This window comes from Mercurialis annua, linkage group LG5, assembly GCF_937616625.2.
Source record: "Mercurialis annua linkage group LG5, ddMerAnnu1.2, whole genome shotgun sequence".
NCBI classification, from domain to species: Eukaryota; Viridiplantae; Streptophyta; class Magnoliopsida; order Malpighiales; family Euphorbiaceae; genus Mercurialis; species Mercurialis annua.
The window spans coordinates 43444687-43555271 of record NC_065574.1 but is presented as its reverse complement, the minus strand read 5'-3'; the positions used below and the strand labels follow the sequence as shown (position 1 = coordinate 43555271).

Sequence of the window (110585 nt, the reverse complement as noted above, 5' to 3'; positions counted from 1 at the left end):
GAAACTCTACTCAGGTTGACAGCGTCCTATGGAGTTCATCATCTGGAGTTTACACTTCGAAGTCTTTTTGTGAAGCTTATTGTAAATTCCAAAGTGTCGCACATGCGGTTGGGAGAGTTACAATTTTGCATGGCTTAGAAGGGGTTGACAGCAGTTCTATTTCTCATATGATGAATTCTTTCGTTAAAGGAATTATTGTTGAAAAAGATCTTGCGACTGCTGTTGAAAATGGACAAGCTGTTAACTGAACTGGTATTGAAAGAATGGTTGTTTAAGATGTCCACGCTGTTGACAGAACTGGTATTGTAAGAATGGGTCTTGAAGATGTCCACGATGCTGCTGTTGATGTTGAACACGCTGCTGCTTATGTTGAGTACACTGCTGCTAAGGAACGATTATGCCATTGCTGCTGATGAGAACGATAATTTTATTGCTGCTATCGCGTGCGGGAACGGTGTTGCTGCTGCTGATATAAATAACCAACCTGTTGCTGCTCTTAATACCATGACTGCTTACCCAGCTGCTACGGAGATGAATGACAGAATGGTGACAGGTATGGGGTCTTTACCGTTCAAACAAATCTGGAAACCGATAGCTCCACCTCGAGTGAAATTCTTTACATGGCTTGCACTTCATAATAGTATTCCATCTCTTGATTTCTTGCAAAGACGATCAATTATATAGGTGGATAATTCACTTTGCTCTATTTGTGGGATTTTGGAGACTCGGGATCATATTCTTATCCATTGTGTTTTTGCTAGAAGTGTTTGATGTGTTATCCTTGAAAAGGTTGAAATACTTTGGACATTTCCAAGGTGCTTTGCTGACTTCTTAATTCAGTGGCATGGTATTATTGATCGAGGTATTTATAATACTTTATGGCAAACTTTATGGTTCTTGGTGGTGTGGAAAATTTGGAAGAATAGGAACGGGCGTATTTTCTCAAATACTTCAGCAAGTCATGAGGCAATTATTTTTAACTGTTTCTCGAGGGCGGTTTTTCACTACAAAATTTGTAATAGGAGGTTTTACTATTCAGGTTTGAATTTTTTAGAAATCTTCAATGTATTTTATTCTCAGACTTTTGATTTTACCATTATCTATTTCGCAGCCTCTAGTGTGCACCCGTGTGTGTGCCACTTCTTGTGCGAAAGGGTAGTATTTTGGTTTTGCCATTTTTATGCATTTTTAATATGCTTATATTCATAAAAAAAAATAGTGTTCTTTGATCTATGGTTTCTTTTCTTTAATTAGTTTCAGTTTTTAACTAATAAATGTTATTAGTTATTCTAAATGAAAATAAAATAATTAAAAAGTCCCGAGCAAATAATTTTGGTATTAATATTCGCGAAATATTTTGACGAATTTTTTTTATGAAATTTGGACGTGGTGATTTTAGTCAGGTGGGACTGATTTGGACCTAATAAATCTTCTAGGATTTATTAAAAATAAAATATAAGTCTAATGCGAATAAAAATTATATTTTATTCGTTTTAAATTCTATTGGATATTTGGGTAAAGTTTCACGAAAATTCGGAAGTAGTTTTCGTTTGAACTACAAACGACTAATTAAAAGGGTGCATTAAATTGCATGATTGAACTAGTATTAAAGAGTACTTTATCCAAAACTATATATATATATATATATATATATATATATATATATATATATATATATATATATATATATATATATATATATATATAAGTTTTGGGAAGCAAATTGAAGTCAGAGACTTCATTTCTTCATTTGGCAAGATTTTGGTCACCTGCTTCTATCTTCAGAGGCTTGAGAAATAGAAAAAATTAAGTTAAGGAAAAATTAATCTAATTTTTTGATTTCGATTTCGATTTCTTCGATAATCCGCAAGTATTCAAGGTGATAATCGTTAATTTCCCACATCGACCGTATCAAATCGATCGAATTTGTATCGGTTTAACGTTTCGATTGCGGAATTGAATTTTTTGGATTGTGTATTAATGTTCGGAGCGGAAAATATTTAAGCACGTCAGAAAACAGCCCGAGAAGGGGCTGCAAGTCGGCAGCTCGCTGTTGTGCGAAGCACAACAGTGCTGTATGAACATGCAACACACTGCACGAGCGTGTAGTGGCTGCACAAACATGTAGCATTGAGCAGCTGCACGAACTTGCAGCCCGACGTTGAAAGGGGGCTTTTCAGGGGGGCGATTTCGAGGGGTCTTTGCCTAGTAGGACGGTGTGTTTGCCGTATGTCCGTAAACATATTAAATAAAAGTTTATAAACTAAAAGTAAACGTTTAAAGGTAAATGTTTTAAGAGATTATAAGTCTATACGTTAAAACGATGCGAGCTTTAACTAGACTTCACATTAATCAAGTGGATTAATGTTAAAGGACTATAAGTCCATACTAAGAGTGGTATTATATATAGAACGAGAAGTTCAATAGTGAGATTAGTTTATACATTCTGTTTACAGAATTGTTTATAAACAGGAATGGTGTTAATGTCTATCGTTTATACGATAGGATTAAAGTTAGGAATTCGAAGTCGATATTGTTTGACATTTGAATTCCAACTAAATGCGACGAGTGTCGATCTGCCAAGTCAGAACACCAGGGTGTTTGACTAGTGAGCTATCATGAGCATACGCTTTTGGGGGACATTGGTTTTGTGAGTTTACTTTGTGGTTTTTACTTTTTAATATTAATATTGAAACTGTTTTTAAATAACAAATCGGGCTAATAATCACCCATGCCCCCAATCTTTGCTCCTACCTTCACTAAATCCCCGATACTTTTAAAACAGTCACTAAACCCCCGACCTTTAAGGCGGCTCCACCCATAGTCCTTCTGCCAACAGAAAAACAAAAATCGCGGCGCCACCACTGATTTAATCATTTTAAACCCCTTTCTCTCGTCACGTGACCCTGTCATATTTCTTTTTGCCCTGTCCCCCCCCCCCCCAGAGTGTGTCAGACCAAAACAATAGAATTCTCCATTTCAGTCATAAAAATAATCCATTTATCCAAACAATATAAATTTTTGAGAAAAAAAATCAAGATTCTCAATAATTCTTGTTGGTGGGTATTTTGTGGTTCTTGAATGTGTTGTTGGGGGGGTCATTTTCTTGTTCTTGCATGCCTTTGGGTTGCTATGTAAGGTCATTTTCTTGATTATTTATGTGTTGTTGTTGGTCGTTTTTTGGGATGTTCATAACGGACGTCTGTTCGGGTTCACTTCAGTTCAGTAGTTCATAAAGGAGGGAAATTTTTTGGATGAAGAGATGAAATGTTGAAGAATGAGAGGGGTTTTTTCTTGGAAATTTGTATATTGTTTGGATAAAGGAATTTATTTTTATTTTTATGATTTTTTTTGTCTTATATTATTTTTATGATTGAAAATGGAGAATTCTATTCTTTTGGTCTGACACACTCTGAGAGAGGGACAGGGCAAAGAGAAAGAGGACAGGGCCTCGTGACGAGGAAAAGGGGTTTCAAAACGATTAAATCGGTCGCGCCGCCGCGATTTTTGTTTTTTTATTCGCAGAAGGACCATAGGTGGAGCCGCGGTTTAGTGGTCGTTTTGAAAGTATAGGGGGTTTAGTGAAGGTAGGGGCAAAGGTCAGGGGCGTGGGTGATTCTTTGCCAATAAATCGCACTAGTATAACATAACCAAGAAAGATCCATTGGAACAAACTTTCTATTGGTTGTCAATAGGACTGTGTGATCACTAGTAGTACGCTAGATACGAGACTGTGTCTGACATTGGGCATTGAAAATGCCAGCGACCCTGACTTAATAGTCTGAGACGGCTGAACGGTTACACTCATAGGTAACACTATGACGAGAGTTTCACGGTTACGGTCTAGACACCCGGCTTAGACGGCAGTGATTCATTTCACGGTTTAATGTCCATGTTGTGTAGGTTGAAATCCATACAATAGTCTGCCTTATAGGGTTTCATCTGGATCCAGTAATTGGTAATATTTTATATATACAAATGTTTTATATATATGCGATTTGAATATTAAACTGTAAATGTGTAGACTCACTCAGAATTATTTATATTTCTGACCCCCCAATATTCACCTTTTAGGTCATTAAGTAAGAGGTCGGACTTTCATAATAATTCTGAAAGTTAATGTCAACCATACCTCTAGAGCTGCAAGTAATTGGATACCCGGAAGTATGTCTTTCTATTTACAGTAGTTCAACCTATTTTTATAAACTTTGATTTGAACTACTGTATAAGATATATGTTGTAAAAGCTGCGTGTTTTCTAAAATGCTTGTACCATATGTTTAAAGAGGTACACTGTTTTTGTGTTAAAAGCATTTTTGGATTGTATTGGAAACAGAACAGGTACGTCATAAGAGATGATGTTTGCGCTCTGGTTTCTTGAAATACAATCAGGATTTTACGACCCACTTTTCGTACTGTTGACATTGTGTCCGGACAAGGGTAATGTGTTATGTGAAATGACAATTACGCCCTGATGTCCAGTGATACAATCACAGTTTACGAATGCGTTTTCAGAAAAGGTTTTAAAGTGTTTCTGCTACGAGGTTGCGAACCTTTTTATATTTATAAAACACAAAAAAAATTGTAAAGGTTTTTGAGCTTGCTACGGGTTTTGGAGAAACCACTCCCATTTTCTAGCGCCAGTCTCGACTCGAATTTCGGGTGGAAATCGGGTCGTGACACCCTAACCATACACATACATACACCAGTCAATTCCAGTATATCACACAAGCTTCTACCTTTAATCACTCAAGAATGAGCTACTACGTACTAATCAGAAGCTGGATTCCACATCTAGATCACCAGAAAACGAACCAAGGACTAAGAATAGTACTCCTATGGATCCTCAATTAATATTTTATCACTTTTATTTTGCGTGCATGTTAGATCTCTAAGATTTGCTATTTTAATTGTCTATTTGTTTCAATTGCTGTTTTTGCCAAAAAAATTGTCAAAACTACCATATTCGTGTTTTTTCCATGTTTAGATTAAATTTATTATAAAAGCATGTTATTAGGTTTTTTATATTCTATTTGATATGTCTTCATGTCAGATCTGATCAGATATGATCATATGTGTAGGAAAATCAGTAATTTAGCCACAAACTGCTCTTTTTTCCATAACTATTGTTCTTGACATATTTAACTCTAAATCTTCTTAGAAGCATGATTTTAATGTGTTTTTAAGTGTCCAGCATGTTTGGAATTCAATTCTAGTGTCTATTTGGTACTTTTCATCGTTGTTTGAGTGTTTTGCATGAAATCCGAACCAAAACAACGAACAGACGTGAAGAACGACGCCACCAAAAGAAGTGGTGTCGGCGCCAGAACAAAATGGCGCCATCTCCACTCAAAGTGGCGCAGTGGCGCCACCAATCCCGCATCCCATAACCGTTTCCAGATCATTAGAGACCTAATCCAGACTTGTTTTCGTGTTTCCGGGTTCGTTTGAACTCTGAATCGGGCTCCATCAAAGCCCACGTGTACATATTTAGTTGTAGAACATGGTTGTAATGTTTAATGTGCCTGTCCCTTTTAATTTTGGGCCTCAAAGTCCAGATTTGTAATCTGTCTAGCCAACCGGGCTCTGAAGCCTACGATCGACGAAACAGCAGATTCTAGAAGGGATTCTAGGTTCATCCAAACTCGTAATCGACCGCGGTTCGAACCAGTGGCTCCATATTGATGAGAAAAAGAATTTTCATGTTCTGGCCGAGTCCAGATTTCGACCATCGACTGCTAGACGATAGCCAGTGCCAGACATTCTGGGTTGACAAGGTTAAAAGTATTCCTAACCTTATATGTATATCAACTGCATGTGGATACGTTTGCATTGTTTACTGCTTTCCAAAAGCATGACTAGATCTAATATTAAAAGGCGACTAACCATGTTAACTTAGCAATTAAAACAATCTAATCCAGCAAATCACTTAGAAATCATAGGACTACCATGAAAATGTAATTAGTGGCTGTATAGGTTAATCAAGATGACTAAAATAAAATCAATCTCACTTAGACATCTAGTTTTAAGCTTTGTGCATGTAAATTTATCCAGACTAGCCATTATTTGATTACTTGCTTGGAACCGCCAAGTTTAGATGTATGTTTAGGGATAATTGCTACTTGCCTCGCATATGCCAGTCCAGATTGAGTCAGACGTATGTTTGTAATGTAAAAATTGAGATTTAAACGTCAGACGTATATAAAAATTTATGAATTCGGTCGACGGACACGTGAAAAGTATTTTTAAAAACAGAGTTCTAATCAATAATCGATTAACTAATTATAAAAGAGAATAGAAGTTACAGATATGTATTATTTGATAATAGTCTCAGTCAAACTCTAGAGTTAAATTTCATTTATTTTATACTCCCTCCGTCCTAATAGAGTTGTCCACTTTGAGAAATTTTTTTTTGTCCCGAAACTCTTGTCCACTTTCAAAAATTAACAATTGTAGAACTCAATTTTCCTATTCTACCCCTATTTAAATTTCATTAATAAAATAAATTGAAAGTGAACCCTATATTAAAAAAGAGTATAACAAGAAAAGTGGAGAAAAAAATTATAAAATCTATAAGACTAATTATGATCTTTTAAATTGTGTGATAAAGGTAAAGTGGACAATTCTATTGGAACGGAGGGAGTAGTTATTAATGAATAATTTATATTTAAATGAGTTCGGGAAACACAAATTTTATAGGTGTTAAATATCCAGAAAGAATTCAAGTGTTGAGAATTTTCAAACACCAATTACATCTTTAGAATTTCTATTCATTTCTTGTTCTGCTGCAAATATACTTCAAACGATTTAAATCACTTGAATTTTCAAGAATTTGAATATGAAGTTTGAATAAGCGCTAAAGAATTTTGAGCGTAAGAAAATAGATAAATAAACATATTTCTGTTAGGTGCCATACATTCTCCACGGAGAGCGCGTAATCCGATAAGATTCGCTGCATGACTTTAGCTGCTCTAATTTCGGGTCGGGATACAGGTAATGACCCGAGACGGAAATTCCATAAAAATACTCGATGAAAATACCAAAAAGCCCCTTGACTTCTATCAAAATTACAGTTTCCACATTTTTATTATGAGGGGCCAAGTTGACTTGTTTAATTTGTTTCAATAATTTAAATTTTATTTGTAAAAAGGTGGAGGAAAACAAAGTGAAATAGTATTTTTATCTCACTAATAATTTTCATGAAAAAATTGTATTTTTGGCCAAAAGAAACAGATTTGAATCTTTAAAAAAAAAATATATATTCAATCCTATAGTATGCAAATGGTAGGACTTTAATTTTTATAAAATAAAATAATATTAATTTTGTGATTAAAATTGTAATTTTTTTTAATTTCCAAAGTTTTTCTTTAAAATAAGAATTATTTTTATGAAATAAAAAATATCTTATTTAAAATAAAATAAAAAAACTCTTTAATTTGCAGCTTTTTGTGTTGATTTTTGTAAAAATATTTGATTATGTTAATTTTTTATTTTTTTTATATTTAAATTAGAAATAAGTTCATTTAATACTATGTGATTTTAATTTTTGACCTAGAAGATTATGAGCTTTAATTTTACATAACTATTCAGAAAAAACAATTATAGAAATACTAACAAGAAAAAATAAGTTTTTTTGTCAAAAGTTAAAAAAATAAATTTTTAAAATACTGAAAAAGTATATTTGTAAAAATACTGAAAAAAAATCATCAAAATACTGAAACTGAAAGTACACCGAAAAATAATAAAGAAGACTAAAATTTACACCAAAAACTACTTTGGAAAGGATAATTCAATTAGCTTAAATAACACGATTAACATGAAAGTTGGTCATCAATGGTTTTGTGATTAAAATTATAATTTTTTTAATTTCCAAAGTTTTTCTTTAAAATAAGAATTATTTTTATGAAAAAATATCTTATTTAAAATAAAATAAAAAGACTCTTTAATTTGCAGCTTTTTGTGTTGATTTTTGTAAAAATATTTGATTATATATGTTAATTTTTTATTTTTTTTATATTTAAATTAGAAATAAGTTCATTTAATACTATGTGATTTTAATTTTTGACCGAGAAGATTATGAGCTTTAATTTTACATAACTATTCAGAAAAACAATTATAGAAATACTAACAAGAAAAAATAAGTTTTTTTTGTCAAAGGTTAAAAAAAAATTAAAAATATTGAAAAAGTATATTTATAAAAATACTGGAAAAAAAATCATCAAAATACTGAAACTGAAAGTACGCCGAAAAAACAATAAAGAAGACTAAAAATTACAGCAAAAACTACTGTGGAAAGGATAATTCAATTAGCTTAAATAACACGATTAACATGAAAGTTGGTCATCAATGGTTTTAGCCCTAGCTGTTGCAGTGATTGACAAAAAAATTTTGTGTGAACTAAAATCTGACATTTAAAATTATAAATTATTTATTTATCATATGACACATTACAATAATAAATATTATAATTAATAAGCAGATATCACAATAATTATTTATATCCAAAAAACAACACATAGCTTATATAATTAAAGCTAAAAATTAATATGGAGGTTAAGAAATCCAAGTAAAATTAATATTAAACTACTCCTAAATTGACAGACAATTTAAAGACCGTAAATACAGTTTTATTTTTATTTGATTGATGTGAATCATGTGGCGATAAAAAAATACAATTCTTACTCTCAACTATTTATAATGATAATGAGGTTAAACCTCTTATTCAACAAAAGTACCGGAGAGTAAAAATATTCTAAATACTACAGCAACAACAATTGTAATTTGGGTTAGAATACCCAGATCAATCCACACGTTGTCCTTGGACCTTTTATTATTTTTGAGCCGAATAAATAATATTTTAACTATAATTAGTGTGATATTTATTGACTGGTTATAATATTAATTATTATCATGTTCCATATAATAAATAAATAATTTATAATTTTACGTAAAAAAAATTAGGTTCACACCAATATCTGTGGTGACTGACATGTTATTGGAAAGAAAATAGAAAAGATAATTAAGAGAAAGAGATAATTAGCCTACACACGGGCTTAGGCCTTTTTAATGAGAAAATTACGGTTCCAAATATCAGTTTGGACTTTTACGATTACCATTTATATTTTTTGAATTTTATGATTTTGATTAGCAATAACAGACTTTTCAAATTAGAAAAAAAAAGCCATTAGTACTAAAATGGTAACCTACATCTCCCTTGTTCATTTTGCATGTTGCCATTTCAAATATATTGTTCAGAGAATCTCGCCGGAAATAACTCCACAATATCTTTTCACTTTCAATTACATACACCAATTCCATTCACTTTTCTTTTTTTACTCGTTATCTAACTCCAGCAATATTTTCATGGACTCTTCTTTTCTATTTCTTCTTGCTTTTTTCTGCTTAAAAACTACTCCCTCCGTCCCAATAGAGTTGTCCACTTTACCTTTATCACACAGTTTAAGAAAACATAATTATTATTATGAAATTTATAAAATTTTTTCTACTTTTCTTGTTATACCCTTATTTAATGCAGGGTCCACTTTCAATTTACTTTATTAGTGAAATTTACATAAGGTTAGAATAGGAAGATTGGTTTTTAAAATTGTTACTTTTTGAAAGTGGATAAGAGTTTTGGGACAAATTCTTTTGTCAAAGTGGATAATTCTATTGGACGGAGAGAATATAATAAAACAAACTAAATTATGGGTTTGGGTTTTAGATTCAATCTAAAGCTGGGTTTTTCTTTTCTCTCTCAATCTTTCTCTAATTCACCTTCCAGACTCTCTTTATCATCATCATCATCTTCTGGTCAGTTCTATTTTCAATTTATTCAGACTGATATGTGCTCAATTTAATTAAGTAATGATTAATGGGTTTTGATTATAAAAATGATACAGTTAAAGGCATGGAGGCTTTTAAAACTTATGTTTATTCATTTGCAGTTCAAATCATTGAGAATGATTATTCTCAAACTGGAGGGTTTAAGGTTTGTGATTGTAATTAATTATTGAATTTTACTCTGTATACCTGCTGTAATAAAATATTGTGCGTCGTAATCTTTATCAGGTGAATGTTGGCAAAAGATCTAATTATATGCAGTTAACCAATGATTAACTATGTGTAAACTGACAGTTAGCCAGTATTTTTATTTTACAGAAAAATGAAGCATACTAGCATACTAGCAACATTAACAGCGCTGAGGAGGTGGAACTGAAACCAAAACTGAAGGGGAGCAGAAGGATTAGATGTATTGACAGATTGGAAGATTTAGGTTTAATTTTATTTTATTAAATGAAAAGAGTTGTAATTGTGTCACTGATTTTAAGCTAGTCTTTTTTTTCTTTTATATTGTTATGAAAACATTTACTATTGTCAAACATATATTATATTTTTGTTACCAGTTAGTCAACTTTTTAGGTTTAATGTGTTGTGTGTAAATTGTATGCACTATATGTGTACTATTAATAAATTTTAAATTAACTAATAATATCCTACTAGTTAACTGCATGTTAACTTCATGTTAATTTTATTTTTCAACCAAATGTTAAGTTATTAAAAACAAATTGATGTTTTTTTAATGAGTAGTAGTATACTACTAGTTAACTGAAAGTAAATCCAATGTCCTTATAAAGTAACCTTTGACGTAGTAAATTAATAGATAATATGAGAATGGATTACATAATAATAAAATACTAGTTAGCTGCATGTTAACTTCATGTTAACTTTATTTTTCAACCAAATATTAAATTATTAAAAACAAATTGATATTTTTTAATTGATAGTAGTATACTATTAGTTAACTGAAAGTAAATCCAATATCCACATAAAGATCTTCCTGTATTTATAAAAAAACAATTATTAATTTTCATATTAGTTAACTATTGGTAAAAGTTTATTATTTAAAAAAAATTCAAATCGTTTTTTTAAGAAATAATTACAGGTGCTTTAAATAAATTGTTATTATTTTTGAAGAATCATGTATTTAAATAATTATGTATTTGCCGTTATATATGAGAATTACATTTAAATAAATTGTTATTGTAATTAATGATTTTTCAAGATTCTTGAAAATCTTTTCTATATATGTAAGTTTGAGAATTTTTGATTCTTGGAAATCCGCATCGTCTTTAATTAAAATTCCTTTGCTCTTAAAAATTGAGTAGTTAAGATCTTCATCCCAAAATCCGTCATAGTAAATAACAACCTTCAATGTGGTCATTCCTGCATTAATAATATATAAAATTTGTTAATCTTAATGTAGGTTAACCTTTAGTTAACTATTAGTTAACTGTTGCTATTATACATATAAATTTCATATTTTCTGTTTATGAGTATTACAAACTTACAACGGCAGTTTACTAATATGATATAGATTTCATTATTTTTTAAATAAATTATGCACGAAATTGCTTTAACAATGTCTTTTTTATGTTCATCATACAAGCTTTCAAATCCAAATTTCTTCACACAATTTCAGATGTTCATAGTTTTTTATTTAATTCTGAAATACATAAAATTATTGTGGCTTTCAAATAATTGATTCACATGCAATTCACCAATTAAAACACATCATTTTCATAAAAAGCTTCATGTTTAGTTAATTACATAATAAAATATGATTTTAAGAATACTAACCTTTTTGATTTGATAATTTCTTAATTGTCTTCTTTGCTGAATTCTTTTGGTTTTTTAATGAGTTTCTGATTTGCTATTTGTAGAATGGTGGTACGCTTTTAAAGAATCATTGAAATTCCATAATATATAGAAAGTTTGTTAAATGCAGTGTTATTACTCTTTATGGATCTTGAAGATTCTTGAAAATATATTCTCAATATGTTAGTTTGCCCATTTGTAGGAGATATTAATGTTGGTTTTTATTGGTTCATAACGCAGCGGAATTTCAAAAATTTATCTAAAAACCCAAACCAAGATCCATGTAATTCGAATTAAACAGAACAATTACTTACTTGTATGTCGAATTCAACAGCAATGTAGGAAGGAAGGAGGTGGTTCACTTTGGTGATACCTGGCCTCGGATCAGAAACGCCTCCAAAAGAACGCGTCCTCTACGAGTATCCACACGAACAGACCTTAGCCAAAACTAGTGCTTGTGTGCTAGCACTATTGCTTCACAAGCAATTTCGAATTTTAGTGATTTAGTGAATAATGAATTTCGTAATTCTCAAACCAACTGCTTAATGAGTATTTATAGTGATAAATAACACTAGGGTTTGAGACAAATTCGAATTTCAATCTCATTGCAATTCTACAAGTTTATGTTTATCAAAAACTCCTTTTTGATAATTATCCATATATATTAATTACTATATTTATTATCTTCCAAAAAATAATAAATTAAGGAAAACACTTATCCTTAAATTTCGAATTAATATATATATTTATTAATATATATATATTACGAATTATATATATATATATATATATATATATATATATATATATATATATATAATTAATCACTTAATCACATTGGGCTTGTACAACCCATAACTGTTTTGGGCCTGTTCTTAGTGTGCGACCCTGCAGGTTCATATAACGTTGGCAGTAGGCTCGAAATCCCTATTTCAGCCCACAAGTCATAAGTGGCCTCTAGCAAGACATTATGACTACCCAAATTATATGAATATCGATAATCCGATTTAACCATTTACAATAATATTTTAATCCCTTTGTCTCTCGATATCCAGATTGAATATAAGGCATAGTTATGTCATCCTTATAACATTCAATCATTAGTTTCTTGACTCTAAGTAGACTGAAAATGATAACTTCTTATCAATTAGCATGGCCATGCATTTACTTCAGTCTATCTTCTTCAAGGGGCCCATAGATATCTTACTCAAATAAATGAGGGACAAATTCCTTCTCAGTCACTCACATTTCTCACATAGTTACTTTCATATCCAATGACAATCTATTCCATTATCCTGTTAAAGATAATGTAAGACTGTATCAAAATATGAAATAGCTATGTAGAAATCCATGATGATTTCAAGGTCAAAGGATTATACTAATAGAACTGTAATGAGAATTACTTATGACAGTGATCTATGTAGTATTCTCACAGTGGGTCATCCAGTGCCTTATTTCTCAAATAGCACCTATGATTTGACTTAATATCTCATATACATGATTAGTAAAACATAATCATCAGTCAACATCATACTAGTCTCAATGTTCTATTAAGACTAGGGATAGATGGTATATAATTCTTTTATTAAACCTAAGGGTTCTACTATCAAGTCACATACTCGATGACCTTAGAAAGAATTAACCATTCAAGTATTTTTTTTTTTGGTAAGCCCATCCGGTTTCCAAGGCTTCGCCCTGACTAATCCGGATCCGACCCGCGTCGCGCACCTGGCATGGTGGGTGAGTCTGCCAGTGAGAATTTTCTGCATTCACAAGGACTCGAACCCGAGACCTTGCTTAAGCGATATCAAGCCGCTTACCACTTGAACCAACCCCCATTGGTACCATTCAAGTATTTTAATCATTAATATAAAATGATAAAAACTGCCAATCAATAAATAATAAAATGATAAAGTCAAAACATGGTCAAACATGATTGACCTAGTGCATATCACTAACAATTAAAAATCATAACAACTGATTTCCTAATTCATGCAAACCGTATTTCCTATATTAAAATTGATATTTGTGCAATTTGAAATTTGGTAACTGCATTATTCAACTTTGATTTTTACTCTAGTAAAATTTACAATATTTTCACATATATATGGTATTTGTCAAATTTTCTCCAAAATTTATGCATACTTTATATAAAAAGATAAATATAATACGAGAACTCAAGTGTAAATATCAAGATGAGTAAGGAGAAAACAGTAATTAAACTTTCTAATTTTTTTATACAAAGAATTTTAGACGAATGAGTGTCGGCTCTTGGGTTCTCTGCTCTCTCAAACAAAAAAACAAAACCGCAACATTATAAAACGCAGTCTTGGCCAAACTATTTCCTTAACAAAAATTATATTTTTGTTCTTCTCCTCTCCCTCTAAAACAAGCCTCTGCTATAATAACATTGTTCATCAAAAATATTTCATCTCTGTACCATTGATACAATAATCTAAAGCACAAATTTCCAACATTTTTGGACTATGCATTGAACTGGGTTTGCTTCATTATCTCCAGATTTGTCTCTCACAGGTACATTACATGTAATAAATGAAGCACCTTTTTTATTCATATCATGCCATTTCATTCGTAATTTCAAACCAAGATGTTCTATACTCAAAATGGTTATTCAGCATTGCTGCAATGATTCATATGTTTTTAGTTTTTTCTTTTTATATATATAATTGAGGAAGGAGCGCTTGTTGGAAGGAATTTAACCCGCGATTTTAGCAGTTTGCTGTCCAACGTTTATAACGTTTGAGCTATAGCTCGTCGGTTGTTATGGCGGTTTTTGTATATATTTCTTAGAGATTCTTGAGATTTTCTATATTTTTTTTCCTATTAGTTTTGTTTTTTCATGGAAGAAACGGTAGGTAATGTCTATTTTTATGCAAGAGAGCAATAAAGATAGAATATTTTGTTGCTCTAATTCTAGATTCTGTTGTCCTTTCTTTTCTTATTTTGGTTCATTGCTTCTGGTTTTTTCTTTTCTTATTTCTAAACTTGGTATGTAACAAAATAATGGTATTGGACTTATTTGTAATTTGTTGCTTCTATAGATCCATATGATTGAGGAATAATTTCTGTTCATTCATGTGCTATTGTTTATGCTCCTGAAGGTTATGCTCTGGTTTATTTATTGTAATTTGATCTTTTTTTTGTTCTTCTTTATTTCGGGTTTAACGGTTTTTGATTATCGATTTTTCTTTGTTGTGTGCAGGATGGTAGATTTGAGATTAGGCCAATGGTTGAAAAATCTAGCCTGTGTGTTGTTATTGCTGCCAACTACGGAAGGACTTTATGCGGGAATTACTTATGTTAGGAATGCAGTTGCGAAAGGAGCTGGTTAGTATGAACTCATCAATTGAATTATGTGAAATTACTTTTGGTTTGATTTCGTAAAAAGTGTAAATTTTGTGATTTGGTATGCTGTGCAGTTTGTTTGGATGGAAGCCCTCCTGCCTACCATTTAGATAAGGGGTTTGGTACAGGCATTAATAGTTGGTTGGTTCATTTTGAGGTTTGTATTCTTGTTTGTATCTCTTTCATTGAATGGTTCCTTCAAGTAAACGAAACACACACCAAAGAAACAAACTTATTGTTGCAACTGACAAATGGAAAGAAGTTTCTTGGCTTCAACTTCTTGGATACACGCAAAGATTCGTTAGATGTAAGATTTAAGAACTTTGATAGTGTAAACCTATGTTGCACGGAAACGGAGATGTCAATAAGGGAAAAGATAAACACTAAAACGGAAAACCGAAAATGGCGAAATGATATATTTTATATAAATAGCCTGTAAATATAAAGTTTTGGAATTTTAGAAGTATTCTCGGAAAGGGAAACAAAACGCTGAAACATACATCTCGATAAGTTTTTGTGCAACATAGAGTAAATCGGGAAACTTGATGCAGACCAATTATTTTTCTTCAGAAGTGATTTATTATATCATTGCATGAAGTCATGAGATGTGGATTCCGTTTTTTCATTACAATATGAATTTTTTCTTATGGCTTTAAAGGGAGGAGGATGGTGCAACAATGTTACAACATGTCTTTCCCGTAAGCATACTCATTTAGGCTCTTCTAAGCAAATGGGACCAGATATTGCTTTCTCGGGGATTATGAACAACCGGCAACGATATAATCCGGGTATCATTCAAATATTTCATTATTTAACATTCATTTCAAACTTTTTGACTTGCAAACTTTTCTTTTAGCTTTCATTTTCTTGTTATATGTACTTTAATTTGTCTGAATGTTGTAGATTTCTACAACTGGAATAGAGTGAAGATCAGATACTGTGATGGGTCATCGTTTACTGGTGATGTGCAAGCAGTTAATCCTGTAAGTTACATAGAATTTAGTAGGAAGCAGCTTAACGTTTTTAGAATTTTTCCTTTAATGAGATAGTAATTTGATCAGGCTACTAATCTTCACTTCAGAGGAGCAAGGATCTGGCTTGCTGTCATTGAGGAATTAATAGCTAAAGGAATGAAAAATGCTGAAAATGTAAGTTTTCATTCCATGAATTGTCTGTTTCTTTTTCTTTTCTCGCTTTTATAGTTTCTTCATCTTTTGACTAATTTCTTTATATCATCGCCACAGGCTCTTCTCTCTGGCTGTTCAGCTGGTGGATTGGCTTCCATTTTTCATTGTGATGGCTTTCGAGCGCTCCTACCTATGGGTACTAATGTAAAATGCCTTTCAGATGCTGGTTATTTTATCAATGTGTAAGCTCATTGATGGCACCTTGTTAACTGATGCTGTATCCAAACAGTGCAATGCCATTTTATGTCTTTTAGCAATCTAATAAAGTAGTATTTTATAACAGGAGGGATGTTTCTGGAGCGCCACACATACAAACCTACTTTAGCGAAATCGTTTCATTGCATGTACGTCCAATCTTTCTTTCATTCCCTGGTTGCACATCTATGTTGTACGGAAACTTCTCTAGTCCTTTGTTTTCGCATTTCATTTCCTTCTTTAAACACTTTTGAAACTCCAAAACTGAATATCTATAACCTATTTTTGTAGTATTTCCTATTTCAGTGTTTCCCATTTCAGCGTTTCCATTTTCGTGCTTAATAGCTGTGCGTTGTAGCACTTCTTAGCTAGATATGAATATTGTGCAACTCACAATTGGTCCAGAACAATATGAGTCTTTGAAAGAGACTTCTTTACAGCAGGCAAATTCTATTCAGACTTTTCTTCCTAATTTATTTTCTTCGTTTTTGTAGGGATCGGCAAAAAATTTGCCCCTGTCCTGTACTTCGAAAATGAAACCTGCATTGGTAAGTGTCTTTCTTGATGTCGCTTTGTACATTTTATCTTCATAATCTGGCTTACTGATATTGCTCAACGATCACAGTGTTTCTTCCCCCAGTATCTGGTGCAGCAAATACGAACTCCTCTTTTTATTCTGAATGCTGCATATGATTCATGGCAGGTTAGAGCATTTCTTACTCTCATATACATGGATTCGTAATTTTGCTCTTTTGAGATTACATAAGTTAGTGTTCATTTATGAATCACAACGAGTATCCTCTGCCCTTTGGCTAACCATTAAAATCAAGGGGGAAAAGGAAATTTGATTTATCGGAAGCAGTTTTAAGTATGGCTCTCTGTTGCTCAGAAACATCTTCTGTCTTACATTTTGATGTTTTGTTTTATTTTTAGAAATGCTTATGGAATTTCAAAATTTTATATTTATAATTTGATTTTGTAAAAAGAATAAATGGTTTCACATTTGGCTGACCATTTAAACCGTTTCAGATCTTTTATAATCTCAAATATATTTAAAATTACTAGTTTATCGTTTCAGAGAAGCTACTAGTTATTCGATGAAAGCTACTAGTTGGTCATTTTCTTCTGATTGAAGTCGTACGTGAAATTCTTTAGCTCTAATTTGATAATCCCTTAAATTATTCAACTAATGCAGATAAAGAACATATTGGCTCCGGGTGTTGCTGATCCTCTAGGCGCGTGGAACGCTTGCAAGTTCGATATAAGTAACTGTTCCTCTATTCAATTGAAAACTATGCAAGGTGACTAAAAAAGCATTCTACTTCCAAATTTTCAAATTCTATGGGGCTTATTTTCAGATTTTAGAATACGGTTCCGAGAATTAACGTGGGGCTTATTTTCAGATTTTAGAATGCGGTTCTTGAGTGCATTGTATAGAACAGCCAACTCTTCTTCTAAAGGATTGTATGTAGATTCTTGCTATGCCCACTGCCAAACAGAAACACAAGAGACATGGTTCATGCCCAACTCTCCACTTCTCAGTAAAACTGTAAGAACTGCAAACTATCGTGGTCTTTTTTATTTTGTTATGTTCTCAGTTCGGTTATTTAGTTTGGTTCAATTTTTATAGTACCAAATCCAAACAAACCGAATATATCGATTTGATTAGGTTATTTAGTTTGGTTCGGTTTTTGCACACCCTTGCTCATTTGTGCTATTAGTACTATTATTATTGTGAATCTAATGCACATGCACATTCTTTTGTTTTGGGATATTTACTATGGTGCAGAAAATTGCAAAGGCAATCGGAGATTGGTTTTACGACAGAATTCCGTTCCAAAAGATAGACTGTCCTTACCCGTGCAATCCAACCTGCCCCAACCATGGTTTAAATCCTCAACATCACCTAGAAGTATAGATTTACTGCCTCAAAATTCTTGTCATTATATTTTTTTTATAGCAAAAGCTCTAGTATCTGAAAAGAAAAAAGAAATTTACAATTGATTAAGGCTTCTAAATAAGCAAAATGCCACCACTGCACCAAACTTGTGTGCTGGGTGTGTTTCCACCATTATTTATGTAATCAATCATTATTCATAAATGAAATCGATTCTTTTCGTATCTCAGTGTTACATTACTTTCGTGTAAATACCGAATAAATTTCTTTATTCCGTGTATATGAATCCGTAAAGAAAAATGCAGAATTGATCTCTCACATAGCTTGTGGCTTTGACAGAGTGGGAGTGCAGCAGTAGAAGAAACGATTTTGATGAGGTGGTTTCTCTACTGGTTAGTTGTAATACACATTGTATTATTTTTAAGAGAATGACTTTAAACATAGCACATGAATATACTATACTATACTATACTATACGTATACATATACTATACTATACTATACAGTTACATAACATTACTCACATGAATTCAGCTGCTGTCACAGAATATAGATGAATGTATTGAATATGAAACCAAATGTTAAAATTTATTTTGATTTTGATGATGTTTTTTATTCACACTGGCAATTAAGTCTTTGACAAAACTATCACCATATCATTTAATCTTCTAATTCCATAAATCAATTACTTTTATTTTCACAGAACCAGTGGCGGACCTGCTCGCAGGTGGGGCCGTGCGCTCACCCTGGCCGGAGTTGGTTACGCTAGTTTGTTTAGAGTAATAGTCTTGATCCTAAGCTCAGTCCTCGTTGGTATGAAAAAATTGGGCCTAACCATTTTTAAAATTCAAATTTTTGCGTTTTTTTATCAGTTTCGATCAAACTTTTTAATTTTTATAATTATGGCCAATTTAAAAGATTTTTTTTGCACTTATGACCAAAATTTTAAATTTTATTTTTAAATTCAAACCTTTCAATTTTTTATCAATTGCGAGCAAATGTTTATATTAACTTTTTTTAGAAGTTACACAATTTTTTAAAATTTGGTCGTAATTGATAAAAGATGTAAAAGTTTGGATTTAAAAAATGAAACTCAAAGTTTTGGTTAAAATTGTAAAAAAAAATAAAATTCAAAAATTAATTAGGCCAGAATATTCTCGATTAAAGTTTTTTTTTTTACAGTTCGTCCCCGCAATTAAATTATCTTGCTACGCTATTGATGTTCTTTGCGAGCTTTTCTACTTGTATTTAGAGCCTCTCTAATATAAAATATACATCATACATATAAAGAATGAATATTTTCATTTAAATTCGATAAATTATTTCGTTTTGTCAGAAGCAGAATACAACATTCCATTTTCCTTTAATTTAACTTTTCTTATTGTGTTAGTTTTTAAAAAAAATGTCAAAAAATAAAGAAAGTTCATTTTAGATTTTAAATCTCATAAATAAGTTAAATTTTGGCCAAATGTTATAAAAAGGCCAAAACTTTCACAAAAGTTTCATAAAAGTCATGACCTTTCAATTTTGTCGATTTTGGCGAAAAACTGATTATTTGGTTTTACAAAAGACCCGACCTTTCAATTTTGTCAATTTTGGCCAAAAATAGATTATTTGGTTTCACAAAAGTCCCGACCTTTTAATATTTAGCATGCCACATAGGCGTCAAATAGGCGCCACATAGGTAAATTGAAATCAAACTGAGAGTTGGCCACAACTGAAACCAAATAATTGGTTTTTGGCCAAAATCGACAAAATTGAAAGGTCAGGATTTTTGTGAAACTTTTATAAAAAATTTGGTCTTTTTACGATATTTAGCCTTAAATTTTCTATACGTGGAGATAGTTGAAAGGAACAGTCAGATAACAATACTACCATTTCAAATTCTGCCAACTGACATGAAAACATAGGCATGATTAAGTCATCAAATCTGCCCTAAAATTAGATGATTAATAATGGGCATCACATGCACACTCTTTTTATTCGTTTTGAAGTGGAACACATGCCAGTTCGTTGCGTCATGCATTACAAATATCATAAGATGTTCCATTGACTTTTTGGCTCATTATTTTATGTAAACATGCTTTCAAATTGGAATATGACAAGCGATTTACCACGATTTATTAAATTAAACAAAAAAATAGATAAAAATAGATAAAAAACAGTAACTGTTATAAATTTATTAATAATATAGATAATACTTATAGACTAAACTAATTAATAATTAGTGATCACTCAATAATGTAACAAGAGAGCAAATATTTAGAAGGAATTTTACTTCTTTAATGAGTATTTTCAATTGTAAAATTTACATGAATGGAAACCTATTTATAGACAATTTCACCCATCATGTAATTAATGTATTTACATGCATGTCAAAAATGGAGGGTTGAAATTTTTTCACCTAATTGGATAGGTAATTTTGTCATATACCATATTCACATGGCCAAATGTCGTAAAAAGGCCAAACCTTTCATAAAAGTTTCACAAAAGTCCTGACCTTTTAATTTTGTCGATTTTGGCCAAAAACAAATTATTTGGTTTCAATTGTGGCCAACTCTCAATTTGATTTCAATTTGCCTATGTGACGCCTATGTGGCATGTCAAATATTGAAAGGTCAGGAATTTTGTGAAATCAAATAATTCATTTTTGGCCAAAATCGACAAAATTGAAAGGTCAGGAATTTTGTGAAATCAAATAATTCATTTTTGGCCAAAATCGACAAAATTGAAAGGTCAGGACTTTTGTGAAACCAAATAATCAGTTTTTGGCCAAAATCGACAAAAAAGGTCAGAACTTTTGTGAAACTTTTGTGAAAGGTTTGGCCTTTTTACAATATTTGGCCTATTCACATGATATTCATAATACTTCCCCTTGGATGACAAAATGTTTATTCTAAATTACGCTATGTCGTACTGCCTCATTAAAAACCTCACTAAAGAAAAACCCAATGGGAAAAAAGTGCAATGCGTAATTTCTCCCCCTCATTGCAACATAGATAATCCTTCATGTATTTCGCAGATGGCGCATTCCAATATTATGAACATATTTTCTAAATTATGTTGTAGGAAGTGCCTTCGTGAAAAGATCAAATGAATTATTATTTGATTGAACATACTGGATGTAAATTTCTTGATTCTTTATGAGTTCTTAAGTGTATGAAAAGAATCTTGGAGGTATATGTTTGGTTCTGTCACTCTTGACGTATCCTTCCTTGATTTGTGCTATACATGCAACATTATCTTCATATAGAACAGTTGGACTCTTATGGACTGGAAGACCACAAGATTCTTGAATGTGTTGTGTTATTGATCTGAGCCACACACATTCCTTACTTGCTTCATGTAATGCAATAAGTTCAGCATGATTTGAGGAAGTGGCTACAATTGCTTGTTTCTGTGACCGCCAAGAAATTGCAGTATACCTCCACTTGTAAATACATATCCAGTTTGAGACTTAACCTTATGAGGATCAGACAAATAACCTGTATCTGCATAACCAATCAATTCTAGATTTGAATCGTTAGAATAAAATAAACCAAGATCAGTGCTTCCACGAAGATAACGTAATATATGTTTGATTCCATTCCAATGTCTCTTCGTGGGAGCTGAACTGAATCTTGCTAATAAATTGACAGAAAAGGATATGTCAGGACGAGTGCAATTAGCAAGATACATAAGTGCTCCAATTGCACTGAGATATGGTACTTCAGGACCAAGAATATCCTCATTTTCTCCACAAGGACGAAATGGATCAGTTTCAACATTCATTGATCGATCAACCATAAGAGTACTTAATGGATTTGCTTTATCTATACCAAAACGTTTTAAGATTTTTTCTATATAATTTGACTGATGCACTAATACACCATTGTGCATATGTTCAATTTGTAAACCAAGACAATATTTGGTTTTTCCAAGATCTTTCATTTCAAATTCTTCCTTTAAGTACACACTTGCTTCATTGATCTCACTGTCTGTTCCAATAATATTTAAATCGTCAACATAGACAGCTATAATCACAAATTCGGATGTTGATTTCTTGATAAAAACACATGGGCAAATAAGGTTATTCACATAGCCTTTATTTATCAAATAATCGCTTAAACGATTATACCACATGCGCCCTGATTGTTTTAACCCATAAAAAGATCTTTGCAATTTGATTCAATACATTTCTTTGGGTTTTCTATTTAATGCTTCAGGCATTTTAAATCCTTCAGTGACCTTAATATAAATATCGCTATCTAGCGATCCATACAAGTATGTTGTTACAACATCCATGAGACGCATTTCTAATTTCTTAGAAACTGCAAGACTGATCAAATATCGAAATGTAATTGCATCAATGACAGGAGAATATGTTTCATCATAATCAATTCCAGGTCTTTGAGAAAAGCCTTGAGCAACAAGTCTAGCTTTATATCTTGTGATTTCATTTTTCTCATTTCGTTTTCGTATAAAGACCCATTTGTAACCTACCGGGTTCACATCTTTAGGTGTGAGGACAACAGGTCCAAACACACTTCTCCTATTAAGAGAATCTAATTCAGCTTGCATAGCGTCTTTCCATTTATCCCAATCATGTCTATTTTGACATTCAATAACCGATCTCGGTTCGGGATCCTCATTTCCATTTATGATATCACATGCAACAGCATAAGAGAAAATTTTGTCAATATTTTCCATTGTGTCTCGATTCCACACAATCTTTGTACTATTGTAATTAATTGAGATTTCTTCGTTATTCTCATTTGTGTCCTCTTCTGGGTTACTGCCTTGATTAATTACATTCATATCCTCTTCTGGGGCATTGCCTTGGTTAACCTCATTTATTTCCTCTTCTGGAGTATTTTCTTTATCTTGTGTTTCTTCAGGAACACCTTTCTCTTTGCTAGTATGATCGAGATTTTCTGCTCCTTTTCTTTTCCGAGGATTTTTATTTTTTGAACCGATCGGTCTTCCACGCTTCTGGCGTGTCTTTGATTCATGGGCGACTTTATTTTCAGTATTCTCTTTTGGAATCTCAACTCTAGCAGGGGCATTAACTGCTGGTATATATGATTTAGTCACTCTTTTTGTATCTGTAAATGCATCAGGTAATTGATTTGCAACAGCTTGCAAATGCACAATCTTTTGAACTTCTGTTTCACATTGTTTTGTGCAAGTATCAAGATGCAATAATGAAGGTTCACACCATGCACTATTTTTATCCGATTGTTTATTTTCTCCCCCTAATTGTGGGAACTCTTCTTCATTAAAATGACAATCGGCGAAACGTGCTGTAAAAACATCACCCGTTAAAGGTTCAAGATACCTAACTATGGATGCGGACACATAACCAACGTATATTCCCAATCTTCTTTGAGGACCCATTTTTGTGCGTTGTGGTGGTGCAATTGGCACGTATACAGCACAACCAAAAACCCTAAGATGGGCAATATTTGGTTCTTGACCAAATGCTAATTGTAATGGGGAGTATTTATGATATGCACTAGGTCTAACACGAATTAATGATGCAGCATGTAATATAGCATGTCCCCATATAGAGATAGGTAGCTTAGTTCTCATCATTAATGGTCTAGCAATAAGCTGAAGGTGCTTAATTAGAGATTCAGCTAAACTATTTTGTGTATATACGTGTGCAACAAGATGCTCAACTGTGATTCCAACAGACATGCAATAATCATTGAATGTTTGAGATGTGAATTCACCAACATTATCAAGTCTTACCCTTTTAATTGTGTAATCAGGGAATTGAACACGCAATTTAATAATTTGAGCAAGAAATCTTGCAAATGCAACATTGCGTGTTGATAATAAACAAACATGTGACCATCTGCTGGATGCGTCAATCAATACCATAAAGTATCTGAATGGTCCACATGGTGGATGAATTGGCCCACATATATCACCTTGAATTCTTTCAAGAAATAAAGGTGATTCATTTTCAATTTTAGCAGGTGAAGGTCTCACAATTAATTTTCCAATAGAAGAAGCTGTACATGACATATTGCTTACTTGGGGAATTTTCTCACCTTTCAGTGGATGTCCTCGTGCACTGTCAATTATTCTCCGCATTATTATTGATCCTGGATGACTCAATCTTTCATGCCATAATTTTAGTATTGAAGCATCACAATACTTTTTCTTTTCAGCCATATGTGACTCGACCATATTTATATATGTATAATATAAACCAGAAGAAAATGTGGGTAATTTTTCAATTACATATTTCTTACCTGAAACATTTGTTGTAATATGAAGATATTCCATATTATCATCATTTTCTGTCTCAATATGAAATTTATTCAGACGAATATCTTTAAAACTTAACAAGTTTCTTTGAGACTTGGGAGAAAATAATGCTTCATTAATGGTAAGTATAGTTCCCCCTTGTAATAGAATAGTAGCTCTGCCGGAGCCTTCAATTAATTTTACCTTATCAGATATTGTACTGACATTTGTCTGACATCTTTTAAGATTTGAAAATAGTTTTGGTGTTTGAGTATAGTGTGGGTTGTCGTACTATTCACAAGACATATGTCTTCATTACTGAACTTGGACGAAACAACATGCTGAGAATTATCCATATGCTTCTTAATTCAAACAAAGAAAAATTCATCATAAGAAATTATAGAATAACACAACAATACATAAGTAAATAATAAAAACATTACAATACATGCTGGATTGGTTTTCATTATTATTGTTCTCAAGAAAATCAGAAACATCTAAATGTGTCATGTCTATAGAGTCATTATGCATCAGATTGTGGTCAAAATCATCATCAGAAACAAAATTTGTTTCTATATTCTTTCCATTTTTCTTGAGGGAAGCTTGGTAAAGCTCAACAAGATGTTTAGGCGTACGACAGGTACGCGACCAATGCCAGTCATGCCACATCGATAACATTTACTATCGACATTTTTCAATTGATGTTTGTATTGTCCACTGTTCCTGTTTTCTTGTTTCTCCTCCTTCTTATCCCACTTCTGGTGGTGATTTTTATGCTTAAAGGAGTTATTATAACCGACATGGTTGTAATTATTTCCACCTCGACCATAACCATGACCACGACCACGAGGAGATCTATATGCGCTCGCATTTACTTCAGGAAATGGAGCAGAACCAGTGGGTCGTGCCGCATGATTTTTCATTAATAGCTCGTTATTCTGCTCAGCCACTAGAAGGCAAGAAATCAGCTCTGAATATTTCTTAAAGCCTTTCTCACGATACTGCTGCTGGAGTACCACATTAGATGCATGAAAAGTAGAGAATGTTTTTTTCTAATAAATCTTCATCAGTAATTATTTCTCCACACAATTTTAGCTTTGAGCTTATTCGGAATATTGCAGAATTATATTCACTAACACTTTTAAAATCCTGCAATCTTAAATGCATCCAGTCATAACGAGCTTTTGGAAGAATTACAGTCTTCTGATGGTCGAAGCGTTCTTTTAAACTATTCCAGAGAACAAGTGGATTATCTTCACTGAGATATTCATTTTTTAATCATTCATCAAGATGATGGCGAAGGAAGATCATTGCTTTTGCACGATCTTGAGTAAAGGCATTATTTCCCTCTTTAATAGTGTCCTCATGACCAGAGGCTTGCAGATGTATTTTTGCATCTAGTATTCATGACAGATAATTTTTTCCAGATACATCAAGTGCCGTAAATTCAAACTTTGTAAGGTTTGACATGATTAAACTATCACATGAAAAATAAATATAATTAGAACTAATATTTATTTACGCGATAAAAGCATAGAAATAATAATCATTTATTTTCAAGATTAAACAAACAAATACAACCATCATATTTTGGCTTATAAATATGCATAATCAACAATTATTGCAGCAACTAATAAAGGTAGGACAATAAATACAAAAATACCTAAATAAAAATAAAATTCTTTCCACGGAAGATTAAATATACCAATTAATAATAAACTAAGTAACATAATAATAAAAATCCAAAATAGCTTCATTTTTAAATTTTTGAAGATTAAGAGATGAAAAATTGTGTAGTGAAAATAAATAATAAAGTGAGTATATATAGAGAGAAATATAGCTGTTTTATTACTGTTATATAGCCGTTTGTTACCGTTATGTAACCGTTAGATTATTCTATATTTTATTAAACTTATTTAGATGAAAACAACAATGAAATAAATTAATTATGATATAAAAATATTTATATTTGTATTAATAGTGTCAACTAAATAAAATCGTTTATAGCAGGGGGATTACCACTCAAGCATCAACGATTAAAATTAAATTACCAAAGAGTTATTTATAGGAGGCTTAGCCTTCCATATAAAAATTAATAACATAAATATAAACATATTAAATTTAATATTAAGTAAATGAAATTTATATGAGGTAAAACCTTCCATTACTTAAATAATTAGATAAGTATTAAGGTTAGAGATTTACTTTTGGGATACTTTACCGAATCTTTTTGAATTAGGAAATTGTAAAATAATAGAACGATCGTGCTGATAACGTGTTATAAATTTAATAATAATATAGATAATGCTTATAGACTAAACTAATTAATAATTAGTGATCACTCAATAATGCAACAAGAGAGCAAATATTTGGGAGGAATTTTACTTCTTTGATGAGTATTTTCAATTGTAAAATTTACATGGATGGAAACCTATTTATAGGCAATTTCACTCATCATGTAATTAATGCATTTACATGCCTGTCAAAAATGAAGGGTTGAAATTTTTCCACCTAATTGGATAGGTAATTTTGTCATACCATATTCACATTATATTCATAACTGTAATTATATAAATATTGTCTTTATATATACAATAAACAGAAAGAGAAAATAAAAACAAATTAGATTTAATTATTTAAAAATCACACACGTTTTTTTTTTGTATTTATACCCTAACTTAAAAGAAGGTTTTGTACCCTATTTTAAATTTCTCTGTTTCACCTTTATCCTGAACAAGAATACAATTGACGATGTAGTTAATTTAAAAATGAAATCATTAAAAAACTAAATAAAAAAAATTACATTATATATTTTTTGTTTTAAAAAAGTACAAAAGAGGTCTTTTAACTTTAGAAATTTTCAAATAAATTTTAATATTAATTAATTTTAGAACTTTAGAACTTTTTTTCAAATGAAAAGAAGTCAATTGAACTCTTTCGGATAGAGGCAAAATAGGGTACAAATAAACTTATCTTTAGGTCAGGATATGGATGCAAAACAAGTCTTGACGTGGGTGGTTTTTAAATAATTAGGCCAAAATTTTAATAAATATAAAAAATATAAAAAATTATTATTATTTATCTTTTTAAGTTAAAATAACCCGTTTAAATAAAAACATTAGAGAAACAATAGCTAATTTGTTAAGCACTTTTAAAATTCATGCACTACATAATTCCCATCTATATATGCCAAAACTACTTTGCAACCAAGAGATTCACACTTCCTCTCAAAAAGAAACATTAAGAGATTCAAAATAATTGTTAAAATGTGTTTTTTTTTCTTCGAAAAAATTACAATTTAGGTGTTAAATATTTATCGCCATCAGTGGAACTCCACGTGCGTCCCTTAATTTCATAAGGTATGGATGCGAAAATTTGGACCTATAGAAGAAACCACACCACTAGACCACACTATCTAATTAACTAAGAGATTCAATAACTTTTTCTCGATAACTTATGAGTGCAAGCCAACAATCTGGTTGCTGCACAAATGTGGCTTGCGATCACGAGTTTCTTTAAAGGCACCCCAAGACAGTCGAAAACGCTCTAATGCACCCTGTTTGATCCTCACTCAATCCATGATGCTTTGCTAACCTCTAGAATGCTCAAATTAAATTTAAAGCTCTTTGATATATGCATTTAATTATAAAATCACTCAAATGTACCAATGAGACACAAAACACTTCAAAATACACAATAATCAAATAGATATTAATGGGAAATTAGGTAGAGAAGACCTTATCCGAAAAGTTTGATATTTTTAAGGTATTATGTCAAAATAAAATGAGACGATTTTTTTAAAAATTTATCTATAATATTAATAAAAGTTGCATCTTATCTATTAAAATGACAAATTGAAAATAATAAATTAAATAATTTTGAACGTTATAGCAGTAATCTATAACAAATAAGTGTTCAAAAAATCCATATTAAAAAGTTGTTGCCAAAAGATCAATTACAACCACATTAGCCGACTCAAATTATAAATATGAAAGAATAATAAAGCGGGTTAGGTCAAAATAAAGATTCATGATATCTCCTTCTCTCTCTAAACTTTACTCTCCATTCTCTCTAAAAACCTTTCCTTAGATCTTGATCTTTTAAGGAGTGGAAGAGAGTGATTTCCAATCTTAATCGGAAAACCCTATTCGATGACTGTATTAACAACTCTCATTATTATTTTAGAATAGTTGTTGATCATTTACCGCAAGAGTACGGTATCACAACTCGTAATAAAGTGGACTAAAAGTCTGAGTTGTCGAACCCACAGAGACAATGTTATTTGACGAAAATAATTTCAATTAAGTCTTCATTCGGCTAGCACACAACAATAGGGAATTGTGTAAACACTTAAACAACTGAAAACACACCAATAATAACCAACTAAGCAACTAACGCGGAAATAACGATAAACAATAAAACGGGAAATCAAATAGATAAAAGGCGTCTAAGGGTTGGTACTAGCTAATTAACATTGCAATAAACGGGAAATGAACATCATGGCATTCAACAAGAACCGAGTTGTTTTTAAAGCATCGTTCCCGCTCTCTCGAGGCACAAAGAACAACTAAACCACCTGTCGAGCAACCAATTAAAGCTTAACTCACTTTCATGATACTAAACATAATCAATTAAACAACAAGCAATGATTAATCCAACTCAACAGCTACCTAATCCTCAACCCGCTCTCACGGTGTTATGACTTAGGCTCTTAATCACATATGTCTATCTATTTAACCATCTCTCAATGCATTAAACAAACACTAATCATGATTTAGGAGATCAATCTAAAACAAACATTACGAATAATGATTAAAACATGTTATTCGAGTCATACATACAAATCCATCCAAAGCAACATTTAAGAGTTCATATCAACCCCCAAACATGGGGGTTTAGCCAATCATGCTAAACATCACATTGACTACTAAACAAAGAGAAATAAAAAATAAGAAACACTTACTTAGAAGAATAAGATTCAAAGTAAGAACTTGCATTTAAAGATATATCTTGTTCTACAATAAGCAAAACTTCATAAACACCAACAATGGTGGAATGGTGGAGGCACAAAACTCTAGAACTACTCTACTTCTAACTAAGAGTATCAAAAAGCAGGTGAAATATTCTCTATAAAGTCTCTACCTAATTTGAAGATAAGATGCCTTATATAAGGCTTATAAAATGGGAAACAATTCAAGTCTTGTCTCTAATGTTTGAAGCCTGAAAAGCCTTTTTTCTGCCTTGTCTCGAATCGAGACATCCGCTTAAAGGGAGGGTCTCGAGACCCTTAGGATCAGAACATTATGTCCTCATCTGAAGATGGTCTCGGATCGAGACCTGCTTCAAAAGTGAGGGTCTCTATTCGAGATCCATTTTCCGCTGCACAACCACTAAGTTCAAAACATCATAACTTGATGCAGAAATCTCCAAATGTGTTGGTTCTCAAACCCCTGCAAAGTTTAGGATGTCTACTTTATTTCGTATAAAGAACACAAACTCGTTAGAAATCTCTATCTATTCCACAATCTTCAAGTAATGCAGTAGGGTCAAATTCTCATGTTTGCAAATGTGCTTTTGGCGTCTCTTTACTTCGGAATGCTCATGTTAAATCCAAAACTCATCGATTTCCATGCCTGAAACACTAAACACAACAATACGACTCAAAATAGCTCAATTATAAAAGCGCATTAGAAAAGCCAAAACCAACAAAAAAATAGGAGTATTTCTACTATTATCAATAGTTCTTTTAATTTGTCAAGAAACAGTTCATATTTGGAATTTATTATTAATGAAAGTTTTAGCCTTTGAAAAAAATTGATTTTTTTTATAAAATAGTATGTATTTGGTTTGTTAACAAAATTCATTAAACATTCTATGTCCTAATGTCATAAAATTAGTTATCCTTACTTAAAATTCTAGCGTAATCAATAAAACTGTTAAATGAAATTTAAGTAGTGAAATATTTTTTATTATAATAATGATCTTTTTACTTTATCATTTTAACTGAACCGCCTAACTAATCAATTTTTTTATTTCTTTGTTTTTATCGATTTTAATCCAACCGATCAAAATTAAAAAAAAAACAATTCTTGGTTCAATTGATTTTTAATTTTCAATCTTTTATAATTGCTTTTTGAATTTTGAAAACTAAAATGAACCAAACCAATTGATTTTTATTTTTTTAAATCTTTTTAGTTTCTTTTTATTGTATTATTTTTAACCGAACAGACATAAATTTTAAAATAAAGTCAATTTTTAGTTTGATTTTTGTTTTCAATTTTTTGATTTCCGGTTTTGAATTTTGCAAATCTAAATCAACTGAACTAGTAGATTTTATTTTGTTTTTTTTTTAATTTTGAAAATAAAAATTAATAAAACCAACTGAAATTTCTAGAAAATGTTGTTTAGTTCTATTAATTTTGTTATTTTTAACTGAATCGACCGAAATTTTAAAAAAATCAATTTCAAAAAACTTTTGAATTTTAAAAACTGAAATTAACTGAATTGGTCGATTTTGGTTTATTGGCAATTTTTTTAAAAAAATATCAATTTTTTGTTTGGTTTGATTTTGAATTTTTTTACGATTAGTTCAACTTTGATTCAGTTTTGATTTTAATTTTTTTAGATTGGTGTAACTTTGATTCAGTTTTGAATTTTTTATGATATGTTTGATTTTAGTTCGGTTTATTTTTGAATTTTGGAAAATGAAGTAGCCTAATAGACTGATTTTATTTTAAGTATTTTTAATTGTTTTACTTAAGTAAAATTTGAATAAAAATATAAAAAATATAATGTATAATTAAAATATTCCATTCATAGAAAAAATACTCTTGATAAAAAAATCTTAAACTTTTAAAATTTAAATTTATACAAAATACAATATTCAATTCATTTCATTTGAAATAAATTTTATATTTAAGATTCGTGATATCAAATAAAACAAATTATTTTTCAATGAATTTTAATATAGTTCATTTAGAAATGAAATAAATTTCACACTAAAGTTGAACCAAACATTACCTAAACAAAGAAATATCATTACACATATGCCAGATAAATTACTTTTCATTAACAAAAGGGTAATTGTAACTAATATATAAATAGTCTTGTTTCTCTACTTTTGCGCTTTGGATTTTTACTCCAAAATTGATTCTGGCGTGTTTTTGACAAAAACGGTTAAAAATCTTTTCAAACGGTTTTTAATACAGTTTTACAACAGTTTATAAAACATAATTTGTAACTTTTTTCTAAAAATAATTTCAAATAATTTTAAAAATAATTAAAATTATCTTTTAATAGTTTCCAAAATATATTTTAATATTTATAAAATAACGGATTCAAAAAATTGTTTTCAAAAGTTTTTAAACAATGTTTTTCAATAGTTTATAAAACAAGTTACATAACAACTGTTCAAAATGTTTCAAAATGGTTTCAAAAGAGTTTTTAAATAATTTCTAACAATTTCTAAACAATAGTTTCAATAGTTTATAAAAACAGTTTATAAAAAACATAATTTGCAACTTATTCCAAAAAAAAACGGTTTCAAACAACTTTAAAAAGTTTCTAAAAATTATATTTTGATAGTTTACAAAGATTTATCTAAACATTGTTAAATAATATATTCAAAAAATAATTTTCAATAATTTCTAAATAATTTTAGTTGTTTCCAAAAACAGTTACTAAAACAGTTGCAAAGAAAATAGTATTAACAACTTCAAGTAGTTTCTAAAAATAATTTCAAATGGTTTCAAACAATTTCATATGATTCCTGAATATATTTTCAAAAACGTTTCTAAACCAGCTCAAAACGTTATTTGTGAAGAAAATGACTAATCCATTATAATTTTCTTGATATTGTTTTCCAGAAAAAGTATTTATATATTCAAAAATGTTACTAGAACAATTAAAACAAATGGATTAAACAATTATCGTGATAAAATCGATGAATTCGCTGAATTTTGAAAAACAATTATGAAAAAATCTGTCAAATACTTCAAATTGATTTACAAGTAAAAAAATATGGAAGAATAAGAAGAAAAATGTAGCAGAAGAAGTGTTAGTGATATGCACTAGGTCAATCATGTTTGACAATATATTGACTTTATCTTTTGTTATTAATTAGTTTGCAAATTTATATCATTTTATATTATGATTAATTGTTTGAGTGATTAATTCTTCTTAATATCATCAAGTATGTGACTTAATAGTAAATCACTTAAGTCAATCATGTTTGACAAGTAAAATAGACTTTCAAGAAATAACGATCAATACAAATTCCCTCTAAATTTGTCTCTGTTTTTGTGTTCTTATGCAAATCCTGGCGGCGGTGATTAGTATTATTTCAAGGACGAAATTCGATAACTGCCTCTCATTTAAGGCACTGGACTCATGGCTCCATGAATGTCAAAAACCAATCTATAACAGCAAATCTATCATATTGCTACACTTTCAAGTTCAAACCATCAACAACCGGTTCCGTATCACTACTGGCATTGAGGACTCCGGTTTCCGCTGCCATCTCCATTCCGTCGCCGCTGTTTATTTTTCCGGTAGCATTTGTGATCGCCGGTTGACTTTCAATTAAGTTAACTTCCTGAAAAAATATGGAAATTGATTTTAATTATGGTGGTAACTTCTCCAAAACGGCTCCCATGATAACTGCTCCCTGATGATGGTAACTGCTTTTCTTCAATTATTTATTGCTTCATTTGCATTTGTGTTTAAACAATCAGTATATGATTAGGCATAAATTAATAAAGTAAATATTAATAAAACTTAAATATGAATTTCACTCATTACCTTTTTAAATCCATTTGTTGCAATCCTATATCAAGGGAAACCCAATTTCAATTTTATTCAGTTCCTATCATTTTTAAACTTTCAAAATATATAATATTTTTATACTAATCTATTATAATCTCATAAAATTTAATGATGTTTCTTTAAATAAAAAGAAATTTTTTCACAATTTGTACAATTAATTATTTACTAAAATAATATTTTTTGTGTTGTCGTATTAACTTTTTATCTTTAAATTGGTGTGATTATATATCACATTATTGTCGCTTTCCTTTTAGAGCATCTTAAATGATATTTTTAATTTTTAAGATCGTTTTTAATAGAGAGTTTTCAATAATAAAAAGTAAAAGTTAATTTTTTATTTTATTTTTTAAAATAGAAGCATTACTTTATATTATATCTTCATGATAAAATCTTTTAGATTTTTAAAGACTCCATAGTAGATGCTCTTAAAGGGTAAAGTTATATATTTGGCAATATCTTTAATTTTGGATGAAATATGGAGCTATTCAATACCGAAGGCAGGTACCTCAAAACATATGCTCAGTTAATTTGATTAACATGTTATGATTATAACTAACTTCCAAAAAATAATTAATATTTTTATATTTTATAGATATTGATATAGATATCAGTTTATATGGTTGCATAATATAATGCTTTAATAAGTGAATTGGTTTCTATGGCGATAACACATATTTGATGGCATTTTCTATGGTTAGTTTGTTGTAATTTACTTTATTTATTTCTCTATTGGAAGAAATTGGTATAATTAATCCAATAGTGATAAATAAATAAATTAAAATATTTTATACAAACAAAGTAACCATAGACTTATATTTCATGGCTAATTTTATTTTATTTTGGTTAATATTTAGCTTAATTATGGCGAAGTTACCAAAATTCTAAACACATATGAAAAAGTTGTTACTACAGTATCTTCTCATCTTTAAAGGACAATCAGATTATATACATTTTTTAATTGGTGCTGAGATCTGAAGTGACAATTAGTTTCAGGTTAATTTTTCGATCACTATTATATATATATATATATATATATATATTTGGGTGGCTCATTTGGTAGTCAAAAATCCTATTGGATGACTGTTTTTCAGTATCATCATTGATTTTGATAATACTCACTTATTGTGATGAGAAGTTGTTATTTCTGTATATAAATATTTTCACTTCATTTATTGAAGTTTAGCCTATGATAAAAAAAAATCACTTATAATTGATAAAGAATTATATTAAAACTATCCCTAGTCTTAATAGTACATTAAGACTAATATGATTTTAACTGATAATTATGTATTACTAATCATGTATATAAGTATTAAGTCAAATCATAGGTGCCATTTAAGAAATGAAGCATAGGACGACCCATCATGAGAATACTACATAGATTATTGTCATAAGTATCTCTCACTATAATAATATTAAACCAATTTTTTTGACCTTGAAATTACCATAGATTTCTACATAGTTATTTCACATTTTGATACGTTTTTACGTTATCTTTAATATGATAATGGAATAAATTGTCGTTGGATATGAAAGTAACTATGTGAGAAATATGAGTGATTGAGAAGGAATTTGTCCCTGAACTATTTGAGTAAGATATCTATGTGACCCTTGAAAAGATAGACAGAAGTAAATGCATGACCATGATAAATGAATTGATAAAGAGTTATCATTTTCATTCAACCTGAAATCAGAAAACTAATGATTGAATATTATGAGGATGACAGTACTATACCTTATATTCAATATGGATATCGTGAGACAAAGGGCAAAATATTATATATAAAGTTAAATCGGATAATCGATATTCATATAGTTTAGGTAGTTATAATATCTTGCTAGAAGCCACTTGTGACTTATGGGATGAAATATAAATTTTGAGCCCATTGTCAACGATATATGAACCTACATGGTCGCACACTAAGAACAAACCAAAAACAGTTAATGATTGTACAAGCCCAATAGAATAAAGTGATTAATAGATAATTATATATAAAATTGGTTGTATATAAAATTTTATATATATATATATATATATATTAATTGAATTTTAAATTCAAAGGATAAGAGTTATCCTTAACATATTATATTTTGAAGATAGAATTAATAATTAATAAATCAGAAAACACAAAAGTAAGAACGATAACGAAATTGGAACCGTTGATGAATTTGATGGAATTGTTTGATCACCGCATCGGTCTGAATTCACTGGTTTGAATCGGGGTTGATTCGGAGTCCGATTGACCTTGAAAAATGGTCCAAAATTTGCTTGTCGGGTCGGGCCCGGTTAATTAGGTCCGGTTTTATTAAACATATTACAAAAGTGGCTTCGAGACCTTAAAAACAGCAGGTTAAGCCCAATTAAACTTTACAATTGGATTCTACAACTAAAACAATATTTTTGGAATCAAATTAGCCTAATACCGAGCCCAAACGAGCCCGGAAACCTAAAATATGTTTTGGATCAAAATATGAAAATCTGAAAAAATTGGGTTCTGGGGGGAAGAACAGGCTGTGCCACCGCTCACAGTGTCGGCGGCGGCACCTTACACTACCGGCGCCGGCAGTTTGACTGGCGGCGTGGGCGGCGTCGGTTGGTCGTCTGGGCAGCAGCTTCATTTCATCGTTTTTGCTCCATTTTCTCATGCAAACACTCAAAAAAACATAGATTAAACGCACCAAAATCAATGAGATTTAACTAATAAACATGCTATGTATTTGAAATCATTTGAAAAATATGTTTTTGAAGCTATTTAAAGCTAAAAACGTGATAATTATTTTTATTAAAAATAATTGAATATGCAATCAAATTCAACAAGTATGAATATGATGCCATAAAAAGTGCTGGGAGAGTCCTCAATAGTACTGTTTTTAATCCTTGACTCGTTTTCTGGCAATTTGGATGCGGAATCAAAATTTGAATTAGTGCATAGTAGCGTATTATTAGTGAACTAAAGCGTAATAGCTTATTTCCGGACTAGATTTTGTCGTGTGGTGTGTGTGTGTGTGAAGATTTTCTAGGTGGTTCGGTTGTGGTGGTGTTTTTCTTAGAGTTTCCATGTTTTTTTGTTATTAAAATTTTCCACCCCTTAGGGTTTAGTTAGTAGTAGTATTTATAGAGTTTGATTAGTGCTTAAGTTTAGGTAGGGTTAGCGTCTATTTATCATTTTACCTAGGGTTTATATAAGTTAAGTATGTATTAATTTAAATATTAAAATAGGTAGTGTATTATATTATTATGTAAGATATCTACATTATTAGGTTAAAAAGGGTTAAAAAGGCAAGGTATTATGTTGTTATGTTGATTAAATTTAAAAAGGTAAGGTATCTGCAGACTAGATTATTATGTTAGTTATCTTATATGCATATTTATATTAGGTGATTAGGTTAGACTTATATTTACATTAGGTAATTAGGTTATATATACATATTAGGTAATTAGGTTAGATAATGTTTATTTACAAAATTCGTAATAAATAATAGAGAGATTTTTAGGTAGACTCAGTCTACCACGTCATCTGTGGACTAACCTATCACATTATGATATGTCATTAAAATAATGGCACTATCGTAATTTTGTTTAGTACTTATTTACAATTTTGAATAGGAATATTAAGATAGTGCCATTATTTTAATGACGTGTCATAATATGATAGATTTAGTCCACGGATGACGTGATAGACTGAGTCTACCTAAAAATTTCTCTAAATAATAATGACTAAGCAAAGGGGTGTTAAAAATTAGTTTTGGTACCCAAAATTATTTAAAATGGCTTCTATGACCCTATAGGTTAGGTTAAGGTCAATTTTAGTCCGTAAAACTCGCAAATTGGCCCATAAACTTCTAAGACATTGCAATTAGTCCAATTTTTGGATTTCAATTACAATCTATTTGGATTTTTATGAGCTATTCATGTGCTAATTACGTTTTTAATCCTCCAAGTCCACTGTTGTGCACTAATAATATCTGTTTGGATTCCAGCAAGCAAATCGATAACTCGTCACCCGGACGATTTTCTCTGAAAATTATCGTTTGACGCTTCAGCCCCTTATCACTTTTACCTGTACGAAAAATAGGTGTCTAAATCATCTTTTTCGTTAAAGAAGATGAACAATAACTTTAAATCAAAGACTCAATTTATACGTTTTCTCTTTAATTATTTTTTTTTTTGAAAAAAATCAGCCACCATCTCTACCTGGAACCACCGCCGAAGACACCGACCTTCATCTGAGACAAAGCTCATAGTCTGAGCTTCGTCTCAAACAAAGCAGCTCGTCTGAACTTCGTCTCAAGCAAAGCTCAGCGCCCGAGCATCGTTTGAGACGAAACACTTTGTCCGAGCTCTGTTTGAGACCGAGCTCAAACGATAGCCTTCGTCTCAGTCAAAGGTGGGCATCTCCGGCGCGATTCCTGGAAAGGGTGGTGGCGATTCCGGATGGGGGTAGTGGTTATGGAGGTGGGTGAAGGTGGTGGCAACGGAGGTGGGTAGAAGGAGGAGAGAAGCAGAGAAGTTAAAAAAAAATTCATGTTCGCCAAAAAAAAAAGCAGAAAGTATGGACAAACACTAACATATAAGTGATAACATATAAGTGAAGCGGCACAGAATCAGTGATAAAAAAAATTCCGCTTGCCAGAAATTAGTTATGTTTAAATTGATTTTAATAAAAAATTTAGTTAATTAGTGTTAATTAGAAGAAGAGGGTGAAAAAATATTAAAAAGTTTATAAATTTAAAATTGGTAAATATTCTAAACATTAAGATTACCTTTGAACCTTTTTCATTAATGCCATGTCAGTAAATTAAAGGCAGTTTGTCGAAATATAGATGGGTGGGCTTTTTTGTTCGATAAAAATATGAGGAATTTGCACAAAACACTCCTTTTTTTAACTTATTTGTTCTAAATACCTCAATTTCAAAAGTTTACTTTTTTACTCTATTTTTCTATTGTTTTTAGTTGTACCTCAATTAACAAAATAACTTATTTGTATTTTTACTCTCCTTCTTTTAAACACATGCATATCTCATTTTCTTTTTTTGTCTCTCTTCTTTTTCTCTTTCCTCTTTCTCTTTTCTTTTTTTTCGTTTTTTTCTTTTCTCTCTCCTTGTCTCTCTCCTTTTTCTCTTTCTTCCTTCTTATTTTTTTTCTCTCTCTTCTTCTTCTTCTTCTTCTTCTTCTTTTCTCTGCAACTTCTTTTTTCTTTGTTTTTCTTAAATCTGCTTTTTCTATTCTCCACATTATACAAATGAACTCCAAGGCAAAGAAATTTGAATAAAAAAAGAGTTTAAGAGATAATATGATGGTGATAGATGAGAAAATTTTTCTTCTTCTTCTTCTTCTTCTTCTTCTTCTTCTTATTATTATTATTTCTTTTTATGTTGTTTTAAATTATTTTAGCATCGTATTTTTGGAATTTTTTACAACTTTTTTTGAAAAAATCGTAATGTTCTTCATTAATGATATTTTGACCTGATTTTCAAATGTTTTAAATTAATTTTAGAAATCGTTTAAAAATGTTTTCTCGAAACTGTTTTATACTGTTCGTAACCTTTGTAAACGGTTTGAAACTGTTTTATACTGTTTGAAACCGTTATTTTTAAACTGTTTGAAAGTGTTTTTTAGAAACTGTTCTAGACTGCTTGAGATCTTTGGAAACGGTTTGCAACTGTTTTATACTGTTTGAAACTTTTGTAAACGGTTTGAAACTGTTTTTTTGAAACTGTTATTTTTTATGTAAACGGTTTGAAACTGTTTGATACTATTTGAAACTGTTATTTTATAAACTATTGAAAAGTATTTTTTTAGAATCTGTTTTAGACAGTTTGAGACCTTTGTAAACGGTTTGAAACTGTTTTATACTGTTCGAAACTGTTTAAAACTGTTATTTTTTAGACTGTTTAAAAGCATTTTTTAGAAACTGTTTTAGACTGTTTGAAAACTTTGTAAACGGTTTGAAACCTTTGTAAACGGTTTGAAACCGTAATTGAAACTGTACTTGAAACCATTTGAAACCGTTTTTAATAGATTTTTATAAGAACAAATAAATTAATAATTTACAGTTTTCTTTGTTTTTGGAGAAAGTTATGATCGTTGGATTTGAATTTCAAGTGAAATTTGAAGTAATTTGATTACGAATTAAAAATTCGAGCGGATCAGAAACTATATTTGAAATTAGCAATAAAATTGTAAGAAATAATAATAAAATCGTAGGATTTAATTTCTTGAAATGTTATAAGCTGGAGATTACAATTAATTTGTTGATTTGTTGATTGTTTTTGAAAATAAATCGAAAAAGATAAAAAAAGAAGAAGATGAAGAAGATGAAGAAAAAGGAGAAGGAACTGTGATGTAGAGTAAATATGGGGTATAAAAACAAAACAAAAGAGTAAAAAAATAAACATACAACACGCTGAGGTAGACAAATAAATATGGACAATTAGTGTTAACAAATGCTAATATTTCTATTTTTTAGGTATTTTGCTAATTCTCTCTAAAAATATTAAAAGGGTTTAATTGTGTCTGAAAAAGAATAAAAGACTTGATCTATATTTTTGGAGAAACCTCGAGTTTTTTTTAACCTTATATGACAACTAAATTTTGTATGGAAACAACAAATAAAATGATTAGTCATATGAATAGTGCGCTTGGTATCTTACTCAAGATCTTGGCTTCCAATCCTAGGATGTGAATTTATACTTTTAATATTTATATTGAGAAACAAAAACAAAATCACTTGTATGCTAGCTTTACCTTTGGGAGATATAAAGAGTCTTCTACCCCCTCAACCACTTCAAAACTTTATTATATAATTACAATATTTAATATACATATATTATCATTGCAAAAAGCAGAAACAAACAGAATAACTAACTAAAAATTTGAACTACGCCTATATTTTTGTTCGGTCTGGTCCAGTTTATCGATTCGGTTTGGTTATTTCACACACTTAGGTACAAGTAAAATAGCTAAACCATCTGAAATACTGCATATTTTAGTGCTTTAAAAGTGATTATTCTCAAGTGTCACTACACCAAAATAATGTTTTACCGGCAATTTCTTAAAGATGGTTTCAAATAGTGCCACTAAATTATAAATGTAAAAGTTAACGACGCTATCTAGAGACGAGTTTTAATTTCGTAGGTATGTAAAAGCGGTATAAACCGTCTCTACGTAAAAATAAGGGTGAAAAAGTAAATTTTTAAATCTTTTTCACGATGCTTTCAGTTTATCATTTTCAGTTTTCACAACTTTCTCTTCCATGCTTTCTCTTTATGGATGATGAACATTTAAATAGATTAATCGATTAATTGATTCAACGATGCTTTCTCTTCTTCTTTATTGTTTTATTTTTCATGGAATCAGAAACTTATAGAGTTATTCTTCGTGGTGCTCAAAGTTAAGATTACTGTCTCGGTAATCGATTGTGAGGTCAGTAGCGAGATTAAAATTGATTTTGATTTCGTTTTAGGTTTTAATCCATTAATTTTGATTTTGTTTTAGGTTTTAATCCATTTATTTTTATTTTTATTTTGTTTTAGGTTATAATGTATTGATTTTGATTTTGTTTTAGGTTTTAATCCATTGATTTTGATTTTGTTTTAGGTTTTATTAGGGACTGTTAGCTCACTTGCTAGTGCTTACTTGAAGATCTCATTTTCTTTCTTAGTTTTCAACCATTATTTCGTTAAGATATTATACTCTGTTTAGTTTATTTATTAAGATCTGTTGTTAGTCTTCTGTGGTACTATGAGCTTGTTTTCTGAGGGAATGAACAAATTTAGAGAAGGGACTGTTATGTGGATGTTTTAGCTAGAATTTGTGCATTTTTCTAGTAACAGTGTTTCCTACTGAATCTTGCCATTTTATATAAGTGATCAGTGGACAATATTTGAATTCATCAACTGTTCATAGGACCATCTTTTTTGTGTTCCCAAATAGTTATTGTTACTTGAATAAGCTATTCTATTTTTTTTTTTGAGAATTATAAGCTATTCTATTTAAAGCTAAACAATTTTGTTTCCATCTACTTTATCATTTATCTATTTTTTTCTCTTATTTGCTGCAGGATCTCTCAGTCACGAAGCTAGGGGTTTTGGTTAGTTATCTTTAGTGCTCCAAATAAATATGATGTACTTGACAAATTGCTGTATTTTTTAATAGAAGCTAGTGGGAATTTACTAGTTACTTTGATATATTCTCACAAGTTGAACCGGTGGTCGCATGAAACCAAAAATATGCACAGGGTTTAGAAATGTATTATGAATGGATTATATCTAGCCCTTATTTGGTGCTTCACATGGAGCTTCTCTTCTAACATCTATTGTATCTTACTTTTTAAGGACTGAAACTTGCAGCTGAGAGTGGAACTCCAAATATTAATTTCTACTTCAACTTACACATTACAGTTAAGGGTATGAATTAAGTAGAAGTTTCATTGAGGGTGTGAAATAGACATTAAAATTGCAAGTTTATGTAATTCTATTTATTATTGATATTTTACCTTTTAAGCATTGTATATTGATTATGATTTTGAAATAAAATAATTATATTCAGTAATTTTCATATTCTAAATAATGTTTTTCTATAAAAATATATCTTTGCTCATAGGGGCGGTTATAACCGCCCCTAGAAACCGCCGCAACGTGAAAACTTTCCCGGCGGTAGCTCAAACCGTCTCTAATTTATAGCTACGGCTACAAAGGCGATGCACATGTGACGGTTGGAAAAAGTGTCTACTTTTTATAGAGACGGTTAAAACCGCCCCTAGAGGCAATTGAAACCGTCTCTATAGGCAAGATTTGGTGTAGCATGTGAGCATGTTGACCCTACCAAGATCTATGAATAAGTTTGCTGAAGCAACGCGTCTCGAACTTTACCTTATATCTGTAAAAATCGAGTTGTTCAAATCCCCTTCAGTAAAATCGAGATGATCAAAGGAGGAGAGCGGCATAAGGATCAAGTACTGGCAGAGTTTACATTTCCAAGTATCCAAATTTATACCAGCCTGTGAACAGAATTTCAAACAATGATGAGATTTCCAAACAATAAGACTGACATTTTTCTGTAAATAGAATATGGGGGAACTATGAGCCATAACAACATCAAAATCCAAGAAACAAAGACTTTATATACAAAGAAGTAACACTTGAATTCCCACCGACTTCCACATCTAATAATATTAAATTAGTTCATAACCAGATACAGGTTTTTGATATTGAAAACGCAAGTTGCATGCCTTATAGCTGAAGATGCTTGCGGATTTCACAACTATCCAAATCTGATCAATATACTGAAGAGTTTAATGGCTATGCTAACAGCGCTAAACATTTTTGCTATTTTTTAGTAATTTGATTGGTTTACACCTACGCAGCTGCATATCATGATTCATAAATTTATAACAATGAAAAAAAGGACTTTTTAGTATCTTGATTAAGGGTGCAGATTAAATGTGCTCTTAACATTCTTTGCCTCAGCTTGCTAGAGGACTCGATCAGTTAGTTTCATTGAATAAATAAATAAATAATACTGACATTTTAAACTCGTTGAGTCGCGCTGGAAATTGATTGCAAGCTACATCATACATATGTATGGACATATGTGAGCAAGGGCAAGAACATTTAAAAAACATGTGGAAACTTGAATGTATTCTTCATTATCTATTAATTTATAAAAAATATAAATAGGTAATTGCTACATAGATGGATAATATGTAATAAAAAAGCTCTAAGATATGGTATCTAAGTGCTTATAAAAACAGATATAGAGACAGTCAAAGGGATATACGTTAAAAATATAGATGCAACTCACAAGTACTTGTTACTTCAAGGATAGCCGGGGATCGTCTTGTGCGGATAGCACTTGCAGCAACATTCGGATATCAAAAGTAACGCCACAACAGCTTCCATTGGAAATAAAATTAAAAACCATCATTAACCAATTCATGCATCATTCCACTGCTTCCACTGTCATAGAATCTCTCAACTGTTCCTCAGATGTAGCATTACGAAATTGTCATTTCCAGTATTAAGACTTTCAAGTATTGGGAGAACCCAATGACTACCTGCCTTGGCTCCAATGTTTGTCAATGGAACCAAACTGCTATCACCCGGAGTAACTTCCTCTTGGGATGGCAATTCTCTTGTATTACGACATCCCATTAAGACAAGGTTCAACATTCTTCCCCGTACAGCGGAAATTGGGTTTGGATTAATCATACTTCCTTTGGCATATAATTCTCTTAGAAACACAATATGAGTGCTTCCCCTGGTTGAAATATAGAAAATTCCAGGATGTTTCAAAAGCAATTCACGCACATTTACTTCCATGCCTAGATCCTTTCTAAAATGAGCCAGTCTTTCAACTTCAATCATCCCCTCAACTGTCAAGCTCAACATCTCATGTATAATTGCAACAACCCTCTTCTCATATCGCTCCACACCTCCAGAAGTACGCATCTTAACAAATTCCTTTGTTCCATAAGGCTTTAGATAAGGAAGTCTTTGCCAATTCTTCATTTTTACTCTTTCACCTCTTTCAATCTTAAAGCCAGTCGGGAAACTAATGGGAAAAGCAAATTTTATCTCAAACTCACTCAACCACTTCTCTCTATACTCCCTTTCCCTCCAATTTTCGATTTTAGCCACTCCCAAATCGTCATCTGGACTGACTAACTCCACATTTTCTAAATCAACCAACCTAAAATGATCTTTATACTTAGCTAAAATTGAGTCCCTAAAATCTGCTGGCAACCCCAATTCTCGTCTGATCAACCTCAACGCATGAACGTGAAGAATCCCACTTTTGGATATCATTAACAACTTCTTTACTCTCCTCACAGATTCTAATTCACACTCTTTAGTAACATTGTCTTCTTCATTAATTAAATCCCGCATTTTCCTCGTTACTCTACAACACAAATTCCGCCTAACGGGGTGAGTAAATACCTCAAACACGTGCGGGTACTTGTTGAGAAATTCACCCATATTTATATTCAATCCAACAATGTTCTTCCACCAAGATATAATTTGTACAGATACAAAAGGACCTCGTTTTCTACGCATCATGAGCTCGTAGATTCGATGAATAATTTTGAGCTTCTTGAGGTCAGTTGCAAGTTTGTCAAGTTTTAAATCTCTGGTTCGATTCTCCAAGCGGGTTTGGGCAGTATCAGCTGGTTTTTTCCATCTCTTTTGGATAAATGAGTTAAAAGGACCAAATTGGGTTTTGAAAGACTTAGAATTGTTGATTTGAAGCATCATCATATTGCCTTCTACTGAGCTTTTTAACCAAAGTTCAGTCTTAATGGGATCTCAAAGTTACTAATCATGATAAGTCTATTCAGCAACCTAACAATAAAATGTGCAAACCCATCAACAGCAGCACAACCAAGTAGCATTTGAGGAGAATAACAGAACTTATAACAAATTAAATTTTCATAGAGGAATTTTATCAAACAGTTGGAGTGCATGCTGGAAGAAAATTAAAAATGAATGTTAGAGAAACAGAGTGATACTGACGAGCGTGAAAGAGCATTGATGATGCTAACTTGGTTGCTTTGTGGACCGGTGCTGCTGATATCCATAGGCACTGCTCTTGCACATTTGACTTGAGACTTGGAGTGTTTAAATTAAGGAATTTTACCTTAATGTATAGCCGGTATCTTTAACTTAGAAAACGTTTGTTTAAAGGATTAACCCATTTCACGGTCTTTACCATATTATCTGGTATTTAAATAAAAATTTGTTCTATTTTGGGTTCATCAATTTAGCAAAAACACATGTTTAAGTTTCTGAATAACAAAAATGATGGTGTTCGTGATAAAAATTTATGTTTTCAAATATATGGAAACAACGTCATTTTCGTTATCTAGGAACTTACACATGCTTTTTTTTTTAGCTGAAGGATCGGAAAAGAATAAATTTTTATTTAAATGTTAGATAAGATGATAAAAAATAGTATAACTTAGAGACCTTAAAATAGATTTAGCCATGTTTGATGCTCCGTGTTTTCAAATTTGTTTGGACGGTTTAATAATCCTATATTGGTTTGTTGGCATGTGTTAGTTGTTCATTTGCGTTTTGGCATGTTCGTTTGTTTAGGTGATTGTTTGGCTTACGTTGAGTGTATACATGTCGGGTTTGAATCGCGGATTTCAGGGTGTTTTCGTTTTGAGTCAGTTTATCAGGCTTTGGCCGAACCTAGGAGTAGACCACTGAGTAGAACCGGTCCGTAGGTCCAGTTTGCATCGTTTTTGGTAGGCAGATTGCAAACTGGTTCTGCTGAGCAGAACCGGCCATGGAACCGACCTGCTTCTGGTTCAGCCGGTTCTATAACCGGTTCTGCTGGGCAGAACTGGCCGTGGGACTGGCCAACTCATTTGTTTCGTCTATAAATAGACAAAACGAGTTTTTAGCCAAGCCATTCACCCCAAAACTCCAAATGTCTTCCCTTTTCTTTCCCAAATCCTAAAATCTATCCAAACCCTTGCCAATTGAAGTTCCTAAACTTTAAACCCTTGTGATTTAAGTGTAATTCTTCATCTTTAAAGCTCCATCTTCTTGATTTGAAGGTTCCATAACCCCCATTGTTGACTTGAGCTTGCATTGGGAAGTTTGTCTTTGATTTCATCCACTTGGTGCTTGATTGTCTTCTAGGGTAAGTGATATGAGTTTGAATTAGTGAATTGATAGATTAATTGGTTGATTTTTTGAGTTTACGCTTAGCTAGGGTTTATGCCATGAGTTGAGAATTGGGGATTTTGCTTGAAGTATATAGATTATGGTTTGTATGCCTTGATTGAACTAAATTGCCATGCTAAACATTTAAATCATGCTTGAATGATGATTGGAGCTTTAGGGACTGCATGATTAGACTATGTCTTGGTTAATTGCTATACTAAATGAAATAATTGAGTTGTTATCCATTGATTGTATGACTCTCACATTAATTGTTGAGGTTGAACCCTTTAGCTTTGTTGGTTGGTATTTGGCATGATTGTGGGCTTGACTTGAAGCCTTTAGCTTTGTTTGTTGGTATTTGGCATGATTGTGGGCTTGAGTTGAGTAGGGGTTTAGCCCCCTTGGTTTTCCTAATATAAGATATGTGTTTGATATGAGTAGTAACTCTTGATTACCATGCTAATGCCATGATTAATGTTTAATCCATGTTTAGTATGTTTAATTAAACCTTTAGTTAGATTAATTGATTATTGCTTTGATGGATTAGTAACTTGAATTCTTGATTTGAGTTGTTATGGATGATTACTATGATACTCACATGATATATATGGTAGTGTTGAGTGGTGTTGGCATGGTTCTTGTTTCTCACATGTTTATTGATAACAAAAATCGAACAAGGAAAACACAGCTCAGACATAAATATCTGAAACAACTGGGGGGGACTTGTGATAACAACACAGATGAACAATCTCAAAATAATACAAACCGAGTAGAGCACACCCCAATACCATCTCGGATTAACCGAGTAAGGCGCACCGCAACACCATCTCGGAGTGACCGAGTAAGGCACACCGCAACACCATCTCGGGTTAACCGAGTAAAACACACATCACAACACCATCTCGGTCAAACCGAACTAACCTCTCACTGATTACAAAGACAAATCTGTCAGAAGGTACCCTGACATTCCAGACAATATCTGCACAGACAAAGAGAACAAAATCAGACCTGTCGGCCCAGACAAAGAGAAAATAAGGACATAGTATAAAAGACTAAGGAAAAGTAGGTAAAAAAGGTTAATTCTCTTTTTCTCTCAACTCTGAACTCCCTTTCACTTCTTATTCTTTCTCTCACAAAAATATCGACTGACTATACCGTCGGAGTGGTTTGCCGGAATCCCCTTCTGGCATCCTTTCAACGGTCGTATTGTGCCTTTCAGGTACGATCGTGAAGTTATTACCGGATCAGAGAGCAGTCGCCGTTTCGCAAGTTATCATTTAGTTGTTTATTGTGAGAAGTTTATTGGTATGTTTGTTGGTTTATCATTTGAGTTGTTTGAGTTAGTACCGAGTAAGGATTGAGCTCCTTTGAATACAAAATGTTGCGATTATATTTTAAATATGTTTTTTCAGGTTTATGTAATGAGGAATTATATTTTAATTTATGGTTGTCACGATATGGACTTGGATCTCTCGGTTTGTGAGTTAGGCTTGGTATTTGTTATAACTCGGCCAACTCAAGGATATAGTGTTTCGAAATGTTTTGGATTAATAACCATTTCATTAAAAAAAGAGGAGATTTTCTGGAAATTGGTTTTAAAACCTAGGAGCTCAGCTAACACTCAAATAATAATTGATTGGTTGGTTATGCCTCGACTTGGTTATTAATTCAATATATGTTTGTAGACACTTATTTTCCGGACAGGTAGAAAGTGATAAGAGATTCAAGCGTCCAATGATGATTTTTAGAGAAAGTTTTCCGGGTGATGAGCTTGTGGTCACTTATTTGGATTCAAGCTGTTCAGATCCGTGCACAGTTGCAAACTTGAAGGATTGTGATCTAAGTCTAAGAAATTGGACTAATTACAATATCTTAGAAGTTTGTGGACCAAAATGAATTTTTAAACCTCTTTTGCTTAGCATGTAAGAATTAATACGAATTTGAATTGTAAAATCCTAAAGATAAATGTAAAAGTTAATTCTAATCCTCAAAGGCTATCACTTCACACACTTTCACAATCCTTGTTCATTTCTAACTATGACTAACAGACTCCTAACTTAATTTAGACTCTATCAAGCCTTAAGCTACATCTAATCACTATAAATAGAGTCCTAGTACAACCTATCTAAAGGTCGGACGAGAGCAAAAGTTTAGTACATATTAAAGGACAAAATAAACCCTAGATCTACACTAGTTGGCCGAACCATACATTGCACACACACACCACGCCAGTCACTTTTTATCAATAAAACAAGCTTTTACGCTTTAATCAGTTAAGAACGCACTGTTACACATCGATTTGAAGCTGAATTCGACATCTGGATCGCCATAAAATTAGCCTAGGACTCAGAACGATACTTCTGAGGACCCAATTCTTCTTCCCATCACTTTTTCCATGCTTTATTCTAGAACTGTTAGATTTCGTGTCTTAGATTCCATATTCAGGTTGTTTTGCTGTAAACTGCTATAACCTGCCATTAACTGCCATAATTGTTGTATTGGATGTTTATGTCATGATTTGTATAGATATGCATTAGAAATATGTCTTTAGGTTGTTCAATTTAAGTTTGAGTAATGCACACATGTCAGCTCTGATCAGATATGGTCAAATCTATAGGTAGAATTGTATGTTTAGCCATAAACTGCTATTTTGTTATTTTAACTGCTCTTGACATGATTTCCATGAGATCTGACTTAAAAACATGCTCATAGGCTATCTTACTTGTTTTAATCACTCCAACATACTAGATATGATCGAATCTGATCAGTTTTGTAGGTAGAATCACATGTTTAGCCAAAAACTGTTCTTTTTCCATATATGTTGTTCTTGCCATGATTGCAATGATTTGTACCTTGTAAACATATTTTTGAGCTGTTTAAACATGTTTTATCAATCATATTTTGATTCCAGTACATTTCATTATGTTTTTTTTGTGCATTTTGATACGTTTTTAACGTTTTTTAGCGTTTTTGCATGAAATCGAACCAAAACGACGAGCTCTTTCGAACCAGCCAGAAGTGGCGTCGCCACCACCCCGTTGTGGCGCCATCACCTTGTTGTGGCGCCACAGTCCTTCCTTGCCAGCCCCTTCTAGATCTTCAATACGTAGTTTTTACACTATTTTTGTGTTTCCGGGTTTGTTTGGACTCAGAATTGGGTAATGTTTGAGCCAATCGACATGTAATTAATTGTTGGCTTTATTTCTATATTGTAATGGGTCAAGCGCAATTTGTATCGGACCCCGAAGCCCAAAATTATAATCTTCCATGTCATATGAGCCTCGAAGCCCAAGTTCGACGAGACCAGCAACTTCCAGACGTGCTTCCGGGTTCATTTGAACTCGAAATTGACCCTTGTCCAAGCCAGTGGATTTGTATCGATGAGGTAAAGAACTTTCATGTTCTGACCAAGGCTAGTAACTAACCACATCGACTGCCAGACGATAAACGAGTTCCAGACACTCCGGGTCTACAAGGTTTAAAAGTATATGTATATCAATTGCGCATGTGTATGCTTGTAATGTTTACTGCTTTTTAAAGCATGTCCAAATACAATATTAACAGGCTAATAAATCTAATCGCATTAACTTAGTCAAATCCAACAAATCTAGCAAAAAACTTAGACATCGTAGGATTGCCATGATTATGTAATTAGTGGTTGTATAGGCATTCAAGATGACTTAGTAAAATCAACCTCACTTATGCATCCGGATTAGACTTTATGCATGCAAAATAGTAAAGACCCACCACTATCTGATACGTGCTAGAAACTATTAGAATTAGATGAATGCTTATGAGTACATGCTACATGTCTCACATGCCAGACCAGATAGAGGTCTACCCAGTCGGTAGAAAAGGCATTTCCTAGCTTAGCTAGGTGGCGACTCCATTTTTCAAAATCTTTCCAAATCCAAAGTCAGCCATAAGCCTAAGCAAGAGGCTCCCAAATCCTGCTCCGCTCATAGTGTTATATGGTCGTCTGGTGATTATGTGTGGCTTGGTTGATTCAAGCCTAGAAATCTCTAGAGTTAAAGGATGTTGTCCATACGGTTATTGATTTATGTTTTGTTTCCTAGACCCGTTACTGCTCGAGCTACATAGTCCAATCTTGGCTATTGGAGCATGGAGGAGTTCAGGATTAGTGATCCCGTTTTGTGAATTTATATTATTATTTACTTTTATTATGTAACTTGCATATTTTGTTATATATATTATATAAATGTTTTAGAACCATTTAAAATACTATTATGGATTTGGTTGGAACGTGCTACCTAATGGGCATCATCAAGATTGAGTGCCCGCCGGTAAGATTATTAATATTGTATATGGAAATGGATTTTATGGTTAGAGATACGTCTCACCATTAATGAGGGCGCCAGTGGTAGACACGTCTCTTAGGACTCACGCCTTGTGGATTGGTGACAGTCGGGGATTGATTTGGAGATACGTCTCATCAATATGACATTTGGATTGATTGATATGTATTTTTATGTATATATGTTATATAATATTGTGGTTTAAGTTTCCGACTAGTATCTGTAACTGTAAACCGTGTATCAAATGATTTCAAATGATTTTAACTGTTTATAATGATATGAAATCACTCGGTTTTAATAACCCTATTGTTTTTCCACTTTCAGGTTTAGCGTTTGTGGGTTGGTGTTACTTCCGAACTCTTTTCTTCAAAAATTGTGTTATTTATATGTACCTCAAATAAACGTTTTAAATTCTAAACTATGGTAGTCATAGAACTTTTGTATGTCAATTTATATATAATTGTATATTATTTTGGGTGGATCAAATGATATTATTATTATAATTATTATTATTATTACTATTATTATTAGGGTTAATTACATATAAAATCATCACCTTTACACGAAATCTAAAAAATAACACGATTTTTAAAACGTGTCAATTCAGGGCACCACCTTTCGTTTCTTTTCAAAAACAACATCAGCAACTTTTAATGGCATTTTTGCTGATGTGGCATGACACGTGGCACTCCTTTCAGGTGTCCAAATCAACCAAATTTTATCTAAAAATGTTCCTATGTTGTTTTTGAAAATAAATGAAAGGTGATGCCCTGAATTGACACATTTTAAAGATCCTGTTATTTTTGAGATTTCGTGTAAAGGTAGTGATTTTATATGTAATTGACCCTTATTATTATTGTATGACATTGTACATGTTGTTGAAGTCTCAGTTTGCCCCGATCATTGATTTTATTATATGCTTTTTGTAGGCAGTATGGTTAGTTAGGCTTGTACGGGTTTCGAAGCTCACATTCCTATTCCCTAGTGTCGATCAAGGTCCCCAAATTTGGGTCATGACATCATGTTTAAATTGAAAATTTTAGACCCGTAAAATATATAAGTTTTATGCAATTTAGGGATTTATGGAGTATTGGGTATCATAAAAAGTTAGTGAGTTATTTAAAAAAAAAAGTCAATGAGGCTTTTCAACTTTTAAAATTTATCATCTTTTAAAATAGGGTTAATGCCATAAAAATTCATTAACTTTACACATTTTCTCATTTTAATCACACAGTTTAAATTTTCTCATTTTCATACACGAACTACCATATTTTCTCAAATTCATGCACGGTGCTGAGGTGTCACGACTCCATTGGTGTAATTAGCTGAGGTGGAGGTCATTTTACACCAATGAATGAGTGCCACCTCAACACCGTGCATGAATTTGAAAAAAAGTGGTAGTTCGTGCATGAAAATGAGAAAATTTAAACTACGTGATTAAAATGAGAAAACATGTAAAGTTCATGATTTGTTTTGACATTAACCTTTTAAAATATCTCATTTGATTTACCAAAAGTCTACTGGTAAATTAAATTTAAATATTTACGGATTTTTGTAATTTTATTTGAAGTTTTTAATTTTATACTAATAGTTTGGTCAAATATTTCATTGCATTTTTAGCCATTTTTCAATCAATTTAATTTTCTCAATTTTTCACCTTAATACAATACCTTTTAATTTTGTGTGACCTTTCCAGTTATTTTTAACCGCAATTTTTTTTCTTTCAATCATTGAAAAAGTTATAGAATTTATAATTAGATTTTAGTATGATTTTTGATTTTTTTTTTAAATTAGAAGTTAAATTTCAAAATTTTAAAAAACGAGTTTTGCTAATTAAGGAGTTAATTTTTAATCGGAAAAAATTGACTAAAATTGCAACAAAAATGTTTAAATTAGGCAGTTATTTACAAAATTTAGATATAATTGCCACAACCCGTAAAAATAGTACAAACTTAAGTTGGTGGTAATGATGAACAATTTCCAACGACGCCTAATCGCCTGATAGCCAATCATGTTTAACTTTTTATCTCAATTTTGTATGAAAAAACACCCAAAAAAAACACAAAAATAAGTGTAGACACCCACTCATCCAAGTACTCGAACTGACTCAATTATTAAACCACAGTCATAACGTGTCAATAACATACACCATCTTTGCACCAAGTTTCAAAAATAAGATGACCTTTAAAACGTGTCAATAACATACACCATCTTTCATTTCGTTTCAAAAATAACATTGGCAATTTTTAGTGGCATTTTTGTTAACATGGCATGACATGTAGCAGACCTATTAGGTGTCTAAGTCAGCGAAATATTACCGAAAAATATACCCGTGATGAAACTGAAAAAAAATGAAAGATGGTGTCTGTGATTTACACATTTTAAAGGTTGTGTTATTTTTATGACTTGGTACAAAGATTATGATTTTATAGTAATTAACCCTTAAGATTATTAACCTGAATATTAATGTTTGCATTGACTTTTGATGCGTTAGTGTCCCATATGTGCTCCTCGCTTTGTATGACTTTTTAGATCACTACTAGACTTTCGTGTTAGAAAGCTAACATCCTTAATTTACACGTATCGATATACATGTACCTTAAAAGTCGTATTAAATAATTAAATTGAATATAAGATCAAGAAATGAAACCTGATTTGAAAACGTCCAACAATTTTTGATATGTGAAAACGATCTGCATTAGATTGTAAAATCTTCTTTCTTAAGATCTCAATCAGGAGATTTCCCTCTTCTCTATATCTTACATTTTCTCTAAACTTTATGAGAAATCAGAGAAGACTTCTTATAAGATTAAAGAATGAATCTAACTATTTATACTTCTTAAAGAGTTAGACGGTCTTCTATCAAATAACTCTAGTATGATAAAACACTAACCCATTAACAAAGCCCTTAAATTAGTAAAAAAATTCCACATTTCGCTCTTAGAAGTGGTGCACTTTAGTACAGTTACGTTCTCCATCAAAGTTCAGCTTTTTGCAAATCTCGTTATCCATCATTTTTTCTTCGGTGATGGATGATGTCTTCTCCTGATCTTGCTCTTTCATCTGTATTTGGTGATAGCCTTGGGTAGCATCTGCTAAGCTGTACATCGCGTGCCCGACAGTAGAATTCACGAGCTGGTCGATATCATGTAACGGGTAGCTATCCTTTGGGTTTGCTTTGTTTAAGTCAATGTAGTCTACGCACATCCTGTTTTTTACATTGGCTTTCTTTACGATTACCACGTTAGCCACCCATTCGGAGTAATGCACCTCTCTGATGAATCCCGCTTTCTCAGGTTTTTCCACCTCTTCCGCTATTATCTTCTGTTTTTCTTCAGAGAATTTTCTTTTCTTCTATCTGACTGGGTTCGCCGTTTCTGCTATGTTTAGGTCATGGGTGACGACGTGAGGGTCTATTCCGACTATCTCCGAGGCTTTGGCGGCGAACGTTCCGATGTTCTTTTTTAGCATTGCTGTAATTTCTCTTTCGATCCTGGGATTCATGCTTGCTCAAAGGTTTACTTTTTTCCCTTCATTAAGCTCCAGTTTCTTTGTTTCGCCCTCCGGGGCTGTTTCTTTTTCGTCAATGTCATGATTGAGGATTTCTTCAATCGGCAAAGCTTCCAAAGATTCCATTATCGCCTGGTTGTATCATTCTTTCGTTGTGGCCCGGTTTCCTTGTACTGTAATGATCCCTTGCTTCGTCGGTATTTTTTATTATCAGTGCTCTTATGCTTGTTATAGTCGTCGAGTCGTGGAGGAATGGTCTTCCTAATATCGTGTTGTATGGTAAGTCGATTTCTACGATGTTAAACTGCGTAGGTAATTCTTCGCTTTTCCTTGCTCTTCCTAGTTTGATGTCAAGTATGATTGTTCCCAGGGGTTGGATGGGGGATCCACCAAATCCGGTTACGGGAGTAGCATTCCTTTTCAACTCTGCGAGATCCCTTCCCAGGCTTCGTAAGCTTTCCTTGTTATTAGATTAATAGCACTCCCTTCGTCGACCAAGATCCTTTCCACATTCCAATGCTCGATGATCATGGCTACCACTAGAGCTTCATTGTGCTCTTCTGCCATTCTTCCAAAATCCTCTCCGTCGAAGGTCACCGAGGGCGGGATCGAGGCTTCTGGTGTTTTCCTTTTTCAAAATTGTTGCATGTTCCTTGATTTGTCTCTCAGGTTCATTCCTTCAGAAGTCATCTTCTTCAATGAAATTTGTTTGAGTTCAGAAAATCTCCTTCGATTTTGAAGTTTATTTAAACTTTTTCCACAGACGGCGTCAATTGGTGGAGTCTGCCTTCTGGACTGGTGAATGAGACCTACAAAACAGGATAGAAGCTAACCGGACGGTGGTTGTCCGATTAACTCTCCGATGCCAAAGTCAGTTTAGAGTTTTGAGCAGTGTTTTGAGTATATGAATGTAGTTGTGTTTTTAGGCATACCTCACGCTCCTTTTATAGTAGATGATTGCATACCTAGCAGTGTTGTAATAGAAAAGTGAATCCTAATTTGTAGGATTGACCCTGATTTGGTGTGATCTTCCTTATTCAGACATGAGTTATATTTAGGAACGTCTTCCTAAATAGTCTCGTCTTCCTAAGTTAGAGTTTGTCTTCCTAAGCTGGAGTTTGTATCTAATTAGGAAAGATACTTCGAGATTGTGTAGTGAATCTGTTGACCTATCTGAATCCTGAGATCGGCACACTTTGTCCAAGTCCCCTCGCTTAGTCGAATGATATTATGATGGATTCTATGAATTCGGCCATCTTTTTTATATGTTTTATTTTTTTGGAGGGAGTCCGACATCGTCTGAGATTGGATCTCCTGCGATTCAGCTCTATTATAGTTTAAGATAGGATTCGGTATCTATTAATAATTGAATTTTTTTTACGATGGGTCTTTTGATTGTAACTAATTTCTGAGAGTTGCTTTGTCTGTTTTCAAATTTCTTTTCCACACCATGTTCGTTTTTGAAAAATTGTTTACTTTGGACATAATCTGCACATCATTGAATGGGCATTATGATTAACATAATTATAACTGTTTTATTCTTTCTTGAACCACTAGAGCTTTTTACTCCATTTCAAAAAATATTTTCCATTAATTCAAATACATATCTGTACTAGATTATTAACAAAAAGACAATTTAATTTTGCTAACACTTATGTTTAAATTTGTTCCATTAATTATTTACTAAAATAACATGTTTTGTGTTGTTGTGTTAATTTTTTATCTCTAATTTGGCGTGATTATATCACATTATTGGCGCTTTCTCTTTAGAGAATCTTAAATAGTATTCTTTATTTTTAAAAACATCTTTAAATTAATAAATAGTTTTCTATAATAAAAAGCGAAAGTTATTTGTATTTAATATTCTCTAAATATAATGATTTTAGTGTTTATGATTTTAAAATAAATATTTAAAAAATGATAAGAAATAAGATTTATATTATATTTAAATAAAGAATTACTTTAAATGTTTAAATTTATAGAGTCAAATTGAATTTTATTTTATTTTTAAAATACAAAATTCATTAAAACATTATTTTATGTTATATCTTTGTAATAATTTTTTTTAAATATACAAAGACTCCATAGTAGATGCTCTTAAAGGGTAAAATTTATGTATTTGGCAATATCTTTAATTTAAAATAAAATATAGAACTATTCAACATCGAAGACAGGTAACTCAAAACTGAACATATTTGATTAACCCGGTGTGTTATTAACCAACTTTTAAAAAAATTAATATTTGTATATTTTATTGATATAGATATAGATATCAGTATATATGATTGTATAATAAAATATTTTAATAAGTGAGTTGGTTTTTATGGCAATAACACATATTTGATGGGCTTTTCTATGGTTATTTTGTTGCAATTTACTTTATTTATTTTTCTATTGAAAGAAAATTGATATAATTCATCCAATAGTGATAAATAAATAAATTAAAATGCCTAATAAAAATAAAGTAACCATAGGTCTATATTTAATAGCTAATTTTATTTTATTTTGGTTAATATTTGGCTTATTTAATTATGGCGAAGTTACCAAAATTTTAGACATATGAAAAAGTTGTTACTACTGTATCTTCTCACCTTTAAAAGCAACGATCACATAATATAAATTCAAATTTTGCTATATTATTAGTGCTGAGATCTGAAGTAATAATAGTTTCAGTTTAATTTTTCAGTTACAATTATATATATATATATATATATATATATATATATATATATATATATATATATATATATATATATTTGGGGTGGCTCATTTGGTAGTGGAAAAACCCTATTGGATGACTATTTTACAGTATCATCATTTGATTTTGATATCACTCACTCATTGCGATGAGGAGTTGTATCTTGTTTTATAGTACTACTTTCACTTCATTTATTAAAGTTTAGCCTATAATAAAAAAAGGCAAAATATCGTAAAAAGGCCAAACCTTTTATAAAAGTTTCACAAAAGTCTCGATCTTTCAATTTTGTCGATTTTGGCCAAAAACAGATTATTTGGTTTCAATTGTGGCCAACTCTCAATTTGATCTCAATAATCAATTTTTGGCCAAAATCGATAAAATTGAAAGGTCGGGACTTTTGTGAAACCAAATAATCAGTTTTTGGCCAAAATCGACAAAATTAAAAGGTCAGGACTTTTGTAAAACCAAATAATCAGTTTTTGGCCAAAATCGACAAAATTAAAAGGTCAGGACTTTTGTGAAACTTTTGTAAAAGGTTTGGCCTTTTTACGACATTTGACCTACAAAAACACACACCAATGAATCAAAAGATAATTAAACCATAGTTATAGAACTTTTAAATTTGCATACGGAAGTAAAAGAATCATCTTACAATCACTGGTCTAAATAAAATCACTAATTTATTTTTTTCCCAAAGAAAAATCACGAATTTACAATCATTTAAATTTACAATATAAATATTTTATTTTTTTAGAGAAATAAGAAGGATAAATATTTTTTAATAGGAAGAACTACAACAATTTTCTTATATCGTTTAATTTGTTGACTAAAAAACAAAATTTTGAATATTTTTGACTAATATTGTATAATTTTTTTGATATTTCAAACCAAGTTGTTGTGTGAATCGGTCTTTTGGCCTTTTAAGAAAACAATGGCCAGGGTTTAACTCAATTTTATGAAAATGATAGATCCTCTACAGAAATAAATGAGAAAGTACAGGGACAATTCCGGCAACAAAATGCAACAGTCCAATGGCAGTCGACATTCAAACAGGTGCAATCCAGTAATTTCACAACCGACCGTTTCCAATAAACTTTACACGTGCTACACATCCACACAGCAAACAAAACCCCTCCCATAAAACGGCTCCTCACACACAGAGTCCACATCGCAAAGCCTCAGCCGTTAGATTAGAATCTCAAAACAACCATAACCCAACCCTCAAGTCAAATCTCAACCACAATTAACTTAACCAACACTAAACAATTACCAGAAAACCCCTGTCAGACATATATTTACAACTATACCCCGGTCGCTCAAATCTATAAAGCCAGCGTTGGAGAAACGCTAGGTTTGCCAAACCGACGAGCCAAAGGGGGGCTATAAAGAAATAAAATCCCCAAAAAGCCCCTATCTCCTTCCCTTATTTTCCAAACAATGCCATCAAATTCTTCCCAGTCTCGCAGATCAAGCGCCAGCGGTCCTGTCCTTCGTTCCATGTCACCGTGCGGAAGATATCCAAACACAACGCCAACGGCGTCGTATTATATCAACGACGTCGCTTCGATAAATTCATCGTCTTCCCTCTCGTCGTTTGCTTCGTCAACAAGCTTAAGTTTCTATTCTTCTTCACCGCAAACAGCCTTCTTCACCGGCGGTAATATTAATAATGATAATAATATTAATAATCAATATCAATATGCCAGATCATCGTCGCCGACACGTGTCAATCTCTATACGACGTCGTCTTCGCCTTCGCCGTCCTTTCGGTTCTCATTAGGTCACAGATCTAGCTCCCCCAGCCGTTCTATTCCGTCCGTCACCGTTACTAAACAGACTCATAAAAAAGCCTGTATGTGCTCTCCAACTACACACCGTGGCTCATTCCGTTGCAGTTTGCATAAGAATAACGGTAACGGCGTTAACGGTCAACACAGCGGAAACGGGTCGGGTTCTTATACGCCGAACAGGCTAAACATGAGGAGATCGGCGATGAAGAATTCGATTGTGAGAATCGGCGGTGTCGAAGGTGACTGGGTCAAAAGAGCGTTAACGGCGTTGATTCGCCCGTCTTCTCATCAGCAACGGCGTCGTGGGGATTTCCAATCGCGGCCGAGTCGTCTGTCTATCATGTCGAAAGCTGGCGATGATGTGATTAGTTGATTGGTTTGATTTGATTACAGGTTTGCTGTTTTATATGAATAGACGAGTCATGCGCCGAGTCAACTCGGGCGAGTTGAATACGGTCTGACCGAACCGGATGGCGATGGAGTCGTCGAGTACGAGTTGTTGTAAATCAGAGGCTCTGATTGGTGTTTTTATGTGTGTACATAAATATGATTTACTATGGAAAAAAGAAGATTTTGGGACATTAAATTAAATTAACCAATTAAGATCCAATTTTAAAAAGAATTCAAAATTAACAAATCTGGAAATTCAGTTTACACTTCAATCAAAAAGAAGAACATTTTCCGTTAACGTCCGATTGAATTCGGTTTGGTTACTCCGTTGTGTTTTCCGTTCGTTGTAACTGTCAACCGTCATCCATTTGGTAATGCCGTTATCGGTTGCTTCGTGTTGCGTGCCATGTATATTCTTTTTGTTTTTATTTGTTAATATTATTATTTATTAATTAAATTTGTTTTTTTGTTTGGTACAGGAGGGTATGGAGAAGACTGGGAGCTATGGTGGAATTTATTATGTGACCTGAATTTTTATGAACTGAAAACATATTATTGTTACAAGGACGTGGAGATTTGAAAAGATTTGGATTATTGCACTAAGTTTAATATAATCTATAAAATGATTTATTATTTGAATGACTTCAAAGGTGAAAATAAACAAATATATTATTAACTTAAACGGATACTTGAATTAGGAAAATGAGATAGAAAGGAAGGGGGTAGCTGGCACATAACGTGTGAAAGAAATAAAATAATACTAAAGGATATTGACAATTATAAGATTACAAAATAAACTCGTTAAACATCTGCGTAGGTCATAGTAAGATCACATTATATAGAGAGCGTATGATATGGAATGATTCAGACGACCTGGTGTAGAGAGAATTAAACAAGGGACTTTGACATCAATATTTAGATAGAAATAAAGGATCAATTCGCCCCCTTAACTTGCCACGGAATATTAAAAGAGTCACTTTGAAGGGTTTTAAATGCCCCGCTGTTATCGCGCATTTGCGCGGAATCAAATTACAATTTAATTTGAATAATAATTCGATTAAAAAAGTTATGTGAAAAAAATATTAGTACAGTGTCTACATTTTCTTCATATAGTTTTAATATCAGCATCTGGTTTTCTCTCTCATTTTTATAGTCTCAAAAATTTACATAAAGTTACGTATTCTAATGAAGTATATACCAAATAATATGATTTTTAGTACTTTATGATATTTATTAAATTTTCTTGTACGATTTGACAATTTTATAGTTTTTAATAAATTTTATGTTTTCGTTTATTATAAAATATGCACTCGATAATTGCATAAATAAAATTTGCTACATGTTTAGTCTTTATAACACTACTTTAGATTTTAAAAAAATTATAAGATTTTTTCTGGAAAAAACATATTAATAAGTTACAATGATTAGAGTATATTTACTCTTAGATTTTTTATATTTTAGTAGTATATCATATTAGTTATTTTTAAATATGTATATCAAAATTAATTGAGATTCAAACTCTTTTTCAATTTGAATTTTGTGTTGCAACGTAAAATTTAAATTACCTACAAAAATAAAGTGGATTAGATTATATTTTAGTTGCAGCTATTAATAATTTATTAATAATATATTTATATTAATTTAAAATTTTATAAATCACTTTTATAGCTGTTTATTTGTAGAACTTTCAAAGATAATGTTGGATATTTTATAATTTTAAATTAATAAGTTGTGTTTTATCTATCAAAATAATAATAAATAAAATAACAAAACAGTACAATTGAAATAAAATTTGTCATAATGTCTATCTAAAAAAACATTTGTTTATTAAAAATCAAATGTATAATTTGATATTTAAACTATTTTTCCAACCCAATATATAACCATCAATATATAACTAATAGATACTTTCATCAGAAAAATATTTGTATGAAAAAAATATTTAATTAATAGTTTTTAATTTTACAAAATAAATTTTTAACAGTTTGGTTAAAATTTAAGTAATTGAGATAACTGAATAATTATATATCAATAAATAAATTGAATAATTCTATATTTTTGAATAATTTTCTTCTATCAATTGAAAAATATAACCATATGACAGTCAGTAATAACCTTAGAATTAAACCCATTGAGTCATGTAAACCTGCAAATATTTGTTAAAACCTAAAAATGTTTTTTTCCAATCAATGTGGACACCCTTGCATTTTTAGACCAACCCTCATATAAACCTCAATTATTTTTTCCTTAATGGACTCGTGTAACTGTAAACCTCAAATTTTTTTATAACCTCAAACTTTTATGGATACATTTTCTCTTTTAGAAGGTAACCTAAAAAAATGGAGATAATATAGTTAGTATTTAGAGTCTATATCTTGTCGATAATGATGAATAGTTAAATTTTTTATTTTATTTTAAAAGTTTAAAAATTGAATGGTCTATATAGATTAAAAAAACTCATTAAAATAAAAATAAATAAATAAATAGTTTAAAAATAGGAACTCGTTAGAATGTATTATTTGATGATAATTAATAAGAAAATTTCATTGGTGTTTTTTCTATTGCATTAGAAAATGATATTTTTACCAATATGAATTATATTCAATAAAGAATATGTAGATCAATCTTGTAAACACATATTAATCATGAATTTATCAAATTGTCACCCAAGCGATGTATGTTAACTCACCAAATAACCAGTCTTTGGCTCAACATTTTAAAAGATTCTAATTCCTTATAAATTTTAAATCACTATCAATTCTAAAATTCTAGCACTCCTGTAACTACAAACCAAAAACAAATTATTAGTTAAATTATAATGATATTATGAGATATTCTATTAATTATTAGTTGAAACAATTATATATATACATAATCTAGACAAATAGTAGAATTTTTTTGTCTTTGATAAGCAATGCTCCTAATACTAAATGCTATTATTAATAAGCAATATATATCAATCGTATTTTCTAAAATGAAAAAAAAGTTTAATAAAAAAAGAGTTTTTGATGAATAATATTAGCCCAGTATAAAATCAATAATCTACAATAGATTTGAGAAAAACTCTTTCTAATGCCAACAACAAACGTTCATTCACTTAGGTTTTAAAAATTAAATCAATATATATATATATATATGTAAATATAAATAATAAGCTATTAGTAAAAAGAACACAAATTATGATGCAAGAAAAGACAAACATGTATATAAGAAACAACAATGCTTATATTAAAAAGGTTATGACATATTTAATAAACAACAATACATGAAATCACCTTTTACAATCATCTTCTCTCTCGGTCCTTTCTCGATAATGTTTGATTTCTTTTGAATCACCGTTTATTATTCAGCTTTTGTATTTTTTTTGGGTTAATGAGTTGGACTTAAATTAAAAAGTTTAAGTGATTATTAAATGTATATTTAAATTAATTAAAGTAAAATTGGTAGTTTAAAAAAGTTGGAGACTACCAGAATGCTCTATGGTAGTTTAAAAAAATTGGAGACTACCAGAATGCTCTATTTTGTGAGAATCAATGAGAGAGCTCCGTTGGTTCTCTCAATTATATAATATATAGATGCATCAAGAAATCCTTTTTTACTTTCACCTCTGCAATTGAATTACAACACTCTTCATATAAAATTGAAAAAAGTTTTATCTCTTAAATTGATAAAACTTAAGAAAAACCCTTAATAATTTATTTATCTCTTAAATGTTTAAATTTCAGTTATACTATTATAACTTTAAAAAATTTAAAAATATTAATTTTTTTAATAAAAATATTAAAATCTATTTTTCTTTTTTTAACCTTTTTATTTCATTTTCTTTCATTTTTCTTCTTTCTCCAGCCACCATTCGTCCCCCACCCATCATCCGCTTGCACCCACCGCCGTACACCTTCACTCCCACCTCACCCTACCATCGTTCGTCCCTTTCAAGGAAGAATAACGGCGGTTGGTAGAGGGGCGGTCATTACGGCAGTGGCGATGGTTATGGCAGCCTCCGATGGGTTAGATTTATGTTTAATTAGTTTTAATTAAATTAAATAAGATTTTAACTGTATTTTGTTAGCATTGAATTAGGATTAATTTTTTTTTTAGTTAATCCATTCGCTTTTGTTTTAAGAGGGTCCTTTTGATATGAAAATTTAAATTGTGGATTAATTTGCCAAGATTCTCCAAAATGACTCTTTTAATATTTTCATGCCAAAATATGAACTGATTCTTTATTCATCTAAATAGGGATGGCGATGGAGAGGGATTCTCTATTCTCCATGGGAACCCGCTCCTAATGAAGCAGGGAATCCTCGTCAATCAATCCCATAGAGACAGAGATGGGGAAAGTTCATTCCCCATCCACGGAGATGGGGAGGAGACAGACACTGTAGTCCCCATGTCATGAGGATCCCCATCCCTGTCTCCGAGAACCCGATGTTTATACATATAAAATTATTAATTTTTTATATTTTATTCCAATATAATATTCATTAGTATACATTTATTAAATAAAAACATATTATCATATATATTTATATAGTCATCATAATATTTACAAAATATAAATATGCAACTTAGTCTATTGTTTAATTGTTGTTTTTTAAAATTTAGAAAAAAAATACATTTTCATATATTAAAATCAAAAAAATATTTTTTATAATTAAAAATACGCTATTTTTTTTTCAAATAGCTAAGGATAATATTAAATAATATTGATTATTATTAAAATAAAGTCTTAAATTTAAAAATTAAAAAAAGTCATCATATTTAGAAGTTAAACAAGGATGGGAATTTCCATGGGTACGAAAAGCCCCGTAAGGGTGGGGATGGTGATGCATTCATCCTTAATAATTAGATGAGGATAGAGATGAAGATTTTCTATTTAAGTGAGATAGAGATGGGGAAAGTTCATTCTCCATCCACGGAGATGGGGAGGGGACATGCAGTGTAGTCCCCATCTCATGAGGATCCTTATCACCGTATCCACGAGAACCTGATTTTTATACATATAAAACTATTAACTTTTTATATTTTGTTTCAATATAATATTCATTAGTATGTATTTATTAAATAAAAATATATTATCATATATATTTATATAATCATTAGAATATTTAAAAAAGGCTTAATTGCACCAAAAATCACCAACTTTCGCGTGTTTTTGGTATTTAACATAATCTTTTTTTCTTGACATAAAAAATCATCAACTTTCATTTTTTTGCATATTCGTCCTCATACCATTTCTTTTGAAAAATTAAGCGCAAAACGACGCCGTTTTAGCGCAAAACGGCGCCATTTTACATTCAAAACGGCGATGTTTCACATCCCATGGACAAATATGCCAAAAAATGAAAGTCGGTGATTTTTTATGCCAAGAAAAAAAGATTATGTTAAATACCAAAAATACGCGAAAGTTGGTGGTTTTTTATGCAATTAAGCCTTTAAAAAAAATATAAATATGCAACTTAGTCTATTGTTTAATTGTTGCTTTTTAAAATTTAGAATACAAAAAGATACATTTTCATGTATTAAAATCAAAAGGGTTAATTACATATAAAATCACCACCTTTACACGAAATTGCAAAAATAACATGACCTTTAAAACGTGGCAATTCAGGGCACCACCTTTCATTTCTTTTCAAAAATAACACGGGCACATTTTTAGTGGCATTTTTACTGACGTGGCGTGACATGTGGCACTCTCATTGGGTGTCCAAGTCAGCAAAATTTTATCAAAAAATTTGCCCATGTTGTTTTTGAAAAGAAATGAAAGGTGATGCCCTGAATTGACACGTTTTAAAGGTCGTGTTATTTTTGAAAAATTTGTGTAAAGGTGGTGATTTTATATGTAATTAACCCAAATCAAAAAGATATTTTTATAATTAAAAATACGCTATTGTTTTCAAATAGCTAAGGATAATATCAAATAACATTGATTATTATTAAAAGGGTTAATTCCTAAAAAAATCACGAACTTTACACGAAGTTTCATTTTAATCATGACCTTTAAAAATTACCATTTAAAGTTACGAACTTTCATTTTGTTTCAAATCTATCATTTCAGTGTATTTTTATTGACTAAATTCTTCAATAAACCATTAATGAACGATCCAAATTATAAATCGACATTAAATCTTATTATCTTTTAGTTAGAGTATATAGGATTAGGAATTTTGGTTCGATAAAATACACCGGATTTTACTTTGGCGATAGATTTGAAACAAAATGAAAGTTCGTGCCTTTAAATGACAACTTTTAAAGTTCATGATTAAAATGAAATTTTGTATAAAGTTCGTGATTTTTTTAGGAATTAACCCTTATTAAAATACTCTAAGTCTCTAATTTAAAAACAAAAAAACAAAGTCTACTTATTTAAAAGTTAAACAAGGATAGAAATTTCCATGGGTACGAAAAAAACGCATAAGGACGAGGATGGAGATGCATTCATCCTTATTGATGGAGTCTGTCTTCTGATCAATAATTTAACCTGCAAAATAAGGTAGAAGCTATAATCATACGGTGGTTGTCCGATTAACTCTCTGATGCTAAAGTCAGTAGAGGCTTAAGCAGAGTTTTGTGTATATTAATGTAGTTGTGTGTTTAGGCATACCTCAAACTCCTTATATATATTAGTTGAATGCATACCTAGTAGACGTTGAGTAGGAAAGTGATTTCTATTTAGTAGGGTTTGACTTTGAGTAGAAAAGAGACTTCCTATTTAGGTAAAAGTCTTATTCAGGAATGTCTCCTGAATAGGCTTATCTTCCTAAATTGGAGTTTGTATCCAAATAGGAAAGATACTTCACAGATCTGATTCCTGGGCGAATCTTTCTGACGACGCGCTTTATCTGAGTCTTCAGGGGATTCCGCCTTATCTTCGTGATTAGGTCTATTCCTTCGATCAAGGCGACTCTTTCAGATTCAGTCCTTTTATATTATTTAGCTTTCAACTCTTAGGGTTAGAGCGTGATATTGTCTTGGGAAACAAATCTTGTGTGACTCGATTTTAGCTAAAGTCTTGGTATGTATGCCTTGCTAAATTTTAGCTTTGTTTTTGGGTGAGTTGATTCGTGTTCTGGTGCGTCGTTTTGCTTATTTGTCAAGATTTTCATATTTTCTCTTTTCGCCATGTGTCAGTCATCTATTAGTCATTTCTGGTTTTTAGACAAATGTCTTTTCGTGACTATTAATATGCTATCAGTTATATATTTAAATGGTTGTCTCCTTCCTTGTGATCTTTTATTTACTCTCTCTTCTTTTTCTGAACATTTTCAGTTTTTATCATTTAAATTTCAATCTTCAATCTTCGTTTTTCCAGGTAACTTTCTTGAAACATCTTTTAAGGTTTTCCGTTTTAGTCATGTTTTGTCTTGGGTAGCATTCATCCTTTCCTGTAATGTTCTTAGTGTTTTTCTTGTTCTTGGTGTTCTTCATTTTTTGGGTAATTTGACTTGTTTTGATCTTTTTTTTTTCAGTTTGAATTTCTTTTTCCTTGTTTGTTAAGATTTCCGCCCTTTAGATGGCTGCCATGGGAAGTCGAGAACCGAATGGGCCTCAATGGCTCTTTCTAAGTCTAAGCTTTCTAGCGAAGACATTCAGGATCTTTCTTTTATATATAATTTTCCTCCTGGATATGGTCCTAAGAAACCTGATTCCCGGATTGTAATACCCCAAAATGTTTAATTGTTTAATTGGACCATGTGTCCAGTTTTGAGACGTTAGAGTGGCGATATCGGAAGATTTTCCGATAAGATTTAGATAAATAAGTTTTAAGTAGGTCGGTTTTGGGAGGATAATAATGATGTATTTAATATTATCTCCTAGCTAGAAAGTTGGAATTGGAATGAAAAGGGAAAATGTCAAGAAAAGTCCCAAAATGAAGTTCAGGGACTAAAGTGGTAATTTAGCCACTACGTCTCAAAATGAAAATTTATATGTTTTGACAGGAAAATATTAATATTGGAATTCGTATTGTGTCACGACCCAAAATATTGAGCCGCAACCGGCGCTAGAGAACGGGAGTGGTAGCTCCGGAACCCGTAGCAAGCCTAAAATCACAAATAATTTTTCGCAAATAATATAAACAAACAGCGTAACACAACAGAAGCAAATATATAACATATATAAACATTTACACTAACTGTTCCGTTAACCTCGCGGGCTCTAGTTACCGTACCCTGTACGAACTGGCCTCGCGGTACTATATACATCAGTTAGTGTCTCAAAACATCACACCGGCATCTGGGGCCGTGGATCATATACAAAACACGTAGCCTATCAAAAAGCATATAAAACAATAACAGCAGTTAATATATACAATAAAAATAAACTGCTGTCTAGGCTACTGTTCTACCGACACAGGACCACTACTGCAGCACTCACAGAAGTCAGAAACTAACATATACAACTGACTTCTGGACTTCAAAATTGGCCCCTAACTAAGTCCACAAGCTAAGCACCTGAAAGACATCAAAGGTGAGGGGTCAGTATTTGGGAAAATACTGAGTGAGTTGACATTTACTAACAATATTAATATAGAAACATAGCATCGCATCTCAAGAAAATATTAATATAAAACATATAAACATGTATTTGATCCGTGTGAAACTAATATCCTAGCATGCGACACATCTCTCGAATAATCATATATCATTCAACCCAATCGTAAATATCAATTGCGAGTCCAACTCGCTGGTGGCCCAGCCACTAGATACGGGGACTTCCAGGCTACACCGTAGCCGAGTTCACTCTCGTATCGAAATCATATACCCAATCGTAAATTTCATATTCATCAACAGCTCCCAGCTGTGTCAAGTCATTTCTCAATGCAAACATACTAGACTGACTCGATACTGGTGATCACACAGCCTATTGACACCCAATAGGTAGCTAGTTTCTTCGGATCGCATACTAGTTCTCGCATATAGAAATTAAATAAACATATAACATCCAATCAATTGTATATAATGCGATGCATGAAAACAATATATATATATATTTTCATAAAATAATTTTAATATATATAATACATGAAAGTAAAAGTACAACTCACAGTGACCGCTATCCAATCAATGAGGTGATCTATGTAATGATATGCTTGCACTAGACCTCGTCTGGTGCTCTCACCGCTCGCTGACGCTTCTGACACATTAATAAGTCAAATACGCGTTTAGTACCTAAAAGTGAACTTTATAAACTTAAACCCAAAGTTACCATTCTTTTATTTTGTAAAACGATTCGTATATCGTTAAGCGTTAATCAATATCCCATACACGTTTAATACCCTTCGAGGTATATTACTAATTGTTAAGTTTGTTGCTCGTTTCATATGTTTTCGGAGTCCATATAACGTTTCTGGGTCGAGCTAGGTCGTGTCGGACCTCGACACGACCAACGGGGGTTGGCGACGGCTAGGCACATCGTGCCTAGCTGCTCTCACGTCGTGAGAGGGGGGTCTCACGACGTGAGAGTCAGTCTCGCGTCGCGAGACATCATCTCGCGTCGCGAGATGTGTCTCACGTCGTGAGACAATTTCTCACGACGTGAGGCACCCGTTTTCAGACCTCAAACGTCAATTTTTACACCGTAATCCGTCCAAAACCATTCCGACATGCTTATATACGCATAAACCATAAAACCCAACTCCGAAACGTTCAAAAACAACGGTTTTAACATGTTTTACGCACGTTCGATTCAAACCGTATCGAAACAATCCAAAACAGCCCATATTTACTCCATTTAACATCAATTCTCAAAATATTTACCTTAATTTGATGCTCGGAGACGATAGGGCTTTCGATTCTGAAGAGATCGCCGCTTGAATCGCTCGAATCGGACGTCGAACGGAGAAACGGCGGCGAAACGATCGTGATCGGTGGTTTTTTCTTCGTTTCTGGATTCTTCTTTCTCTGCTCTTCTTCTTTCAAATTTTGTTTCAATATATGGAATGGCTAAAGGTTCACTTTGATCCTTGTTCTTTTTGTTTCTTATCATATTTCTTTAAACTTTTCAATCGTACGATTTAGTCCATAACTAAACCGTTAACTTCTTTTATTATAACTTATACGTATTATTTATATCCGATAAATAATACAAAACTCGATATTAACACTTTCCCGTCAAAATCCAATATTTCTATTTTCGACACAAAGTGGCTAATTTACCACTTTGGTCCCTGTACTTTATTTTGGACTTTTCTTAATATTTTTCCTTCTAATTTCAATTCTAACTTTAGAATTGAAACATAACCTTAATTTCCGCTTAATTATTTTCCTTAACACCGACTTACTAAAATTCATTTATCTCGATTTTTATCAAAGACTTTCCGATTTCGCCACTCCAGCGAATCTAGACAGGACACGTGGTCCAATTGGATAATTATACATTTTGGGGTATTACATATTGTTTATTGGATATAAATAATACGTATGAAAATTGGTTAAAGGATTAATCAATTTAGTTATGGACTAAATTGAAAAAAAGAAAAGTTCAAAATATAATTTGTAACAAAGAAAGAAAACAAGAATCAAATAATCCTTTTAACCTTGATATATAAAGGTTTGGATATGAAAGAAATAAGATCAGAGAAAGGAGAAGAGAATCCAGAAGCTTCGCACTTTCATCGATCGATACCGTCGTTCGCTCGCCGTTTCGCCGTTCGGCGTCCGTTTCGGACGATTTTTGCGTCGATCTCTTCGGAGTTCAAGCCTCTATCCCTTACAAGCATCAAAACAAGGTGAGTTACACGTTTCTACCACGAAAAATGAAGAATAGGGGGCTGTTTTGCGGGTTAGATCGTATTTATATTGAATTCGACGTTTTGGAGCGTTTTGTGTTGATTTCGAAGTGATAAAAGTGTTATAGGAGCCTCAAAATCGTCGTCCTCAAAGGGTGCACGACGTGCTGAAATTCAGCACGCCGTGCTAGTGCGCGACGTGCACCAGTGAAGGGCACGTCGTGCCCTTCATGAAAAATGAAGGGCACGATGTACCAAGCTGGCACGACGTGCCCTACTTCGACCAGAACCTCCGTGGGACTTCCGGGAGCGAAAATGAGCTTCCGATAGCTTGATTTGAGTGTGAAACTCAGTCAAATGTCCTGAAATGGATGTAAAACATTATAGAAGTGAATGCTAATATGATAAGTAAGAAGTCGGTTAAGAAAGTTATATAATTCCCAAGTACGAGGAGTAGTACTCGATAAGTCTTAAGTACGACTAAGGATCATCGAGTTTTCAAGCAAACTAGAAGTGGAATCTAATCAACTTAAACTTAGAACTTAAAAGTATTATACGTATAAACATGAAATCTACGTCTAACTATTAGACGTTTTATCAGACATGTCAGCGAGTAGTGGGGTCAGCAGAAGTGGATTAGTACGAGCATATCATCATATCGACTTCATTATAGAGTGGATAGCGATCACTGTGAGTTGTATTTTACTTTCACGTATTATATATTAAAGTTATTTTATATAGATATATATACTGTTTACACGCATCACACTGTATATAATTGATTAAATTGTTATATGTTTTATTAATTTCTATATACGAGAACTAGTATGCGATCCGAAGAAACTAGCTACCTATTGGGTGTCAATAGGCTGTGTGATCACCAGTACTGAGTCAGTCTAGTGTGTTTGCATCTGAGAAATGATTGGATACATATGATATGATATGAATTCGATACGAGAGTGAACTCAGCTACGGTGTAGTCTGGAAGTTCCCGTATCTAGTGGGCTGGGCCCACCAGTGAGTTGGACACATAGCTTGAGATTTACGATTGGGTTGAATGATATATGATTATTCAAGAAATGTGTCGCATGCTAGGATATTAGTTTCGTACGGATCAAATACATGTTTATATGTTTTATATTATTGTTTTCTTGAGATGCGATGCTATGTTTCTACATTAATACTGTTAGTAAATGTCAACTCACTCAGTATTTTCCCAAATACTGACCCCTCACCTTTGATGTCTTTCAGGTGCTTAGTTTGTGGACCTAGCTAGAGGCCAATTTTGTGTTAGTGATATGCACTAGGTCAATCATGTTTGACCATGTTTTGACTTTATCATTTTGTTATTTATTGATTGGCAGTTTTTATCATTTTATATTAATGATTAAAATACTTGAATGGTTAATTCATTCTAAGGTCATCAAGTATGTGACTTGATAGTAGAACCCTTAGGTTTAATAAAAGAATTATATACCATCTATCCCTAGTCTTAATAGAACATTGAGACTAGTATGATGTTGACTGATGATTATGTTTTACTAATCATGTATATGAGATATTAAGTCAAATCATAGGTGCTATTTGAGAAATAAGGCACTGGATGACCCACTGTGAGAATACTACATAGATCACTGTCATAAGTAATTCTCATTACAGTTCTATTAGTATAATCCTTTGACCTTGAAATCATCATGGATTTCTACATAGCTATTTCATGTTTTGATACAGTCTTACATTATCTTTAACAGGATAATGGAATAGATAGTCATTGAATATGAAAGTAACTATGTGAGAAATGTGAGTGACTGAGAAGGAATTTGTCCCTCATTTATTTGAGTAAGATATCTATGGGCCCCTTGAAAAAGATAGACTGAAGGAAATGCATGGCCATGCTAATTGATAAGGAGTTATCATTTTCAGTCTACTTAGAGTCAAGAAACTAATGATTGAATATTATAAGGATGACATGACTATGCCTTATATTCAATCTGGATATCGAGTGACAAAGGGATTAAAATATTATTGTAAATGGTTAAATCGGATTATCGATATTCGTATAACTTGGGTAGTCATAATGTCTTGCTAGAGGCCACTTATGACTTGTGGGCTGAAATAAGGATTTCGAGCCTACTGCCAACGTTATATGAACCTACAGGGTCGCACACTAAGAACAGGCTCAAAATAGTTATGGGTTGTACAAGCCCAATGTGATTAAGTGATTAATTATAAATATATATATATATATATATATATATATATATATATATATATATATATATAATTCGTAATATATATATTAATAAATATATATATTAATTTGAAATTGGTTTAAGAATCACGAAATTCATTATTCACTAAATCACTAAAATTCGAAATTGCTTGTGAAGCAATAGTGCTAGCACACAAGCACTAGTTTTGGCTAAGGTCTGTTCGTGTGGATACTCGTAGAGGACGCGTTCTTTTGGAGGCGTTTCTGATCCGAGGCCAGGTATCACCAAAGTGAACCACCTCCTTCCATCCTACATTGCTGTTGAATTCGACATACAAGTAAGTACTTATTCTGTTAATTCGAATTACATGGATCTTGATTTGGGTTTTTAGATAAATTTTTGAAATTCCGCTGCGTTATGAACCTATAAAACCCAACATTTTGAAGTCCAGAAGTCAGCTGTGTATGTATAGTTTCTGAATTCTGTGAATGCTGCAGTAGTAATCCTGTATCGACAGAATAGTAGCCTAGACAGCAGTTCATTTTGGTTGTATATATTACGTGCTGTCTTGTTTATATTTTTGATAGGCTACGTGTTTTATATGTGATCCACGGCCCCAGATGCCGGTGAGATGTTGTGAGACACTAACTGATGTATATAGTACCGCGAGGCCAGTTCGTACAGGGTACGGTAACAAGAGCCCGCGAGGTTTTGAACAGTTAGTGTACATATATGATTATATGTTATATATAAATGTATTGCTTCCGTTGTTTAATATTAATTGTTTATTATTTGCGAAAAATTATTAGTGATTTGAGGCTTGCTACGGGTTCCGGAGCTACCACTCCCGTTCCCTAGCGCCGGTTGCGGCTCAATAATTTAGGTCGTGACACGGATGCAGGCCTTCGGGTATCCCAGTTCGTCTAGGGAGGTCGTTATTTTTTAGAACAATTAGCTGTAGGACTTCGATGTCCTTTAGATCCTTTCATTGTAGAATTGTGTAATAAAGTGAAAATAGCCGTAGGAGAACTTTACCCTGGGACGATTCATATTATACTAGCTTATATAGAAGCATATAGACTTCGGGGGCAGCGTCCTCCTTTAAATGTGTTTCGTCATTTTGTAGAATTAAGAAAATCTGATGAGTGCTTTGTCTTTGCTCTCAGTAGGAGAGGTAGATCCGTCATTCATTTGCCTTGTTTGGATAATGATTGGCGATCTAGATATTTCGTTGTCTATCATGACTTTGCTTTTTCCCATTTTCCTTTTTTGCTTTTCTTCTAAGTTCGTTGATGTTTATCCTTCTCCTCTAACCCTATCTGAGTCTATTTTGACATTTGACCTCTCTTTGCACGTCATTGTTCAAAAGCCTCTTTTTTTCGTTTTGATAAATAGTCATGTCAGGCGTCGTTAGATGCATTTGGAAGATCCTTCAAAGAGTCAGCGTTCCTGCAGAAAAGCTCTCTTCTAGTAATTCTAAAACAGATAGACATCATTTGTCGATGTAAGGATTCTAAATCCCTTTCTGGAAGGAGTTTGAAAACACGCAGGGTGGACGTGGAAGTCCGTTTTGAAATTTTGGAATTTGATTTAGCCTAGCGGCTGTATCTAGCGAAAGGAGTTTTCACTAGACTTGTTATTGGAGGTTTGATTAAGCGAAGGTGTATCATTTAATCAGATTCGTTTCTTTTTAGGTCCGGCCTAACTGGAAGTTTTGAAAATCTGGTTTTGAAACTGGAAAATTTGTTAGGCGGACCTAAGATTGAGATCGAAATAGTAGTTTTTGAAATATTGGATTTAGAATCACTACATTGACAGTCATGCCTCAAGTATAATCATTATATTAGGTTGATTCCTTAGGGTAGTGTCTAAGCTGGAATGCATGTGGGCTGAGTCATTGGGTTTTGGTAGTAACCGGTTTAAGGCTCCTATAGACAGATACACCTTTGATAGGTCTCCTCAATCACGAGTACAAACGACCGAGGTACTGGGCTGTGAGTGATGCTACTCCGCATAAGACGTTCTGGGCAATGGAGTGCAGAGCCAGAGCGTGAGAGCGGCTATGAGTATCGGGGCTGGATAGGGACTCCTAGAGAGTAGGTGAGAAGAGAAATTTCTAATGCAATGCAACAGGTGCGAATATGTCTGAAAAATAGAGCCGGTGATCGATAAGGTGCAAACCGTGCGGTTTAGGTCCATGGAAACCGTTTTTGAAAACAATTATGAAAATGTTTTTGTGTTTATGTTTTAAAGATAGTTGTTTTAGTCCCCAGTGGAGTCGCCACTGTGAGCGAAGCCGGGTTCGGGGGCCGCTCGCCCAAGGCTTATGGCTGACTTCTCGATCTGGAAATGGTTTGCAAAATGGAGTCGCCACCTAGTTCAACTAGGAAATGCCTTTTAACCGACTGGATCGCCTTACTCGCCTCCGGCAAGTCTATCGTGCATCAGACCAAAGACAAGGGTTCATGGACCTCCCCGAGTCTCATGTGCTTGGCTTATCTGTTATCGGCTTTATTTTCTGGACATATTCGTTTTATATCTCATCTCAACAGTATATGCAGTCCACATGATATGAAAGCTGTAAATAAACAGTGATGAAAGAAGTAAACACGTTTGACGCACATATGACTCGATCTGGACTGGCATTTCAGGCAAGTAGCAGGTACTCCTAAGCATACATCTAACCTTAGAGGTTTCTAGCAAGTAGCACAAGTCTGGCTGGTCTGGATATTTTACATGCACAAAGCCTAAAACCGGATGCATAAGCGTGATTTGATTGATTTTATTAGGTGATCTTGAAAAACCTATACAACCGTTATTACTTTTTCATGTTAGTCCTACGATGTCTAAGTGATGGGCTAGATTTGCATTAATGGGCCAATTTTGAGTGATTAGTCCTTTAACCTGTTAATTATTGGATTTGGATGCTTTTGAGAAGCAGTAAACAGTATCAGCATGCTCAGGGGCAGTTGGATATACATACAAGGTTAGAAATACTTTTAAACCTCGTTGACTTTGAGTGCCTAGCACTCGCGCGGGTTTTGACCATCGGTCTGGTCAGAATTGGCCTTCGGTCAGATCACGAGAGTTGTGCATCTCGTCGATCCGGTTCTACTGGTTTGATCTGGAGTCAATTCCGAGTTCGGGTTAGCCCAGAATCGGCTCTGGAAGGTGCTGGTTCACTGGGCCTCGGGCTCGTGGGCCCGGTTGGCTGGACAGGTTACAATAGCGGGCTTCGAGGCCCTAAAAAAATCGGGTTAAGCACATTTACGATTACAAACAGGTCCTACAACTAAAACAATATCTCAGGAATCGAACTGAGCCTAATTCGAAGTCCGGATGGGCCCGAAAACACGTTTTGAAGTTCGGATCGCGTCTGGAAGGATCTGTGAGCAAATATGCGGAACTGAGGAGCCATGAACACGGCGCAAGTTTAACCTGGCGGCGCCGGTAGTTCATTGTGGCGGCGCAGCCACTTTATCCCGGCGGCGCCGTCGGCTTCAGTGGCGGCGGCGGCGGTTCGTCAGCAGTTTTAGGGGTCGTTTTGTTTTGCTTCGTTCTCACTCGTTTTAGCTTCGTTTTTCATGCAAAATTAGTCAAAACAGCATAAAATCGAACAAGGAATCCAAAAAACACATAATCGAAGTGTTTTAAGCTTATCTACACGAATTTATTTTTCTGGGCAGCAACTATTTATAGGGTTTTCTTAAGGTAAAATTAGCTAAAATCTACCTACAACATGCATTCTAAGGTGTTCAATCGATTGTTTTCTGGTTCTGAGCATTAAAAACAGCTAATTACAGTGATTAACATGCTTTTTCATCGAATTTTATGGTGATTAAGAAAACATCGAATTAATTGATTAAAGCTACTTTAATGGCAAAATTAGCAAATAACCTAAACATGCAACCTAAACATATTTGCAGCAATTATGGCAATCATATATGCAATATTTATGGCAAAATCAAAAGAATTTAATGAGGGTCCTCAGAAGTACCGTTTTAGGTCCTTGGCTCGTTTTCTGGTGAAGTGGATGCGGGATCCAGTTTTGGATCTGTGCAGTGCTCGCGTTCTTGGAGAATCAACACGTGTTCAGTGTTTTCAGGACTGGATTTTTGTGTGTGTGTGTGTGAGGTGGCCGAATTCTACTGGTAAATTTTAGGGTTTGTGTGCCTCCTTGTGTCTGATTTCTAGGGTTTGTCTGCCACGTCCAGCTAGGCTGGATTAAGGTTGTATTCATAGGGATTAATTAGGTCTAGGGTTAGCTTATGTGTATTTACAGGTTCGTCCTAGCTAGAGTTTGGTTAAGGGTTGAAGAAGTGTTAAGTGATAAGTCTAGATGTATTTAGGATTAGGTTTTAATTATTTAATTAGGATTTTATTTGTATAATTCGTATTTACCCTTGGTGGCTAAGTAAAAAGGTTCTAAAAGTCTATTTCGGTGCCTAAAACTATAAAAAAAAGGCTACTAAGGTCCTATGGGTTTGGTCAGGGTCAATTCCAGTCCGTGAAACTTGCAAATTGGCCCATAAACTTCTAAGATATGGCAATTAGTCCAATTTCTAGACTTAGATTACAATCTCTTTAGATTTTTATGGGCTATTCACGCCAAATTACGTTTCAATCCTCCAAGTTTACAGCTGTGCACAGATTACGCATGCTTAGATTCCAGCAAGCAAATCAAAAGCTCGTCACCCGGACAGATTTCTCTGGAAATCATCATCGGACGCTTCAGTTCCTTATCACTTTTTACATGTCCGAAAAATAGGTGTCTACATTAAGATGTAAAGATAAATTAATGGCGAAGAACACTAGAGTTTCGGGATTTCACTTAATCATAAGATACATTGTCATCTATGGAATTGATGTGATTCAATGACGGTATTCAAAATTGCTCTAATATTCTCTCGAATCAAGAAAGCCTATTCAATTAAAGTGAGTTCAATTTCTCAATCCAAACCCTAATTTAATCGAATGATGAAGGATTACAACCTATATGTCATACACAAATCCGTAGGTATATCTCTATTCTACGATAGTTATGCGAATTAATTCTAGATCAGAATTGATGTTTCATCTCTCAATACTTCACATAAATTTTAGATAAAGTTCAATTGATGGCCAAACAATCAAATAACGATGAACACGAGAATTAATTACTGAAACACGATATTAAACAATCTCTTGCTAATATAAAACTTCAATCCATAAAATAACAATGAATCCTACAATTAAACTACATCCCTAGCTCTAATATAAAAGTTTAGCTACACATAATCTGAGATTGAAAAGCAAAAACAGAATTGAAAGAGTTCATTAAAAAGAGAATAAGGAAAAACTCTTTAGATTACAGGTTAGATCAATTGTCAGTTGATTCCTTCCTTTAATCATCAAGAATCCTTGCTTCGATCTTCAATTAGTCTTTTTCCTCCTTGTGGTTGCTTTAAAAGTCTTTGAGTTGTGTAAAAATCGAACCCTCAGTCAGCTCTTCTTATTACCTTTTACAGTCCCCAAGTTTAAAGGAAAAAACCTAAAAAATGGACTGATTTTTGCTCTTAATAACCAGACCTACTGACCGGTTCTACCGGGTAGGTAAAGCCGCAGGTCCGGTTGGCTAAAAAATACTGACAAGAAGGTGGACCTTACCTCCAGCCTTTTCTACTGGGCAGGTCCGGCCAGAGGTAAGGTCGTTTACCTTACCTCCAGCCTTTTCTACTGGGCAGGTCCGGCTGAAGATAAGGTCGACTCCAAAATAGCGAATTTTGTTGCAATCTTCGGTCCATTCGGCTCTTTATTACACATTTGTTTAATCCTAAAGAAAGTTAACAAATTCCACGAATCAGGGCAATAATCTGTCAACTATAGCTGTCATATATATTCTTAGCTGTGCAAATATATGCTTTCCTAGAATAGATTGCTGTGTCTTAGGATTTGATTAAGGAGTTGATTTGTTGTAATTAAGGAATGTAATATTCTGTACTGTTGCTATATAATGGAGAGGAAAACTCAATGAAAGATATCAAATTAAACACAAACTTCTCTTGTCTTGTTATTGTATCAGAGCTTTAGGCTTCTTGTTTCTCTTCTTATTTGTGAATTTTTTTGCTTATCGTCTGTGAGTTTTTTTAGTTCTCTTGATCTTGTATTCATGGAGAAATCGGAGATAGCCTGTGTCAAGTTTTCGGGAAAGAATTATTTTGCTTGGGAATTTTAATTCCAGATTTATGTTCAAGGAAAAGAATTATGGGGGATCATTGACGGCACAGACAATAAGCCTGCTGATCCGATCAAAGCCGTTGAGTGGATAGCAAAGGATGCTCGTGTCATGAGCTGGTTGTTACAAACCATGGATCCTTCTCTCGTCGTCAATCTAAGGCCTTACAAGACCGCCAAAGCCATGTGGGATTATCTCAAAAAGGTATACGAGCAAAACAGCTCAGCTAGGCGATTTCAATTGGAATATGAAATGTCCAATTATGCCCAAGGAAATTTGTCTATTCAGAACTATTATTCTGGTTTTATCACATTGTGGACTGAATACACAAATATTGTTTATGCCTCCATACCGGAGACATCATTAGAAGATGTTAGCATTCTTCATCAGACAAGTCAAAGAGATCAATTTCTCATGAAACTCCGACTAGAATTTGAAGTTGTAAGATCAAATTTATTGCTCAGAAAACCTTCTCCATCCGTGGATGATTGTCTGAATGAACTTCTTCGAGAAGAGCAACATCTCATGACACAAACTACCTTAGAGCAACAAGGGAACTCTGCCAATGTTCTCAGTGTTGCATATGCTGCGCAAGGTAAACTTCAACCTCGTAACATGACCAACGTTCAGTGTTACAGCTGCAAGGGATTTGGACACATTGCGAATCAATGTCCCCAAAAATTTTGCAATTATTGAAAAGTGAAGGGCCATATTATTTCTGAATGTAGGCGGCGTCCTCGGAATCGTAATCCAAGTGCTTTTCATGCCACAACTACAAACATGATGGCTGACACAATTCCAGAATTTGCTTCTTCTCAACAATCTTCTCTTATTCAAGAGAATATTCAGCAGATGGTTGTTTCGGCCCTTTCCGCTCTTGGAATTACTGGTAACAATGATTCATTATCAAAACTTTGGTTTTTTGACTCTACTGCTTCGAACCATATGACTCCATCATCTGCTAATTTGCTTAATATCAAAAAATATGATGGTAACTTGCAAATTGAGATTGCTAGTGGTAATCGTATTCCTATTGTTGCTACTGGTGATATTTCTTCTACCCCATCTTTGAAAAATGTTTTTGTTGCTCCTAATTTATCTACTAACCTGCTGTCAATTGGACAACTAGTAGAGAACAATTGCCAAATTACCTTTTCATCTTCTGGTTGTGTTGTGCAGGAGCTGGCGTCGGGGAAGACGGTAGCGGAGGGACCTAAATGGGGCCGACTCTTTCCTCTTCATTTTAATAAACAACAAAGCTTATGAATGTTTTTTATTTTCTTTCTTGTTATGTTCAACCTGAGCATAAATCTTGGCATTTGAAGTTAGACCATCCAAATGATAAGACACTTTCGTTCATGTTAAAATCTGGTGTATTAGGCAATAAAATTCCATCTAAAGATGTCACTTTTGATTGCTCGACCTGTAAATTGGCTAATAGTAAGACTCTTCCATTTCTTTCTCGAGATACACATGCCTCCAATTGTTTTGATTTAATTCATAGTGATGTTTAAGGAATTTCACCTGTCATTTCTCATGCTCAGTATAAATATTTTGTGACATTTATTGATGATTATAGCCGTTTTACTTGGATATATTTTTTACGTCGCAAATTTGAAGTTTTTGTGTCTTTCCAAAAGTTCCTAGCCATGATTAAAAATCAATTTTCCAAAACTATTAAAATTCTTCGTACAGACTCAGGTGGGGAATATATGTCTCAAAATTTTCAAAATTTTCTTGAACAAAATGGCATTATTTCTCAAAGAAGTTGTCCTTATACACCTCAACAAAATGGTGTTGCCGAACGTAAAAACAGACATCTCCTTGACGTGGTTCATTCATCACTCATTGAGTCTTGTGTTCCATCAAATTTTTGGGTTGAAGCCTTGTCCACTGCTGTCCATTTAATAAATCGTATTCCTACACCTACAGTTCACAATAAAATGCCATATTTTCTTCTTTACCATAAGCAGCCTACATATCAACATCTTCACCCATTTGGGTGTGTTTGCTTTGTTCTTCTTCCCTCTCATGAACGTACAAAACTCTCTGAACAATCTGTTAAATGTGCTTTTCTTGGCTATGCTCCACATCAAAAAGGTTACATGTGCTTTGATCTCGTTGCTCAGCAAATGCGTGTTTCTCGCAATGTTATTTTTTTCGATCGACAATACCTTTATCCTTTCAGTGCAGCCCATTCTAATGATTTTACTCATTCTCTTCTTCCCGCTTTTGAGGATATTTCTCATGAACCTCATTCTCATTCTTTTCATCCTATCATTCGATTTCAGCCTAATGTTGTTTATACACGTCAAAATAGAGAAAATATTCAACAGGAAGTATCAGTCCCTGAAATCTCTCATCAACAAGTCCCTCAAACAAGCTTGCTACCACCACCGCCTATGTCTTTCCCTGCCACCAGCCCCTGATAGTGATCACTCTACACTCAGAAAATCCACTCGCAGCTCATGTCCACCAGAAAGGTATGGTTATTCTCCTGAAAGATTTGGTCATCATAAATCTATGATTGCTACGCTCTCTTCCATTGTAATACCAGGATCTCACTCAGAAGCAGTAAAGCAGGAATGTTGGAGACAAGCTATTCAAGAGGAAATAGATGCTTTGCAACATAATCATACTTGGGACATTGTCACTTGTCCATCTGATGTAACTCCCATTGGTTGTAAATGGGTCTTCTCGATCAAATTGAAATCAGATGGATCCTTTGAACGACATAAGGCTCGTTTAGTGGCTCTTGGGAATCGACAAGAATATGGGATTGACTATGAAGAAACATTTGCTCCAGTTGCCAAAATGACAACAGTTCGTACAATCATGGCCTTAGCAGCTTCTCAGGAATGGCTTATTAATCAGATGGATGTAAGAAACGCATTCCTCCATGGGGATTTAACAGAGAATATTTATATGCGTTCTCCACCCGGTTTAACAACTGCTGCAAATGAGGTATGTCATTTGAAACGTTCTTTATATGGGCTTAAACAAGCTCCCCGTGCCTAGTTCGCAAAATTTTGGAAGACTATGCTTGATTTATCCTTCGTACAAAGTCAGTATGATTCTTCACTTTTTTATGCAAGACTCATCATGGTATTTTTTTGTTGCTTGTATATGTTGATGACATTTTAATCACTGGTTCTGACATCGACAAAATTCAAGAACTGAAAATATCTTTACATGCTTCTTTTCACATGAAAGATTTGGGTTCTCTTGCATATTTTTTGGGGCTGGAAATTCAGAGAAACACAAAAGGTATTTTTGTTAATCAGCAAAAGTATCTCAAGGATATAATTCAGTTGGCAGGATTACAAAATACTACTTCAGTAGATACTCCCATGGAATTAAATGTCAAATATCGTAATGATAAAGGTGACCTTCTTCAAGATCCTACATTGTATCGACGACTTCTTGGAAGTCTAGTTTATTTGACAATCACTAGACCCGATATATCCTTTGCCGTTAACTTGATGAGTCAATTCATGTGTTCTCCTCGTCATTTACATATGGCTGTTGTGAAGCGAATTATTCGCTATCTATATGGTACCCCTCATCGTGTTCTTTTCTTCCATGCTGGTTGTTCTCTTAAACTGGTTGCTTATAGTGATGCCGATTGGGCGGGATGTCCTGATACGCGCCGCTCTACAACAGGATGGTGTGTATACCTTGGTGATGCTTTAGTTTCTTGGAAGTGCAAGAAACAAGCTAGGGTCTCTAAATCCTCAACTGAAGCGGAGTATCGTGCCATGTCTGCCACATGCTCGGAAATAACTTGGTTGCGTGGTCTGCTCTCCGAATTGGGCTACCATCAAATTGATCCTACTCCTCTCCATGCTGACAATACTAGTGCTATTCAGATCGCAGAAAATCCCGTCTTTCATGAACGTACAAAGCATATTGAAGTCGATTGTCATTCCATTCGGGAATCCTATGATCATGGTTTTATTACGCTTCCTCATGTTTCTACCGATCAAAAAATTGCCGACATCCTTACCAAGCCTCTGCCTTGTGCTCAACATCAGTTTTTCATACACAAATTGATGTTGTTTGATTCACCTACATCAATTTGAGGGGGGATGTCAACTATAGTTGTCATATATATTGTTAGCTGTGTAAATATATGCTTTCCTAGAATAGATTGTTGTATCTTAGGATTTGATTAGGGAGTTGATTTGTTGTAATTAAGGAATGTAATATTCTGTACTGTTGCTATACAATGGAGAGGAAAACTCAATGAAAGATATCAAATTATACAAAAACTTCTCTTGTCTTGTTATAATCAAATCATAATTTACATAATCCTATAACAATTATATCACAATATTCTCAACAAAATATGTAAAATTATGGTTTATCAGAGAGTTTGATGGAGAAAGTGATTATTGCACTGTTGATAAGTCGTGGAATCAATGTGAAGAAGAAAATGGGACAAAAGATTCAGTGTAATAAAAACACAATAAGAAATATATACTATAAGGAGGGATAAAATAGAAATGACAAATATAAAAAGGTAGGCATGAAAAGAATGTTTTAAAAGTGAGAGATTTTTGCAAAAAATAAAATTCTGAGTCACTAACATAAACATTTCAGATTTTGGGGGATTCCGTGTAATTTTCTCCTAAAAGTTCTCATAAGTTTGAGCGAATCAGGCCCAAAAACATCCATCGCTCACGGCATTGCATGTGAATATTTTTTATTCAATTAATAAATTTAGTTATATTGTATTATATGAAAAATTTATAAATTAAGTTTATATTAGTTAATTGAATGATTTAGTTTGATACAAATTATAAAAATTAAGAATTTTTTAAAACCAATCAATAGATTTTTGGCCTAATCACTCAAAAACCCCCCACCTTTAAACTTTTTTTCAATTCCACCCCGACATTGAAAATTTGTCAATTTTACCCACTTTTAAATTTTCCGTTTTCAATTGTACCCCAATATTTAAATTTTTGTTAATTTTTTACTTAAATGATGAAATCATTCAATTAATTAAGTCTAAACATGAAATTAATTTTTTTTTATTCAAAAAAGTACAAATAAGTCCTTTATTTTTAAAAACTAACTAAAAACCATAATCAAATTAACACTAATTTAAATTCTTAATTAATTTAACTGAATTTAAATAAATTTTAAAAATCTACAATTAATATATGCGAGACATGGAGAATGTTTTAAACAAATTTCCAAACGCAAAAGACGTTAATTTAATTTTTCAGGGTACGATTCAAACACAAAAATGCAAAATAGGGTAAAATTGACAAATTTTCAACGTCAGGGTATGATTGAAAAGGGGCTAAAAGGTCGGAGTTTTTTTAAGACATTAGGCCTAGATTTTATAAATAAGGTTTTAAAAAATTGAAAAAAAAATCACATAGATCACAATTTATCAAATTAAAAAAATTAATAATATAATTATTTAATTTCATCCGCACAACGCACGGGGATCCACCCAGTTTATCTTAAAATCTTAAATCTAACATTGTCTCTGCTGATGAAATTGCTTCCACATAAAGCAAGACTGATCTTACTCAAATCAAACATTGTTAATTTCTGCTTCTTTTAGTGTCATGACTGATGAACTAGATCTTGATTCAGTGTTACACGCTGCATAGACATACAACAACAAACATCCCCAAGCGATATTATATAGAGCAAAAGTAAACTACAAATCTACACAAAATTGCAAATTCAAAGACAATGTCAAAAAATGAAGTCCCCAGCTAGCTGATGCTTGGGAGGATTTGAGAAGTTTTGCTATTGCGAACGCTTGTTGTCTTCGAAACTCTGAGTTGATTCAGCTTTAAGCTGTTTGGCGCATACACGATGGCGTCTTTCTCTCCCGTAAATAACCCAGAAGATAATGGATAGCATAACTGCAGTAGACACCATCACCAGTCCAATGTAGATCAAACTGCATACTCAAAATTTGCTATCCCAAAAACCTCGACACCTGTTAGCAGTTCGGTCCTCCATCCGCTGCTTATGAACATATAGGATCCTAGACATTAAGACAATGTCACTATCTTAATCTAGAACAATTAAACACCTCAACCATATACCACATTAACACATAAACTATCAAATCCACAAATCATAACATCATGCTTTAAAACCATTTTGAAATCTCGTAATCTCATTTAGCTCCGGTAAAACCATTTTCACAAATCATAATACCAAAGATGTATCCAAAACATTGATCAAGTGTCTCTTAATCCTGATCTAACGACAACGTCTCAACCTCGCCCTTATATCAACCCGCCGACTTAAGCATAATCTTTTAAGTCCGGTTTTCCGATACGGTGGTATAAAAATAAAAACTCACATTTTCCATATCGGAGCCTAAATTGATAAAATATTTTAGAAATCAAACTTATTCTCCATAAAATGATTAAAATAGCCCCTTTTTTTTGGCTTAAATACCACTTTTGGTTGAATTATTAAAATATTCTCAAACTTTTTAAAATTGACTATTTAGGTCTTTTCGTAAATCAATTAATTTCAAAATCAAAAAAGTCATTCAAAACACCCAAAATCATTTAACCTCGGATTATATATATTCATAATCTGGAATTTTGGTTAAAATACCAATTATCCCTTCAATTTTACAAAATTGCTCAATTCGATCCTTTAAACCAATTTCGATTTCATCCAATTTCAAATTAATTTCAAATTATCAAAAACCTCTAATTTTAGAAAATATAAACATCACATCCTTCAAGTTTTGGCAAAAATACACTTTGACCCCTAAACTTTCCACTTTGACAAAATCATCCAAACATCATGAAATTCATACCAACCACAATACATTAATTTTTAAGCATACCCATGTCAACAAATTCATGATCAACCCATGAGAACCCCAACATTCAAAACTTCCAAGTTCATGTTCTTAAACTTCCATATTTTGCAATTTCTTTTAATTAATCCCATAATTATTAATCAACTAAACTTAATCTTGCATATATTGAATTTCATCAACTTAAACTATATATTATCATAATCAAATAACAAGCAACTCATCAAATACCATCAAAAACATAAAAATCATGTTTCTACATATAAAAATCATATAATTTTTGCAACAACCAAATAATAATTAAAACCGATCAACACTGAAAATCCTTAAGAGGGTTTGAGTTTTATACCTCCAAAAACCACTCCAATTTTCGGCATTTATGAGAAAGAATTCTGTTTTATATGATTTTTGCAAGTTCTAGACCAATTCTTGAAAATTTCCATCTTAATCTCACATAAAATGGATGATTCTTGATTAGATGATGGGTTTGAAGTTGATAAAGGGTTTGGTTTTCAATTTTGTATCAAATGGAGTGAATGAAAAAGTGGTGATGATGATGGGGGTATATATAGTAGTGGGCAAAGTCCACTTTAACTCAAATACTAAAAACTCTTTTCACCTGATTTATTAAATATCATCCGAACAAATTTAAAACTATTTCGTAAATTTACAAAACTTTGACGATAATTTTTTAAAAATAAATAATGGAATTTGGCATTATTAAAATTATCCCGGGACCTATATATTATTTTATTTAAATTTTTCTTAACTTACTTTAGTCCGTTCACCCTCGCATTAACAGATAAAAATTCCAATTAAATTTATTAAATCACGATAATTAAAATAGAGCCTCCTTAATCTAAATTCTCATTATATTCACTTAATTTATCGTCCTCAACCTAAATTTTTACAATTATGCCACGTGACATTGTATTTAGTATTTTTAAAAGTACGGGGTATTACAAAAAGTATTTCCTAAGTTAGTTAGATGGCGACTCTATTTTTAGCCACTAAAAGTTTTCATAAGTTTGAGCGAATCAGGCCCAAAAACATCCATCGCTCACGGTCATTGCATGTGAATATTTTTTATTCAATTAATAAATTTAGTTATATTGTATTATATTAAAAATTTATAAATTAAGTTTATATTAGTTAATTAAATGATTTAGTTTGATATAAATTATAAAAATTAAGAAATTTTTAAAACCAATCAATAGATTTTATAAATAAGGTTTTAAAAAAATTAAAAAATTCACATAAATCACAATTTATCAAATTAAAAAAATTAATTATAAAATCATTTAATTTCATCCGCACAAAGCATAGAAATCGACCCAGTTTATCTTAAAATCTTAAATCTAACATTGTCTCTGCTGATGAAATTGCTTCAACATAAAACAAGACTGATCTTACTCAAATCTAACAATGTTAATTTCTGCTTCTTTTAGTGTCATGACTGATGAACTAGATCTTGATTCAGTGTTACACGCCACATAGACATACAACAACAAACAACCCCAAGTGATATTACATAGAACAAAAGTAAACTACAAATCTACACAAAACTGCAAATTCAAAGACAATGTCAAAAAATGAAGTCCCCAGCTAGCTGATGCTTGGGAGGATTTGAGAAGTTTTGCTCTTAAGATTGCGAACGCTTGTCGTCTTCGAAACTCTGAGTTGATTCAGCTTTAAGCTGTTTGGCGCATACACGATGGCGTCTTTCTCTCCCGTAAATAACCCAGAAGATAATCGATAGCATAACTGCAGTAGACACCATCACCAGTCCAATGTAGATCAAACTGCTGTGTTGTTGCAGTTTAGGACACTCATTCTTATATATGTCAATGAATGTTTCCCTCACAAATGTGCAATCTTCCAGCTCGACCAAGAAAGGACCGTAAGTTTGCAGCCTCGAACATACATCGACTGAAGCTATCATTTGGTCGTATAAGGTCGGATTCAAACGTCCGGTTGTGATGCATATACCAGTTGGTGAAACCTGACATACAAAGTTCTGCCACACCTGTACAGGTCGAACTAACTTTGATTCCAACTTCTCTATTATAAATTGCAAGTTGCTATACTAATTTTACCAAAAACTTATGAAATGATAAATTGTAAGATAGCTAGAGTAATGACCTGTGTTGCATTGCTCATGTCGACTTCACCGATGCTGCAAGGTCGATCTGTCAAGTCATGGAAGTAAGGGTTGCATAGTATGGGCACTAATGGACCGGATTGATTGAAGTACATTGTAGGAAAGTTGGGGGAGAAGTTAATATTGGAAACGTTGGTGATGACCGAGTTGATCAAATCGACAAATTCAAGAGTGACTTCCTTGCTACGTGATAAGGTATCTTGAGCGGTTGCACTATCCACGCAAGGCAGTACATCGTCTAAAGCGGTATGTGCAGTGGGGTTTTGCACCCAGTGATTCATTGCAACACAAGTGTCTGCAGCCACACTAGCATGTCAAAAGAAAGGAAAATTAGAACTAATCGACTCACATGGGATCATATGCATGGTTGAGGGGTATATGACTTACTTATGGAGGAGAAGGAATGTGCCACATAAAATAAATGTTCCAGCAACAAGTATCCATCCAACTATGACCAGGCTGCAACAATTTCACAAGAAATACTCACAATCAATCAGATGCATAAAAGTTGAGATTACGGAAAGCAAGAATCAAAACAGTCCCAAGCGGATCACACTTACATGTAGACTACTAGTTGGATGCCAAACACCGAAAATACTGAAGAACAAATTAACACCCATATGTTAATATAAGAATGATTTATACAGTTTGTAATTTGAAAAATTTGTTGAGCAAACTTAAAGAAACTTACAGAAACCAAGGAATGTAAGGAGAAGCATGATAGCAGCAATAACAATAAGTGCCAGTCTCCTGCATGGATGAATTCAAATTCATTACATGATCAGAAAACTTTCACAAATCTCATTGTACTACTCTATTTTGAACAGGAAACTTTTTTGATTCCTATGCTTTCTCGCCTATTTGAAGTATTCTTCGTTTCAACGTTTCTATTTCCGTACAACATAAGTACTACTGAAATATACCAACAAAGTCTTAGTCTTAGTCTCCTTACACAGAATCCAAAAGATCTCGTATGTCATTCGAATTCTCTACCGTTCGATCAGCAAGGAGGCTAGCGGAAGAATTTAACTTTATTTCAATCTGATCAATATCAGTTTGGACATTAGAAGGTAGAGTAACATTATCTACTGCACTTAGCTTGGCCGTAGCAAGATAGTTGGACACATCTCTTAATTTCTGAACAGTTATATCTGCCTGATTAACCACATACTCCAGAGTTTCTGTTGTACTTGTATGAAATTTCCCCTGACCCGTGTACAGAACTACGCATCCAATTCTGCAATAGCAAAAAGGAGACATTAGTATGCAACGCATACAATATACAAGCCCTCGACAGAGTGAAAGAGATGGTTACATTGCTCCAATGCTGAAGATAATGAGGAAAATAAGAGAAAGAGTATATGCTGTCGGAGAGTAGCCGTAAGACTTCTTTCCACAGCAGAAATAACAGAAACACACGAGCAGTAAACACAAACCGAAGCCGAAGAACCATGCTGCTGCAATTGCAAACAGGGGAACTGCAGTAAATCCTACAGACTGCAGTCAAACACTAAAGTTTTTAGTTACCACTTACCAATAAATAGAAACATTTACATAAATAAACTAACTAAAGACAACTGCAGATATGAAACAATATCAAATTAAGACCACCCTGTCTATCCCCGTAACAAAAAAAAAGAAAAAAAACCAATGCAGAATTTATTTTTCATGTTTCTATACTAAATCACTATGTAGCACCGAAACATAATTGCTGAAACACCAAAGAATAATTATACAATGCAATGGTCGTGCCACGTTATTCGTGCAACAAACCAATGAGGCGTTTGCCATATTGAAATATTTAATGATAAAAAAAATAAAACAATAACTAAAACTTTCCTACTACAAATGCTTAAAACTGACGTGTCACAACCGTTGCATGAGATAAACATTCAACGCCAAAATGTAAATGAGTTTTTATAATAATGATTGTAAACATAGAGTTGTGGAAATTAAGAGTTCTTACTGCTACACATTTTCACGGAAAATTCAATCAAAATTGACCAAAGTAGGTAGAAATTAATGGGGTGAGTGGAACTTACAGCCCAGTAATGGCGATCACTGATATTCCAACCTCCAGTGTATCTTTTGAAGCCATCTAAAGGATCTTTTCTGTATGTTCTTCTTGGAGCCAACACAAGGGTTGATGTCTCAAAGGGTTCACTAAGTGGTGCCTCCACTACCGACCCCCATGACAGCAGCTCCGCTACATTTTCACTGCCTGTTGCTTCCAACAAAACTGTTTTTACAAAAAAAAAATCAGCAAGAAAATTATTCTTAGATATTTTGAAAGAAAGAATGTGAAAAGTTATGTTAAAGTGGTTTTTAGTATTCCAAGAAATATGACAAGTCACATTAATTAAGGCATGAAACATGGAAACTATGTGTAGAAACCAAGACAAAAGGAAATGAAAAATAAGTAAGTTTGAGTATTCCTTTAGCTGCATTATTTTCCTGGGAACCAAACAAAAGTTAGGCAAAGGGTACCTGAAGGTGGTAGAGCAGGGAAAGAGTTGAAGTGAGAATGAGCAAGTGAAAAGGAAAATAAGAATGTACAAGTAGAAAATAGAAGCAGTGACAATGGGAGTGAGCTACATAACATCATCATTGATACTGATAGAGATAGAGATAGAGATAGATTCACAGCACAGAGTGAAGGAGATGAGTCTGTTAAGTGATTGAGCTTTTGAGTGGAAAAACAGACTTTCTAATATCTATGCATTTTTTCATACTTTTTTTTTAGTAAGAAAACAGACAAAACTTTGTTTTAAAGTCTCTATGAAGAAAACACAAGTTACATAAAGCCTTTTTGGTCCTTTAATAATAGGGGAAAATTATACAACACACCTGTTCATAATAATTGTTTATGCAACAAGCCAATAGTAATGCGTTAGCCATATGAAAAATTGAATAATAAAAAAAAATTAAAAGTTCTTTTATTGCAAATGCTCGTTGTAAAAATGACGTGGCACAACGGTTATATGGATTAATTAAAAGTTTATTTTTATTTAAACGATTCAAATTAATTATAGACTCATTTCAATTTTTTTAAAAATTAATTGATTAAATAAATATTTAAGTTATTTATAATTGACTTAGTTTTAATTAATTGTATAAAAAGTATAGTTATTTTGAAAAATGTTACTCCTTATCTATTTAGTCAAACGTGTTTATCTATAATTAGTTTTCTTTTTAAAATTTTAAGATAAATTTAATAATTATCTTTCAAATTTATTTCCTTTAATTAAATAATTTTATAACTCAATTTATATAACTTCTTCTAACTTATAAAGTTATATTATTATTTATTTTTATAATTTAAAATAAAACCGCACATTTTTAATATGTATAATTTTAATTTTTTTTTGATAATTTAGGGAAGGGGCGCTTGTGGGAGAAATCAAACCCACGGCCTAACAGTTTATTACTTAGCGTTTATACCATTTGAGTTAAAGCTCATTGGTATATAATTTTAACTAAATGAAACAAAAAACAAACAAACAGGAGGACTAAGTTTAAACTAAAAAATGATAAAGACAATGGAGATGGGGTCATTGTCAATATTATCGATATCATCATAGCCAGACTTTGCAGTTTGAAAATTGGGGTCTAAAATCATGGCGGGAAAGTGGAAAACAACTGGCTATATATACAGGAATAGGATCCTATTTTATTTTTAGTGTATATATAGTTTTCGAACAATTTCTGTTGTTGGCAGTTGTAAATAAAGAAATTAAGAGAGAAGAAAGTATATCCACGTCAGATATACAAACGGTATTTTATAAGTCCGTTTGCAATGTTCTGTAACGCAGTCTAAATGAGGTACGCTTTTAACAGGTTTTAGACACATTATGGTTATTTACTAGACTCGCAAATATTTGAGAGCAAAATATCTATCTTTTTTATAAAATAGTGACTATTAATAAATGTCTATTTCATTACTAGGAGGCGAAAGAAGAAATTTTACATAAATGTATCTCTATGCTATTAAATATCTTAATTAGACTCTTTCTTTTAAAGAGGTGGGATAGAACAATTCAGTTGAAAAATAATGATCATATGTGATGAATCACAAAATCCATCCCAGTTTCAGGTACATACACACACCAGTAAACAGAGGTCGGAAGAAACTCCGTTGGGGGTCACCGGAAGTTCGCTCCGACACTCAAATAAGAACTTTTAATAGGGGAAAAAAGAAGAAGAGAAAATAAGAAAAAGTATTGTGAAAAAAAATAATTACCTTAGTGTTTGTACGTAAGGTTGTTTTTATAGTGGAACCCGTGCAAATCTTGTTGTGTTGTCCTCTTCTCCTTCTTATGGTCTCCAATTACGTGGCATGTTCTTCCGCATTTGGCGTGGTTTGTTAAGTGCGCCTAGCGCAAGGAACACTTTTTTGTACTTGTTAGAGGATCTTTTGTGGTCTTCATAATCAGTTATACGCGAGTGTAACTCGAGACGCGTTATGTGCCTTATCTTGTTTACAGATGGTAGGAGGTTCGACCTAGTGGCGTTAGTTTACCAAACTGTGATGTCGACCATCGTAGCTCGGGAAGCTATCACTTAACGATCTACTTATCATATATTTGTCCGAAGTCTGACCTTATTTTCTGTAGCTCGGTGACCCCTCTAGGTACTAGGTCGGTAAATTGTTTGACTTAGCAATACTTGCTTTTGGTGATATTGCTTCGCCCCTTCGAGGTATTATTACTACATTATCACTAGCCCCCCTAGTATATCAGATACTTATGTACGAGTTGGTGGTTTTCCTTTGGATAAAATCTCAGATTATCCCTTATTGTCCTGCCACCTACTCGTTGTCAGGGAGAGTTGGTCAGTTTTCCATGGATTGCGTGTACGACCTTGATGGGGCGTGTCTCCTAGGTTTCTTAGTGATAGTTGTGGGCAAGTTGTCCTGCTTGTAGTTCTTTTTGACGGTTTTTCTCATTATTACTCCCGCCACATGTTGGTTTGTACCTATCTTCTCTATGACCGAGGCGACGTTTTTGGTAATCGAGATAAAATAACTTAAAGTTTGTCTTTTCATTTTCCCTCCAATTTCCGTTATCATTTCTAATTTTAGAAACAAAATATCAACTATTGGCTTTTCATTTTTCGAACTTCTCAAACTCCCTGAAATTTCTCTAGTTTTATTATTCTCTCAGTCTTTCGCAAGAACGTTTTTTGATTCAACATTTTCATTTCAGATCATCTTCAGTTTCAATTACAAGTAAGTAAATCTGTTTGTTTACTTCTTTGAATTTTATTAATCTTCGTGTGTTTATGCTCTTGTTTACTGTTTGTGATTGTTGTTTCTAGAATTTGTATATTCTATGCATTTTGTTTATGATTTATGCTTGTTTGTGGATTCTTCATGTTATGATGTTTGAACCAGTGTTTTTAACTTGGTTTGTGAGTTTTAGTCAATTTGAGTTTGAATTGTGTTTTTCGCTAAGGGATAGATTTCCAGAAAACTGGAAATTTATCCTTCTGGTTCTTCGTGTTCACCCATTAGGTTTCCCCTATTTTTTTTGCTTAGATTTTAGTTTCATTTTTCCCGTGTTTTTTCTTATTTTTCTGGACACTCGCCTTACTCGGGCTTACTTTATAACTCCCTTAGGTATGTCGGGTAAACATTCTGAACACGAGGAAGGTCAGGGTTATGACGATGGGGTAGAGAAGGATAACACCTCTGTTGAAATGGAGATAGTTCGTCAAGGACGAGCTGCTCATTTGGATGCTGACTTCGAGGGCCTCAACAGGAAGTGTATACAAAGGTTAGAACCTGTCGGCCTCATGCATCTCGTAATGGAAAATAGAAGGTTGTTGAGGAGCTCGAAGAGCGTGATCTTATTGCATCCCGATGCACCCAGGGATTTCTGGATGCGATAAAGAGCACTTTTAGCATCCCTGATGATTATGAGCTTTCCCTAGTCTCGTAGGGTAAAAGGTTAAAAGACTTGCCTCCGGCCAACAATGTTATGCTAACCTTGGAGCATTTGCAGTCTGGAATTAAATTTCCAATAGCGGAGGAATACAAAGAGCTTAGTTTGTATTTTAAAGTGCATTAGGTAAGATTCTTCCTAACGGTATTCGACATTACTCATGCTTTTTGAAGCTCTGCAAGCTGGATGATGTTGAGCCAACAATGAGGCTCTTTTGCTGTGTATACCTCATGACTTTGAAGGACATAAATCATTTTGCTTATCTTTAATTTTGTAGCGAGAGGAAGAAAATTATAGCCGGGCTAGTTGAAGGACTCAAGGAAGACTACTTTCAAATCACCCATGCTACCGGAATCGGTGGTTTGATTACTTCCTACGTTTATGTCACGACCCAAATTATTGAGCCGAGACTGGCGCTAGGGAATGGGAGTGGTAGCTCCGAAACCCGTAGAAAGCCTAAAACCACTAATAATTTTTCGCATTTAAAAGTATAATATTATATATAAAACATTTTCGGAAAACTAAATAATATACTTATAGATATTGAAATATTATATTAGAGTTACAATATAAAATACTGCTTGAAGTCAAATGTCTATATAATACTGACACCTACTGACTACTGCAGCTTTAGAAACTTATACTTGTGCAAGTCCAGTGACTTCTGGCACAATGGAGATGGTTTGTCTGATCCGACTCCGTCTACCTGCAAACATCAGAGTGAGGGGGTCAGTATTTGGGAAAATAATGAGTGAGTTTGCAAGTTACTTATAGTATTATCAAAATATAGCGTCACATAATTAATACGTATATAAATTTATGATACAAGCAAACATTATTAATTTCAAAAGTGTGAGTCCCACTCACTAGATACGGGGACTCCAGGATACACCGTAGCCGAGTGCCCACTCGTATCGAAATTATAGTGTGAGTCCAACTCACTGGTGGGTCCAACCCACTAGATACGGGGACTCCAGGCTACACCGTAGCTGAGTGCTCACTCGTATCAAATTCATACCATATCATGCATAAATATATATTAAATTCTAATCACAAAGTCAGGTACTCTAGACTGACTCACTAATGATCATGCAGCCTATTGACACCCAATAGGTAGTTGGTCTCTTCGGACCGCACATTAGACATTCATCGTCAAAACAACGAATAGGACAACATCCATATAATCAACTTACTAAAATAACATCTTACATAAGCACATTATTTCCATGCGATATATTGACAATAATATTCATAATATATGAAAATAACTTTAATAATAATAATACGCGAAAGTAAATTGCCACTCACAGTGACCGCTTTCCGAATAATAATAATATTATTGTCCCGCAAGCGTAAGCTCCATGCGTCGTTCTATTCCTTAGCTATTCCGGCTCGTCAATCTGGTATTTCATCGATACGACAGTTACTTATTCGAGTTACCTGTACGTTTAATCCATAAACGTAGGCTTAATATCAAAATCCTAATTATAAACTTAGGTTAATATAATCGTATTTCAAATACGATTCTTAACTTTAATCGTACTCTAGTAAATCAAGATATTCGATATATCTTTTATTCATCGATTTATAAACTTAGGTTTCTTATATTTAGAAACCCTAATTGAACACGTTATGTTCGATATCCAAATTTCTCGTTTTCGGGGTCCGTATTTCACTTTTAATATCCGACATACTTGAATTCGGAAATCTAGGTCTAAACGGGTCAAAACATTCAAACGGGTGCGGTAGCTGGTTGTGCGAGCGCACAAATGGGTTCTGTGCGTTCGCACGATCTGGTGTGCGTCCGCACAAACAGTGTGCGTCCGCACAAACAGTGTGCGTCCACACACACAGGTGCGGTGTGCGTTCGCACACCCGCGACAGTCCCAGGAAATTCCATTTTCCGGGCGCTTCGCTGCTCGCCGGCATTCCCGACATGCTTCCAAATTCTTATAACATATAATCCAATGTAAATCTCACCAAAAAACGATTATAAAAATGCTATTACGATTCGTTTAATTCGTTAAAACAAAATAACCCTAATCCAATCATTTCAATACCAAAAACCATCAAATTACCTCGATTTGATGCTCGTGGTAGATAGAGAATTCTAAACAAATCGATATAAAGAACGCTCGATTTGGACGGGAAACGGCGAAACGGCGACGGATCGTAATCGTAATCGTTCGTCAAATCTTTCTTTTCTCCTTCTGGAGACTTCATGCGCCTCTGATCCTTTCCTCTTTCATTTCTTATGTTATCATATATATCTTGGTTAAAAGGTCACTTTGGTTCTTCATTTCTTTAACTTAAACCATTTTTCTTTTAAACTTTCTAATTTAATCAAACGGTTAATTATCCGTTTTACATGTATTATTTATGTCCAAATAAATAATACTAACTCAAAATTATTATTTTCCGTCAATAATCTTTTAATTACTACCCTCGATATTTAATTGGCTAATTTTCACTTTGGTCCTTAAACTTTTTAAAAGTTGCAATTTAGCCCAAAACGCATCCGCGTCCAAATTTTAAAAGGTCTCCGATTGACCCGAAACTTTTACCACTATTACTATAAAACATTTCGCGGATCTTGGCGAAATAATTTCCCTTCGGAATTTATATGGCTAAATTACCATTTTAGTCCCTGTACTTTATTTTGCGACTTTCTTAACGTTTTTCTTTTTCTAATTCCAATTCCCACTTTAGAACTGAAATAAAATGTTAAAGTTCTCACAATAATCCTCTCGAACCCGTCCTGCTAAAATTTAATATTTATTTTAATTTCTCGGAAATCTTTCCGATATCGCCATTCTGGCGACTTAACATTGGACACGTGGTCCAATTAAATACTTAACTATTTTTGGGTATTACAGTTTATGAGGCTGCCGAATCCGAGAAGTGGTTTCACACTCCAGCTCATTTTGAGTTAGCCGACATAAAGAAGTTCAAATAGGCAGCCAGCTTAACCAGGACTCCCAACGCTAATGATTTCTGTTTGAAAGTTTCATTTAATTACTGAAAATACATCTCGACACCATCGAATTTGGTTGTGTTGTTTGTTGTTGTTGTTGTTTTTTTTACCTTGTGTTTATGTTGACTTGGTTTTCTATGCTTCTTTTTAGTGAATAGTATCAATCTGAATAAGCTAGCCGGAGGAAAACGTAAGAAGCCCACAAGTTGAGTTCCTACTCCTTTCACCATCTCGGTGAAAGAAGTCAGAGGTTCCAGGGCTTCTGAAACTGGTCGGGATGCAACTATTGTTATCCTGGCGGTCGAGAGTACCGCCGATAACACGCCTCAAGAGGGCCTTGTTGCTATTCCACTTAGGGTGCAGCTTCCCGCTGGGGATTCGATTCCGGGGAGAGCAACATCCCGGACTTCACAGGTCCTCTTGGACCGGCCGGTGAAGATCCGATCATTGTCCTGGATTCCTCCAACACAGTGGAAAGTCCAGGCCGGCAGGCAGCAGGGACTTCTTCCAAGAGAGCCCAGCTCAATCTTGTCGGTGACATACTGTCTTTAGGGTCAATAATTACCTCGGGGCCGCTGATGATCACCCCAGCGGGATTTTCTGAATGGGTGGTTTTATACAACCCCAATGCCTGAGTTACTCTTGGCGAAATGGACATAGCTGGGGATATCGTCCGAGTTACCACCTTGCCTGACTTGGCCCATTACCTGACTCACAAGCCCGAGAAATTTTAGGTTATTATTGTTTCCTTATCACTCCAGGTATTTTTCTGTTCTAGTTTTGTTTTTATTCTATTTGTTTAATTTGGAACTTACTTTGTTTGCTTGCTTTTCAGGCTACTCAGATGACGTATATGGCTTATTTGCTCAGCCGCGACATAAAGACTCATGTGAAGTTGTTTGCTAAACGACTTAAGATTGAGAAGGCTCGGGAAGCCATCGCTTAACGATCTATTTATCAGATATTTGTCCGAAGTCTGACCTCATTTTCTGTAGCTGGTGACCCCTCTATGTACTAGGTCGGTAAATTGCTTATCTTATAAATACTTACTTTTGGTGAGGTTGCTTCGCCCCTTCGAGGTATTATTACTACGTTATGAATATGTATGTAATATATTGTACGCGCCATAGTGGATCCCATTCTTCTACCCTTTCCCAAAATCCGATAACTATTCATAGCTATTGCCATGACCCTAAAGAAGAGTTCGACCTAATACTTTATTTTTTTCCTAGTTGATCCTAATTCGAGACCGAAGAGATCCTAGTGAATGAAAAAAAAATGATAAATTTCATTTCACTTTAATGAGACATGCTATAAAAAGAGAATAAAACTTTTTATCTGGATGGGAATCGAGAAATTTGAAGTTGGAAATATTACTAGAAGAAAAATCTTTTCGGGTTTGATGTGGTAGTTATATTAAGATCATTATAGACACCTTTTTCTAACAAGTTTAAAATCGCGGGTGAGAAATTCATGATCTGCTTAACTGAATTTAAAGGACTAGATCGACGTGAGGCAACAAACTTGAAGGACTGAATCACATTTGTCGCAAATAATCCTTAAGAAATCAAAGGGGTTGCAGATAAAAGTTTAAAAGATTAGACTAATTCCAATGTTTTTGTAATACCCCATGTTTTCTGACTTGTTTTTGGTGGTTTGATTATCTGTTAAAAGTTTGGTTTGTGTTTTCGCTTCGGCATATTCGTGTGTTTTGGTGTTGGTTTGGTTCACAACTTGTGTGTTCTTTGGCGAATCATATTGAGGCTTTCAGGACGTGTTCAGATGCGTTTCGAGTTGATTTTTAGGCCTTGACCGGACCTAGGACCAGACCTACTGAGTAGAACCAGTTTGAAGGTCTGATTTGCTTTATTTTGCCGGCAGTGAGCAAACCGGTTCTCCAACTGGTTCTGCCCAGTAGAACCGGCCAGAGGGCTTGTTCACTTCTGTCCTAACCGGTTCTGCACAGCAAAACCGGCGATAGAACTAGTTTGCTTTGATTTTGTCTATAGAAAGTCTGTTACTCGACCAAATCACTCCCCACTCGAATCCCTAAACCCTAAACTCATTTATAACTCAATTCATGCCGTTCCCATCTCATTTATTGGTGCATTGGACTTGATAAGTGTTTTAATTCTTTTAATTCAACCTTAATCGATGGTTTTTCATTCGAAACGATTTATGGCTCATCCCTTCGTTCAATCTCATTCTTGTAGCGTTGGAATCATCTAATTTCTGAGATTTCTAATTCATTGAATTGCTACGGTAATTCTATCCATTCCTTATTATTTGATTCGATTCGTTGATTGTGTTGTGGTTATTTTTTTTGTTCAAATCGATTATTGGTTGTTGTGTGGCTTTGCTCAATTATTGGTGATTTGCAAGCTGTGAGTTTATATTATCGTTTACCGCTTTAGTAAGTAAAGTATTTATATTTTTCTATCTATATACTGTGTATGCAGCTTCAAAATGGTTTTGAATTCATTATGGATCTGAATTGGAACGAGCTGCTCGATGGGCATCATCGAGACTGGTGTGCACCGATTATATTTATTATCGGCAGATTATTATCTGGCCTACTTTGAATTTGGTAGATAATTATCTGGCCTACTTTGGATTCCTTAAAAATGCATCTCGCCTACTTTGGGATTGATTCAATACTTATTTCATAATGATTATATATATTATAGTATAAAAGAATTGTTATGTTCTAAAGTTTTTTCACTTAACAAATATAAATGGTAGTATGAACTCATCTCAGTATATCCGATCCCGTTGTTTTTCCATTTTTCAGGTTTATGATTTTGAACATGTCTGTTGACTCTCCAGATTTTATTATTTCATTGGAGGTCTAATTTTTGTTTTAAATAAAGATAGTTGTTCTTATTTTAATACTCTTAGACCGAAGTAGTAGTACTATTGTCTTTATTAAATTTATAGTTATGTTGGTTTGTCGGATTGGTCCGAATGTTACTTATTCTGTTGGCATGCTTTATTGTATACTTTGGTTTATGAATATTTATTATAATTGCCATTTTGTTGGGAGTCTCAAAGTTGAACCGAGCATTTATTTCTATATTGTTGATATAACTGTTAGACTTAGGTTCGAGTCTCGGTTACCCCCGAGCGTTGGTTTTATACAGGTGTTTGTGTGTATCCGCAAATCTAGCTACGGGTTTCGGAGATAGAACTCATATACCCTAGCGCCGGTCACGATCTATTAAATTATGATTGTTGATGGGGGTTCTCAAATGCGGTTCTAGATTGTGTGTTCCAGATTCAGATGGTTTGAGAGATCGGTTTCTAGAGGAAGCGCAAAAGTAAGCTTACAGTGTTCATCCAGCTTCGACTAATATGTATCATGATCTCATTGGTACGTATTGGTGGAACAAAATGAAAAAGGATATTGCTGAGTTTGTGTCTAAGTGTTAGACTTTTCAGCAGGTGAAGTTAGAACATTAAAGGCCGTTTGGCTATTTGCAACTACTACCTATAGCAGAGTGGTAGTGGGAGCAGATTGTAATGGATTTTGTGGTTGGTTTACTACGTACCCGCTAGGAGTATGACTCGATTTGGGTGATAGTTGACCGTATGACCAAATCGGCTAACTTTCTACGAATCAAGATTACTATTCAGCTTCGAGGTTGGCATAGTTATACATTGATAGGATTGTCAGCCTTCACGGTGTATTAGTGTCAATTGTTTTGAATAGAGGTTCGGTTTTTACCTCTAGATTCTGGAAGTCGTTACAAGAATCTTTGGATTCGAGGCTAGATTATAGTGCCGCTTTTCATCCTCAGACTAACAGTCAGTTTGAGATGACAATTCATAGTTTGGAGGATATGCTCAGGATGTGTGTGCTTGAATTTGCAGGGTAGCTGAGATACTCATTTGTCGTTGATTAAATTTTCGTATAACAATAGTTACCATGCTAGTATTGAGATGGCACCTTACGAGACTTTGTATGGGCGTAGGTGTCAATCTCTCATTTGTTAGGAAGAGGTCAGCAAGCATAAGCTCTTGGTAGTGGAGATTATTCAGATTACCTTAGAAAAGGTATCGTTGATTAAGCGAAGACTGACTGCTTTTAGTCAGCATATAACTACGTGTTTCTTCGAGTTTTGTCAATGAAGGGTGTTATCCTTTTTGGTGTTAAAGGAAAGCTAGCACCGAGATACGTTGGGTCGTATGAGATTGTTTAGTGTGTTGGAGCGGTGGCGTATCGTTTGGCCTTACCACCAGATATGTCGTTGGTTCAGGCCGTGTTTCATATTTCTATGTTGCAGAAGTGCGTTTCCGATCCTTCTCACGTGATTGTACCGTAGAGCGTTGAGATTGACCAAGAGTTATCATATGAGGAGTAGCCTGTTGAGGTTGTTTATACGCAAGTGCGTAAGTTACAGAATAAGAAGATTCTGATGGTCAAAGTTTTTTGGCGTAATCATTTAGTTGAGGAGTGCACTTGGGAGACAGAGTCCAATATGAAGAAACGTTATCATTTCCTCTTTCCTTGAGGTGTGTTGGGCTTATTTTTTTTATGTGATTAAGTTTGGTTTTGTATGTGCATCATGTTTGTTATTTTGCTCGTTTTTGTGGTTTAAATTCGAGGGTGAATTTTATTAAAGTAGGGAGAATATAATACCCCGTGTTTTCCCGTCTTGTTTTGGTGGTTTGATTATCCGTTTAAAGTTTGATTTGTGTTGGACTTTAGTTTCGACATGTTCATGTGTTTTGGTGTTGGTTTGGTTCACAACTTTTGTGTTCTTTGGCGGATTGTATCGTGGCTTTCGCGATGTGTTTGGATGCGTTGCGAGTTGGTTTTTAGGACTTGACCGGACCTAGGACCGGACCTAGTGAGTAGAACCGGTTCGGAGGTCTGGTTTGCTTTATCTTGCTGGGCAGTAAGCGAACCGGTTCTCCAACCGGTTTCGTCCAGAAGAACCAGCCAGAGGGCCGGTTCACTTTTGTTCTGATAGATCCTGCGACTGGTTCTGCACAGTAGAACCGGCCATAGAACCAGTTCGCTTTGATTTTATCTATAAAAAGTACGTTAGTAAACCAAATCAGCCCCCACTCGAATCCCTAATCCCTAAACTCATTTCTAATTCAATTCCACCCGTTCCCATTCCATTTTTTGGTGCCTTAGACTATTGGTAAGTGTTTTAATTCTTTTTATTCAACTTTAATCATGGTTTTTCATTCAAATTGATTTGTGGCTCATTTCTTCGTTCAATCTTATTCTTGTAGCGTTGGAATCATCTCATTTATGAGATTATCTTATTCATTGAATTGGTAAGGTAAATCAATCCATTCCTTGTCATTTTATTTGGATACTTGATAGGAGTGACACGTCAGGAAACGCCACTAAAAATTGCCGATGTTGTTTTTGAAAAGAAACGAAAGATGGTGTCCTAAATTGACATGTTTTAAAGGTCGTGTTATTTTTTAGCTTTCTTGTAAAGGTGATGATTTTATCTGTAATTAACCCTTATATATATTATAGTATTAAAGAATCTTATTTCAAAGGTTTTTCACTAAGTAAATGTAAATGGTATTATGAACCCATCTCAGTATATTTGACCCCGTTGTTTCCCAATTTTTCAGGTTTATGATTTTGAGCTTGTCTGTTGATCTCCAGATTTTATTATTTCCGTGGAGGTCTAATTTTTGTTTTAAATAAAGATAGTCTTTCTTATTTTAATACTCTTAGACCGCAGTAGTATTAGTATTGTCTTTATTACTTTTATAGTTATGTTGGTTTGTTGGATTGGTCCGACTATTACCTATTTTGTTGGCATTCTTTATTGTATATTTTGGTTTATGAATATTTATTATAACTGCCAATTTTTTGGAGTCTCGGAGTTGAACCCAACATTTATTTCTATATTGTTGATATAATATCTAGACTTATGTTTGAGTCTCGGTTTCCCCTGATCATTGGTTTTATGCAGGTTGATTGTTATTATATGTTTGTGTGTTATTTGCAAAGCTAGCTACGGGTTTCAGAGCTACCGCTCCCATACCCTAGCGCCGGTCACGATCTATGAAATTGGGTCGTGACGGTTTTATAAGTGTATGGTTAAATTTATAGATTCAATGACTCATGTACAAAAATCATAACCTAAGGGATCCTGAAAGTCATTTTTGACAATTTGAGAAATCAATTGGATCGCCAGAAATAGACATGTTCATGGGCTTGGTACCCGCCCAGACCTGCCCAAGACCACATCCAAGGGCTGGGTGATCGCTTAATTCTACAAGTGTACATAATCAATTGTAGCAAGCAATACTCGAAGTATTCGAGGTCGAATCCACAAAGGACGAACTCTTTAAAATGTTATTTAATTTAACTTTTGTAATGTAACTGTTCTGTTAATTTGATTTGATGTTGAAAACAATTAATTAAGTAATATAAAATGAAAGAATATTTTGGATAAAATATCAAAATTTAAAACAACTAGGATTTCGGGTTTCACCTTAGTCGAGGGGAAGTTCTATCATATGCAATAATACATCTCAAAAGCTTTTCCATGACAATTGTTTCTAAGATATGTTTATTCTCTCTCGAGACATAAACTTGTGTTTAATTAATTCTGGATATTTCTCAATTACCATATTAATTAATTAAACCCATTAAGCAAAACAATTAGCGCCATCACAATTTCTTAGACATATCTCTATTCTTAAGTAAATTGTGTTTAAATCTCTAGGTCCAAATTCATGCTTCACCGATAGGTCCTTCACATGCATTCTAGGATAAAAACATTAAGGTAGCTAATCTTAATATTCATGATCATTCTAACAGATTTAAAAAAACTCTTGTTTAACAACATTAATGAGATGCACTAATACATAATTAAGACTTTCCTTTCAACTAGGCTACATCCCTAATCCTAGTTTAAAGGTTTAGCAATCCATTGTCATATTGAAAATAACAATGTAATTGTTGTACCTTGAGAACATATGAGAGGAGAAATGAAAAGAGAAATAATGATTGATAAGAACTATCTTAGAGTAAATGTTTATACAATTGCAAGTGTAAGTGAATGGTTTTTCTCTACACAAATGTGTCCTATTTATAGGCATAAAAGGAGTGGTAGCCAAGTCTTGCAAGATCTTCTTTCCTTTGCTCATCTTGAGTAGGATCCAAACTTGATCTTTTTCTTGCCTTGTATGGTTTGATTGGAGTCAAGCTTGCAAGTTTCATTTCCATAATGAGATGGAGCAATTGACAAAGGTCATTTCTTTATGTGCAAGCCAAGAAAAAATCCCATCTTGAGTGTGAACACATGATATGTTCATATGAGTGTCAATATGCACCTAACAAGGCTTCTGGAAGTGCCCAAAACAGATGATCTGGCCATATTTAGAGTGTCAACCGGCCTTGAACCGGTTTGGTGTCGAGCACCGATTAAGGGCCGGTTGACTTACTTTTTTGTAGGCGGAAGCTTGACCGGCCCTGAACCGGTTTAATATTGGGGGCCGGTCAAGCACCGGTTGAGCCTCTGGTTCGATTTCCTTGCTTCGGTTTAACTGTTTTTTGACTGGTCTGAGTCGGGCTTTGGTTGACTGTCCTGTTTTTGACCCAAATCAGTCTGACTTGATTATTTCTCCAACTAAGCTATGTTTTATTCAAAAATACTCTATGAATGTTAATTATTTACATTTTATATTAAAAACTATAAAAGGAGTACAAGTAACTAAAAACACCTCTTATTTCCGTAAAAAGGATTAAAATACGAATTAAAAGTAGTATAAAAATTACGTAAAATGGAGTCTTATCAAACTATCCCACATTAGGACAATTGTTTGTCCTTAAGTAAAATCAATGTACAAGTAAATTGTTATAACTGCATTATGATCCTCTATTTGCAATTTATCCCTTTAAATTAATTAATTGACTTGCGAAAATTTTCAAGGAAAACTTTTGAATTCTCACTTTTTAACATAAGTCAAAACTAATTATCACAAATGTACAAAAATTTGGTTTAACTACATACAACAAATTGAATCATTACCATCGCAAGATGTCTCTCTTTAACACACAAGTGTTTAGGGAATGAATTTCACTCAACTGATTTGCAAATGTGTTTTACCATAGGCTTGCAAAATCATCAAAAATCCACTATTTAGAAAAATTATAGCAAAAATCAATGGGACTTTTATTCAAGGTTGTAATGGGGTTAAGGTAAGGGTAAGGTTAAACAATTAAAGAAAATGAGTGCTCTCTCTCAACAAGAAGAAAATACAGAGCCAACGGCGGAAGACAGATCCACCAAAAAAGCAAAATTTCGGAATGAAGTGTTACACGAATCACAAGTGGAAGGCTTGTCATTTAGGGATACAAATTTTACAGTCAAATAATGAAAGGTAGGAGATTTTGGCCGGTAGCTATGATATTTTTTTTATTTCAGATGAGGATGTAAGGGTGTCTACGCTTGGAAGTATGCCGTCCATTTCTTTTTCTGATCGAATTCAAAGAACACTTTATAAGCCATGACATACAACGATGGTGGTTAAATTGCTTGGTAGACCTATTGGATATAAAACTCTCTGTAATAGATTGGATTCTATGTGGAGTTTCACCCAAGGTTTTGATATTATTAATTTGGAAAATGAATTCTTCTTGGATAAGTTCAATAGTGGTTCAGATGTTGAAACAGTAATCACAGGAGGTCCTTGGGTTGTTCTTGGTCACTATCTGTCGGTGCAAGCTTGGAATCCAGATTTTGATTGTATTAATGGAAAGATTCACTCTATTCATGCTTGGATTCGTCTTCCTGGTATGCCAATCCATTATTATAATAAAAAAGTTCTGAGATATATCGGTGATGTGGTGGGCAAAGTTGTGAAGATTGATTATTGTACGGAAGTGGTTGAACGCGGAAAATTTTCTAGAATAGCAGTAGAACTGGATTTAAGCAAATCTTTAGTGTCTCAATTCAATCTCGACGGGAAAGTTCAGTTTGTGGAGTATGAATGCCTCCCACGTATTTATTTTGAATGCGGAAAATTTGGACATGTCAAAGTTCGCTGTCCGTAGGTTGTTCATGTTGAAAAAGAAACTTCGAGTACCGAGGAGTCTCCGGCAAGTTCATAGACGATTTTTTTGAATAAAAAAGAATGCCCTAATTTCGGTCCATGGATGATGGTTAGTAAAAAGGGAAAGTCAAAAGCTGTAAATGGTAAATCTATAGGGATTAAATCTGTTAAGGTAGTTAACAAGGAAAATCAACAAGGATCTATATTTCAAAGTTTGGAATCAGTCGATTTGGGCATATCCCATGATTTAGGAAAGAGCCATGATTCGATTGAAATGGTAGATGTTCAAAAGGAAATACATGTATCTCACTCTAGTCATGCAATTAAAGACCCTAATGCCCCTGCTAGTCATACTACTATTTCTCCTAATAAAGCCCAACGAGTTAGCCAACCCAACAAGCCCATAAATTCTAATGTCCATACTAATAGATTCATTGTTAATTCTGCGCCTACAACTTTGGATAGGACTAAGCATTCCGTTGTAACAGTCACTTACAACAACGTGTCTCAGAAGGATTCTGCAAATAATTCATACAACTCGGCTTGTTTGCCTACTACGGGAGATGATAAGATTGGTCCTTCTGAACCGATTCCTCTTGATATTACATACAGCTCTAGATATGATGGGGAATTTTGCTCTTGATGCTCCACCAGATAGCATATTCCTTGGATTTCTCATGATTTTTATGAAATTTTTATAGTATGTTTATTCATCTATAACTTTGTTTAGGCTTTACCTCTTCTCTTGTACCAAAAAAAAGGTAAGGGTAAGGTTTGAAAAAGGCTATACATGGTTAATTTAAAACTGAAAATTGACTGTCTCCTTTAACTTCACCATTTGTATGCATTATACTATTCTCAATTTATTCCGAGATTTATTTATTTATCTTTTTTTCTTGGGAATTTTTCTTTTTATTGCTCCCTTTCTTTTATATATATATAGATTTTCTTCTTTTTTTAACTTTTTCTTTTTGATTTTTCTTGGCTCTTTTGCTTTTGTTTTTTGGAATTTTTATTACACCGAGCATTTGCTTTTAACAAATTAACAACAAATGGTGAACTGAATAATTAGAAAACAGTCAATTCTAGCTTTTAAATGTGCAGTCAAAGAGGGGTATCAAAAATGGAAATGGGTTCACTGAAGTGTAAGAAAGAAAAAATTGGCTTGTGCTCAAACTTGGTTTATCTAAGGGAGATTTACAGGGTACGCAGCAAAAGAGAAAGAATGTGGGGTTAATCCTAATTGCCCATATCATTTTAATGTCACAATTAATCAACAAGTCTCAATTTGCATGTTAGAGCAAGTTTTGAAAAACAATCTTTACAATCAGGTCACTCAACAAGAATTAAAGCATACAAATGCTTTTGGGCTCAAAATCTCTCCAATTAGTTCAAGTGAATAATTCAATATGTTAAGTGTGGTTTTGCCAAAATTTGGGACATTACATGATATTTAAAGAAGACTATGACAAAAAAAAAATTTATCTTTCATTTTCCTTTACAAAAATACACAAGTCAAAAAATCTAATTTATGGGTTAAATTGACTATTGAGTCAAAGTGATACAGATTATAAATTTACTGTTACAACAATTCTTGAAAACAAACAATTTATCTCCATTTTTATTTTGATAAAACATTTGTTCATGTTACCTATTCACTCCACACTAAAACGTTGCATGTCCTCAATGTACAAAAAAATGCAAAATGCAAAAGATAAGGAAAGAGATCTTCCCTTTTTCGGTTTGGAGGGCAGCGAAATCCACAAAAAGAGCTGCTGAATTTTCACAGAACAATGTCTGACAAATGTGGTTAAAATACCAAAATAAACTACAAAGTTAAAAATATCTCAAAACGAACTAATATAGTGTTCACGAAAAAGTGATGCAAAATATCTCAAAATAACCTAAAAGAACTGAAACTAAATAAAAATAAAAGAAATCAAATACTACTCCCTAGGCGTGAGCGAGATCCCATAGGAGCGTGATTCCCATGTTGATTAGCTTGGATTGCTCTCACCTCGTTCTCAATCCTCTCAACAGCTGCTCTAGTATCTGCCACATCTTTCTGAACACTGCGAAAAATGCGAGTTAGTCTCCTAAGTAGAGTGCGCACTGGGACTCGTGCTAGTGCAGCTGGTCGAACTGGTTCCTTTGGTGGAACCGGTGGAGGAATAAGCGGCTCTACGACTGGCGGTGGGGAGACCTCTCCCTCTTGAATAGAAAATGTCTGAATATTCCGCCAAATGCCATGGATTTTCTTGTAATGCGAGCGGTCTATCATCTCATATGTAACTACATCACGACGCTCTGTGAATTTTGGCTCTCCGGCTGGAATCACTACACGTGCTCTCTGAAGTACCCTGTTAATCAAAATAGGGAAAACCAAGGCCTTCGCTGTGGATCGCGAAGCATAAAAAATATGGCTCATAATAATAGAAGCCAATGGTACCCCTTGAACCTGTCCTTAAAATCCAAACAACATCATATCCATCCAATAGAGATCAGTAACTCTAATCTCGTTCAACCCACTAGCCTTAGGTGCAACATTAAATGAAAACAAATAAGCAAGCAAGCGAGGTCAGAGATTCAATTTTCTAGCTAAAAGTAGCATCCGCCCCCTTTCTAAAGTTCATTCAATATGCAACCCAGCTCTAGCCGAATCAAGCAACCACTATTGGTCACTAACAATCTCAGTCCTATAGGCATGGAATTCAGGACGAATTTCTCCCTGGACAGGGAGTTCAAACATTTCATTCAACATGGCCGCAGAAATAGAAACTTGCCTTCCTCTCACATAACTTTCAATCACAAGTACCTTCTGCTGATTTTTATATTTGATATCCGCATAACATTCGCGTACTAGGGTAGGACAGTACTCACCGGATAAATCCAGAATCTTAGCCCATCCCAGTGCTTCAAATGCGGATCTAATTTCTAACTCCTCATCTACCTCCGGATGCACTGTCTTCTCAATGATTATTGTATTGGTTGCAGTGACATCAAACCAGTCACTATTCTCTTGTGATGAGAATTTCCCTGAACCATATGGTACACCCTTCCGTTTTCTCAACTGTTGTTTGCCTTTCGAAGTGGTTGCGGCAGTGGATTTGCCCTTCATTGTCATACCTACACAAAAATGAAAACCAACCAACCACAAGTAAAAACAAAGCGCACAACAACTATACAAGTGCGTTAATCATCACAAACTCAAGTATAATAGTGACTGAATTTCAGGTTATATAGATTGAAACAGCTGCAACTCAGTAATTAACAGCAGGAGAAACAAAAACAAAAAATATATGCTATAAATCAATACTCAACTACTGAAAACACATGTTATTATTCAGATTAAGTCATTAGCACCCTCAATTTGTCTCCTAGAGCAACTAGACAGACTTGGTGGATCAATTTATTGAAAACCCCAAATTAAGAAAATCTAGGGTTTATGCTCTTAGATTCAATTTAGATAAATTTCGTGCAATTTAAAGCATAATTGATGTTGGGTAATAAGATTAAACACTAGAAACACCCTATTCAACAATCAATTCTATCAATTTTATCCTAAATCAAACAAAATCAAAGTGAAATAGTTCAAGAAAACATACCTTTGAATGGTGTGTAATTGGAGTTTTCTTGGAGAAATGGACCCGAAATGTTATATAGAAGTGAATATAATGCCAAAATTCTCCAGTTTGAGAGGAAAATCGGGTTCTCTCAAAGGACAAATTGAGAAAAAGAAAGAAAGTGCTTGAATTGCCTCAACTGATACGTTTTAAACGTATCAGTTGCTAAACCAGCGTGCAACCGATTCTGAATCGAGGACCGGTTGAGCGCCGGTTTGAAGGTCTGTTTTGAAAAAAATAAGGCAGTACCTCCAGTGTTGTTAAAATCGCGTTTCAACTCGTATGATTTTACGATTTTGCGAGTTAAAATCATACAAACGATTTAACTCGTCTAGAAAATCGTTTCTTGCTGAAATCGTGTTGAAATGCGAGTTAAATGAATAATATCGGTAAAAATGCGATTTTGATACGTTTTTTCACGATTTCAGATTTGAGTGTTAAAGCTTACAATTTCCAAAGAAGAGCTTGGACAGTTGGACTAATTCTTTCTTTTCTTTGACATCTGAGCTTATTCTATTCAATTGGCAATTTTGAAAACAATAAAAAAAGGATTCCACTTTCTTTACACATGGGCCATGACCATTAAAACTTATTAAAACTGAAAATTGTATAATTGTAGCCATAATATTATTATTTCCAAGGTTTTTTTTCATAATATTTTTTCTATTTTTCTAAAGCTAGTAGATCAATTTGCTGCAAATTGAAATTTAATATTACATGCCTTTGATTTTTTTTCATTGTGCCTTTATATTTATTTCTAATTGTATCTTCATATTCAAATAGCTAACTATTTCTTCAAAAAAGTGATTGTTGAGTTAAATTATAAATAAAATATAAATAATAAAAAATTTAATAAAATAAAAAATTATTGATATTTTTAAATATTTGTACCTTAATAGTTTTAAAATTATATTTTATAGAATCTGTAAAATCTTATGATTTTATGATACGATTTTACGTTACGAGTTTATTATCCCTATTCCGATTCTAAAATAAAAAAGCGAGTTTGACAACATTGAGTACGTTAACCGGTGCCCATCTGCTCGACTCAGAGCCGGTCCAGGACCGGTTGAGGGTCTGGATTAAAAAAAATTGAAAAATTATTTTTCATTTTCCTGATTTATTGTATTATTTAATTGAAACAACAAACAGAATATGAAAATTTGGAAACAGGAATAACAAACGACATTGGACTTTATTCTTTAATTGAAAACGACAAACAACTTAAACATAAAAAGGAAAATAAAACAAACAACATAAAGAAACATAACAAAGGGAAAATAAAAACGACAACTAGTCCAATTCCATACCCTTCCGCCTCCTTAATTAATTTTCGGTTTCATGCAATAAACCTTCCTAGGACGATCAACCTTGCCTTCTCTCATGATCCTCAGACGACCTCTAGCCCGAACCATCTCCACAACCATATCCTCCAATTCATAAGGTTCACTAAATTCCTCTCTAGTACTCAAATATGACAAGTAATCCCTATCCTCCTCCTCATCAAAAATTGTTCTTTGAAACCAACTCTTCTTAGGGGCGGTAATAGACTCAACATCATGGATGATGATTGGGCTAAGGATTGTTCCCATTTGTGGGGCCACCACAACCGGTTCCAAAAACTTATTCAAGATTGTTATTGATTCCTCACTTGAACTATTATAATCCAGACTAGGTGTAATCATGCCCGGATAAGAGTTCAAAGCCACATTGATACTCGACACATTGTTGAAGGAATCCTTTGTTTTCTCATCACTTGACTCTTCTTTCTCTGGTTCCTCATCACTTGTTTTGTCTAACTCCGGATCAGATTGGTCAATCTCATTTGGAGCAACTTTCTCCTCTTCCTCCTCATCACTAATGATGACTCGAGTAGGTGGAGAAGAAACATCACAAACATCCTCCATCAAGTAATTGGAGGGAAAGGTGGAATCCGTCATCATAGAGGAATGACCAACGGATCCGAAAGAATCATCACTCCAAAAGGAATCAGGGTACTCTTGAGGGCGAAACGATTTTCCACATTCCGGTAAAATTGACGTTCCGACTCGGAATCAGAATCGGAGTAATTGTAACCCATGAAAACTTTGAAAATGTTGTTGAAATTGAGTGTTTTTAAGAGTAAGAAAAAGCTTGAG

At 33.2% G+C, this 110585-nt stretch overlaps 5 protein-coding genes and 1 long non-coding RNA gene across 12 annotated transcripts; 4 read left to right on the top strand and 2 right to left on the bottom strand.

Moving 5' to 3' along the window:
• Positions 1 to 13974: 13974 nt before the first annotated feature.
• On the top strand, positions 13975 to 18899 carry LOC126682517 (pectin acetylesterase 8-like). Of its 3 annotated transcripts, XM_050378236.2 has the most exons (15): positions 13975 to 14189; positions 14717 to 14776; positions 14878 to 15002; positions 15095 to 15177; positions 15679 to 15808; positions 15924 to 16003; positions 16082 to 16168; positions 16265 to 16389; positions 16491 to 16551; positions 16897 to 16950; positions 17028 to 17105; positions 17598 to 17703; positions 17806 to 17951; positions 18192 to 18314; positions 18639 to 18899. In XM_050378236.2, the coding sequence occupies exons 3-15, from the start codon at positions 14879 to 14881 to the stop codon at positions 18729 to 18731; spliced, it is 1290 nt and encodes a 429-aa protein (XP_050234193.1). In that variant the 5' UTR covers positions 13975 to 14189; positions 14717 to 14776; position 14878; the 3' UTR covers positions 18732 to 18899. The 3 variants fall into 3 exon arrangements, with proteins under 3 accessions (XP_050234193.1, XP_055961797.1, XP_050234192.1); XM_056105822.1 differs by lacking the exon at positions 14717 to 14776 and having other exon boundaries at positions 13975 to 14200; XM_050378235.2 differs by lacking the exon at positions 14717 to 14776 and having other exon boundaries at positions 13978 to 14189.
• Positions 18900 to 35700: 16801 nt separating this feature from the next.
• Positions 35701 to 45132, bottom strand: LOC126682819 (protein ROOT PRIMORDIUM DEFECTIVE 1). 3 transcript variants are annotated; one of them, XM_050378582.2, is made up of 4 exons: positions 44874 to 45132; positions 43165 to 44702; positions 42234 to 42361; positions 35701 to 37420 (listed from the first exon to the last, which is right to left on the bottom strand). In XM_050378582.2, exon 2 carries the CDS (start codon positions 44616 to 44618, stop codon positions 43335 to 43337), a length of 1284 nt encoding a protein of 427 aa, XP_050234539.1. In that variant the 5' UTR covers positions 44619 to 44702; positions 44874 to 45132; the 3' UTR covers positions 35701 to 37420; positions 42234 to 42361; positions 43165 to 43334. The 3 variants fall into 3 exon arrangements, with proteins under 3 accessions (XP_050234539.1, XP_050234540.1, XP_050234538.1); XM_050378583.2 differs by having other exon boundaries at positions 43141 to 45132; XM_050378581.2 differs by having other exon boundaries at positions 43165 to 45132.
• Positions 40338 to 41804, top strand: LOC126682820 (uncharacterized). The gene is made up of 3 exons (XR_007641523.1): positions 40338 to 40497; positions 40720 to 40785; positions 41423 to 41804. It is a non-coding gene; the product is annotated as an uncharacterized LOC126682820 (long non-coding RNA).
• A 12766-nt stretch (positions 45133 to 57898) lies between the features above and the next one.
• On the top strand, positions 57899 to 59380 carry LOC126683453 (uncharacterized). Its single transcript, XM_050379353.2, has 2 exons — positions 57899 to 59109; positions 59218 to 59380. The coding sequence occupies exon 1, from the start codon at positions 57996 to 57998 to the stop codon at positions 58719 to 58721; it is 726 nt and encodes a 241-aa protein (XP_050235310.1). The 5' UTR covers positions 57899 to 57995; the 3' UTR covers positions 58722 to 59109; positions 59218 to 59380.
• A 26737-nt stretch (positions 59381 to 86117) lies between these two features.
• LOC126683478 (uncharacterized) lies at positions 86118 to 89665 on the bottom strand. 3 transcript variants are annotated; one of them, XM_050379387.1, is made up of 9 exons: positions 89357 to 89665; positions 88912 to 89096; positions 88185 to 88366; positions 87822 to 88106; positions 87561 to 87619; positions 87430 to 87466; positions 87257 to 87328; positions 86851 to 87175; positions 86118 to 86734 (listed from the first exon to the last, which is right to left on the bottom strand). In XM_050379387.1, exons 1-9 carry the CDS (start codon positions 89475 to 89477, stop codon positions 86351 to 86353), a joined length of 1650 nt encoding a protein of 549 aa, XP_050235344.1. In that variant the 5' UTR covers positions 89478 to 89665; the 3' UTR covers positions 86118 to 86350. The 3 variants fall into 3 exon arrangements, with proteins under 3 accessions (XP_050235344.1, XP_050235345.1, XP_050235343.1); XM_050379388.1 differs by having other exon boundaries at positions 88912 to 89090; XM_050379386.2 differs by having other exon boundaries at positions 88912 to 89108; positions 89357 to 89664.
• Positions 89666 to 104291: 14626 nt separating this feature from the next.
• On the top strand, positions 104292 to 104825 carry LOC126681903 (uncharacterized). The gene has a single exon (XM_050377458.1). It carries the CDS (start codon positions 104292 to 104294, stop codon positions 104823 to 104825), a length of 534 nt encoding a protein of 177 aa, XP_050233415.1.
• Positions 104826 to 110585: the final 5760 nt, after the last annotated feature.

Bases quoted from the DNA above. Each gene is read 5' to 3' on its own strand.
- LOC126682517 (XM_056105822.1), top strand. The intron at 17,704-17,805 runs GTGACTAAAAAA...GCTTATTTTCAG, and splicing joins TCAATTGAAAACTATGCAAG to ATTTTAGAATGCGGTTCTTG. The intron at 17,952-18,191 runs GTAAGAACTGCA...ACTATGGTGCAG, and splicing joins CTCCACTTCTCAGTAAAACT to AAAATTGCAAAGGCAATCGG.
- LOC126682819 (XM_050378583.2), bottom strand. From the start codon at position 44,618: ATGATGATGCTTCAAATCAACAATTCTAAGTCTTTCAAAACCCAATTT.
- LOC126683453 (XM_050379353.2), top strand. From the start codon at position 57,996: ATGCCATCAAATTCTTCCCAGTCTCGCAGATCAAGCGCCAGCGGTCCT.
- LOC126683478 (XM_050379386.2), bottom strand. From the start codon at position 89,477: ATGATGATGTTATGTAGCTCACTCCCATTGTCACTGCTTCTATTTTCT. The intron at 87,329-87,429 runs GTAAGTGTGATC...AAATTGTTGCAG, and splicing joins ATCCAACTAGTAGTCTACAT to CCTGGTCATAGTTGGATGGA. The intron at 87,176-87,256 runs GTAAGTCATATA...TTGACATGCTAG, and splicing joins ACATTCCTTCTCCTCCATAA to TGTGGCTGCAGACACTTGTG.
- LOC126681903 (XM_050377458.1), top strand. From the start codon at position 104,292: ATGGTGGTTAAATTGCTTGGTAGACCTATTGGATATAAAACTCTCTGT.